Source organism: Patella vulgata, chromosome 2 (assembly GCF_932274485.2).
Source record: "Patella vulgata chromosome 2, xgPatVulg1.2, whole genome shotgun sequence".
NCBI classification, from domain to species: Eukaryota; Metazoa; Mollusca; class Gastropoda; family Patellidae; genus Patella; species Patella vulgata.
In genome coordinates, this window is record NC_065880.2 from 50,381,757 (window position 1) to 50,525,935 (window position 144,179).

Below are 144,179 nucleotides of genomic sequence, written 5' to 3' on the forward strand. Positions count from 1 at the left end.
CCTTCGCCCCTCCGTGTCTTCTGGTTAACTAAGTGGCCCTATGAGTTAACAGCGCCAAGGCAAGTAGACGTTTTTTGTAGAATCCAAACGATTACACACTTTTCCTTGCCAAGCCCCCAGTCTTTCACTTCTTACAAGAATGGGGGTCACGGTGGCTAACTGGGTAAGACGCTGGCTCCCTAGCCTGGAGGTCGGATGTTCGATCCCTGCATTGGCCGAGAAAGTTCATCCAGGTTTTCCGGCGTGGTTCCCCGCCTTGTCAGTGATGCAGGAAGGAGGGCCTAACAAAGACAGCTGTCTAATCGTTCAGATGGGACGAAAAACCGAAGTCCAGTGTACACATTGGCGTGCACGTAAAAGATCTGACAGTTGGAATTCGATATATTAAGAAGAGTAAGCCGTAGTGCCGCTGTCCGGGCAAAATTTCCCCTCATAGCACACTGCATGGCGTATGCCCTTCTTTATTAGCCCAATTCGGAGCGGGGGGTTGGATGGCTGAATGGTTAGCGTGCGCGCGCGGTATCATATAGTCTGTCATTGAGTCGACTGGCGTGGTAATTAAAAATGACTGATTCACTGTATTTTTTTTAAAAGAAAAATGCACAATGGATTAAGCAGGCGCAAACTACTGCGGGTCAATTTCGACTGTTCACCAAACATAAAATTGATTAGAAAAAAAAAATAATAAATGAACATAAATCACTTTATACCCATCTACATTACGTGTTTTTATAACCCATATTCGTCTATGTTAAGGTTTTACAGAGTAGAGCTATACACCCTTTAATATATTTTTCATTAGTAATAGATGTTTGGTTAGAATAATCGTTGGAGTCAGGCGTGCGCAAATTGTTCACTGATGAATAATTAAAAAAAAAAACATCGAGATTTTTTAAGTTCGGTTTGCCGTTCGATTCAGGGATGACAAAAGTTATATTCGGATGGGAAGACAAACACGAGTGTGCATACTGAAATGATTGTAACAGGAGCCTTTGACAGATGGAAGAAGAGTAAATGGAAGTGTCGTTGTCTGGACAAACATTCTCCTAAACTGTCACATGTAGCCAAGTATTTAAATATAACAACAGTCAGTCTCAAAATGACCCAGATAAGGAAAACCCCCAAACAAGTAAGAATAATACATGTTGTTCGGTATGAATGGGGCTTTCTGTCAGGTTTAGTGTGACAAGTAGCACATCAGGCAGTCCCTAGAACGTATTGTATATGCGATTTGCTTCGTTAAAGTACTCCGTTTGTCAGACAAAATGGCTATTTTTAATGCCCACATTCGTATTTGAAAAGGTTGAGCCAAATATTTAAATCGAAGTCAACAAGAGGCATCGATTCTATTGACGGCCGTTCAGTCTACAACTCTTCAAACGCAGTTTCCTTACTGACTAAAATTGGACAATAAGAATACAGAGTAGCATGTGTGTGGGTGCGGGTGTGTGTGTGTGTAACATAATTTTCAGGTTCATTGGTTTACAAACTATATAACACGTTTTCTGTGGTAAGTTCGAATATCATAACAAGCCTTCAATTTAATAAAACCCGGACAAATAATTTATTCACAATCTATTAAAATGAAATTATTTAAAATACGATACAAAATTATACAATAATATGACAATACATACTGTAAAACATGAAATTATTGCGCGCGTGATATTACTGACAATATTGCGAATGACCAATGAAATTGATGTTATTAATATAGACTTATTATGACTCGCATTTATTTCATGTCACATATTCACCCAGTATGGTCAATACGCAATAATTAATGGCGCAAAAATACCAGCATGTAATTGAGTGATGTAGATAACTATTATGTAACTGATTGATATAGATTACTATCATGTAATTGATTGATGTAGATTATCCATATTATCACAGTTAAGCTTTTATATTGTCAAAGGTACATATACATCATTACGTATTAATCTGTGCAGAACACATTCGATTTCTACCCATTAATTTAGATTTAACAACACCATTAACAGCCTTGTATGAAGAATTCAACCTGGAGGATTTGGTGGATGTAATGCTACTTATATCCTTTCTTGTTAACTTCTCTAACTGAAACAGATATTAACAGCCATATATGAATACAAAAGATATAATACGTCATATAGAATATTAGCCGATTAACAGTTAATGATCGCCAACCAAACGACGTTCAAATTGAATTTCTTCCCTCTTTATTTGCTAACACAGGAAGGAATACGTCCCTAGACATATACCAAACGGTGTCGAATGTTATATAAGCGTAGGTTTGACTATTAAATTACTAACTTTTAACTGTTACACACAATAACCTACTGTCCCTTGGGTATTTACTTTACTGTTACTTTACTGAAAAACTAGACTTCCACTAACATATCTACCGAGTGGTCACTTTGCTATACACTTGGCCCACAGTAATGATCTTCTCGGTTTACAAAAAAAAACCCAACAAAGTGTTATGTCCCTGTGTAGTAATATTCAGTGCCCTGCTAAAGACACCCACGTGTAAGTGAATAATTGAAATCAAATTGTATCTTAATGTTAGTCCCTATGACCTGTCGCGTGGACGTTACCCCCCCCCCCTTCTCTCTCTCTCTCTCTTAAATTTTAAGTTGCCTATAATATAATGCCAATACCATTCTCACTTCCACACTTTATGACACAGAGTGGAATGGTTTTCTTCTGTATAATATTCAGCATGCTGGATATCCTTCGTTCGATAAAATGTCACCAAGATTATTATCGTTGCAGTGTTTTATGGCACTGATGGCATGTTTAGTCGTAAATAAGACGATAATTTATCAGACGGATGAACTGCTCGTCAATTATTGTGTCAAAATTTTCTTCTTCCACTCTCAAAAGATCAATGCTTTACCGGGCTTGGTCTGAATTTTCAGGTGTAAAAATATTGCATATTTTCACAAACAATAGTTTCCATATTCTGGTGTGCTAAGCACCAAGTGCATATATAATCCCGGAGCTATTATACTAATAATACTTATTGAAGCATCTAGACAAAGAAAATTCGTTACGAGTATTTTCAACATAGGCGGTGCGTAAACATATTATAAAGGTGTTTTTGACAGTTATAATTTGAAGATATGACGATTATTAAATATATTTAGGTATCAGTTTTATACGTTGTAGCTATTTATTGATATGAATCTACGATTATAAAAATTGATATCATCTGCGTTTTATCTGCGACATCATTTCATTATGGAAGAGAACGTTAAAGGAGGCAAGTCTCTAACTCAATATCATCCACAGTCTTCGACATTGCAAAAGATGGGCTTCTGATATCCAATATTTAAGACGAAATTAAAATATTAAAATTGGCACACGAATCGCATGCCAGAATGCTTTCGGGCGCCATTTGTAATAAAGCGACTCGATGAACGAAGCTAAACATCGGAGAATACTACTGGCGTAGATGCCAAAGACTGCCATTCAATTTGGACCCTTCGCGTATTTCGCCGAACATAACTGATAGAAATTACAGTAAAGACAGAAACGTATTTGAATGTAAATCAGTTTATATACATTCATAATACATTATTATATCCGTTGCGACCCATTTGTGTCCATTTCTAGGTGCCAAAGAATAGCGAATTGGCGCCTTTATATAAAGTTATTTCACACTCTAGTTTTATGAAAATTCAAGTTTTATATCCAGCCATACTAAGCAAGTGGTCGCACATTAATCAATTATTTTATCCGCTAGTGTTTCTCTCTGTAAATGAAACAACAATATTTACCTCAATTTCTTGCATAGGATTTCTAGCTAAAGAATTCCTTCCTTTCAAACTGGCACAAGAATGTGATGTTTCACGTATAGTTGCTGGACGCCATACCACTGTAGTAAACTTTGATATAAGTTTTTGTTTAAATAGTTTAGTCGTTAAAGTATATAATAAAGGATTAAGGGCACTATTTACTGGTAATATAAATACTACTACCCAGGCATATAAATCTCCTGATATATTAACACCTGAAATTAAAAAAAAAATACAATGTATTATTTATTCAGTGTAAAAAGGTGAATGGTGAATAATGACAATTATATATGTATCCCATTATGTTTAAACGAGTAACACTCTAAATGGTAGACTTATACAGCTGTTTAAGCTGGATTTGTACCTATTTCGTTTTGAACATTATGTGTAAAAGTAACACTGTGTATTAGCCGGTTTTAGCGAGATTGAAAAAGCAAAAGTGTCCAGACAGCATACAGCAACCCCATATCAATCGGGTTAACATTGATAATTTGATTATAGTGTAGACGTCTAAGATTGGGCGCATTCGGCTATACGCCATTCTTTCGTTCAATAGCATTTTTCTTTCAACTTATAAAAATACCCCTTTCAACTTAAACATACATTATGCAAGAGGTAAATCTGCCTATTGCAGGTCTTTCTTTGGGCCTGGAATGTTATTTAAACTATTAATTACACATTTATTAACAAAACAAGACCATAATCATCTCTCGGTGACATCGGATACTCGCGATTTTAACTAGATTAGAACGGTTCGCCATTTAAAAATTTAATTAAAAAATGGGAAAGCGAGGCTAAGTCGCGAATATACGAGTGCGCTAGTTACCACTATGCACACATCTTGTCAAAACAATAAATAGTGATAATTTGGCTCAGAATGAAGTAATTTGGCTGAAATTTTCAATATTTTCTTTTTTAATCATTTATTTTTGAATTATTATAGCAAGAATTACCAACTTTTTATTAAACTCTTAACTGGTGTATCTTTAGGCATTGCTCTAATGCAGGCAGGATGAGTTGATTTTAAAGAACATTAATTAGTAGAAATATAAGAACTTTAAAGATTAAGAAACGGAAAGAACAAAATATTGCTTATCAAAATCGGAAGGATCTAAAATCGAATGTTTATTTGGAATACATCCGTAAACCTGTACTGTTATTTTTCTTTGTTTAATGCCAAGAAAACAGATTCAATGGAATTGTTGAAATCTGGACAACTGTACGAGTAATGGAACAACCATAATTGAAATAACTTCATACTGAAACCGAAAACACCATTTCTTATAGAAACTATGTTTTGTGTGGTATTCTTGATAACAAAGGTTAAGGCTCTTGTCGCCTAATTTAATTTTACACTAAGGCAACCATATGAGATGTTCGACTCGGTCGTTAAGAACCACAGGTTTGAATGTTTACTTACCTGAAAGAGCAACAACTTTGATGATAATAATGGGTATCCAGCATATAAAATCTGTTATAACTATAAATGAAAATCGTTTCACCAAACATCGTTCACGACTTTCTCTTGTAGTTCGTAATGGTATCTCTGTATGTTTTATAGACACAAACATAGCGAAGTAGGCATAGGAGATAAACACAAAAGACGCCAAGTTCATTCCAATAAATAAAAAGGAAGAATATTCCCAGCCATTTGTCCGCGGGTCATGTAAATGTAAAGGTATACACACACCGTTGTTTCGGTAAAAAGAGGTTCCAAAATATTTTAATCCCACCACTGGCATAATGGCGAACGATATACACATTAACCATATAAATCCCATCACACAGTAAGCCACTTTTAATCCTCGTTTCCTTAAAGATAAAGGATACATAATGCTTATATATCTGTCCAATGTTATCACTGTTAGAGTTAAAACAGACACCTCGCTGCTGACGGTACTCATGACTCCGGAGAGATCGCATTCCCAACTATTTCTCCAGTGCTCATCGTGAAACAGATAATCTCCTCGGTACATTTTGTCCTTGGATCCAATCATAAGCAAATATATTCCCATCAACATGTCAGCCAGGGAGAGGTTTTTGATAAAGAAGGAATGAATCTGGTTATCTTCCTTCAGTAAGAATCGCCCAAGTAACACGATGATATTGCCAGCACAAGCAAGAACAGCTACAATCCACACACTGACTCTCAGCACCAAATTCTCTAACAAGTTCTCCTGGCTAGATATTCCATCACCGCTAGGCTCACATTTAATTACGTTATGTACATAGGCACAGAAGTAAAATTTATCAAAATGACTGAAAAATAAAATGATATCTAAACTAAGTATGCCAAAGGCGTTTTAAAAATAACGTCAGAGATTGCTGGTGCATACTACATGTACTCTAACATTTGTTCATCTCATTTTTGAGTAAATGTATCTCCAAACATCCATCCAAAGGATGTCCTTATTCTTGTAGTAAAACAGACTAAATGGCATATTGTGGGTTTCCAAAATAAACAAGTTAAAATACTTACATATTCTGTAAACTATTCAAAGAAGAAAACGTTTTTGGTGATATCTTCACGAATGGATTTTGTTTTAAGTCTCTACAAATAGAAAAACAAGTATTAAATCTTAAAACATATTCCATATGTACTGAAATATGCGTAATATGGTCTGGGCCATTGGGGCGGTTACCCTGGACGCACAATTTCTGAGGAACGCAAACTACAAAACAGGAAAGTAATAATTAAATAAAGTAGTATTATATAAATAAAATCACAGCGTCCCACCCCTCACATGTGCTCTGGAGGTAAGAGGCACAATACTGGACTGCCATGGTAGTGCGAACGGTCCACGTGAGGGGGATGGGCACAATTCCTTGCTCAAGACCCTGGTAATCCAGGTTACGTCACTGAAAATGTAGTATTCAATCAATTATTTTATTATATTTCCACTTTTTGGGGATTACTTTCAACATCAATCTAATAATTTATTAAATCCAATTAATGTAATGTGACCTACTTTTTATGACCATCATGGTCTGATTGTAATGTTACCTACTTTTTATCACCACTTTGATCTAATTTTGACGCTACATTGCAAGCTACATCGCTATGTAACCTACACTGTTAGAAATTTTTGTAAAATAATTATCGGTATGTTCACCACAATGTAGTAGTTTTACCAAGTCTGGCGTATTTTAACGGAGTTTCGTGTATGTTTACAGAGTTTCGTGTCTTTTTTTACAATAGACGGTGAGGAAATCAAAGACACATTCAAAATCAGTAAAACTACATTCTTACATATGTAATATTTCCAAACTGAACTCAAAATAAACAAGCATGCATGTAATTTTACAGATCTTACGTTTATTCACATTATTTTGTAAATTTACTTTTAGGTTAGAAATATAAATAAAATTACAGCAGTTCTCACTATAATAGTTAAAAACTAGATAATGTAAAGGCAATATGCTCAAAATTTCTGTCAAATTGATCCACTCGGAACCGAGATATTAGAGACTGAATGTTAGGCCTAGCCTCGATCATCATTACTTATTAAGTCAGTACGATAAAAAAAAACAACATAGTCTTGATTATCTATTTTTGAATTTAATCATTAATGAGCGTTGAGCCCCAGATCGGACTCAAATCCAGTGAAAATCCAACACATAAGATGGCATCCATGAGTTGATTATGGTCTTTCATGTTAATAAATGTCTAATTCATAGTTTATAGAACATATTAGGCCTAAAGAAAGACCTGCAATAGGCAGATTTAGCTCTTGCATAATGTATGTTTAACTTATTGGTAGTTATCGTATTCGGTAAATTTATTGTCTCTTAGCAAGCAATTTTAGAGATTTTACGTTTACTCACATTATTTTGTAAACTTTCAGGTTAGAAATATAAGTAAATTTACAGCAATTAAATTTTTACCAAAAATGTTCGGAATGTTTACCAAAATGATGTATATTTACCAAGTTTCATTCTTTTTTACAATAAACTTTGATGAAACCAAAGGCACATTAAACCCTGGTAAAAATACATGCGTAATATTTCAATATTGAAATGAAAATAGCAAAGCCAGTAGGTAATTTTACAGATTTACGTTTATTCACATTATTTTGTAAATTTACTTATTGGTAAATTTACTGTCTCTTATGTAAATTTACTTTCTCTTATTTTATTTTAGTATTCCATAGCAACGAACCATTCCTAATAATTATTTTCTTATAGTATTCATTCTAATTTATTAACCATAATATGGACAATCACATTTTGTGAAATTTGGTATATTGCATGTTATATATATTTAATTTTCTTTATTTATACGATCTAAAACGTGTATTATTATTCATCGTACGTTGATCAGATTGTAAGTATGTTCATTAACGTATAAAAAAAAATGTTTTGACTTTCTTGTCATAGATTGTATTATCTCGTAACCGAGGTCAATTGAAGACAGTTAATTAAACCGATTGGCCAGTGTTAGCTTGACTGTCTCTAGAGCAGAGTTACAATGCCTGCAGTAGACAGTACCACAAGCTTACATCTAAAATCCTGGAACGGAAGTTAAAATCATTGTGGGTTTTTTTAACATTTGTCTGTAATTTTTCATTTACTGCTTTTAGGTAAATTTACATTGGGAAGTTTAAAAACAAACTTACTGTAACCGTTCATTTACTGTGTTGTGGTGAATTTACAGTCCAAAGTTAAAAAACATTTACTGTTTTAAGGTAAATTTACTCACAAAGTCAAATTACAGAAACTCTGTAATATTACAGCTGAATGTTTATTTACAGTAAATTTACTGGCAACTTTTGCTGCCAGTAATTTTCATGTAAATTTACCAGATTTTTTCTAACAGTGTACTTGTTTTTATCATCACTATGATCTAATGTTAACGCTACATTGGAATGTAACTAACTTTCTATCACCACTATGGTCTGATTTTGACCCTACATTGCAATGAAACTAACTTTCTGTCATCACAAAGTTCTGATTTTGACACTACATTGTAATCTAACTTTCTGTCACCACCATGTTCCGATTCCAATTCGTTATATCCCATAAACCACAATTTCCCCACAAGTCCCCGCAATACGCAGCACTGTATGCCAATACAGACAAATTAAATTGGTCAAACGCCCACATGTGAGATGTTTAAACCATAACAGATACTTATGGAAAAACAGTTACTGATTATTAGTAGCTGTTTTTCCGTAAATATCTGTTATGGTTTATTTATCTACCCAGTTACTAAATGCCACTGAAAGAATAAATTAAAGGAAACCTAATTCATATCTGGTTTTAATCACACCGATTCCGTTATTAACCCGATATCAAATTACCCATTGATAATGAGGCATTCATAATGCACACCTATATACTTACAATGACTTTATATTGTTAAGAGGTAGAAACGTAGATTGATCTATATTCCATATACTATTCTTAGTCAACACTCTAAAATATTTAATAAAATACATAATGCATTGGGTATATAGAAGGCCTAAAGAGAAATAGACACATTTAAGAACTTGTGTATTCTCAGTTCATGTGAGTAGGATGTCATACGTCATTTCATTTCGTTTATCACTTCATGTGACCCGGGTAAAATCATGTGATTCGGAAGGCGACTCTTCTCCTTGCCAGCACAAGCCTCTAATCGAAACCACAAAGACAACCCTCAGTGACAGACCATTATACCATCCAATGCGTGTATAAAAGATTAAAGAGTTGATTACGTCATGTCTGTCTGAAGAATTTGTTTTAACCATATTATATACATCATAAATCTCCTAAGGCACTTGATCAGAATCCGGAACACTATACGTCAATCAGGGCAATCATACCGGATAACGGAAATACATATCCGTGCAATATTTCTGGTTATTATGAATCCACTTGCCATGCTCATAAAATACCACATTAAATGATTTAACCAATCTGCTTTTGGTTAAAGATACATTATGGGGGATTAGATAAATAGCTGGCAGTTCTCACTATACTGGTTAAAAACTAGATAATGTAAAGGGAATCCACTCTGGGAATTTAGCGATTGAATTTTGGGCCTAGCCTCGATCATCATTACTAAACATAGCCTCGATTATCCACTTTTTGATTTAATCATGAATGAGCGTTGAGCAGCAGATCGGTTTATAATCCAGTAAATGTCGTAGGCTAGCGATGACACCGAGAGTTGATTATGGTCTGGATAAGTTAATGTCTAATTAACAATTTAGATAACATTTCAGGCCTAAAGAAAGAATTTTGTTTCTAGAACATTCGATATGTGCGATATTTATCAAACCACGTATATGTATATGTATTTAATATTAAAAGACTTACAGAGTTGTCAAATTATTCAAACCATCAAATATACCATCTGTAAGATACTGTAGCTTATTTTGAGACAAACTCCTACAAAAAAAGCCCCAAAAAACATCATTTCTTTCTGAGATAAGTTTAATATGATTCTAGACCAGTATTTTCAAATATGGAGTTTAATACAAGGGATTGCGTAAACTGGAATTTCGGAATATAGAAACGAAAAGCAAAACAAAACTGATAAAAAGATCATAATTGAAAAAATGACCACATATATGTGGCATACTTAATGCCAGAGTTTAGAAAGAATAATATGGTAACAGAGGAATAATTTGTTATTATTATCTAAATAATGATTCCCCCTTGACGATTAGATACGCCATTTTAAATGGACACAGATCACGAAACAAGAGCCAAAGCTATTTTTAGTCTTCCTCTCCCTTTTCCTTTTTCCCCCTTTTGCATGGCGATTTTTGTTGACTTTTTGGTGTAGAATTGAGGAAAAGGGTTTAAAAATACCTTTTCTGCCAGGTTTTGGTGAATATTAATAATTTTGATGCGGAAGGATACAAGAGTTGAGAGGTTGGTTACGTTGAAATGTAGGGCCTGAAATTGCATGTTTACTAATTGTCTCTACTTCCAGCTTGTGTATCTCAAGTTTTTCATGAAGAACCTCATACGTGCTTTTGGGCAAGTGGTTGCCACATGTTGCTCCATCTGTGGTAGAAAGCGTTCTACCCAACGAAAATTTGGGAAAAAGTTAGAGCCGGTCTAAGATACGAGAATTAACATTGGAGTCAATGGGGAAATCTTTAGTGATCTGTGTCCAAATGGAACGCGCGCTTTCAGTTTCAATATTGACGCACATTGTAATAATCGTGCTGAGAGTTAACACCCTTTCATTAATGTACTGTTCTGTCTCCCACCGAGAATGTCTAATATCTTTTAAAGATACCGTTCTTCGGAAATAAATAAATTGGACATAAAACGAATCGTCAAAAGAAATTAAAACTTTTCTGAAAGACATTCAATTATGTTCATGTGGAAATTAAAAGAAACCAAGCGTACATAATCGGTAGATTCGAAGTATTTGTATTATTGTTTTTGACTAGAGTTATTTTTGATAATATTGACTCATTTTTCACTAACCCATTTTATCGTTCTCTTCTTGAATTGAAATCAGAAAACAGACAGTGTTTCTTTAGCATGTTAATTCGATGCCAAGTCTAACAATATTAATAGATGTTTTACGTGTCAAGGTAAGTAGGTGGATGTTAAAAGTTAAAAGTGTAAAATTATACTTTATCTAAACAACATGGCGTGTTTATTTCATAAGATGGATGTGTTAATGCCTTAGAGCTGTAGGTATAGGAATGGTAGATAATACGAATTTGTAATTCTCTTCACTTAAATTATTCCGTTCTTTGGCAATTCCAAAAATATAAACAAGAACCCCCCCCCCCCAAAAAAAAACCCCAAACAAAAACCCATCATAAACAACCCTTCTAATTCTAGCGATCTTCATACATATCGCTTTTGACATTTCATGTAAAAAAAGTTCCATGAAAATAATTGACAATTCCAATGCCAGATTTTTTTCCCACTACATGTACTTAGAAACAAGATTATTTTGGCTTTAATTCGCTTTATGGCTCTCTTACAAGATCACTGAAGTCCGTGTAGTGCTTTTAAGATCATAAGAGGTCGCTTTTAATGAAACAAACTTAACCGAGAAGCGCACCCACGCATTTAAATTTTCTTTTAAATTATATGGTTTGAAGAATTTTTAAAAAGTTTTATAGATTACATAATATATTAATCATTGGGGATCATCAAACTCAAAGGCTTTTAAGCAATCGAGGGATATTTATGGTAAATCTGCACATATACATGCTAATGGCCAACAGCGCTTTAAATCTATAAATGATGTGAAAGGTATAGTATTTTGTAACCTGTTAAAACTATTACCTAGATTTCTAAATCTCAAAATAACACAAAATAAACTGTTTACTTACAGTGTTGCTAAATTGGTCAGATTTAAAAAAGAACCCGGCTCGATATAGTCTATATCATTTTCCTCTAAATATCTAAAAAAAAAAAACCCAATAAACCCAGGAAAAGTAGAGTAGATTGTATAACATTTATTATCACGAATTGTTATAAAGTTCTTTAATGGTGGAGACAGTGGACCATTAAGTAACATATTGATACAGTACTGTTCGAGGGCTTTAACCCGAGTGTTGTTTCAATATATTACGCAGTCCAGATTTAAAGTGGATTACAGGAGATCTTGTAGAATAGATGAGAAAACCCCTACATACCGATTCTCCTTTGGACGGGATTTTTGTCGGGGTGGAGTCCGCGGAGAGCCATCCGCTGTCAACATGGCTCATGTATTGAGTTTTGGGAGGAATTAAACCACATGCCAGCCCATTTTCAATTATTTGTATGTATACTTACAATTTACGTAGACTGGGCATACTGGAAAAGAAGTAATTTCTCACAGACACAATTCTATTTTTTGACAAATATCTGAAAACACAAATAATAGTATTCGTGATTATGCAATAATCCATGTGTACTTTAAAGCTTCTGTTCTAAATTGATATGCTGCCAAGATAGACCTAAATATAAAGCTTATGGCTATAAACAGTAAGGATAACAGGGGCATATCCAGGAATTTAGGTGCATACATGTATATAATTAGAATGGAGTGAGTTCAAAACGGCGACAGTGCTTCATACTTTTGTTTGTTCGACGTTGTTGATGTAGGAAAAAAAAAATTCTTTGGATACGTCCCTGGATAATCCAGACCTGTAGCTCTGTCAGCGACAGTCTTCATGCATTGCGTCATTAAATTAACGATTATAGGGAAGAGCTGTCTGTAAACCAAAATCGGACAGTTTTGTCATAATTGTCGTGACATAATATTATATCGTCATCTGTGCAGAGTTGGACTCACATAAACTTATTACCATATTTGCGAGTTTTATCAAACTACTATAGATACTGGAAGTTTTAGACCGGAATCTCATGGCGTTTGGGATAGTTGAACTAGGTGCCTGAATCTGAGATGAATAGATATGGTAGTCTGCATTACAAGATCATTAAATATGGGCTTGGCCCAACTTTCAATCGGCATGTTAGGTACCAGCTGAAAAACAAGCATCCCTCTCTCATCATGGTCTGATGTTTAATAAACAAAAAGTATGGAGTCTTGTGAGGTGAGAGGAATATTGCTTATAAAACTAAAAAAAATATTTTATTTCTAAACATCTAAACGAACTAACATCTATTACAATGGTTATATAGTATGGTATGTTGAAAGCAAGATCTCCTCAATGTGAAATACTGTTACTGAGGTACACTGACTGTTCTCTTTGGACATAAATGAAGCTATGATAACATACACTGTAAAACACAGATTCCAATAATTAAATGTTATCCACGCTCTATATCCACACGTAACGGGGGATTCCCGGCAGACGACTACTTTTATCCGTCTGAGTTGACCCCCTACCAACACCCACACTCATATCATATTGGTACCTAATTCAACTACCCATCGACTGTCGGTCTACCAATAGAATGGTGTTTTAGTCAGACTTGGCTCTGTAGTCTTATTACTCTAAATGATATAGACGGAAATGGATGGATTCGTAAAAGGACATTTTCTTTTAAAAATCTCGCCCGAGAGAAATATGGACTAGGCTCTAAAGTGATATTATCAGGGGGTGGGGTGGATGGCCGAATGGTTAGCACGTGCGCGTTGCATCATAAGGTCTGTCAATGAGTCAACTGGCGTGGTTTCGATTCCCCGGTTTTACGTGACAAGGAGTGGGGTCGCCTGTCCAACCTCGTGAGTTTTCCTCGGGTCCCCCGGTTTCCTCCCACTGCTAAAGATCCCTACAGGCAAGCGAGTTATTGAAATAAAATTTGGCAAACATTGTTAGTAAATAAATTGTGATTCTGTACAGAAAATTACTGCTGATTGTTATGTATTTACATGTGTGGGGTAGTGTAAAGATATGTATACCATGCAGTAAGTAAATGAGAAGTTTTGTTTACATTATAAAACTTGCACTTGGTTTCTGTTACCCAATTCAATCTATACACAAAGTAGAAAATTTAAGCACCCCTTGTATATTTTTCGATGGCAAGTTATGCGAACGTTGGCATTGAAACCCTGATAATGTAGCCACGGAAATGAATGTGATTTGCAAGAAGACCTCTATGTCAGTTAGAAAACATAAAAAGTTGATCGTGGTTGTTTCGCGATTTTTATCATGATTTTGATAAAAGCCCAGAGGCACTGATTTTGTACAAAAAAATTAGCCACAAACAGGGCCCTTATTCACGAAAACTTAAACTAAGTTACAACCGAAATTCTAAGAAATACTGCAACTTCATTGGTTATATGCAAATTGATTTTACGGGTCAGCCAATCGAATTGCAGTATTTCTTAAAATTTTGATTGTATCTTAGTTTAAGTTTTCGTGAATAAGGGCCCAGTGCGTCAGCGCACACTGACAATAAGCACACTGACAAAATTTGGATGATTGCACTATCAGCTCCCGAACGTTGCAATTCATGCATCCTAAATAACTGATACGTTTGAAACATGTACGTACAGCTCTCGTAGAGTTGGTGTCCATTTAAATACCCGGGGTTGGATTTCTGGAATATTGTTACCATCTAATGATCTGAAATATTAAATTGTAAAAAAAAATATTCAAATATCTTCAAAGTCATGTACTGATGATCTTAATCTGTTCTGATAGGCCTGCTCCTCAATTCGTAAACATGTATTTAATAGTTTTGTATTTTATTCCACGACTGAAGCTGAAGTGTTAATCGACCAATATAAGTAATAAAAACTAATTTAAAGGAAAAGATATCCCAATTACAGGCCTGGTTAATATTCATATACATGTAAATGAATTAATCTTGTTCGCCTGTAAACAGAGCCAATAATACTGGCGACCTAACTTGGAATTCGTTCAGGGACTAGTAGAAGAAATTATTCTATAAACACAGAAAGAAACCTGTAATTTAAGATTCTGGGATTTCGCTTTTTCTTTATGGATTCAAAAGGGTAAACGACCAATGGGGCGAAAAATGGAATCAGTTAAATACGGAATATGCTAATCAAATATAATTATATTTTCATGCCTTCGACCTTGGTTCAAGGAACAATGAACCAATCAACAACATTTTTTAACGATCAAATCCTCTTTTTGTGCGGGTTTCCGTTACACCATATTCATTATATTCTAAATTAAAACAACATGTTCAAACTTACAGGCTTTCTAGATGTTGTAAATGCATTAAATCTGTTTCTTTTAACGCGGATATCTTGTTATGATTGATTTTCCTGAAAGAAAGAAAGAAAGGAAGGGAATAAACTATTAATAACGGTTTAAAATCCTGCAATTTATACAGAACAGAAACCACAGTAAACCTTTTAATTAAATTCTATTCGGTCCCATCTTTACGAAAACCAAATTTACTTATCAATACTACTCCTAGAATGTGATACAGATTCTATCTCGACCAAATTATTACTAATTGATTAAACATTCTAAAAAAAGTTGTGTCCGTCCACAACTGATACGTCGTCCGCGCCGTAATGAAACGATTGACATAGTTTTACTTTTCTTTGAAATGGTAACAGTAAATTGATAAATATTGCTCATTCATAATTATACTGAAGTCCTTTTTTATAATTATATAAATTTATGACAGACTATACCCAAAAAGTTTAAGAAATCCTCTGTTATTCAAAAGACACAATAACCCAAGAAACATTTGCAATTACAGTATGCTACGTCCTGGCACTAATTTATTGATGGCAACAAGAGTATCACAAGTTTCTACCAAACGTTCAAGGGTATATACTATAGGTGTAGACTTGAATAACCAGACGCTAGAGGTTGCCATTCGATTGAGACTTCTGGCGTATTTCGCCGAAAATAAATGATTTGAAATTAGAGTAATAACGGAAATGATTGAATATAAACCAGTATATATATATTCATATTACATTATTATATGGGTTGCGACCTATTTGTGTCAATTTCTAGGTCCCAAATATTAGCGATTTAGCTCCTTTAATTAAGACCAGCTTATACTAAAGTCTGTAACAATATACTCTTCAAAAAAGTAGGGAATATTCAGATGCAAATACCTATGCCGGTTGTGATATGATAAATAGTCATGGACACTTGACGTCCTTTGAGAGTATGTTCACAGATGAAGAACTTATCGCCCCAAAAGAACCGCTGAGCTGCACAATGCACATGCGACACGAAATAGCGCCATACACGTGGGAGGGGTTCATTGTCAAATTTGACACTTCAAGGAAGGGTTGATGAAAACTGCCGCGTGCTGGTTTATCCTATCCATGTTTGCTTTCCTATCAATTTTTGCATAAGATTTACGGTTTAGCGCATGTTTGCTTCAATTTTACACAGCGAGCAGTAGCCAACATATGCTTAATGTGTCACAGTCTGTGATCACAGACTGTGGAACCGGTACCAACAAACACACAATGCTGGTGATAGACCTTGTTCAGGTCGTCCTAGAGCCACTACACAAGCCCAGGATCCATACATTCGTACACTGACCTGCGAAATCAAGGACAAACGGCCAGTCAGCTTTCTGTAAACTTGTTACACCCCAAACGATAAGAAATCGGCTACATGCAGCCCATTTGCATGCGCGACAACCGCGTGTTGTGCCTCCATTAACTTGCCAGCACATGGCAAACAGGCGTCAATGGTGTAGGCAGCGTAGACATTGGGCTAATCGTCGATGGGCGCGTATTATGTTCTCAGATGAGTCCAGATTTACTATGGATTTCACCGATTGGCGTGCTCGCGTTTAGAGGCATGTAAATGAGCGTCATGCTAACATTAACGTCCGACAGCATGACAGATTCGGGCTCGGGTCTGTTATTGTGTGGGGAAGAATCACCATGACTGGCAGAACGGGCTTGCATATTGTTCAAGGAAGGGTCACCGGTGTGTACTACCGTGACAACATCCTGGCACCGATAGTTCTGCCCTTTGCTCAACGTGCAGGTCGACGTTTCATCTTTCAAGATGATAATGCCCGTGCCCACCCCGTTCGTGTCGTGAATGACTACCTCCAGCGTCACCATATTGTCCATATGCCTTGGCTAGCCGGCCATGCGTCCTCACCTTTCTCCTATAGAGCATGTCTGGGACAACGTCAACCGACAACACTGCAAGAATTGGCTGTGGCACTGCAAGAGGAGTGGGTCAGATTGCCCCAAATCGTGATTGGACGCCTGATTAGGAGCATGCCACGACGAATTGCTGAATGCCTGAAGATTAGTGGAGCAATTACTCATTATTAAGACAAAAATCAAAAACGTCCATTTTCACTTTTGACAGTGTATCTCTTTGCGAGTGAAATGGGGCCGTCAAATAAGCCGCCCATATGAACTGTTTATGTTCATGTGTAGGCAATTGGTCTGTTATTAACATACACTGGTTACCTCTGACAATGGGACAAATGGTTGATCAGGGACAATAAGACGATAGTAGTCGAAAAGATGTGTCATCATTAATCAGACTTTAATCATACTAATTGCTATGTTTATTAATTTTTAAACTCTAACAGTTTAAGTTCCATTATATAAAACACTTCCAAATAATATCCCTTGTTTTTCTCTCTCTCTTCATAATGTCACTATATGTAAAAATAAACCCTATTTTGGGTGTCAACTAATCTAAAAATTGGGCGTTTTCAAACGCCTATTTGAGAACATCTGGGAGGTTTTCGGGTACTGAAAGCTATAAATGATCATAATATATTACACTCTCACACTATTCAAAGAATGGACATAATATGAGTTAAAGATACTTTCCCAGAAAAGTATTTATCGGGTGGTTCTTTCCAATAAAAGTATGTCAAATTTGGTATATATGGAAAGTATAGACACCCAATCTTACTATAAAATACTGGATTACCCGAAAAACGCAAATGGGGCAAGCACTGGGCAAAATTGTCAGGGTATCACTAACTGGCAACCCGACTGTTATCTGCCAGCTTAAGTGAGGGAGCGGTTGTTATTTCTTGATCAAATGGTTAGGCGGTTTTGGGAACATTGAGGGGTGTCAACGTACAAAAGACTCTGCAAATAAACGGCGGAAAAAGAAGTTGACAGAAATAATTAAGAATTTGGGTTTAACGTCCACTCGACACAAACCAAGCCATTTCGGGACTAACATATGGTTTAACTTTATTTCAATAATTCGCTTGCGCGTAGGGATCTTTTGCAGTGGGGGGAAACCGGAGGACCCGGAGAAAACCCAACTCCTAGTCATGTTTTGAGAGGGAATTGAGGCAATTTTTTGATAGACTGGTTACTTTGAATATGGTTTTAGTCCATATATATCATCAAACCACAAAGTTTTACGCGGGAATGTATCTTTAATTGGATTGATAACAATATTACTACTTTAAGCCTGTTATCTGCTTTAATTAACCGAGAAGGGTTCTATAAATGATCTTGGTTCAGGTCACTTCGACTTCGCGATGATTAGAAGATCAAAAAGAGAAAATATATCGAAAGATCTCAACAATAACCATGACCAAAATAAATGAATATTAACTATAAGAATTTAAAACCAATAAATCTTGATATTTGGGGTTTTATAAGTCAAAAACGTCTACAAATGAAACGCATTTAATCTATGGACTTTTGCGAGGATGTATTTCTAAAATTTTGTTACAGACATTACAGATTCATTATTTTAAACTGACGTAGAAGAAATATTTTGATGGTAACAAGACATGTATAGAATACAGATGCCATTTTATGATAAATCATGGTATTAATATACAATACATCGACTCGGATCATTCAACAAATTATAACCAAATATCTCTGAAATATCACGTTCTTAACGACCTTCGACCCCTATTTTACAGTTACAAATATCATTGCATGCTAAATATCTCATGATTGGCCATCGATCATTTCAAAAACCATCTATTTTACATTCGCCTTGGTCCAGGCCAATGACATAACTATACATATTCCCCGAAACCAGAACGATCAATACGAAATAGAATCAAACACAAAATGATCGAAAAACCCAGTTGTTTTATTTCAGTCGTTGATTACTTTCTGGAAATTTTATTCAAGTCTCTAAAGAGTTAATTGGAAATATTTTCACTAAATACTCTAATGTAACCGGGAAAGCCGTATAAATGGTTCAAACGAATAATACAAATCGTGATGAGAGAGAAAATTCACAATCTGTTTCCATAATTATTTTTACATTTTCTATTTTTCTTTTTCTATTTTTGTTTTACAAAATTACTCCACTTTTTCAGAAAGACTTTAGGCCTTTTAATGTTCCATATGGCTTGAAATCATTTCTTGAATTGGAAATTATGTACTGTTTTTTTTTTAGCTGTATTGCTTTTAAATAAATAACAAGCATAACAGAGGGCCTTTTTTAAGGTCGGACTGTTATCATAACTCTATAAGTATGCATCATATATTATTGAAATTCAACAGGAATATTCGTTTCGTCTGAACAATGCGTATGAATTTTAAGCAGACAGATGATACATTTTGTCGATAGAGCGGTAACGAGGCTTTATAGGCTTATTTGTTTCATTGTCCGAGCCCTTCCACCAAGTTCTTAATGTTCTTACTGCGTTCACTCCGCTCCCACACAGTTTGAGCCCGTTTGACAACATTTTCCAGAACGTAGTGAGAATTAGTTTGGTGTGACAGGAACTTTAAAGCATGCACATAACAAACAGATGATTACCTATGTCGTTCTACAATGTTTTCAGAAATCGTAGTAATTCAAGTGGCTTATTCCTTTCACTAATGTAAAGAGCATATATAAATGTTAGTTTGTAGAGTGTCCACAAGAAATAGTGGATGGCGAACCATAGGACGGGTAGAGGCGATTATAATATACGACCACATTTCAGTGTAGCTGAATGAAAACAACGTATACTTACAATTCCTTTATTCTGTTGTTTGGGGCAAAAACGTTTCCAGGAAAACTTTCAAGTTCACTACTTGTGAGATACCTGCAGGTGATGTAATAAAAAAGAGGATAAAACAGTCATTTTTATTAAAGATATATTATGTAGTTTTAGATAAAGGACTGTTCGTTCTTGCTAACATAGTTCAAAACCATCTCTTCACTCTTGGCACGATGCGATCTCCTTTATGTTAAAGGGGCATTATGTCGGATTTTGATAAAGAGCTGACTGTTTGTAGTTTTGACAAGATGTGTGCATTGATTGTTTATTATAGTAACCACGGCAGTGGTATATTCGAGACTTAGCCTCGCTTCTCCAGTTCCAAATCATTAAATGGCCGAACTGTTCTAATCTACTTCAAATCGGCGCCATCAGATGGCCCAGAGAGTTGATTATGGTATTGTCATGTTAATAAATGTCTATTTAATAACTTATATAACATTTAAGGCCCAAAGAAAAACCTACACTATGCAGGTTTAGCTCTTAACATAATGACACCCATAGCGATAGAAAAATACCTTTAAAAATCAATTATTGCACGCATTATCGTACCCCCTGACGGTAGCATACCTTCGAATGTCCAGTCCTTCAGATTACATTAATACGATTGATAATCGGAACAAATTATTAGTACGGTCAGTTGATTGCTTACGATGTAATAACTTTCTCGTCGTTAAATAGCCCAACGGTGCTAAAATGAAATTGGCTGATGAATTTTCAAGCCATGATGTCTGAGGTCGTGAACGTAGTTCAGGGTACGGCAATGACTAATCTTATTCCGAAGTTTCTGACTTCCTACATTATTTGGAAATTTAATTAATTATGTGAACTTTCGCTCAATGAATAAAATATGATGTTTCTGGAAAGACAGCTGTGTGAAAATTCGCACAGCTTCGAGTATGCCACTACCTGGTTTAGATAGCAGCTCAATGCAGTAAAAGATAGTATAATTTTTACACTTCATTTTATGGTACAGCTGTCTAGTCGTTCGGATGGGGCAAAAAACCGAGGCCACGTATATACATTGGTGTGCATGCTAAAGATCCCTTGGCATTTGGAATTCGATATAAGAGTAGGTCATAGTGCCGCTGTCTGGGACAAAATTCTCTCATAGCACCCTGTATGGCGTATGCCCGTCTTCATTCGCTCAATATAGGAGTAGAACAGTAGGACTAAAACCCTATTTCATTTCGCTTTATGGTGATGATATAATGAAGATTGCGGTTACCAATAAAATCAACTACTGGATTGTTAATTCTTCAAAGAATTGATTATATTGATTATTTTTGCAGATTTTGGGTTGCACCGTTCTTTGTTATTAAAGAATAACTTACACATTTCGTAATCGCCAGTTATGTTGAAACGTTCCCTTTTCAATATACTTTAATTTTGAATGCATGATTAACCTGCCAGAAAATAAAAAAGAGAAAACAAATTAAAGATATTATTTGCAGTTCTAATTTCTTTTATCTTTAATTTATAAAACCTGGTGGGAATTAAAGTGTTCTCTAATATCAAACTAATTGCTTACAGGATAACAATAATTGGTAGCGATATAACATTTAAATAATCTGGCTAATCGTCTTAAATACATTAGAATTTACCCAGTTAAGAATAAGACGCTAAGCGATAGAAGGGATTCTAAAATAAAGATAGTTGCCATGCAACGAAACATACACCACACAGATGTGTCGTACGAGACGTGAAGTAAGGTGATCAAAATTTTAGTTTCTTAAGAAACAACAGCAATAAGTTTATGAGTATTTCCGTACATATACCTATTGAATCTAACAAGACACTCAGGGGTGAAAACTTTAGCCTCTAGAGCGTCAACAAGAGTTTTCAATGTTGTCAAGTGCCATAACTCTGACAGCAATAAACAGAAATGGTGTATAAAAAAATTATAGACCTTCGAATGATAACATTCTTAATCATCCCCAATTTTTTGCCAAGCGGTCAAGGGAATATAACTCTGGAAGTAATTATTGGAAATATTTGAACACGGCAACTGTAAACAAGTTCAGTTCTCCACCCGTACTGGAATTGAAATCGCATGCTTAATAAATGTTAAGCATACCATTAATAATGTAGGATTATGCACAGTAAACAGCTTTCAGTGCAAGTGCGATTTTCTGGAATCAAGTGCCAATCAATATGTCTACACTAAATGGTTTACAAGTAGAATATCCTAATATTATCATCCGAGATGATTTATATTGTTATTTACAGAAATTGATTCAACTTACAACTCTCTCAGATTAGTTAGATTTTTAAAATCAGATTGAGTTACAGACTCCAGGCTATTGCCCGATAGATCTCTGAAAATAGAATAGAAGACATGAGATTGATTAAATATTTGTATAGTGAAGGCGATCTGTAGCATACATATTCATCAAGTGCAGATTGTGTGTTAAGATTAAAAGAACATCAATGTTGTTATTGTTTTCTCCTTAATAAATCATGCAATTTCTACTCTCAGGAATTCACATTAACAATCAAATGAACAGATTGAGTTATAGAGTTCCTGACTTGCATGACAACAGGTGTAATTTTAGATCATACAATATTGATCTTTTCTGTTTACATTTAATGCAAACTTAGTTTAATTAGTTTCCTTGTGTACAACCAAGCTTCACGCAATACCACTTTAATTAAACTAAGAAGACTTACAATACTGTTACTTGGTGTGGTATATCTGGTGGTACTTTAGTTAAACCAGCGTCATCACAGTACAACCTCGTCTCTAATCTACATTCACATTCAGCTGGTACTGATGGTAAAACTACAATATAACATATAGTATGCTTACACTTTCCATAACACTTGATATCACTTCTCGGTCATTTGAAAAGTTCAGAATGCTAGCATGTTTGTAGTATTTTATTCCATGGCCCTTGTTAGTTACAATAAGCAATGGGAATTAGAACACCGTTCCTATTCTTTTGGCAAGCTCACAATTTTTACGTTTGTTTGGTGGTTGGAAACAATATTGAAATGTCATGACTGGTATTGTATTGATGGCAAATTACAGTATAAATGAGATGTGAAATCTTAATAGAAAAATTAGGATAAAAATGATTTATTACCCTTAAAACCATTATAACCCCAGTTTGAGTTCGACCTATGCTACCATTTAGTTTAAATGGACCCTATAATATGAGCTAAGTTAAATTTGTAACATCCAAATCATGTTAAAATGTTAAGAATCGACTTTGTATTAATCGAAAACATGTTTTAAAATCCATGGGGACGAATATAATATAAACAAGCTAAATATAAACCCATGCGATTAAATCGACGCTTTTCAACTTTTATGACAAACGTTTACGCATTCCTGGCCTTGACCAACATTAGTACTAACTTTGTAATGGTGTGTCCGGAACATCAACATCATTTCGCAGTGTTCTTTGTGATAAATGTCATTTGTTTTGTGACATCGTGTTCTTCAATTTATATTCAGAGTAATCATCTATAGAGAAATTTTATTAAGGAATCGTCTTTTAATGTCTTAAAGAAAGATGTCGGTTGAGATTTGTCAGCATTATTCCAGACATCTAGACTAGTTTATTTCAAACGAAGATCTCAAGAGAAATTAGTATTTATAGTCTAGGAAGCATAGCGATATCATCGATGTCATTAGAATTGAGAAATATAACCTTGTCATTGTCTGTTTTTCAAGTCGAAGCTGTAATTTATTATGTGATATTATTAGTTTTGAATCTGAAGGGTTCCAATCTGTCAAAATGAATTGATAGTTCTTTGAGAATATTCTCACGGATTCCACCTTGACAAAATACAATGGATAGAAAACTTAATGATTTATCTGTCCAATTGTGTATCCTAGATATCAAATGTAGAAATATTGAAACTGAAGGTCTACTGGTTAAGTAAGTTGTAGGAAGATCGGACATGCATCTTTTCAAAAACATCTATTGACTTTGTTTCACTTAACACCCAAAACAATTACATTATATTAGAGAGGACTTCCTTTCTAAGTCTATGTAACTGTTGTCTAAATCAATTATCACCGATACCAAGGGTTATATTATGACAACATTATAATATACCTATTCGCCGAGACATGCTCTCTTTAATAAATCAACTTAATATTAGTAAAGCGCTACTTTAGATCAGATGTTATCGAAAACATATGGCAAATTACAGACCTAAACTTAACGCAGAGAGTCTTAAAATAATTGATTTCCTTCCAAGGTAGTCATTTAATAATGATATACGACGAACAAAGGTTTAGATGGAAAGTGCAGATTCTATCCACCTTTTCTGCAATCTTTTGTATAAATAATTATCCTTTAAAGAACACCATGCAGGCACCCTATACTCTGAGGTTTATTTTGGCAGACGCGTTGGTGTTAAGAAGGAAAAAAATGTTCCAAATTAAAGTGTCGAACATTCAACCCGTGTTTACGTGTTTCAAACGTGATGATGTAAGAAAGACTGCTCTTTATTAAGACTTTTTTAAAAAAAAATTAATTAATGTATTAGCTGATGGATGCACGAATTAAAGCAAATCATCTGATGTAAAGGGAATAACATTTCCTAAAATAGGTAACCTCTTTTATTTAGGGAAATTGTTCTTTCAAGTTATCGGGCAAACTCAATGCCGTTTAAAAATGTTCGTATAAAAACATTGAGCGGAATTTGGTTTGTTTACTGATTTCTTTTTTTTGGCTTCAATTCAAGGCCATAAAAATTGATTCTTGTGACCGAGGAAAACATTCTAAATGACACTTCCGTGCTGAGCCAAAATTCGTGTTTTCTTAATGCTTTCGTTTGGCTGAATGTTAGAAATGGAAACCCATAGACACAGTGGAAGCGAGCGATGATAAAAGTTGGACCATTAAACAATCACAAAATAATACTACTACTTTACTTTTCTGTCGGGTGGAACCACTTTGAATTCTAATTCATGTTAAAACCTTTTTTCTGTTGGCCATTGGAACCCTTTAATATCTTGATTAACTTTTAAGAAGATTACAATGAGTCATTACAAGAATATAAACCGGTTTCCGTGCGTAATTAGATTATCTAACTATATACTATCTTATACAAATGTCAGAATGTATAAACATGATTATGACATCATCCGTTTTAGCAGTTATCTTACCACATTCCTGGGATTCTGTCTCTCTATCGGCATCAGGTCTCTTCTGGATAACCTCATCCCAATATTTATCCTGACGAGGATCACCTACAAATAATACAGCGTAATATTTATATGGCGGTTCGAGTAATCTTTTAAATTATGTAAAGTTTGGGAACATTGTATGGTAGAACAAATCAGTAAAGGTTCACTTCTGGTCGTATGGCAGTGCAACCTATCTTTGTATAAAGAAGTTACGGTATTTTTAGAACATTGTCTTAAGAACATAGTCGGGGTTTATCACCCCCTAATACACCTAACAACCAACAACTGTCTGTGTCTATGACAGAATAACGTTGTCAATATTATTTTAATGTCCACTGTACAAACTGCACATGTCAGCAGTTCAAAATACGTATTTTAGTTTTACAATTTGCAATTTCCATTGCTCCACAATACCATTATCACAGTGTTAAAATACAGAATACACTTTCAATAATACAAATACAGTATAATACTTATTTTGCACATTACACTACTCCATTCTGCATTTTGCATTATTGACAAACGCATAATAGAGCTTTGCATATTAGAAGATGGGATCAACGACGAAGCTCATTTGCACACGGAAAAAGTCCGGACTAGGACGGAAATTAATAATTTTCGCGATTAATCTTGCATTGCAGGCTTTTATTAAGGCGATAAATCTCTCGAAATACACAAACTCGACCTAAAATATCCCATCAACAACCCTCTCCCGCACCGCTTTTAGAAGATCTTATATCTGAAGGTAAATAGGGTGGAACAGCCCCTGCGAATTTCGTGAAGAACTCTGACCCTTAAATTGATCACAGGGAATTGAGGACAGGCCGACCTTCATATAATATTAGAACTGGTCGTGTAGAATATTTTAATGATAAAGTAAAAACTTACACCAATTGCCTTCATCAGAGTGATCTAAACAATGTGGTATCTTATCACACATTAATGTTCTGTTGATACATCCACCCTGTTTACATGGAAAGGTTCCCTCAGGACAATATGGCGTTTTACTCACTTTATCATTCGTTGTCACACATACTGCTGAATTAAAGAAGCATAATGTCTATAGCATGCTTAAACTTCTACATAATAAATAACCGATGAATATCGTGTGTCTGAACAAAAACATCCTCAGCTACAAAAGAACAGCCAATTTTGGATGATGGTGTCCACTGCGTAAGATAGATAAAGTAAAGTTCGTTTCATTGTCCATTCAAGAGATTTAGAAATGTAAAAGACTTACATATAGATAAGAAAAAATTGCCTTACAACCAACGACACAATTAGATTCACATTCTCATCAAGAGCGAAACATATTTAACGAAAGCATGTGTGGCAGTTGAGCTAGTGGTATTGATGTTGGCCACTGCCATGAGATAGATTAACTGTATTAATTGTAAACTATTGAATAATGAGGACCATTTAAGTCCATCTATTCACATGTATATAGTTAATGATTGCTGTCAAGAGATATCTGCAATGCCAAGTTCCGTAGAACCATGTTTATCGTAATAAATATATACATCTAATAATTTAATCATATCATTAACCTGCAACTGAAATGAATTATCCAGAAAACCTAGAATAGGTCGCCGAGTTCAAAATACATGTAAGCTTTCTTTCATTTCGTTTTAATAAGTGTCGTTTTTATTTTGAATTGTATATCTGGGCACCATAATCTGTTCAATGCTAAGAGTCTCGAACGGTCTTATTGCGGCCAATGGCTAAGGTATCAAGGGTCGTGCTGACAGCAGTAGAGGCTTGTGAGTAGAATTGTGGTAAAACTCCATTCGGTGTTTGGCAGGAATAGTTTATTAACTGGTGTTTATGAACAAGGGAGTAAAATCAAATGCATTTACTGTGTACATATAGAACGACTGTTTGAACATTTACTTGCGATAATATACAAAGAGAGACAGGAGTGTAATTTGTAATTTTAGATGATTGAGATAATTGCAATTATCGTAGCAAGTATACTAATTATAAATAACCAACCATCAGGTATATTATTACTATGGCTCGTCAAATGAAATAATAGCGTATCAGAGTTGTTATAATTGACAACAGATACTCATCTAAAATCAAGAATTGTTCTATGAATTTATGTCATTTCTATAATAATCGGTTATGACATGTAGCCAAAGTGTTTAGATAAATTAGTACCATACTTCTGCGTTCTGTCAAAGAAATTATAAGTAACCATTCTGTACGCAATCTAAGTGTGTGGTTTTCTAATTATATAAATCACACTAATCGTCTACTGTTTTTTGGGTTAAAAGCTTCTAGATAATATCCAGATAATGTCTGAATAATGACCTCATGTAAACCTATTAATACTATTCACTCATCAGCCCCATCTTCAATATTTCGGCGGTGTTTTTTTTTCTCAAATAAATAATACATTTAAGGAGATTTGTTGAACTTGTATAGCGGCAAAATCCTACTTGTAAACATGACCTTTGATGCTTGTAAAAAAAAAAAAAAAAAAAAAAAAATGATTATAAACAGACAGTATACAATATAGAATTACACATAACAAATCACCTTACTTACAAACTATAATTAAAAATATCAAAATGCAAAGGTAATATCATTTAAATAAGAAATAGGACAAATTTAGAAAATAAAAATTAACACGAAGTCTTTTAATAACAATGGCGGTTCAAGATATTTTAAAAACACATTGTTACTTGAACTGGTCCGTGTTTTAAAGATGTCGAGCGAAGTATTGGTGCTGCCACCGAGAAGGCACATTGACCAAGAACCAAGATAGGGGCGAGGGTCATAATTCTAAAGTTCCATTTCAATTGTTTTTTCTTTCTTTATCTACAGATATCAAAGTAGCTTTAGTTAAAAACTCCAGTAAATCCCACACAGGTCCTAGCCTAATAGCGTGATCTATGTTTTGTATAAGGATTAAGTATTTCCTGTCAAACGAAACTTGATATTTATTTGAATGTATTTATAGAATATAGAAGTAATAACCGATTTAATAGACAGGCGATTGACAGCAACGGATTAAGTACAAAGTTCAGCATGAAACATTATTATTGATCTCTACGCTGTTTTCCACTTTTCTCGATGAATCTTTTATCCCCAGTATATCTTATACAAGTATTTAACTGTTTTGATGATTGTAACGTATCTAAATATGGATCTCTAATATTGATACATATTGTCAATGTTTTATTGTTGCCATTGTATTCCAGAGAATATAACAAACGGTTGGAATTCTCTAAAATACAATAAATATGAAATAACAAAATATCACATGCCTGTCTATTATCGTTGTTATGCTTTGTAATCCTTTCAAGACCTAACAAAGATAGTTTTTAATGCCCTAATAGTATGATCATCTTTATTATTATTATTGCAAGACTCGGGGAAATACAATGGATATACTTAGACACACAGACAAATAAATCAAAAGATGTCATTCATAAACTTAGTGATATAAAGTAGACATTATTCTTTAAAACAGTTTTTGGCGTAAATCTTCTCAAGTTTGCATTGATCGCAATACAGCCAAAAGAAACCTGTAGTTTCAATTTTAGCATGAACAGACAACACGTCACAACCCAGTAAGTGTCGGTTAAAATGAGTACCTGGTTTATCTGCGAACCTTATTATTTTAGCAACAAAGATCATGATATTTTCGGAACTAGAATAGTAGGCATACATTCAATATGATAAGTACTAACGCCGATCTAATATATCAGGAAAATTTGTAAACAGAAAAGAAATTCAACACCAAATCAAATCTTTATGGTAATAATAAGCAGGAAAAGCAAATAGATACGTAAATAATATGCTTTCACTCGAGTCCCGTGAAAAGGGAACAAAGTGCAACTTCCTGTTATAAGTATTGGTGGCTTGCATTAGTCCATTGATCTCACTTCCGACTAAGTAAAATAGTTGGTATTCATCAGTGTTTCCCTAGTATTTCTACTAAACCGCTATCCATTTAAAAATCTTCCAGTTTTACCATTTAAGTAGGTTTCGATAAAATTTTTCGGAAATAGACAGATCATTTCAAGGCTATCCGCATTAGCTGAGAAAGAGCGATTTAAAATCCCTTGATGACTTTATAAAGTGGTAATAAAAATACATAGGAGATATCATTGGAATCGGTTCGTAGTTCGTGCTTACCGCTAAGTCTAGTTAGGAACCAGACCCAAAAGAAGATCACCATCGTAAGTGGTTAATAAACGAATAGTTACTTCGGGGTGACGATGAGCGAGAAATCAGTTCTAGTATTGTAAACATAACATACACTTTTTTCTGGTTATTTAAAGATGTTTTTTAAGAGCCAATTATCACATAATATTGTCTCTACCATAAAGATATATTATTATATTCTTCTTCGAGTATAAATAAGGATACCAGATAGACCGGAAGTAACTTTCTATCGACTGTCAGCTTGATATTTAGATATAATGTAAGCTGCGCATTTTAAACTTAACCGTTGTTTCCATGAATAGATAAGATTGCTTTATTATTGTTCAATAACTTTTCCCCAAATAGCAATTTTGTAAAGACTGTTTGTACCGACCCAGAGCCACAATATAACAAGTACGTATAATGAAAGACACCATTTGAAACTGATGAGAGAAAATAAATATAGGAATGCTGTACGTATTGTTTAATACAATAACAACCATTACCTAATTTTAAAAAATTATTAACAGATTTTAGTCTTGGAACACCGTGCAGATTTTTTTTTTTAATTTAATATTGTCTTACTGTTTTCTTGTACGGTTTGTAGCACAGCTCGGACGTATTGTCTACTAATGCTGCTGTGTTCCTTGCAAAGTCAACTGGTTTCCGAAATGGAAATAACGTTCAAATACCCCCACGTGTCGTATCTTCAAATGAAATTTCGAAAGTCATTTTGATGTCTAAATTATTACTGTATGTCATCAAATATGTACTTCAAATGATCATGGAATATATCCTTTTCCTGTACCTGGCATAAATCTGATATAAAGCCCGGCGTTTAGGAACACAATAAGCGAAATTGTTATCTTCTTAATAGATTTGTGGTTAATAATCAATTCAAATAATATACGGCTTCTCAACCATCGCCGTATATGTTTATATGCACTTGGTGCAACCGCCAATGTTGTTCATTCGGAACTAAATTGTTAGAAAACTCTCTAAATAAGAAACTTCTGAATTTCCGAAAATACGACATCAAACGAACGTTTATTGATAGCAAACTTGCTGTAAAATTAGAAATGTCGATGGTACTAAAGCATGAAGACTTAGTAGGGTGTTCAGTCAAACATGATAGTAGGCCTACACCGTTTCGTGATCCGATACAGTGTACTGTAATGAGTATAGTGCTTAATGATGAAAGTGGGTGGTAGATTATCTTTAAATTCTTACAACTGAGCAGACCGATGTGACCATTTAAAGTTGTCTTAACTTATTACAGGTCATTATACTTCACTAGCGTGATGGTCACTTCTAGGTAATTTAGAGTCGGAAATGGACAGGGGAGTGAGTGGACTGACCAGATATAGATGTATCAATCAAGGCCAGAAATGTTGGCTAATTTGGTAACATTGTGAACAAATACGAATTTTTGTGTCGTTATAGCATTAAGATACCCGGAGAGAAATCAATATATTTCGTCTTGTAGGAGTATCAAATTATTCAAACTCATCAGAAAATGATGACGTGCGTGATAGAATCAGTGGGTTTATTTTATAGTCTGAATCTACAAGCTATTTGCCCCAAATTATTGAATATGGTGCTATTTTAGTCGTAAATATGATATAAAATTTGACATCATTTTGGAACAACTTAAGGATAGGGCCAGGACGTTGGACGACTCTTGACGATTAGGTGTAGATAAAACCAATTGGAACAAGGGTGATTCGAAAGATTTATGACAACCAATTTTTATTTAATCAAACTAGAATGTAATTACAACCTCTCTTAAATCTTTGATCAATTATTCATAGCTTTTCATATTAAGGATTCGCTTTCATTTCATGCCCAGTAAACTTTTCATCAAATTCAGTCGAGATAATGTCGACCTTCAAGCAAGGTCGTGTTAGGAATGTTTCAGGTATCCTAGTAAAGAAAATGGTTAATATAATTGATTTATAATTGCTTAATAATTGGTTAAAAATCTGTTTTTTTAAATATGTCGATTTCAGAGCAAAATGAGGTAAATGTGATTCAACCAAACACTTACATGAAAATATAACGGGGCACCAGAGACAACATAATGGTTAATGATATAAAATATATACATTCATTGGGTCATTATCTATAGGTTGCGGTCTTTCTGTCACTAACACTTGATGAAATAGTTTTGCCTAAAAACTGCGGTTTGCTTCTAAGATCAAATTAAACGCCTGATCGCCCAGATACCGCATTTATTTTGCTTACAAAGAAACCCATATTTCACATTAATGCAACTGCGCAATGTTTCATCCAATAAGCGGCCTTGTCATCAAGTCGATCATACGTGGTCTGAAAAATGCCCCCTTAGCCTTATATCATTTGATGTTTACATCTAACAAACCCAGCTCTATTTGATTCATATAAAGAGACGAAATGCTTTGATCTATTACTTTAATAAGCTGGATAAAGACGAGGTTCGATAATTGAATCATTTATTTATTAAAACCACCCAAGGTTTTAAAAGCAAGACAATATTTTAAATAATGCAGCACGCTATAATGACTAGACCTCTTTGATATCGGTCAAATGTAAAATTATTTTTATTATTATTAATAATTTTGTATATAGCGCCATTTTAAGTAAATCGAGCGCAAATGTTAAAAGTAGAAGTATAATAAATATTGACACTGAAAAGATTGTTCAATTAGAAAATGATAATTAATTATACGCTTTGTAAACAGTTGAGTTTTAAGACATTTTAAGATTTTAGTAGTTTTAAAGGAAATGTATAGTTGGGTGTCGTCAGTGATTAATAGTCTATGTATTTTGACAAAATCATCGAGAAGCGAAATGAAATGGGGTTTAACGTCCTAGTGTCCTGTTCCGACTGGGCTAATGAAGACGGGCATGCGTCATACGGGGTGCTATGAGGGATATTTTCCCCATACAGTGGCTCTACGGCCTACTCGTATATCGAATTGCAAATGTCAAGAGGTCTTTTACGTGTACGCGAAAGTGTACACGAGACCTCGGGTTTCCGTTCAATCCAAACGACACTACGTTGTCTCTTGCAAGAACCTCTGCAGTGCACCACTGGCAAGGGGAGCCACGCCGGAAAATCCCGATGAACTTTCTCGGCCAACACCGGGACCAAACACGCGTCTTCCAGGTCAGCGAATCAACGTCTTACTCCATGAGCCACCATGGCTCCGAATTTGGTATAACTTTTGGTATCAAGACTAAACAAAATTGGAGGCTAATGGGTGTGAACGCAGATAACACACTGTGAACAATCTTCAACATGTCCAACAGTGACAGAGCATTTCCAGATACCCCGATCTCCGACGAAGAAGAGTATCGTGTCCCACTACATCAAATACTGCAGATAAATCTAATAGTATGGGCAAAATATGGTGGTGGCTAATTGGTAACCGTCATCGCGACATTTTAACCCGACACCACGACAACCCGACATCACTACATTTTAACCGGACAATACGACATTTTCTCCCGACACCACATTAAAAATGTCGTAATGTCGCGTAAAAATGTCGTGATGTCGAGTTGTCTGGTTGTTGCGGTGTCACGACATTACAACATTTTAACCCGGCAATACGGCATTACGACACTTTTACACGACATGGCAAACATGCGTCAATGGTGTAGGCAGCGTAGAAATTGGGGTAATCGTCGAAAGGCGCGTGTAATGTTCTCAGATGAGTCCAGATTCACTCTGGATTTCACCGATAGGCGTTCTCGCGTTTGGGGGCGTGTAAATGAGCGTTATGCTAACGTTAACGTCAAACAGTATGACAGATTCGGGCGTGGGTCTGTTATGGTGTGGGGAGGAATCCCCATGACTGGCAGAACGGACTTGCACATTGTTAAGGAATGGTCACTGGTGTGTACTACCGTGACCACATCCTGGCATTGATAGTTCTGCCCTTTGCTCAACGTGCAGGTCGTTGTTTCGTCTTACAAGATGATAATGCCCGTGCCCACCACGCTCGTGTCGTGAATGGCTATCTCCAGTGTCACCATATTGTCCATATGCCTTGACCAGACATGAGTCCTGATCTTTCATCTACAGAGCATGTCTGGGACATGATCGTGAGACGTGTTCGTCGACGTCGACGTCAACGTCAACCGACAACACTGCAAGAATTGGCCGTGGCACTGCAAGAGGAGTGGGTTAGATTGCCCTAAATCGTGAAAGGGCAGTTGATTAGGAGCATGCCACAACGAACTGCTGAATGTCTGAGGATTGGTGGAGCAATTACTCATTATTAAGACAAGTGAAATAGGGCCGTCAGATAACCGTCCATATGAACTGTTTATGTTCATGTGTAGGTAATTGGCATGTTATTAACATACACTGATTACCTCAAATAAAAACAGCAATCCATTTCCGCAGTTTTATATTGTTTCTGAATATCCCCTATTTTTTTTAAGAGTATAATAACAAAAATATTGTCTTGAATGATAATATTAGTGTAAAATATGTATCAAATGTTGTAAAGTGTAAACTAAAAGAATTGGATAACAGTGAGTGAATATCAGAGGTTTTCAATGGCCGCAACAATGTTAACGGTAACAAGCTGCGAACATACAGGAAATTTAAACCATGATCATGCAACTGACCTAAACATACCCAGATATCAAAGGAGATTGATATGTCAGCTGAGAAGTGTTCTTTCCCAATCACAATAGAGACTGACCGATATACAAAGGCTATGCAAAATCTGTGATAGTAACCTGGTTGAAGATGAATTTCATTTTATAGCCCAATGCCCGTGTTACAATGACCTAAGATCAGAACTTTTATTAAAGTTACAAAATCAAGATTTCAATCTTTTAGTTATTAAAATTTAGTTTTCGATATTTTGGCATTTTTGCATTTTGGCACCTTGAACATACGATATCTGAGGGAGAATTTATCTGATCAGATATTGTAATATATCATTATAAATCCATGTTACCATTCCAGTGCCAAAATCGGTTGTTAAAACTATCCCGGCAATGATCAATAAAAATTGAAAGAAAAAGGTTAAATTGGTGCTCATGCGAATTGAAAAACCTCATTTTTATATAAAGGGTCCAAAAATCGCCTCAATCTTTGAAAAAAATTGAAAAATCGCTAAATTACATAAAATGTCTTTCTAATCTTCTTTTATAAAACTGCTCAATGAATGTTTCTGAAACTTTTGGAACACGAAGTTAAGTGCCACCGACACGTGTTAAAACTATCCTGACAATGGTCTGTAAACCGGAAGTAGTCGAAAAAAATATCCGATATTTTGTAAAAAAAAATAATGCAAAAACGCGATTTTTGCGAAAAACACGATTTCTCCGTCGGATATAATCAGATGCAAACGATCACAAAAAAATTTATTTTTGCATAGCCTTAGGCGATCCGATTAGAGAAACACGATAATTATTTACCTAACAAAGAACTCAACTTATATAAAAATTAGAAACCAGCGAGTTTGATTGAAGGTGAATTAGAAGCAATTAGCTCAAGTAAATAGGCTACTGGGCATTACACTTCTAACCCATTTAAATATTTATCTATCAGTATGTTGTGATTAAACAACTTACCAAAAGTACATAAACAACACTAAGGTAGGTTATACGACAAGGTTAAATCATTCTTATAATCAATTATGTTTCTTATTTTACATTAACTGTAACAGGAAAAAGTACTTATTGAGTTAAAAAAGATCTATATTATGTGTTTATTATTTAAAGCTCGATCCTGTCCCTGGCAATTGAAACAATATTTTTTAAAGTGGGAAATAAGTATATAGAGATATCTAACTGGACATTTTATTGCTCAATCAACGTGAAAGAAAGCATCGATCAGTTTATATTCAATTACTTTTAACATAATATTCATTTTATCGAAATTTTAAAGCAGGAATAACTGCCGTATATATTGAAATTTCTTTTATAGGGTATGTCCATAAACTGAATTGGTAATTGCAATCTGTTTCACAGAGAATTACAAAAGTCTTCTAATATCTCTGTAAAAGATGACTGCCTTCAACACGTGCCGTCACAGCAAGCGGCGCCAATCATTGGCTGAATGGCGCGTGCATTGTTTACATAAGACATTACTGCTTCGGGCAGAATGCTGTCTTTTAGTCTTTTTAATACCCATTTACACTAAATAGGAAGTAATTTTTACCTACAAATACGTCAAACGTCTTTATTTATTTTTCTAATACATCAAATAAATGTTTTAGAATTTAACTTGTCGGTGGAAAAAAGTTAATATTTGAGACTCATTAAGTCGCATTAATGTCATCCTTATCAGTGATTGTAGCAACCTAGCGAATATTCACTGCTGATCAGTGTATGGAAATTCATGTATAAAACTTTAACCTGATTAACTCACACCATGGTCAAATACAGCATTTCCGGGAAATGAACATACGTGTAATTCTGCAAAAGATCATTGTGCATTTCGATAGAGTTCCCCATTAGGACCAACAGAAAAATACTATCAAGTTTGAAAAGGAACTCCCTAAAACTATTTCATGTGGGGTGTTTACAAAACTTATTGACGGGCGCTCAAATAGTAACTTAATATGTAACTATTCTGAATGTCGGATAACACCAGATAACGTTTCGGTTTGGACTGTTCAAAACTTGAACATAACTTTAGTGGTGAGTGATATTGAACCCGATAAAATTGCTCTACAAGCTAAATTTGAAAATCATTCCGTTCTCTGAACAGATACATTCTGGATGGTGATCTGTAGTGATTCCTTATAACTACCTTAGTGTGGTTCCAATTTCTTTCAATTTATATGCATGCTATATAATAACACTACCTAAAGGGTTAAGAATGTTCTTAGGGGTATGTCACTCATCAATAACAATAAATTGTATAATTATAGTCGGGACATTGTCGTTCCATCAAAATATCAGTTTACACGTCACCGTTATTAGTGACAAATTGTTTATTGAAATGGATATTTTGGATAGCCTATCGATAAAACGATGACCGCTTCAACACACATGAACTTGTTTTGCAGGAATCTCAATTGGCCCTTAACGCAATGTTAGATATAAGTTTGATACTTCGCTGTCTGGTTTAGACGAATCTACTAGTAAAGTATATTACTAGACGCAGATAAATGATTATGTTTCTATCGTGATTTACATATCAACTAAACTCCCCGGAGTCCAATCTCCAGGTTTATTCAATGATGGCAGCATATCCTGACAAATCACCGTTATTATAACGTAACTTAATTGACTATTCATGTATACACTAATTGCTACTGTCACATAATATAATACATTAATACTACATAAAATGATTGTATTTATTTTCCAATAATATAATCTCCTCCAAGTATCTTAATATCCATATAGAAGTATCTGGTTATTAAGGATAACATAGATATAATATTAATAAAACCTTGAACACACCCTTCTCTCTAATCAACATGGATAATTTTAATTATGGTGGACAATATGAAAGCCCGCAAAGTTCTCCTGATACAGTCCCTCTATATAATTATTTAGGACCGACTAAATTCATAGCTAATCAGAAAAAGGTTAATCGAAATCAATGCATCCGATCGTATTTGTATTGTTCAGATGTCTCGCACTTCCCTTAAGGCCGTCCATCAAAATTGTTTTATACACAATATTTTGGTATATATAAATTTATAAAATGTTTCTGGGATGTTTTAACCAAATAATTATTACTAATACTTGAAGAAAGTCGCCTTCATCATTTCATTTGAACACCTTGCATTTTATTAGTATATGAGAGCGTTAAACCCCATTTCATTTTATTTGTTGGTATATATAAAATAACACACCTTTCACCCCACACTTCACTTCACTATAGTCCGGTGATAGGACAATAATATGACTCTCCATTCTCCTCAGTAAAGTGGGTCAAACGATCCGTAATTTAAATGTACAAAATAGATTATCATTTGGTTTTCAAGTAATTTTTATGCAGTGAATTTTCTGTCAAAAATGTAGACAAAAAAGGCATCGTCTATATTAATCAAACTTGGTAAAGATTGGATATTCATAACATGTTCCGAACCGAAATGTCTCAGACAAATTACATTCATTTGTCTAATTAACCCTCACCTGTCCAAATTACATTTATTTAACAGACCCAGTTAGCGCCAATTTTCGAGTAAACGGTCAACGACATCAATATGATCAATTTAGATGTAGAATATGATCGAAGTGGGTTAATAACATTTAAGTCAAATTTAGATGCTAAATTGTATTTATGGCTTTTCTTAATGATATTGCCGCCAGGTTAAGTTTATTTCCTCTACTGTCATTTGATTTGAAACTCATTCCAACTTATTCTATCTGTCCAGAGGGACATTATTTTGAGTTATAGTTGTCTATTGTTCCTGGGTCAGAACCCTGTCTTCTCCTTATCCAATTATCGAGTCCCGATAAAACTTGACATGTGCTTTAAAGGACTATAAGATAAAATGAATGATTCTTGTTCTTGGTTTATGCATTAAAAGGCTGTAAAATGAAATCCAGTTTTGTAACAACAAACAGATATACAGTATCTGTCAAGATGCCGTATGCGTCATATCATATACTTGGATATGGAACTATTATAACTGTTCACAAATAACTTGAACCCTTTCCGAAACTATAGAAATCCAGTTGTATAATGCTTAGGAGTTTAGTTCCTGTACATTTCCGTATTGAAAATTAATTAATGAAATTAACGCCTGTTGGTAAAGAAATCCCCAATCTTTACAAAGAAAGTGTGATCTAATAAAATCAGAAACCTTGTCTATAAAGTCTTTAATTTGATCTTACAAAATCAGACAGCCGATTTGCATTCATGTGATAAAATCTTTGTTTTGTGATGAAAGCGAAGCTTACGCCAATAAATATTGATTAAGTTGTCACAAATTACAGACATGGGTCTAGTTTCTACTTGCTTTGATTTATTGTATAAGATCGTTGATGACATTCTAGTCTTATAAAGGAACCGATCCCTTGTACTGTTTTCTGTTCTTTTTGTTTAATCAGTTTCTACAGACAGAAAAAGTCACCAAGAGTCAATTTTAATACATTCGTAACCTGTCCTATCGTTCATATTCGATCAGGGAGATTTCCTTTCATTAATGACATCCAACTTCCCAACAAACCAACTTTAATTACTTGTTATCATGTTGAGATCATGTTTTATACAATAATAGGGGCCAAACATGAAATATCTAATGAAAATTAGATTACAATTCGTTTCGTTTAGTTTTCTTAATTTTACACCAATTTAATAAAAACCTCGAAAATATAACGAAACGAAATTGAAAGGCTACAGTTTATTGGTAGCAGTTAGAACAAGGTTAACAAACATCTTTAGTAACATATTTTAAAACCAAAAACCGTTTCGGTTACCTCAAAACGAAACTCACATCACCTACACCAGATAACCTAAACTATAGTATAACATCCTAGATAGTGAACAAATCTGTTAAGAAAACGTCTAACTTGACGAACAGATGAATCTTTTATTACCCGCTGAAAACAAGTATTACTCCTAACAGTTGGCTAATTGCCTCAAAGGTGATGTCTTCTGATTAACCCTTCGTTCATTACTTCACCCATTCACATTTTTCATCAAAAGCAAAATATGCTCATGGCATTAACCTTAAAAACTATTACGTGAAAGCGTGCCAAGAAAACAGTCTTTGTAATCGTTTTAAATGATAAACATAACAAGTAAAAAAAACCTCACACACCTCTGAAATATATATCTTTTCGTGTGTAAATAAAGTGATTGACGAGAAGTGAAGATATATTTGTAGTTCTAATAATAAATGTAAAACAACAAAAATAAGTGTTACGGAATTGGATGTACGTTTATTGAGTGGCATTTGCTAATTTGAAGACGTAATAAATTCAAACAACAAACAAGACATAAATAATTGTGAAAATATTATTTCACATTTCAAGAGAACCGATACATCGTGCAATATTTACCCCCACCCGTGATAATATTCCATACACTCTTTCTGTTTTAGTTTATCCGTGATAATTAGATTTGTCAATCGTGTTTTTCACTCATATTCCTTCTCAAAGGATTTCATGAACACGTGTCTTTGCTCTAAAGTACAGATGCCAAGGAACAATATTACTCAGTGTTTCGGTTGACCTCGACAAATCTCTCTGTTTAAAACTGGACAAGACGAATTTGTGGCTAAATAAAGACTGAATCAGAAAGTGATCAGTAAAGATGTATCTAAATTTCAGCGGAAGGTAATATCCCCGAAGGCATTCAACTGAAAATGTACTATCACATTTTTTCGAGAAAGATTGAGTAGGATTAAAAATAAATTGGCATTTACGGATGGTGGCAATATGGAAGGAAACGTATAGAAATCACAGTATTATTAAAACTGTTTCATTATTTTTAATACAGCTGTTTTATTCGATGTCCTATGTTCAGGGGAAAGTAAATAAACATATTCTGATCCATGTTTTCTTTTGCCTTGAGTACATATTTGCTTAAAATTTAATTATATAAAATATTAAATTGGAATATTTTTAAAAATATGATTGGAACATATTTATATATTTGTGACTACATGGATATAAACAACACACAGGCCCACGCCCAGTTTTACTTATGCCTCTGATAAAATGGCGAGGTTGTTGATATTACCAAATTTAATATTGCATTATGGGTTTCTAAATATTATAATGGGAATCTCAACAAGATTTTATATGGAAAAGGTCTGAAAATATCTTTTGTATAATGAATCATTTTTATATTCCCGATAAGAAATAAGTCATTCAGGTACCCCACCCCTCACTCCTACATTCCAGAAATTTGTAATGCATGTTAGATATCCCTTAGTATTTGGAATTCGAAAAAGTCTACGCAGAATCATCACTGTTCTGGCAAAATTCTCCCAGTCGCCTTTGCACGCGTAGTTATTTGATCTAAGTAAACTAGCTGAGTATACAAAGGTTTCATCTATCTCTATACGGTAAAATGCAGGATTGTGTTCTATTGGTTGTGGAATAGATCTAACTATATACGAATAATCAAATTGTAATAAGAAACACGAAAAACACTTAAGGATTTAGTCCATTTCCTCCAGTTATTGATTCAACAATAAAACATTAAATATGTAACAAATTAATTAAACCGGATAGTGGGTATCTTATTTGAGTTTATTTTAATGTTACCGCCAATTTCAAAAACAATCTAATACAAATGACACAGGAAGTTAATGGTAAAATGTTACAGAGGCAACGCTTGCCAATTAATTCTGGCATCTCGTAATGAGACGTGTTTTATCATTTTGGCGCAGGTGATCGGCACGTATACCCTCTCTGATAAACACTTATATTTATCTAAAACCTTTTACTCTACTTATAATAAACTACAAGTTTTCTTATCAACAAGGATAAAAAGTGAATTAAATATGTTTCGTTCGTCTATACCCAGCGGACATGTCTCTGAAAGTTATTAAAGCCGCAATATTCCAGACTAAAAGACAAATATTGACTTTCAGTCTATAAACATTAAAAAGTCTCTTTACCAAAGAAGACACGGGTCCGACAAATATTACAACCCTTTAATTCCTAACGTAAGTTAGCATACCGCTACTTTCTATTGATTTCGTAACGTCGCCATTTTCTGTCTTTGGAGATTGCATTTTTCTTATCCATGTTCATGGAATATCATAGCGAAAACCGATATAAACTGGATTTTGTGAGATATTTTTCATTTGTTTAATGGTTTAATTCATACTCTCTCTAGAATGTATAATAACACTTCTAATTCATGCAGCCAACAAGTAGGCTACTTTCATAAAATATCAGCTATCCTTTTGCACTTATTGATAAAGGCCAGGTACTTCCAGCGTCCATAATAAAACCCCTTTTTACGATTTCATAAAAAAACCTTCAAATTTATAGGTAACAGAGGTGCATGCAGAGTTTCCAAAGGGTATTTTTTTTTATTTTGGCACAGGTGTAAAATAAACCATAACAGAATCGATAGGCAGATCATTCACCTTTAAATTGTTCTTGACATAAAAAATATAAACATTTATTACACGTCTGTCATTTTTAAACGTACAAGTAATTGTTTCTTGGTGAAGTACCACCTTTCCGTCTCTCGGTTTTAATGGCTCTTATATAATTGTAGTGAAGTAGTAGCCATCTGGTACGATCATGCGCTCCATTTGCGATAAATTGAAGACCACCTAACAGAATGCTTCAGGTTAAAATCTTAAGAGATTAACTAATCAGTAGCTTCCAGATTGATTCCCTTGATAAAAATACTGCGAACTATAAAACTTGCACTCTTCTTACGATATCTATAAACTACCCCACTCCTCCGTTAAATTTAATTACTCACCAGACATTAAATAAAGTAGTTTCATCCATAGTGTGGTTTTAGAGTATTGTTAATGTATGTAAGTGCTATAGGTTTTAATTAAAGGAGTGGAACTAGACATATCTCAATGAATAAAAGGGTTAGTTCTGGTACCAGGTTTTACTTCGAATGTGTATGGAACTCAAGTGACAAAATATCAGTAATGTATTTAATGGATTCCCTGATCTTATATGAAACCAATTTTATAAAATCGAGAAGTGATTTAACATGTTGCTAAACCTTTATGTTTATTATCTTTATGATATACTCCTGAAACTGTACATTTTTACTTTCACACGACTGGACATAGTATTTAGTTCTATGTACTAAATGAAGTAGTGAAATTGATTATTCAGTTAAGTAAATCATGAGATTATTTCCAAACAGTGCAATATCTTGAGCTAAAACGTTCAGACGAGTTAAATTGACCTATTTCTTCACATCATGGGCTTTATTTTAATCAAACCACCTGCACAAGGCATACCTTTCTGCAGTCTATATTAAAACGTTTTTACCCAAATATTGCCCAATTCCATCACCTTATTTCCGCACCTAGTCCTGTTTGATATTTTAAAATAATTATTAAGAAAATCAACGAAGATAATAAAAATAACGGGGGGATTGGGTAATATGAACTATCTCCCATGGTATTAAGACAGTTAAATGTCAAGCTATGCTGCACCATTACAACTGGAACTTAACATAGGTTTGTTATCTATTTTTTTTTTTTTTAGCTATTTTAATTTGAACAAAACTCACATTAGCGTTTCTTTCTAAGAAAAAAAAATACGCCGGGACATAACTGAATTGATGTGAAGAATATTTGGGGTGTGATATAAACTAACATTTAGTAAAATCATTGTTTAAATAAATTTTACATCGGTATAATGACAATCGTAAATTTCATATAATTTATTAAACTCTTTGTGACCCGATTAAAAAGTATTGCCCTTTTCAAAACCAGATACGGTTGTAGCTTTCCTTCTTGTCGTTCAGACCTTTAAACTACGCTTATTAAAACCGCCGGCGGTCGTTAAGTTTTGTTAACCTTGTTGCCTGTACGTAAAGTGTGATAAGTAAACCAGTTTGAAAAGCCTCCAGTTCGCTAGCTAATTGTTCGGGTACTGTGCTGTCTAGTCGTTTGGATATTACCAAGGTCAGCCCGTGTATAAGTTGGTGTGTACATAAAAAAAAACCATGGTAGTTAGAACACCCCCCCCCCCCCCCGTAAAATATTGTACACAATGACTCTAGTCTCAAAATAACCGAAGTATTGTATTAGAAGAGACGTTAAACTATTTCTATGCGTTAAACCCCAATCTGATTACGTTAAACCCCATTATATACCATTACATGCGTCCAGACCTTAAGCTGAAATGTTGTTGCTTTATCTTCCTATCATACTTTATGACGATAATCTATAAATGGTCACACATAACTTGTTAATCTAAGAATGATGATTTACGACAAGATATTGGGAACGATTAAAAGAAAGTATTTTCGATAACGGATGTTAATTATAGAGCCCATACATATCAATCGACTAATTCATGTAATATGTGCTTGAGAGAGGCTAACAGACGACTCCTGTCAACTACTTTGGGTCAGAAATGATATTATCGATTTCTATAGATATTATGTGGGATGACAATTTGTTATCGTTGACGATTCTATGTCCAAAAGACTAATGGTTAGGATATAACCTATTTTGTGTTCCAAAGTTGATTCAGAAAACCAAAATATAAAATAATCGTAGAGCTCCCTTTATCACTAATCGACATACCACATGATTTCATCCCAATTCATTTCAGTAGTTATTTATTGTGTAGCATCCAATACCGAAAGCAAAATGGCGATAAGATTCCGATTTGTGTTCTCAAAGAACAACGGTTTTATCTTTTTTCAATATGAGAAAACCTTTCTGAAAAAACATCTTTTTGGTTTCAATTGAAAGTAGAATAAATAACCCAAACACCTTATTATAACGCCGGGAAATAACTGAAATGATGTGAAGAATATTTGGGGTGTTATATAAACTAACATACCTATTTGATATAGCCCTGCATATATTTTCTCTATTAATAACCATAGACTGAAAACATTTGATTAATAAGATATTGAATTTTAAAACACAATTTTAAATCGAATTTGACCATTTTAAATTATTTTAAAGAGATAGAAACATTAAGTGTTTCCTTTTATTATTTTATAGATAACAAGACAGGGCAAAATCGACTGTATTAGATATTGTTAATGTTTAAAATAAAACATGAAAATCGTTAACAATTTACCATAAACATTCGAATTCAATTTCATCAATATCACTGACGTATTTTGAGAAATTATGTAATGTTATCTACATTTTTTAGTTTCCATACACGCTAAAGACATTAAGGTATGCGTTATTTATATAGAGACAAGGCTACACGAACACGACAAAATAAAATGATTGCTAAACCGGAACCCTCCGATTGTTGTATGACTTTAGTTATCAGAAATATCAGTTACATGTATCAAGAGTTTCGTGTTGTGTTATCTCTAAAAACCTTGTTTGATGTATATTTTTTAACATTAGAATATCGATAATCGACTCAGGTCAATCTCAAGTATAAAGCTTTTTTTATTCTAGTAGTGCGAATAATCGATCTATTGTAAAATATTGATAGGTATCGAGGCAGTAGAATGTCAACAAAAACGTAATTAAGGGTGACGTCAAATTTTAGTTATATGTATGGTTTATTCGTGTATCTTTTATAATAAGCTATTTCAACTAAATCACGAAAATCAAAATGAAAGATTTTTATTGACAATTTTCACCGCATTAAATAGCCGTTAAACTATATCTGCTTCGAGTAAAAATGAAAACATGTTAGTTCAAGCAAGGGATTTAGTTGACAGGGCGTATCAGAGAATGAAAGACGTGTTAGATACTGTTCATATATGACATTTTATTTCTCTGGCGCTTATTAAAACCGTTGGCGTTAAGGAAATGAAATGAAATGAAATGGGTTTTAATGTCCTACTGTTCTGCTAGCGAGCCAGCGTTCATACTGTTCATATATGACATTTTATTTCTCTGACGCTTATTAAGACTGTTGGCGTTAATGAAATGAAATGGGGTTTAACGTCCTACTGTTCTGCTAGCGAGCCAGCGTGTTACCCACTAAGCCATAGTGATACCCGTTCGCGTTAAGAATTAAGATTAAAAGGAAACTTATGATATGTGAACTTTAGATGAACTATAGTGCAAGGAGTGTTCTTTTCCTCTTAATCCGATTTGAGTCATTTGGTAAAGCCATAAGGAAAGGCATCTTTTCATTGGTTACAGGAGGTGTCAAGTCAGGTCAGTTAAACACGAATTTCTCGAATGATGTCGTAAGACCTTACTATACCCAAACGACTTAAAAAAGAGAAAGACGTCCGAGAAAAAATAATAGAAATGCTTAGAATGCAATCCTATCTAAATAACCCTCCAACATTCAAAATTAACAAATTGTTTAGCTATGTTCTATAATAATAGTGTCAAGAAAATAAAAATGTCAAAATTTCTGTTTTGAACATACATGGATCATTTAACTACAATTGGATAAGTGAATATAACCGTTAGCAGTGGATATTACTTGCTAACTAACGTAATGTACCAGAACTGTTGATGACCTATCCACAATGATCACCGAGCCTATAAATGTTAATACCAGCTAGAAATCTCCAGGTAGAAAATAAGCTTTTAGAAGATCGAAATCAATAACATGTATGGAATCACGATCTTATTTGAAAAATATATGTGAATGACTTTAACAATTTTCAGACAGTTAAGGTTTGGTGTGACAGGTTAAGATATTAAAAGCAAAGGTGATCAACCAAATTCAATACTTTATTTTGACCTAAATCGTATGGTATAGTTACTAACATTGCAGACATACTGCAGAGTTTAACATTTCTTTTAGAAGGTGGTTGATATTCCAAGATTTAATAATAACGTTCCTTGAAATGGGATTCTTTTAAAAGCGTGAATTACCTGGATCTAAAAATAAATTACAAATATTCCTTAGACCCCCTCCCCCCCACCCAAAATAAATCAAGTTTATCATTGAAGACCATCAAAGAGTGGATTAGTTATTGAGCCACCCTGCTGTTGAGTTAATTGAACAATATTGCACTATCTACTTCTATTTCCCCTAAAAGTATCATTAATAGACCATTTGACAGCATACAATCTGAAACATGTATTTCATTCATTACGTTTCCAACATCAAAACTACTTAAAGTGGCATTATCGGCGGTTGGTAAAACATAATTTTGGACTTGCATTGATTTAATCATACGAAACCTATGCTACGTTGTCTGTCTACAATTAGACAAGAAGCTAATTTGACAATAATTTTAGTTGAAAACACTAAGTCTGCTTATTTAGTCTGTGTGTGTATGAAAGACGCAAAACGTATAAGATCCGTATAACAAACCAGTATACTAATTTAGCATTCAGACCACACATCTATAGATATATTCTCAAAGAAAATTGTTTCATCGAGGCGTATTCAAAACCCGGAAGCATTAAGAATTTCCGGTAGATCTACTGATCTATCGCTGAGAAAAACAATTTTTGAAATACATTAAAGCCAATTGAGGTTTTTTTTTATTGCAAAGAGCTCTGCGTACCCTCTAGGTATGCCAGAGTATGGATACAAGATAATTATATGAATCTATAGTTGTTATGCATATAGCTTGACTATATGAAATCAAGAGTTTACTCTTATAAATATTAAAACTACTTCATAATAACCACTTTTCTATTAGATAAATGTAATGATGATATTTATATTGTAGTTAATGCAGTGTTAATGATTAGAATGATGATTATTGTATTATTATGGATGTTATAAAGCTAATATTTTATAAAATTAATTCGATGTATTTTCTTGTTGAACCTGATAATGTATCTTTAATGTCAGACATACACGATTATGTTCCAATATAGATTCGTCTCTACATAATTACCACTTAACGTTGTTTTATTGGCAGAGGTCAAAGCCGTGATGTACGGGTCAAATCAGCATAAAGTAGGAAATAAGTAGTTGAGCATAGTTCGGGAATTAGGACAAAGACCGCTTTGAGTATTCAATAAACGTTTTTCTGGCAGTAAACAGTCATTTATTTCATTTGATATAAATCTGTATTCGTGAGTAACTTATTTTTGCTTAGTAATAGCGAAACAATAGTAATAGCCTATTTTAGCGGTTTTCTGATGAAATGTATCGTCGAAAAATATCGATGGATTTGGTTGTTTTGGTTTTTTTTGCAATGGACATTTAAAATTGGTTAAAATAAACAATGTTTAGACCTTAAATTTGACTGTTTTGTTTTCTCGCTTTTATGAAAAATTCAAATCTGAGTCAAAACCAAATAAATATATTGCATGGTTCAGTCCCCAACATACTAATGGGGGTATTCGTTCAACCGTAGTTAAATGGGAGTCATTTCGGGACTAACATATAGTTCAATTTTATTTCAGTAAATCGATTGCTCGTAGGGGTCCATAGCAGTGGGAGGAAACCGGAGGACCCGGAGAAATTTCATGAGGATCGACAGGCTACACTACTCCTTGTCACGTACAACCGGGAAATCGAAACCACGCCAACTGACTCAATGACAGACCTTAAGATGCAACGCGCACGCGCTAACCATTCGCCCCCCTCCCCGCATGTTGTATAGCGGTAGCACACCGCATGGTGTATAACAGGTGTATTCCCACGAAGGCGCAGTTACAGAGCCTGACCAAAATTAATCCTTCCCACGAAGGCGCAGATATCGACTTGTCGGCTTTCGTTTGAAGAGAGGCGCGTTGCTATTAAGATCCAATTAACGGTGTTAAAGATTTTATGAATTTATGTTCACTCTGAAGCTAGTTGGAAAAGCCCATCCGAATGTTTTTGAAATGATAACATTTTTACAACAAGAACAAAATATTAACCACCAAGGAAGAGATATAAATATGCTCAAATCCAAAGCCAGCTCCAGGAATTAAAAGGAAGACACGAGGAAGAGGAATTGACTTTAGTCGAGTATTTAGACAGGAGGTCTTATTTGGCGAAATTAAATTAATTTTTGTTATAGTGTAGTTATGTTTTCATTTCTTATGCCAAAAATGATGCTAAAATGTTGGTTAATTAGTAACATTGGGGATTATTAAAGTGTAAATTCTTATAATAACAATCTATAACACCATTGTTATGATTTTAATCCATTTTAATCCCTAGGAGCTGGATTCCCACGAAGTCGTCGAAAACAACCGCGTTTAATCCGTTACGGTCAATAACTGCGCCTTCGTGGGATTAAACCGTATAACAATGGAAGACTGCATGGTGTATACCTTATTCGTCATTCCCTTTGGTGTAGAAAATAGATGGTTAAACCCCATATCATTTTATTTTCCTGTCTACAGTCAAACTATAGATTGACTTAAACAATCTGTTTAAACTTTTAATTGTAAATATATTAATATGATAATTACGATGTATTTCGTATAAAATACTTTATACTGATATATATTATATCCATTCCTTCTCTGAAAGAAATCCACAATGAAAGACTAACATTTATCTACCTCATCCATTTTACTCGTATCTGCAACAGAACTTGACAAATCGTGATTGTTCCAAGAACACAAAAATATATGGTAATTTGAGCAGCCGGAGTGGTTTTAGGCAAAATGTGATCAATTTTAAGTCGTTTTTGCAAATCACCGAATGGTAATTTTAAGCCAAAGGGGATTCAGATGTAGAAAAACACACCGAACTATTATCTTTTCCTATCTTATTATATTCTTCATATCCGTTTTCTATTAGGTAAACTTTTACCTTTCAATGCAGACATCTTGTCAAAAGTACAACCATTGATAACTACGCTCAAAATCAAGTAATTTGAATGAAATTTTCAATATATTCATTTTGAATTATCTATTTTAGACATATTATAAATCTTACATAATGCTATTTTAGACATATTATAAATCTTACATAATGGAGATCGCATCGTGGCTAGAGATGGTATTTGTTTAGATCTCACTAATGGAATCTGAAAGAATGTATGGCAATATTGAACGAATGGAATGAGTTTTAATGTCTCAAGGCGCATCTATGATGCGATGTAGGAGTATTTTACTCGGACAGTGGCGTTTCCACTTATTCTTCTTGGATTTCCATTTGCCCCATGGTTCTTTTACTTGCACGTTGGTGTGTACACGAATGAACCACGAAAAAGTCCCATACCAAGATTCCAACCCGTATCATTCTAGCGACAGACAGTGCCTTGACCACTCGACCATCACGGCCCAGATATTGAACAAACACTTCATTAGTATAATTTTTTTTCTAATTATTTTATACGTTAATTTTACATAAGATCATTTGAGTTTACATCATGAGAATTAATTGAAAACGAACCAAATGTTACATCATCAGTCCGCATTCTGTTTATTTTGACTCTACGTGTAAACTTTCACGATATATTATCACAACCCTATTCTTTTTGTTGAAATCAAGATGCTATTAATAGTTGTTTTATAATATATTTTGTAATGGAAAAGAAAGAAATTAAAAGTGAAATGCCAAATTGCCATTTTAAAAGTGTTTAGAAAAAGGGGGAAAACACAATAAAAAAACATAATCCAATATCCCCCCAATCGGCCACCGTTAAGGATTTTCTGATTGTTCAGTGTATTGTTATTATTATTACGGTTATAACTAGTGACTTTGGGGATATACGAGTTGATGATAAACTTGTATTTTAATGACATATTGATAACGTGTGAACAATAAGATGTATCTGATTTATATTTCCTACATAAATTGAAGATTGTTGTATTTTGATACTAAATATGAGCGTGTCTAAATAAATCCTTATTGAGAATTGATTTTTTTTTTCAATACCATTCTTTTTAAAAGTTTTCACGAGAATATTTACAAGAATCAGTCTTTTGATCTTCTTTTACGTGTTGGAGACCTTTGTGCTGGGACATGGCCCTTTCGTTTGGAAATAAACACATTCACTTGAAAACATAGATTGCCAGACAACGAAACATATACCACAAAAGCGTTATTGTCGAAGTCTTTTTGCCATGATATAGTTTACACAGTTTTACATGACGATAACCTGAAAGAGGAATAGCCCTGGAAGTCATTACCCAAATGAACTATACATCAAATATAAATTTCAAAATTTCAAAATTTCTTACCAAAAAGGCATAACTTTTCAGGACTAGCAATTCCCCCGCCCCCTCACTTTGAGATCAGGTAATAATTTACTAGTCTTGATCAGTCCAATGTATTTAAAGTAAATATGACAACGGAAAGATAACTCTTCGATACATGCGACCTAATGATTTTGAGTATCAATAGGGTTATTCCTATTAGCTGAACAATGAATGACCTGTGTGTACAAGAAATTGTGGACGGCGGTCACGATAATAGAAAATTATCTGTAGCCTCTGGTGTGTTAAAAAAGAAATAAGAAAAACGGGTATGGTCGACGTGGCTGTATATAAAGCTGATAATGTCTCTGAGAGGCGGCAGTGATTTATTAATAGAAAATTAATGTTGTTATTATGGTATGACTGAAGGTGAATATAAAAACAAATTACATCTAATTTTTTATTTATTAGAACACAATTAAAGTAGCCTGGGGGACAATAACTTGATGTCTCACGTATGCTATCGTTGATCGATCTAAATTCCAATTTACCGATTACTTCCACCCGAGGGCAATCTACTGGTAATTGTCTTAACATGTGTTTCACTTTTTATGTGACACGCTTGAGACGAAAATTTTTAAACTGAAAATGTGAAAATATAAATATGGAGTTGATCCTTGGTAATTGGGTAAACAATAAAACATATAGGAATGTGTATACATGGCGTCCACTACAGATATATCTGTTAATCAATATTTCACTGAATACTAACATAGATTTATATGTCACTAAATACGAACATTATGTACATGTCCCCAAATACTAACATAACTGTATGTTTCAATGAATAATACCGAATACCGAATACTAACATACTATATAACATAGCTATATATGCAACTGAAAATTTACATATCTGCATTGTCACTGAATACTTATATAACTGTATATTTCACTACTAACATATAAGTCGATGCCACTGAATATTAACATATAAGTTTATGTCACGGACTGAATACTAACATAAAAGTTTATGTCACTGAATACTAACATAAAAGTTTATGTCACTGAATACTAACATATAACTAACATATAAGTTTATGTCACTGATTACTGAAATATAAGTTTGTATCACCGAACACTAACATATATATTTAACATATAAGTCGATGTCACTGAATACTGACATAGATGTCTATGTCACTGAATACTAACATATACTCTTCAAAAAAAGTAGGGGATATTGAATTGCACATACCTATGCAGGTTGTGATATGATAAATAGTCATGGACACTTGACATGCTTTGAGGGTATGTTCACAATGAAGAACTTATCGCCCCAACAGAACCACTGACCTGCACATGCGACACGCAATAGCGCCATACACGTGAGAGGTGTTCATTGTCAAATTTGACACTTCAAGGAAGGGTTGATGAAAACTGTCGCGTGGTGGTTTATCCTATCCATGCTTGCTTTCCTATCGGTTCTTGCATAAGATTTACTGTTTCTCGCAATTTTGCTTTAGTGTGTTACGTTTAATTTGATCGGGAGACGTGTTTGTCGACGTCAACGTCAACCGACAACACTGCAAGAATTGGCCATGGCACTGCAAGAGAAGTGGATCAGATTGCCCCAAATTGTGATTGGACGGTTGATTAGGAGCATGCCAGGACGAATTGCTGAATGTCTGCGGATTGGTGGAGCAATTACTCATTATTAAGACAAAAATCAAAAACGTCCATTTTCACTTTTGACAGTGTATCTCTTTGCGAGTGAAATGGGGCCGTCAGATAAGCCGCCCATATGAACTGTTTGTGTTCATGTGTAGGCAATTGGTCTGTTATTAACATACACTGATTACCTCTAATAAAAACAGCAGTGCATTTCCGCAGTTTTGTATTGTTTCTGAATATCCCCTACTTGTTTTGAAGAGTATATATATTTATGTCACTGAATACTTACATATAAGATGATGTCACTGAATACTAACACATAGATGTCTATGAACGAATATATCACACCTATATTATATTGTATCTGTTAAAATAGCACTAGTTCGTTGATTTGTTTCAAAAACAGAGACTTCCACTTAAAACACATCAGATCAACCCCAAAAATGTAGCGATTCTTCAGACACCCAAAAAGTGACCAAATTGAATACCCACCTGCAAGGAATTACTAGCCAATAATTAAAACAAGTGTTTATGTTGAAACATACCACCAATCAGCACCTGCAAACTAACATGCCACAACACAAGAAGCAATGCAATCCAGAAGAACTTACACTTACACGCACGGGACGACAAAAAAATCGACATCAAACTTATTTTAAAGATGACACAAGAATGCACATTCATTCTTAGATAACATTTACACTTTCAACATATTTTTAAAGTCAACAATTAAATATTTTGACAACGACGATACAAAAGAAGTATGGTTAATCAAAAGAGAAATCTTGACATCATTATCCCAATGGACACAACATTTCTATAACGTAATTTACAATAAATATCAAACGTCAATTTAAGTCACAAGGGCCTTAATTTGCTTTAAATCATAATGTCAAAATATATGTAGTTTTATATTAGAAAATATATTTCAACAAAAAAAAAGATTAAAGATATATCCATTGAAATTTATTAACGCCATCTATTTCAGGTCAAATTTATTTTTAACCGAAATTAATTTGGAAGCTACAATGATAGATAGTATCATTCAGATAATAACAAATATGTTTTTGTGCTGGAGACAAGTGTTCAACATTTTCACATATAGTAATTAGCCTGTGCAAACACAGAGCATTGGTTGTAACTGGCACAGATTTAACTCTTGCACAATCAATCTTTAAATGACGAATTTGCCTTTTAGTAGAAGTGATGTCTGAATAAACTCTTAAAAAATACAGTTTTAACAAAATGCAAACGGCAAGCAGTTGATCTGTAAAGAACGAAGAACGTTACGCTATTAATCACGGAGAGATGTCCAAAGTATCTTCAAATATTTTTGTCAATAATTTACTCGAACTTAATTCTTTTATGTATCTAAATCACGAAACAACGTGATCTATGGATATATCTCACAATCTTGTGGGGCAGAATTGCAAAACCCAATTTAATAATATTACTGCTAATATCGCCATTTATTAACATTTACCAACCCTTGTTGACCGATCTCGTGTTGCTGAGAACACAGTTGCCAATACATCCTAAATCTGCGTGTTTACGATATAATGGAAACATCAGAAAAGCATCCCCAGATAGATACAGGAATAAACTAAATACCATCATAGCGACATTTGATGTCAACAGTGACATTTACCACAGTTTTACAGATTATACATTGGTATGGAAGGAATGTCACTAGAAATCACTTTTTCGCTTGGGTATTGAATAATTAAATTGAAACCCACGAAATCATTCTGAAGTTTGGGTCAAATGTCAAATGAACACTAATAAGAAGCTATGTGCTTGTTAAAAGGAAAGCCAAAGCAAAACAAAAGATAGGTTGCCAGACAACGATACATACGCCCACAGCAGCTAAGTCGTCCGGTCACTTTTTATGCTTGTGTTGGTAATGGGAGCATTCCTAATTTTGTTAGTGGTAGACATAAAATGAGTGAGGGTTAGGTGGAAAAAGGGAGTGAACTGAGTTTTGGGTTAGTGGATGTTGTTAACCGCTTTAAAATAATTTGATTATTGTCTTGAATATTCCGTTGAAACGAATTTATATTGCATGCGGGTGGGTGTGTGGTGGGCTGGGGGCGGGGCTGGGGGCGGGGGTGGGGTGGGTTGGGGGCGTAGCCATAAGCACAATGCACAATTTTCAAGTCAATCGCACAGTAACTTGAGGCTCTAGAGCATCAACAAGATTGATCAAATTGACTAAGGGCCATAACTCTTGACAGTAATTATTGGAAGTTGTTGAAAATTAATGGGCTTCGTCTCATTAACATAAACACTCTGTATAATGTTTAAGTCAATCTTATAACTTTAGCTTCTAGAACATCCACAAGATTTTTTTAAATCGATCATGTGTGATAACTCTAACAGTAATTAATAGGCTTCTTCGTCCCATTAACATAAACACTGTGCATAATTTTAAAGTCAATCTTATAACTTTGGCCTCTAGAGCATCCACAAGATTTTTGAGATCAATCAAGTGTGACAACTCTAACTGTAATAAATACGCTTCTTCGTCTAATGACCACAAACACTGTGTATCACATTAAAGTCAATCGGATGATAACTTTGTCTCTAGAGCGTCCACAAAAATTTTCAAATCAATCAAATGTGATAACTCTAGCAGTAATTAATGGGCTTCTTCGTCTCATCAACATAATATTAATGTCTTATAACTTTAGCCTCTAGAAAATCCACACGATTTATCAAATCGATCAAGTGTGATAACTCTAACAGTAATAAATAAGTGTCTTCGTCTCATGACCACAAACACTGTGTATCAAATTAAAGTCAATCGAATGATAACTTTGGTCTCTAAAGCGTCCACAAGAGGCATAAATCACTCAGCAATTATCGGAAATCGCTGAAAATCGATAAACTTCTTCGTTTCGTGACCTTAAACACAATGCATAAATCTAAAGTGACCTTAGCCTCCACAAGATTTTTCAAAGTGATCAAGGGCCATAAGGCAGTTAATATCGGAAATCACTGAAAATCAACAGGTTTCTTCATCTCATGACCATAAACACTATGTATATATTTAAAGTCAACCGAGTGATAACTTCTGCCTCTAGTGATCAAACACTATGTATAAATTCAAGTTAATTGGGTAATAAATGTGTGTGATTGTCTACGATATCACCTTAGGTGCAAGTGGACGTAAAACTCTAGAAACGAACGAACGAACGTAATAAATGTAGCTTTTAGAGTGCCCACAACCAATTGTGGACGCCGGACCGACGGATGAGAGTGACGACAATATATAAACACATTTCAATGTGGGCGCATAAAAATATACATCAATCAAAGCACTAGAATCAAAAATTTGTATATTTTTTCTTGAAAGTCCGGCCCAACCAACCTCGATTCGAACGTAGGTATAACAGCTATTCACTTAAGGTTTGTGTTTGTATTCAGAAAAAGGTTTTATATTACGAAACAATAGTATTCGACAGTTATTAATGTTGCTTAATGATTTTGTTCACTAATTTGCGTACAGGATTTGTCATTTTGCGAATTAAAAACATATATCTCTATCACACTTATAATAAACATTAAGACCCAGCTCACCTGGCGCAGCTTCTCATTAATATGAAAATTCGCATAATAGACTGAGTTCAATATTAATGGTATACTCGTATAAATGATCTTAAATAAGAATGTTAAAACCAAATAAAATACTACGACCCCAATGAACAATAAATTTTCCAAACACAACTATTAAATACTAGGCCACACAAGACAAAAACTGCCTTCCCACAATCATTATCTGGAATCTAGCTAATACATTACTGCTCATACATGTAGTCTATGATATTTTTTTTAGCATTAAGAGGAAAGTAAGATAACATAAAAACAATACCTAATTGTATAAAACAACATTTATGATACTCCTGAAAGGCTTTAAACAGATTATAAAAGCATAAATGTTGCCAGTCAACTACATATACGCCCACTAGAAGAACACGATTAGTCACAATTAGTTTATTTAAACCTCGCATTATAATTTTTAGTATAGTCAAGAAAGGTATATATATAAATGGTCATCCAACCAGGAATATCCCTGGAAATGATTAAGAACAAAGTCATTGATAGCCAAGCCATAATGATAACTATGTCGATATACATGTAGATATGTTTGATGTTAAAAATTTATGATGACAAATAACCCCTTGCAGATGTGAGCGTATGTAGCTTGGAGATAGGGGCGCCTTCTCAACCTCGACTTCCGGGTACTCCGGTTTCCTCCCACAGGAAAGACCCCTGCGCCTGCGCTAGGATAATAAAAATGAAAATAAGACAACTTGTCTGCGATATCAACCTCGGTGGAAGCAAACGTTAAACATTAAGAACAACACAAGCCAAGCCAATCTACCAACGCCCTTTCAAAGACCTAGACAATCCATACACGTTAGAAAAGATAGGATGATAACCTTAGCTTTCTAGATCCCTAAAGTCACTGTGAAATCTTCAGGATATTTACAACATTTGGTCAGATAGACAGATGCCTTGACAATATAGATTGTGGTCGTCTAAAAACAAAGTTCATTAATAACCCGACTTTAAGAAATAGAAAATATATGATAATTTTGCAAAGAATTATTTATGTTGTATCTTCAATATCAAAATCAATATGAAATTGATGTACACGGTGCACTATTTCTACAATTCTAATCAATCGTTATACCCACATAAATGATCAATACAAGAAATGTTTGAATTTTGTTCTTCTTGAGGTGAAAATATTCAATTAATTTTAAAGTGGGAATATTTAATAATAAATCTTGAAGTGAGAATATTCAATTAATCTTGAAGTGAGAATATTCAATAAATCTTGACGTGACCATTATTCAATTAATCTTGACGTGAGAATATTCAATTAATCTGAATATTCAATTAAAGCTTATTTATCAACAAATGAAGTATATTAATATTTTTGTGTTTTTTTTCTTGAACTGAGAAATAGCAAATATTCAGTTAAAATAAACTTAATTAATTTCTGCTTACCACAAACAATTACAACAAGTAGAGCTGATAGCAACATGGTTAAGAAGAACCCAAGATAGAACTTTCCTAGTCGCCAATAATCTTTACAATGATTGCTGGCATCCAGAGACCGCCTACCGTTGCTTAGGTCTGTATCAATTTCGTCAGCCATAACACTTTCTCTTTAAGTCATTAGCTACCAATTATACATTTCATACACATCTAATAAAACATAACACTTCAACATTTTGTTTAGAAAATTGTAGCTTTAACATATTGTAACAGTGTTATGTCATATCGCGATAGGCGTTACAGATGTAATGCTTTCATACACAGCTGTAATACTGTAATACACAACAGGTACACATACGTAACGCAAACGTAGTCAATCCACTCTCTGTTGCTGTAGTTTAAAATTAAGATGGTTTCTACAAAACTGGTTTACACTCAGTTTTAAAACGAGAAAAAAAAACAAGACGCGATCTCAATAAACTGATGAAAGCGATAAAAAAGAAAACATACTCCGATATTTATGGCACTTGCGTGGAACCGATTTACATACACGATCGCCGTTAGTTGGCGTCAAGCCAATGTCTTTTCCCTCAATCACGTGCCCTTGCAGACATTGTCAGGTGGTCATTCTTATTATATTCATGGTTTAATTGGCTAGAACTTTTGTTTCAATAAATTAAGCCACTTGAAGGATGATTAAATCTTTCTCTAATGTGAAGTTAAATTAAACATACGGTATTTCATTCAAGATTGCTTCTAGTTCCGACTATTATAAGGGATTAGTGTTAAAACTGGTCGCTCTTACATTCGTCGACGTTTTGAGACAGTGGCGGTTTTGATTTATATGGTTACTTGTGCAATGTAAGGTAGATGAATTTTGTTGAGAGTTCAATGCCTTGAAGACTCCTGCATAATACGCATCGCCACAAAGTCGAGAAAGAAATTACATAACAGAAGCATATATATGAATTTTTAACTAATGGTCAACCAGACGAATTCGTGTAAAGACAACATGTTCACTCGCAAAACGAGAAAAATCCTATTACGAAAGTGGTACAAAGTGTTCTTGAAACGGTAAACATACCCTGCCTTATGCGCAATACACACCAGAGGCTATAAACTAATTGTTTTGCCAGAGCTTGCAAGGTAAATCAACACACTACTCCTTTAGAAATTAAACGTCATTTTAATGAGTTTTTTTAAAAAAAAAGATATTCATCTGCATTGCCTACATAATATGATTATTATCTAAAATCAACTATAACAGTCTGAAGCCGTTTTGCTGAGGGGGGGGGGGGGCATTGAGTCAACTGGCGTGGTTTCGATTTCCCGGTTGTACGTGACAAGGTAGGGTCGTCGTCTGTCGTCCAACCTTGTGGGTTTTAGTCGAGTCCTCCGAAGAAGCAAAATAATGCGACATCACATTTTCTAATCAAATTGTTGACTTTAAGAAACGTACCCCACAGTATTTTCTATTTGGAATGATTTGTATTCTTTTTGGTAGACGAAATGAAAACAAAATATCCATGTTCGGGTACATATATTTTTTAACTAAAATTTTCAAGAAATTATAAAAAAACCAAAACATTTAAGTAATTATGACGCCAGTAAGATTTAATCATTTTTGATATAAGGCCGAACGTATGATATAAGTCTGCCGGGTATTGTCCCATTTGAGAAGTTGATCTACCAAAAGTGGCGTTTAGCGTTTTCGCTTTTTTTTACGATTTTACTTACACAGTTGATCATCCATAGGCGTTTTAGAATGTGTGGGGAGGTATTGGGTAGATTTCTACTGTATGTTTCTTGTACTAGCAACTCTATTTATACCAGGCCCCGAATTCACAAAACATTCTCAGACTTACGTTAAGAATTTACTCAAAATTATTCGCTTGTTTTAATGTATCAAATATATCAATAACAAACTTTGTGCAAAGTTTTGTGTTTCTAGATCAAAGATCGAACCCAGGAAAATCTGGTTTGTGAGTCAGCGCCTGGTGACCCCAGTCCATCTTGTGCAACCCGAAACTTCTTTTTAACTAATTTGGTATATATCTGAGGACATAAATAGTGATTAATAAGTTCACAATGAATTAAATAATAAAGATATTCTTTTGTGTGAACAACACATGCTTGGCATATCACAAAAAGGCGGCCGCACATTAGTGGTTAAACAGGCGACCCTATTCCTTGTCACGTACAAGCCTGGGGTTAAAACACACCACTAGACTAGATGAAAGACCTTAATTATCTAAAACTCACTCGGACACAAAACTTCCCATCTTTTTATTTTTATCATAAAGGTTGCTATTAAATATAATTCAATGTGCATTAAAAAGGAGATATGATGGAAACGTATTAATTTGTACTTTATCTATTTTTTGAAAAGCAATGGGCGGCTTAATTACCTGAGCACATATGTTCACTATACCTGTATTTTTTTCATTAGCTTAAATCTGACTGTAGTAATTACGAACATTGTCCATAATCCTCCTACACCATTGAATCCCATACAGATTAACTCATGCCAAGGGAAAAACATCGGTATTAATTTTGACAAACATCTATGAAAAGCTGACATATATGTATATATGAATAATACAGAATCAATCGCCAGTTTACACCTACGCAGATAAATATTTGATTTCTGTCTTGAGCTTTGAATAGATTGTATCCGATCCATTTTCTATAAAAAAAATGTTTTTATTCAGATGTGTATCTGAATAGGAATTGGGGAACAGGCATAATCTATAATATAGATTATATATTATATAACCCTCCCTCCCTGTCAGATATATCTTCATGTATTTAAATTTTATAAAGAAACACATAATGTACAAGTGAAAATATAATTACAATGAGTGTGTTATAGTTGTCCCTGGAACTTTCTGGTGATTTCGAAAAAAACGACTGGACAGGTTTAAAAATATAAAGTGAGCTTTCCGTGTCGTGAATTCCGTGCAGTAAAATAGTAGTGTTTCGATGGGTAGATGTTAGAATATTTATGGTGTTATTTCGGGCATCTGAATATAAGGGGCCATTCAATAGAAAGTGTTCAGTATCTTCAAATTGATGACCACATTTACAGGATGGATTGTCAGAAGTATGTCAAGTTATGTCCAAGAGAGACGCGGTTTATAATGGACGATTTGGTTTACGAGGAACCTACAAAAAAGTTTTAGGTGATGTTGGTGCCATATCTTTCGAATTCAAATTATTTAGAGATATTGATTTTTTGTGTCTGCGCTTAATTTGTTCCATTCTCTAATTGACGAAGGTATAAAAGAATTATAGAAAATATTTGTTTTACAATGATATTCAGGTAGGCTGGTTTTACGTAGATTATAATGTGCGCTTTTTGTCAAGATTAAATTATGGAGATAAGATGGAGAAGGGCCGTTTATAATTTAATAAATTAATTTGAGTTTGTGTCTTTCTTTTAGCGTAATAAAACCGGTTTCTTCATACAACAGTCTATGGCTGGTACTCTTTACACCACCACATATTTTAATGGAAATTGATAATAGAAAATGTACATTTTTAATTTTTATTAGATTTATCTGCTGCTTTCGACACGGTGGACCCTTCCATTCTTCTACGTAGACTTCAATTTAAATTCGGTATTTGTGGCTCTGCATTAAATCTTTTAGAGAGCTATCTTGTGGGTAGAAAACAGTGTATTTTAGTTAATTGCAAATCGTCGTCTGAATCTGTTTTGTCATCTGGGGTTCCCCAAGGTTCTGTTCTTGGTCCGATTTTATTTACCCTCTATACGTCACCATTAGGAGATATTGTCAGAAAATATGGTCTCAGCTTTCATTTGTATGCCGATGATACTCAATTATATATTTCATTTACACCTAATTGTCCATCTTCTTTCAATTTATCAAAATTGCAACTTGAGAACTGTATTAGTGAAATTAGAAAATGGATGTCAAAGAACTTTCTAAAATTGAATGATGATAAAACCGAATATTTGTTATTAGGCTCAAGGCATCAATTAAGTAAATCTGCACAAGATAACCCCCCTGTTGTAATTGGTAATTGTGATATATTTTCATCTTATTCTGCTCGTAATATTGGCGCTATGTTTGATAGTTTTATGCTTATGGGAGCTCAAGTAAATAATATTTGTAAATTGTGCTATTTTAATATTAGAAATATAGGTAAAATACGTAAATGTGTAACTGGAGAGACCACTAAGTCACTTGTTAATTCTCTGGTTACTTCTCGATTAGATAACTTTAATTCACTTTTAGTTGGTTTACCTTTAAAGCTTATAGATAAATTACAAAAAGTACAGAATACTGCGGCTAGACTTGTTACTTTAACTAAGAAATGTGACCACATAACTCCTGTTTTATATAATTTACACTGGTTACCTGTTAAATATCGAATTGATTTTAAGATTTTATTACTTACTTTTAAATGTTTAAATAATTTAGCTCCTGTTTACCTCTCAGATCTTTTAGAACTTTATACACCTGGTTGAACATTACGTACATCAGATAAACTACTTTTAAAGCCCAAAACTGTTCAACTAGTCTCTTATGGTCTGCGCTCTTTTAGTTATCAAGCACCTGTTTTATGGAATAATCTACCATTTAGTTTAAGATGTTGTACATCTCTATATTCTTTTAAAAAACAACTTAAAACACATTTATTTAATCAGGCTTTTAACTGACTCTGTATACAATCGTTAACATGCCCATAATCTTGTTGTTTATGTGTGATTTACATTGTCACTTTGTAAAGTGCCCCTGAACATGTTATATGAAAGGGTGCACTATAAATATGCTGTAATAATAATAATAATAATAATAATAGTATGGATCTAACTGCCTCTAGTTGTAGGTGCTCTCATTTGTAGCTAGTTGGTCCATTCAATTGTACAAGATGATGTCACAATAATCAAACTGAGGTAGAATGAAAGAGGTATAGATGGTTTAGTCTGTATTTAATGACAGATTTGCTGTTTTTTTATAATGTCGTTAATATGTTTATTCCATTAGCAATTTCCTTGAAAAGTTGAGCTGGACGTATATTGCCGTCGCCTGTCCATCCGTGTGTTTGTTCACATTTTGTTTCTGGACCCTCTACAGGTCACAATTTTTATCCGATTTTAACCAGACTTGAAATATATGTTCATAACCCAAAGATCTCGGTCACAATTTTTTATCCAATTTTGATGAAACTTAAAACGTATGTTTATCACCCAATGTCAGTTTCTATCGATATTGGCGTATATCGGACTGTAACTTTCTGGATTATGGCCCCTGATTGTACGGAAAATCGCGTTGTTAGCTTGTGGACCCTCTAGAGATCACGATGTTTATCCTATTTTATAAACCGTTCAAATATATCACCGTTACAACATAATGACGGTTAGGACCGAAACTGTCCGATAAAATGGTCACTCCCCGTACGTAATTAGTGTAAAAGTAGGTAATGGAAAGGCTGTGGATTATCTAGAGGTCACAGGTTTTTTTTCTGATTTTCATGAAACTTAATAGTAAGGGAGCTAGGTTTGAAAATCGCGTACAAAATTTCTACTATGCTAGTTGAGTGGACAGCGATGCCCGATAATCTGGACCTTGATTATGAAGTTGCGTGTCTCCTTCCCATGGGGGTGGGGGTAGGGGAACTTTTGCGTACGACAATCAACTTACGTGCATAAAGCGACCAACCCCAGATGTCATCAAAAACACTGATTAAGAAGACCCCCAACTATTTCTCATCCTCTTAGGAACTTTTGGTGCCAGTGCCAATTATTAGTTTCTATTAATTTGATATAATGGATATTTGCATTAGGCATTAAATGATGTAAATTTAATGAAAATGTAAATCTAAGGTACTCATTTACGTGAATATGACCTTAATAGTGACTTAAAAGCATGCTCAATTATTGGCTATTTCTCGGCAATAACAAAGAAAATCCTAAAAGAAAATTTGAACTCACTTCATATTCAATGTCATGGACAGAGCACTCTACAGAAAAATTAATATCTTCGTGTAAGCCTACAGTAGGTTTAAAATGGCCATTGTCTTAGTATTAGAACTAGTTAGAAGGCCTAAAGGCCTATAATACTAGACATGCCATAAGCATAGTATTTACTCATATGGTTTGGGGGTTATGTTGATTTGTAAACAGATAAATCAATAATCTCAAATGTGTTTACTGAAAAATGTTATAGGCCTATTTGAAATTAAATTTTAATATCATAAATTTATTATTATTTCTTAATGAAGGCTTACGTTAATAACAGGCTGTAAATTAGGGAAGTTTTTTTTAGCCAAAAGTATTTTATCTTGGGAAAAAGTCATTTTAATTTAGTAAGATAGATAGGCATTATCCAATAAGGAGTGTGGAACTTTGGCATTTTTGAAGCTGACATTTCAAATCTAGGCATCGGAACATTGGCTATTTGGTGATTAGTTTAAAAGTTGTTCGACAATAATTTACAGTTTAGATTAGTTGTTTGACTCGGAAATATCATATGTCTGTGACAATTCTCAATGGTTTCTATTACCACACAACTATGAAATTTAAGCGATTTAGTTTATTGATACGCATTATTTCCATTGAAGCCTGTGAGTAAATCAAATGCCAAGGTTACGAAAGCAACATGGAAGTTCAAGACCAACCCATCGATTCATTTCGAATCGATTAATACGCAGTAAACTCGTTTATTCCATTTCTCTACGACTGTCTGACCAGGTTCAAACATTGCTACAACGTATAAAACTCTCCCTGTTGATATTGTAGGCCTACGCGTTAGTTCAACCTGTCAACAGTTTTCAGTTCCGAAGCGCATTTGCTTTCGCCCTAAGTGATCGCACCGGAAATGTGCACTGCGCGGGCGCCAGTGGCGGCGCTAGCCGTCGGTGATTGGAGGGACAAAGCTGGGGCAAAGTCCAAGGTTAAGGGGGCAAAGGCACGAGCTTTAACTAGGGGTTGGGGGCCTCCCCCAGAAAATTTTGAAAAACAGGTTGCCGGAAATGCAGCCTGGCAGTATTTCAGGCACTGATCGATGAGGTCAAGTGTCAAACGAACGGACTTGCGAATCGCGACGAACCCCACTCACGAGCGTCAAAGGAGGGAGTCCTCCCCCAGAAAATTTTGAAAAATAGACTGCCCGAAATGCTGTCTTACAGTATTATGTCAGGCACCGATCGTCGAGATAAATAGATCTACCCAGATACCGTTCGTCGCCTGATCACTAGTTTATCCGACTAGAGAACAAAATGTCAAACGAACGGACTTGCGAACCTCAACGAATTCCCCTTGTGAGCGCCAAAGTAGCAAGCCCATTGGGTACCTCGCCAAGAAAATTTTGAAAAATAGACTGTCGGAAATGCTCTACAACATGCAAGTTTATGACTAAGTTGGGAAGTGGGATTTCTTCACCGTAGAAGGTATTGATTACCGAAACGTATCACAAATACTTTTTTTATTTTCTAAAATTATTGGGGGGGGGGGGGGCAAACAGAGGGTAGACCAGATTAATGGGGGGGGGGGGCGTTTGCCCCCCCCCCCTTGCCCTCCCCTTGCCCCCCCCCCCTGGCGCCGCCACTGGCGGCCGCAAGCAATTTTAACTCAAATCTATTAAAATTGCATAAGTTACAATCGATCTTCGTGATACGCATAAAATTCAAAATTTCATTTTGATTTTAGTTCAAATCTATTTTAGTGATTTAAGCTTAAGGTTATCTTCCGAAAGGATCACAGGTGACCAGAAACGTAGATTTTGTCAAAATGGCGTCATTTCCGATGTCAACAACAAACATTTTCGATGTTATAAAAAATGACAGATCACATGATGGATATTTCATTGAGGTCGAATAAAAAATGTTTAGGTCAAAGACCCCAAAACTGAATTATGCCATTGTTTTAAAATAACGATCATTTTGGTTATTGTGTATAGACTTACAAACAGTTCCAGAGATGTACACAAAGTAGGGGAAAATAATAATCGGAAAAACTAATGGTGAACACACTGACAACCTGAGAAACCTAATAGACTTTCTTCATCTTAGTAATATGACCTTTAGTGTCCACAGGAATTGATTTTATTTTGAATCTGAAACATTAAAAAACACAACACAATTTATATGGAAAACAATCAATGGTTTATACACATATAGCACGACGTTTCGACAAGTATTGTCTTATCGTTTTCAAGTACAAATCGCTAAATGCCACTCAGGAATTATAAATCTGAAACATGTAACACTGTAAACTGTGATGGTCTGAAATGACCCTGTTTGAGATGTTAGATGGTCAAGTGGTCTATGGTGTGTGCTTTAGGTCATAAGATATGTCATTGAGTTAAGTCGCGTGGATTCATTTCCATGCTTGTACGTGACAAGGAGTGGGTCCGCATGCCCGCAACCTCGCGGGTTTTCTTCGGGGACCCGGTTTCCCCCAAGGCTATATTTCCCCAATCCTTATGATAGAATTGTATCATAATTATGTTCATCCCGGAATGACCTAGTTTGTGTGGAGTAGCTGTTACCTCCCCCACCCCACCCCACCCCGGTTACAATCTACATATTTTAATCGGCCCATGTCGCTTTGCTTTTACAGGAAACTTCGCCCGTGTAGAAAGATGGGGCCAGACAGAAGCCTAAAAAATGATAATGACCTGTGTAAATAGCTAAAGTAATCAAATGTTGGAATTTACTGAAGCAGATACTCCTGACTAAAGAAATTAAATCTCTGAGTAATTGTCACCACAGAAATTGATTTAGATGTGAAATATCAGCCTAAATTAGGCCATGTATAGTTTCTTTACATATTTTGCCAATTACAGTGCATTTAGCAAACACAAATTAACAATTCAATTCAATATTTTCTATAAAAATGTCCACAGATTTTATAAAAGGAGATACGAAACTCTTGGCTGTTGATATGATCTATTTTTTTAAGTATTTTATTTATCTCAAGTTTGATCCAGAGTTCAAAATAAACCCCTCTTTGATGTGAAGGCTGTCTGTCAACTTTCATTTAACAGGCACCTGACGTGGATCATACATTTCACTCCTATATTTGTTTCATGTTTTTTTCACGGCTAATCTACATGATATACTTATCAGTTCCTCATTAGCCATAATACGAATTCTTAGATTACGGTTAAGTTACACTTAACTTGGTCAGTGACATTCATTTAAAGGTTAATTTATTAATTTAGACTGTAACCTCGTTGTATAGGGTTACAGTCTAACACTTGAGTCTTATCAACGTTATAATAAAGCGATATACCAACTGTAAATGAACTGAGAATTAAAGTCCTACCTGTTTCTCCAACCGGGCTAATGAAGAGGGGGCATGTATACACATGCAGTGTGCCATACGGATTCTTTTGCGTGCGAGCCAACGTTTACACGGGGCGTCAACTTTAAAATCGATCAAGTTTAACCTACGTTATAGCCATTTTAAGTTTACATTGATTTTTTTAAAACTTCACATCGCCATCTTTATATCCGTTGGACCACTGTTTCAACATCTTTTTTTTTAAATATCGATATCATTCCCATGTTCCCCAAGATGTCAAACAACCCCCCACCCCACCGCCTGATCTACCGTCCACCCTAAAAGTTAAAAACAATATCATTTTGAGACAAAAGTGGCCTTTCACTAGGCGTAACAAGCCAACAGTGAGCCTGATGTCCCCCACCGAAATCCCAAATTAAATAGATGACACATATTAATTAATCGCACATTTATTTTTTTTTCAAAAATATCAAGCAATCAAACTGATTATTAACTATACACTAAGTTTCATCACTCTCTATTAGATAGAATCAAAGTTATCTTGTTCCAAAGCATCGACCAATGAAATTGCTTACCTCTGTTTAGCTTTAGCTTGAAATGCTAATCATTGAACTCAGTCAAGACATTCACCTAATGACCATCTACACCAAGTTTGAACATTCTACCTCAATTAGAAGGAGAGTTATTGTGTTTCAAAGTCTCGACCAATCAAATTGCTTATCACTCTGCTTACCCGAAGTAGAAAATGCTTATTATGGAACTTAATCAAGGTATTGATGTGATAAAACTATACACCAAGTGTCATCACTCTCATTTAATTAGAACTAAAGTTATCGTGTCCCAAAGCATCAACCAATCAAATTGCTTATCTCTGCTTACCCTAAGCAGAAAATTCCCATCTTCTAACTCCCAACCCCAAGAAGGCATTCACCTAATAAACACCTACGCCAAGTGTGAACATTCTAGCTCAATTAGAATGAGAGTTATTGTGTTCCAAAGTCTCGACCAATCAAATTGCTTATCGCTCTTCTTACCCTGAGCAGAAAATGCTCATTATCGAACTTAGTCAAGGTATTGATGTACTAAAACTATACACAAATTTTTTTCACTCTCACTTAATTAAAACTAAAGTTATCGTGTCCCAAAGCATCAGCCCATCAAATTGCCTATCTCAGCTTACCCTAAGCAGAAAATACCCATCTTCGAACTCCATCAAGGCATTCACCTAATGAACACCTACACCAAGTTTGAACGTTCTGGCTTACTTAGAAGGAGAGTTATTGTGTTTCAAAATCTCGGCCAATCAAATTGCTTATCGCTCTGCTTACCCTGAGTAGAAAATGTTTATTATCGAACTTAGTCAAAGTAATGATGTAATGAAACTATACACCAAGTTTCATCACTCTCACTTAATTAGAACTAAAGTTATCGTGTCCCAAAGCAACAACCAACCAAATTGCTTATCTGTGCTTACCCTGAGCAGAAAATGTTCATCTTCGAACTCCATTAAGGCATTGACCTAATAAACACCTACACCAAGTTTGAACATTCTAGCTCAATTAGAAAGAGAGTTATTGTGTCCAAAAAATGTGACGGACGGACAGACAGATAGACGGACGAACCCATTTTAATAGTCCCCCGATTTCTTCGAAAGGCGGGGCACAATAAATGTGATTTCATTTTTATTATTAAAAAGCTCTAAATAAGAATAATCTTGAAATTATATTTCTTTGCCATCGGCCTCTTAGATTATCTCTTCTGAAAACAATCTGACAAGAACTGTGTATAGTATGTGGAGCTTTCACAAAAAAAGGAAAGTAAAGACAAAATATACATTGACAGAGAATACCTGTCCAAACATCCCCACGTATGTATTCATATTTTATTTTGAATGTGCTTAACATCCGTCATCATCCTCGGCTCAATTCTGACTTTCATCTTCTTCTAGTCGCGATGGATCATCTAAATTCGGCACTGGGTTGTGTTTGGTCCTTAATGTTTTTCGAAAAACAGTATTTACCAATTGTGTGAGAAAACAATAAATTTACATGTATTAAATCCGCGCCATTTCAACCTTGAAGGTGAAGGGAAACAACTCCTGCTTTCTTTCCCACCTTTTCATCCATGGATTATGATTTAGAAACAAAAAACTTACTGGTTTCTTCAACTGGTTATAACCAAACTCTTTCTTGCCCAACGCCGGGCCCTGATTAGCAAGCCAGTGTCTCTCAAAAAGTAAGATCTGCCCAAAAATGGTTAAATTCCGTTCAGTATTTACAAAGATATGAAGAATTGACAATGTTTCAACATTCGACATCTATAGGATATAGGCATTTTATCCACCGTCGATATTTTTATTTAGTTTTCTTAATTACATATTAAATAATAAATTTCATTGAGCGAGTACATTTTAGCGTGGATTACCTCGTGTACAAATTTTTTATATGAGTTTACAGGAGTGAAAAAGGCCACACGCTTCTTTGGGTCGTTTACACGTCATGTAAACACTGCAGAACATTGCTGCAGAATTTATTTAAAAATCTGATGCATTTAGTTTTTGTTATCTCATTTTCATTGTTTATCGTGTACTTGTTGAAGGACAAAGAAATGCTGGATTAGTCTGGCGCTGCAGTTTAATATAGGGTAGGGGTTTCTGAGAAGTTTCTATTTATTCCTTTTGTTGTGACGAATTTATTGCACTCCCAGTTGTTTTCCCATGTATCGGCTTGTTACTTGTTACTCTTTGTGGGTTATTTTGAGGTTAATATTTCACAGACGCCTCATCAATTTGTTATTATACGGTATTATATTAGCCGATTCAATGATAATCTTTTTTCCTTACACATTAATCCATACTTATTGTTATGCAAGCAAAACAATGACGTAAATAAGTGCTATTAAATACAATAAATAACGTCCAATACTAATTAATGGTGATAATTGGATGGAATAAATAGATTTATTTAATTAACTTCTTCTACAGTACTCCCGTGTTATCAACGTTCTGATAATTATATACAAATCAGCGTATATTAAGTACAGTTGTAGGCAACACAGCATTTTAAATGATAGTCACGCAAAGCGTCGACATGCGCCCAGACAGCTGCTGGTCTCGAAAATAAAATAGCCATAGACATCAGCTTATCTAAAACGAAAACTTGGATATCGACCAAATTTAATAAAAAAAAATATAATCCTATAATATTATAATATGCCTTCCAGAAATAGTATCTCTCTCTATCGTTTTCACATAAATATGACCCGTTATATGTCTCTGGAGAAGAAAATCCTAGAATGCTGAAAATGGCAAGGGTTCGATCCCAATGTTTCACACCAAATTTGAAAATCAATAGTGTTCATCAAAAAAAAAACCCCCAAAAAAACCATGAAAAATAAAAAAATCCAAAAAGAAAATGATTGGTAACCTCTATCACGTTCTAATTAGTTTTTTTTAAATATCCGTTAAAAATGTAACCTCTGTTGCCTTCACAAGTCCTGGGGAAAGGGGATAAGTGGGGGTGGAGGGGCGTAACGATAAAATCAGTGGGGTTGTCCTCTCGTGACCAACATGCTTCAGTCTGATTTGAAAACAAAAAACCTTTATTTAAAAATTGTAACCTGTGTCGCTTTCACAAGGTTTACGGAAAAAGGGCGTGGAGGTACCTCAGAGACGGAAGGTCGCGGAACATTGAAAGTCGCGCTCACAAGCCAGTTGTATGTAATAGTATTCAATATAAAATTCTAGCCTTTGGTATAAACTGGTATATATTGTAATTTAAAGCTCTCGTGCGTATCGTACCCGTGGTAGTCCGTTATAAATTAAATACATAAAATCGATCCAAAGTCGCTAAATACACAAAGACAGACCAATGTAACGTGACCGGTAGTCCAAACCTTCCTATCTCTAATACTTATTTTTATCTTAACGGAAAGGGGGCATTTGGCGCTGGGAACTCGAGACATGATTATTTTGACAACAAAAGTCACAAATTTGTCATGAAACTTCGTATAATGGTCAACATTGCCGAAAATTTAGTTTCCTGTCAAATTGTAAATGTTGCCGCAGCTTTTCCCCCCATTCTAATTGCGATTTTAAACTCGATGGTAAGTCGTTGAAAATGTGTAAAATTATGGTCAGACAATTATGAACTAGTTCCCAAGAGTTGTTAAAGATGTGTCGTAAATCACAAAATATTATATATTCATAATATTTATTGTCATAATGGATGATCATATACAGGGAAACTATTGGGCGAATATTTTGACACTTCCAATTTGCCAAATCCAAATTTCTAGGCCGAATACAAATGTATTTAAATATATCCCCTTGTCAGTGGTGCAGGACGGCGGGCTCGGCAAGAAAAGTGTCTAGTCGTTTGTGTGTGACGAAAAACCGAGGTCCAGTGTACACGTTGGTGTACACGTAAAAACTCCTTATTAGGTCGAATTCGAATCAGGACCGTAGTGCCGCTGCCCGATTGATGCATAGGAATAGTTTTGTAGGAATGGTTTTATAGGCCGACTGCCTATACAAATGTATTTATATATGGTTTAAACAATATTTTTATTCAAGTTCATAAAGAATATTTACAACACTTTTGTAATGGATTAGAAAACAAGCCGAAGCTTATATAAATTCCTCTCCATGTAAATTATACATATCAATAAAATTACTAAAATGTACATAATGTACAAGTATATATTACATATTTACATAAATAAATAAATAAATAAATTTATCACCATCGTCATTTATCATTAATCACCATCGCCTGCTAATTCTTATTTATTCAAAGCGTTTAGTTAGTTTAAAATACTTGTGAACTTGACTAAAAATGACTTGCCGGTATGAAAAGCATGACATTTAACAAGTGTCCACCAAGCCTCTACTCGTGTGGCTTCAAGATCCAAGACTTCTAGGCCTTTACGATGTTTAAGATAAATAGATTCTTTAACGTAAATAGCAACTCCACCGCCAACACCTATGCTACGATTGCATAAGACGGGTGGGCGGTAACCTTTTAGTTTTAACAAATCAATATCATATGAATTAGGAATCCAAATTTCTGAAAAAGTTAAAATATCTATTCCTGAAAATTCAGGCAGGATAAAATCTACTTTATTTGGGAGACTTCGAACATTAAGATGGATGATGTAGAATGGCGGGTCAGGATTGCTTTCGACATCACCACACCTTGGGATAAGTGAACGCAATTTTATTATCTTATAATGTAATGAAGTATAATAAAAAAGGGTTTTCAAACAGACAAAATTCGACCTTACGGTTTCAGAAGTAACTGAACAATAATAAGGTAGGAAGCAGTCGAAGACATAAGTAAATGTACATGACATATAACTAGTAATCAATAAAATATATAAGTTAATGGTAGTTACATAATAAATAAAAATAGTTGGGGCGACGGCGATGAATGACAATTCCATAATAATAATAATGACGATGAAGATAATAACAGCCCCTTGTCAGTGATATAGGATGGAGGGCCCGGTAAGGAAAGCGTCTAAGAGTTTGTATGGGACCAAAAACCAAGGTGTACACTCAAAAACTCATATATTGTTAGAAAATAATGTTTTGAATGAATGGATGTTCAACAGGCAGTATCGGATCAACTAATGTTTTATCTATCAGATAGGTGGACTTTGTAATCGGTTTTAAAATGTCCACCTTACCTTGACAGAGAACATAACAGCAGACAGAAAGATTAGGTGGGTTTCTCCTTTCTTCCTTCCAACCTGGAGGTTCCATTTTCGATACCGGCATTGATCGAGAAAGTTCATCGAGACTTTCAGCCGTGGTTCAACTTTGTCAGTGGTGTAAGATAGATGGACTGGCAAGGGACAACGCGTAGTGGTTCGGATGGGACGAAAAAACGAGGTCCCGTGTACACATTCGCATGCACGTAAAAGAACCCGTGACAGTTGGAATTCCAAATAAGAGTAAGCCGTATCGTCGCTGTCAGGGCATAATTTCTCTCATAGCACACTGCATAGCGTATGTCCATCTTCATTAGCCCTGTCGGGGCAGAACAGTAGGACGTTAAACCCCATTCATTTCATTTCTTCCTGTTTCGGCACAGAATTTGGGGTGCCTAACACCCGTCCAAAAACGTTTATAAACCATTAGGAAAACTAATGAACTTATATGGACATGAAGAAGAACTTGTCAGTGTTGTGTCGGTGGATCTGACAAGTGAACTATTGCCATAGTGATTCAAATGGGACGAGAAACCAAGGTATATCTGTGGAGATGTTGGCATGCACGTAATATAACCCCAGGGCGGGTGGAATTTAATAAAGAGTGGGTAGAATCCCTGCTGCTTGGGGACAATTCTTCATCCTAGCAATGCATACGGGCGTTTTAAATGTAAGTTCATAGTCGCAAAATATCTGAAATATTGTATTTATGAAACAAATCACAGAGAAAAAATCCAACATTTCCGATTACGAGTCACTCAAAAAATCGAAATTAAAATAAAAGTAACAAGTATTTTTGTTTCTTGTTCTTTTAGAATCTTAACAGAAAATCTTCATTTTGGTAAGGTAGCTGTATTTAATATTATCAATGCGTGTAAATGGCAGCTGTGAGACAATGCATATCCAAATTACGGGGCTATTAAGACACCGCTTTCTTTCAATGTCTTGGGGGTTTGGGTAGCCGAATGGTTCAAATCGTGCCCATTAGATCATAAGGTCTGTCATTGAGTCAAGAGGCGTGGTTTCGATTGTCCGCTTCTACGTGACAAGGAGTGGGGTCGCCTGCTCAATCTCATTGGTTTTCTCCGGGTCATCCCACTTCCTCCCACAGCTAAAGTATTGCAAACGAATTATTATGAAATGAAACTGAACCATGAGTTAATCAAGAAATGGCCTATAGTTTGTGTCTAGTGGACGTTGAATCCCATTTCTCCCTCTCTCGATTTCTATTTATTGACCTATACCAGCAATTAAAACTCTGCCGGAAATGTTACCTCGTTATAAATACCATAATAATGGTCTATTTTAAAAACAAAATTATCACGTTTAATAGATTAATTCTAAAACTAAAACTATTTTAGGGCGTTTGTGTATGACAGGATATTAACAGTGAGATGTATATTTTATCACATTTTGCTTTACAAACATCCATAAATAACCTATAATCGTCGACTTTTTATATTAAAAACAATACAGACACAGAGAAGTAGTTATATCACTGTATACCCAGCGTTGTGTTTTGTTGTGAATATTTAACCGTTCTAAAGGTCATTTAAAGAATTAATTTTTGATCTACGGAAAGTGTTTTTATGTAAAAGATGCATTATGTAAAAGCTAAATCTGCACATTGCATGTCTTTCTTTTGGCCTCATAATATTTTATATAATTTATTAATTAGACTGTTATTCACATGCCAAGCAGATAATCAACTCTCTAGACTATCGAGACTTTGATTATTATCGTAACAATGGTAGAAATGAAAATCGAGACTACGCTATTCTTATCAAAACATTCAACATTCATAACTTCATTCAGAAATAAGTAATTTTACTGAATTTTTCAATATCTATGTTTAAACTATTAAAACGAGAACTGCCAGCCCTATGTGTATAAGTAGACTTTGTACTATGTCCTTACTGTTTCTAATTACTTGGATAAACTCTACCAGCTGCAGGGTAATATATCTTGGTAGCATCTATCGATTGCCGTCACACTAATTAGATGCTTGGTATCCATATTTATATTATATCAAATTGATTGAGGGAATTATATTAAATGTGAGTTATTCGGTTGAAGGTTTGTGAATCAGCGTTTTCCGTCGCCTTTATATGTTCCGTTAGTATTTATTGGTTTTGAAAACTATCGCTTCCAGTGAAATTGTTCTTGTGCTTTTGTATATCTTATTTATGAATAAATTTTATGATCGTGCTTGGTCTCGGTCTTTTAAATTAAATTTGCCCCCACCCCTTCAGTTTCTCTTCAAGCAGGTGTAATTTTATTTTATTAAAATACAATTTATTGTCATAGCTTAATCATACCACATATAGTGAGGAGCCTATATCACCATGCTGCACAGTTTGTATTATCGTGAATAGTGGACGTGGACCACTGACTTTCTCCTTGTATGAGGTATTGCCAAATGATTCAAAATGTATTAACTATCAAAAAGCAGGGTGACTGGGTTTGTATTCTTCTGCTACAAAGTAAGTTTGTTAGATCAATTAGTAATGCGACGGCTCTGTCCTTTTTTTTCTAAAACCACGTCTGTCATTTTGGGGATATCGTGGAGCCCGCCATCATTTTTCTACCGGAAATTGTTACAAATTAAAAGTGTTCACCATAACCATAGCAGTACATATTTCAGTTTCTCAGTGGGGTTTATCAAGTTGAGGTTGTAATACTTGGGAATTAAATATTTTCATCAAACTTGTATTCAAAGGATAAAACACAGCAACGACGTGCCAAATTCCGTTTACGAAAATATAGCGTAAAGATGTCATTGTGCACCTACGTCTGTTGTAGATATATTTATCCATTCAGATAAAAGGTGACTGCTAGTCAAGCTGCTGGCCTCTAACTCCACAAGACAACTGGATGTTGGCATTTCTTTAAAACGTAAAGCGTAGCATTGAGCATCAGATAGTTGCTTGCGACTAGCACAAGGGTTAAACAGTCTCCCACGGGTAGTGTTATTTACTGAAATATGTCAAGGACTGTTCCTTCTACGTCTCATTAGTAACGGTCACATGTCAATCACCGAAACACAATAACGGTTGTAATACTTATCATTGATAGCGTTTTACTAAATCGAACGATGTGCAGGCATTTCAGTAGAAAGGAAGATTCCACACATTTATAGCTAAGCTGAACGATGAGCTCATTTTCAGATCCTTAACTCCTACGGAAATGTCAACAGAAATGTCTAATAAAAAATGCATTTCAATGGAACTAAACCACACGGTATTCCTCTATTCGACCAACATCGTTTTACTTTCAGATCTTCCATAACAATATAAGCCAAATTTCAAATTCTGCCTGTATGTGATAATAATCGCGGCAATCTAATGAAAGATATTTCTCGCCCTTTATATTTCTTCATAATATCGTTATACATTCACATCAAGCTAAAACCGATCAGCCGATTTCCATCTTCTTAGCAAATGGAAATGAAAAGCAAACTGTTTTACGTATGCAATGAAAGTGATTTGAAGTTAAAAGAACGATGTTTCGCCTTGTTCCTCTACATGCACAGTTCCTAGTCCAATATAAATATCATCCTTAGTTCTGTCTACCACGAAAATATCATTTACATGCGCTCGTCTCCTGTAAAGAACAAACAAAACCGTTATTAAAAACTTCAGCCTCAGTGATAATCTTGTTATTAATATTCAATGGATCGATACATTATTCTGGCTGGATTGCAAAATTGTTTGAAGCTACAAAATCCGTATTTAAATTAATACTTACGGTTCGACAGCCTCAGTGTTGCGAGCTTCCACCTTATTTTTACCAAACCTTAACATTTTTTGGAGAGTACCGCGGAATGATTGGTTTGTGGCAGCATATATAAAGGGGTTCAACATGCTCGATAATTTAGCAAACATCGTTGGCAGAGTAGTTATCCATATAGCTATATCCGGCTTGTACACTGACCATAAACACACAAATGTATAGGGTGACCAAACCAATATTAGAACAGTAACCATCACTATGCACATCTAAAAATGGTAAAACACAAAATTAGGTACACGGGTTTATCTCAAACTGTTTATTAAAGGAAGTGTTAATTGTCATTTTAAAGTTGATAGGTAAACACTTTATAATTGACTTTATAAAATAGATGTATGACCGTCTCTGTGGGTTATTGCGAAATGAACAAAACTTAAACAATATTGCTGATCTTTATTCGCGTCTATGTATGCGGCTGACCTTGCTGGGCTGATTCATGAAGATAAACCTTTGATTCAAATCAAAATAAGGGATTTAATTTGTTAATTCGTTTCATTTAAGAGAGCATAACATCCAACAAAACAATATACGAACTCCATTGGAATCGACATTTTTGACTCTGGCCCAAATGAAGAAGCAAAGTCATTATCCCTTGCCAAAAGAGATTAAGGAAAGTATATATACTGAATTGGGCTCTCGCCCTTCCATCCTAATTATGTTTCCAGATTATATAACCTCGAATCCATTCAATATATCTTATAACGGTGTATATATGTATTATAATATAATGCACAGCAAATGCTTATCTTTATTTAATATACCTATAATTTCTTCTTTGTTCGTACAGGATATTACACAGAAATTGAGTATTAATTACACTGCATTCTCAATATAATTAAGTCGATTATCTGATAATATTGCCTATAATTATTGTTTTGACTACGTGCCCTAAAGATATGCTGTAATATGTTCACCAAATCAAATAACATGTCAAATAAATAACTAAAGTAAATTTCACTTATACTTAAAATGAGCATTACTATAATATATTATATAATTAATAAGGAATCATTTTAAAAATTCTATATAGGCCTATATAAGCATACAAGGAAGTGTATATCGGCGAAATGTTCCGGAAAGACATTAACTTGCATACGAATATTGAATATCATCAATAACTACATATTGCATGTCTTATCCGCCGTTTTTGAACAAGAAACTGGCATCCAAGAGCTAATCATCTTGTTCTTGATATGCGGTCCTCGTTCTTCGAAAAAAGCCCAAGGCACCATTAATTCATGCATACTTGACGTTCAATTTGGCATGCATGCCCCGTTGTCGCCGTTGATAATTATGCATCGATTGACTGACTTGGGTCTTTGATATAAAATCACAATTCCAAGATCGCTGCAACAACGTCATACTCATACAGCAAGAATACTGAAGAACGAACGCACTGATTATTTTTTTTCTTTTATAGTATTATATGCCTCTTTATTAAACTACCACTGATAGAAGCTCAGATTAATATTTTCTATTTCTCCTTAAATCTATATTGTCATGCAATCATGGTCTTAATTAATTTGCTTAGCATTCATATCAAGAGGAAATTCATTCCCTATCCCTGCAGGGTATTAATTATCACAGGGAGGTAATATAGACCCAGTATGTTCCTCAGTCTTTTCTGAAAATAAAATTTTGTTTATAAAAAAAAAATAACCCAAAAACATCTTCTACCCCAAAGACGTCATAACAGTACACCAGATCTCAGTTTCTGCTGCTAGTCATTTACTTACTGGTTATCTAAATAAAACTACGCAATTCGCATGTTCAGACCAATGGAGTGATCTGTTTTAATCAACAGGAACGAAAATAGACTGATCTATCAATAACTATATTAAAATAAGAAAATTCTGATAAGAAATATTTTCCATTTGCTTGAAAATGCATTATGTAAGAGCTAAATCTTCTTATTTTACGTCTTTAATTTTGCTTCGAATGTTATATAAACTATTGTTTAGACATTTATTCACATACTTCCATGGCTATCGAATGGCCGAGATTTAAATGGATCGCCATTTAATAATTTAATTTAAAAATGGATAATTTAGGAGTTGTCTCAATTGTCAAGCACCATTGCTACGATAATAAACAATCTACGCTACATTTTCATACAATGATAACTTCGCTTACAATAAATTGCTCTTTATCTGATAATGCACCTTATGAATGGGTGCATGTTGGTGCTTGAAAACAACCTCCCCAAACCCCAAGAATTGGTTAGATACCAGAATCTGTCCATCACTTGATTCTGTCGACAACTCTAACAAAGGTTAGAGTTCAAGTTAGCTATGTTGTTAAAAGGAATCAGATTCTGAAATAGCTTCAACCCTTTTAAACTGTTATTGGGATGCCATAGCTAATATCCGAGGTTTTACTTTTTCATTCCAATTATTTTAAAACAAGAGCTCACATGGGTTTAATCGCCCATCAATATACATGTATTAATAATTCACCGTCTATGTGAAAATTCTATATTCGTCCGTTCTTAGTACAACGTAACTGTATTTCAGACACTAATAGCTAATATTGCAACAGAATGCTGTTGAAATGGTAATAAGAAAAAAACGCCACCCAAGCAGCACACATATCAAATTTGAAATCATTTTGTGTAATTAAGGAGTAGGGAATGCAAATTTAATAATAACGAGCGTTGGTTAAACTCCTTAAAAAACACCGAAATGTGTGTATGACTCATAAATAGATAGTTGAACGGTGTATGCATTTTTGTGTCACGGATCTCACATGAAACTGCTAAAGAAATATTGAATTTTCACATCTTACCGACGTAACCTTGGATTCTGCTTTGAATGTTTTAAACTTGACGGCTTCGTCTATGTTAACTGGGGCCTCTGGATGTAGTTTAAGTTGTGATGTTTTACGGTATACATGGTAATAACAGTATCCTAGTACGATGATATGAAGCAGATAACACGAAAATATAAGGACGTAAGTATAAGCAAGGTCCCATGCTTCTTGACTCCCCCAGTCTATACTACAAGAAGTACCGAACGGTTCAAAAGTATAAGAGTTCCATCCAAATAATGGGGGTGCTGTCCAAGCTATGGTATAAAGCCACACAGCCACCAGTACATAAATTGTGAACTTTCTAGTCAAACGATATACTGAAATAAAATAAATATACACGTTTAATAAGCAACAGCAAAAATTTACATATATGGTTACAGTGGCAGTCCAGGGGCCAATGTAGATATACCAATATGGCACCTGCAGTAAACGTAACGATTTATTCTCCCCACCGATACCCCTAGCCGCCACGATTATGGTAATCAGTAAAATCTTAGCTCGAATTATTCCAAATAGATTGGAAACTAGAATTATTATCTTATTGCTCATTGTCACAGCAGATAGCATGATTGTTTCCATTGGTCCGATTTGGGCAAATCACGTGTTACTCTATATCCTGACTCAAAGATCCATTTCTTGTAGTCTACTCTATTCTCTCTTGTGTTATCGGAAAACTGATTTTCTTTTTGTTCAGTATTTAGAATACTATTTAGAATGGTATTTACCATTCAGAAAATATTCCAGCATCAGGTGCTGCTGCTATATTTACATTTTTAAATCTCATATTCAACATAGATTATATTTTTACTTACATAAATGAGCTTTGCAAACAGCTATATAACGATATATACTAACAGGAATCAGGGTGTTCATGGAAGCTTGAGCAAAAGTAAAACACCAAAAGCCTTGAAGAACACAGATAGAATCCGGGAACAGATAACGACCCGCGTAACCAGATGCCGTCGTTAAAGGATATCCAAATAATGATATCCCCAAATCTGAAATAGCCATATTCAGCAGCAGAAGATTATGCGGTCTTTTTCGCAGTTTCTTGTTCTTTAAGATTAAGATGACTACCAGACCGTTACCTATAGTGGCTATTAAGCCTATAAATAAAAAAAAACTTTGTTAACATAAAACCTTTACATGAAGTACGTGAATAACTAAATGCTTCGGGGAGGGGGGTGTTGCAAATTCAAAATTTGGTTTTGTATAATTTCAGAGGAAATACAATATAATTTTGGTAATATTGTGCAAGAACATCCCAAACAGTCCAAAACCATATTTACAAACATAATAATATGATGAATATTGTACATTCGTAATATAAATGGAATAAGGTCAAATCGAGCTAGAGACACCTATAATCTTCGTTAAAATCCTTTGGTGGACCTCTTTTAATCCGTTAGAATTCCAAGCCGGGGGACTAATAACCATTGCATTATGTAAAAGCTAAATATGCCTCAAATATTATATAGATTATTAATTAGACATTTTTCACATGACAAGCTTATAATCAACTCTCTAGATCATGAAGACTTCGTTTATTATTAATGAAAATCAAGACTTCTTATGAAAACTTTCAACATTCTTAATTTCGCTCAAAATAAAGTTATAAGACTGACATTTTCAATATTTTTCCTTTTCATTATCTATTTTTTAGTACGGATTAAGCTGCATTGGATAATAGAGACTTTTGGCAAGCGGAATTTTCCCATCCTATCACGTATCCGTATCGTATGAAATGAAATGAAATGGGGTTTAACTCCCTACTGTTCTGCTCCGAACTGGGCTAATGAAGACGGGCATACGCCATACAGTGTGCTATGAGGGAAATTTTGCCCGGACAGCGGCACTACGGCATACTCATATATTGAATGCCAACTGTCAAAGGATCTTTTACGTGCACGCCAATACACGGGACCTCGGTTTTTCGCACCATCCGAACGACTAGACAGCTGTCCTTGTCAGGCCATCCGTCCTGCATCACTAACAAGGGGGAACCACGCCGGAAAATCTGGGTGAACTTCTCGGTCAATGCAGGGATCGAACACCCGACCTCCAGACTAGCGAGTCAGCGTCTTACCCACCGTGACCCCCCCTCGTGTCGTACGTAAGGGATACGGGATACGCTGCGTCAATGTAGTTTTAGAGTTTTGGCAGATTTTCACGTCGCTTACGTATGCATGGCTGAGCTGAGCTTAGTTCTATTACAGCATAACGGCAGATATCTACCAAGATCACTATCAGTATTAGTCAAGTGCCTAGCCTACAATTTCCCGAAGGTAGTAAAGTCGCCCGATGTCGCTGAGCTATTAAAAAAAATCAATGTCGAATCTTATTACACATCTTCGACATCAACTGACAGCAATTTTTGGTTGCACTAATAATGTATCATTTCAGAAAGTTTATACCCCTTTACCATAGAATAAAATCATCTACAGATTTGCAATGTCCCACCTATAAAATTTAGCACATAGATCAAACAGTATGCAGATAGACACACACACAGGAAAAATATGAAAATTCCGATAAAAAGCCATCAAAAATAATGATTAAATTCCAGTCTTTATCATGGTTAAAATCACAGCAAATATACACCTTCGTGTTCTATGATACACATCTATTGATAAAAACGCTATGATACAACATTTCGGGGTTTAAAAGTAGCAAAAAGGACGGTAAAAAGACGACAATGTTATACGGACCTTTGCCGTATGGAATCTGTTCGATACGTGCTGCCGTATCCGTGTGCCGTATCACGTATGAGAAATACACACACATTGATGACGTCACACACAAAATCCAAACGGATACACGATACGGACCAGGAATTTACGCTTGCCAAAAGTCTTTATATTGTCCGGAATATGCGAACGTTTCGCTGTTTTCAAAAACTAATTCTGCTATATACATGTAGCTGAAAAAAAAAATTAATGACTTTCATGTACATGTATATTGAATTAGGAAAGCACTGGACAAGAGTCAACATTATAGTACTAATGTTCTGATATACACTGGGCATGTCACTTATTACAGAAGTACAAATACAAAACAATCACCATTAGTATCTGAAATGGGATTGTTCTTCTAAAACTCATACCTTGGTGGTTTACATAACGAAATAAAATGAGGTTTGGCGTTCTACTGTCTGCACCAACTGGGCGAATAATGAAGGTGTTTAGATAACAATTGCGTGATAGTTTGTTAGTTTTAAACAAGGATAATGTATACACAGTCAAAATTCTTACAAACAAAATGGTATAAATTCAAATCTCACCTATAAACGTCAGATAAACACCAGTTCCAAAGTATCCCCATTTCCCTAAACTTCGTACTTTTCCAGTCCTAAGGAGTTCTTCCCAACGCGTAATGGTCGAATCATTCTCCATTGGAAAGTTTAGTTGAAATGTATATCAGAACAATATTGAACGCATTCAATTCTATTCTGACGTTGACTAGAGGCTCACTAATAATGAATCTATAAAAAGCAATAGAGCTATTAGCGGATCGCCGATAACGATTGGTGAGACAGCCTTTGTCGATGTTTGTCATGCGGTATCAATTTAGTATAATAATTGAAATATATGCCTGGTAGATAACTGTAATGCTCACGCCACGCGTATGTTTAAAATTAAACTAATCATAGTACTGTCAAAGGACATGTTAACAAGATTCCATTTCCCAAGATAAAAAAGAAAACTACTTGAAAGCGTATACCATCTTTAAAGAGGACCACTGTTATATTATCAAAAAACAACCAACACTGCATCTTATAAACATGTAAATGTAAATCTCTTTGATCTTCCCAGGTTTTTCTATGCCAGGAATAGCTTGTTATCTGAAAGCTAGGGACGACTTTAAATATATATGAAGTGAAATTTGGGTTTATTTATCTGGGGTTATTCTTTTCATTGGGGTGGGCTGTTCTATCCATAGACACAATTCTCATTCTCTTTGCATACCAAGCATTTTTCATTGGTGAATTAGTACCCGTTTGGTGAACCTACAATTTAATTATGAAAGAGAGAAATGGAGTTCAACGCCAACTCGACACAAACTAGGCCATTTCAGGACTGACGTAGTTCAACTCTTTAAATAATTCTTTTGCGCGCATGGGTTTTTGGCAGTGGTTGGAAACCGGAGGGCCCTCGGAAACCCACAAGTTTGGACAGGCGATCCTACTACTCCTTGTAACGCACAGACGGGAAATCGAAACCACGCCACTTGACTCAATTACATACCTTATAATAATAATAATCCTTGATATTTATAGCACATAAACACCTGGTTGTGCTATGAAATTACTATGAATAGGTTTCGTGAAAAAGTAGGGTTTTGATTTTTTTTTTAATGTTTCTGTTAACTCGATGGATAGCAGATCCTTACTAATTTTTAGTGTTTCGTTCCACAATGAAGGAGCAGAAAAAGAGAAGGCACGTCTTTCTGTTTCTAAATTAAACCTTGGAATACTAAGTTGACTCTTATCGGAGGATCTAAAGTAGTGGACACACTAGCCGAATCAATCGGCGTGGAAATTCGCCTAGTGTGTCCACTGTCATTCGGCCGAATGATTCGCCCGAATCAAACAGGTTTGATATATTGGGCCGAATATTTATTCGGCCGAATTATATTCGCCTGGTGTGTCCGCTTCGCCGAAGCATTCGGCCGAATGTAGAATTCATTAGCCAATCACCACTCATATAGAGAAGTCACGTGATAGTTTGAAGAAATAGACGCCGCCATGTTTAATCATGTGACGTGAAAGGTGATGCAATCGACTGGTGAATCGGGCGAAGCATTCGGCTAGTGTGTCCACCCATTCGGCCGAATAAAATTCGGCTAATGTGTCCACTGCTTGGTATCGATGAGACGTGTGTGGAGTAACTAAATCTATCATATAAGATGGAGCTGTATTTTTCAGTGCTTTGTATGTCATCAAGTATTTTTAAACTTGATGCTTGTTCAATGGGTAACCAGTGCAGAGATTTAAAGATACATTATGGGAAATTAGATAAAGAGCTGGCAATTCTCACTATAATAGTTAAAAACTAGATAATGTAAAAGGAATTTGCTGAAAATTTCAATCAAATTGATCCACTATGAACCGAGAATTTAGCGATTGTATTTTCGGCCTAACCTCGATCACCATTACTAAAATCGGTACGATAAAAAACATAAGTCTCGATTATCCATTTCATGATTAAATCCTGAATGAAAGTTGAGCAATTAATCGGATCCTAATCCAGTAAATATTGCAGGCTAGCGATGCCATCGAGAGTTGATTATGGCCTGGATAAGTTAATTAATGTCTAATTAATAATTTAGATAACATTCCAGCCCTAACGAAAGACATGAAATAGACAGATTTAACTCTTGCATAATGTATGTTTAAGTAATAAGGTTATATGGTCAAATTCACTGGTTGAAGTTAAAAGTCTTGCTGCCGAGTTCTGTACATGCATGTTGAGGTTGTTGGATGAGATAATTCGGGAGTTTGTATTAAAGTGCGTTGTGGTAATCTAGTCTATTAGTAACAAAGGAGTGGATAAGAAGTTCTTTAGATTCAGGAGAAAGACACTTTTGTATTGAAAGTAGGCTGAAGAACATATTGCTGTTATGTGAGATTTAAAACTTAGGCGGGAATCAACAGTAGCACCTATATTCTTTGCTTCTTCTGAAGGGTAGATGATCTGTTGTTGGAAGTTCAGCTTTGTCACAGAGAGTTTCTTACGAACCTGATCCTACCCCTTGTAAACAATATGTCAATCAAGTTATCTTTCTATAGCTATGTTGGTACGTTAAAATTGTGCGCGTTACGCTTTCTGTTCCTTCTCCCCATAAAAATCCAGGGTGTGAAACTGACAAGCTTGCAAAATCTAGCAATAGAAATGACTGATGTAACCACGTATGCATGGTCTAATGATTTTTTATATTTAGATTTTAAAGGTTTATCGTATTTTTTCAGGTTTTAGATACTGCAGTTTGGTGATGTTGAGAAACGCGTTAAAAAGCGCACCACCCAAGATGAGGATCCAGTATATTATGTCAGTATAGAAGTCACGTACGATGTGGTCAAGCGAGCTCACATACCCACAGGCCATGGTGAACGTAATCGAACGACCAAAGAGGTCAACAAAAGTATGCCAACATCACTTGAGAGGCTCTTGAAATTTTCAAGTCTTACTGCCAGCAATGCCAGAAAAACCACAAGCGCCTAAGGGAGTGGTGGTACGTCCCATTCTCTCAAAGGAATTCGCCTCGCGCGCACAAATTGATGTTATTGATATGCAGTCCATGGCTTAAAATTTGTTCAAGTCTATCACGGTCTATCAAGACCACTTGACCATGATTGTTATTCTACGAGCATGAACTTCAAAGCGTGTTGCTGAGGTCGCCTATCATCTACTGGATATTTTTCTTCTTGTTGGTGCTCCATCTATCCTCCAGAGTGACCATGGAAGTGAATTTACTGCCAAGGTTATCTCTGAACTGAAGCTGGTGTGGCCCCGACTTGACAAACCTCGACACACTCAAAGTCAAGGCTGAGGAAAGGGCAAATGGTGACATCAAGGCTATGCTTGTTGCTTGGATGGGAGATAATAATACAAATGATTGGCCTGTGGGCATAAAATTTTATTTGTACAATTCCAGAACCAGCGGCTGCCAGGCAGGATACGCCCACATTTTGCAGGAGATGGATAGAGAACAAGCTTAAAACAAACGTGATTTTTTGTACAATCAGGGGCAATAATCCAGAAAGCTATGGTTTGAAATGCGCAAACATTAAAAGGGACTGAGACCTTCATATTACATACTTTTACACAATTTGCGTACAAAGAGCGGCCATTTGTCGGGCAATTTCATTACGGTTTTCCCGAAATTCGAACTCAACCTTCATTATGGTGGAATGGTGATATATATATATATTTAAACGGTCTTTAAAATTGTTACCTCTAGAGAATCCGCATCCAGGAAGTTACGTTCGGATATGCGAGATTATCAAAATGAACCAAGATCTTAGTGTGTAAGGGTGATATATTCACACGTTTTTTTTTTTAAATCGGATAAAAATTGTGACCTCTACAGGGACCACAAGCTTAAAAACATGATTTTTTGTACCATAAAGGTCCATACTTCAGGAAGTTACCATCCGATATGCGCGAATATCGAAAGGAACCAAGATCGTTTGGTTATAAGCATATATTTCAAGTTTCATCCAAATCCAATCAAAATTGTAACATCTAGAGGGCCACAACTTTGATATACCAGATGTTTACACTGTTTGCGTAGGAGGGGCGACCATTTTGTCCAGCAGTTTTAGTCCGATTTTCACGAAATTCGAACTCAGTCTACATTATGGTATAACGGTGATATATTCAGACGGTTTTTAAAATCGGATAATAATTGTGGCCTCTACAGGGACCACAAGCTAAAAAGGCGATTTTTCGTACAAGGGGCCATAATTCAGGAAGTTACGATCCGATATCCGCGAATATCGAAAGGAACCAAGATCGTTGGGTTATAAACAGGTGGGCCTAAGCTCATTAAAAAAAGTGGGCTTAAGCCTATAAAGAAAAAAGAAAAAAAGTGAAGGAAAAAAGAAAGAAAGGAGAGGTGGGGGGGGGGGAGAAAGAAGGAAGAAGAGGACAGGTTACAGGACAGGAGAAAGAAAAGATAGGAAAAAAATGACTGACAAACAACACAAACAAAAAAAGTGTACTACAAGGAAAGAACTTTATGAGTTTGACCTCATTATACCGAGAACCATGTAATTCATCTTTTGTTTTTGACACGGAAGGGAATTCTTAAATTCATCTAATGAAAGTGCTCTTAGCTCATTATGTTATCTAATTGTATCAGGAATTCAAAAATTTGTCTTCTAGTTTGGTCTGAAATGCTTGGTCTGAATTCCTTGTTGCCAATGATGTATCAAGATAACTAGAATATCTGTATCATTAGCGACTACTTTCACTGACTGTCCATTTTTAGCTCTGGTAATGGCTTCATGTACGACAAGTGTGTCGGCATCGCTGTCACTACACTGAACGGAATGATTGCCGTTCTGTAGGTGGCTATTCAGACAGGTTATCAAGCTCGTTTGTATTTCGTAGAAACGCATCCTGATTCTGTACTTTATTATTCAAATCGATACTTATGAATATTAAAGTACAGAATCAGCTATGGCGTGATTTGCATTTTTCGGAAAATATCAAATCTCTCACGACTGAATCCACACTTCAGCTCGGCCCGTAGCTAGCCTAAAAGCGTTGGCGAGGTGGGGGGACTTGGGTGGCAAGGGCTTCTGGGGTCACCGATAGGGTGCCCTCCCCCTCCCCCCACCCCCCAGAAAATTTTGGAAAATAAGGTTATGCACCTGATAAGGGGAACTATGAAAATGACGAAAATTTCAATTTTGAGACTGAATTTGCAATATGATATTTTGATATTATAATATATGAGCCAAATGAAAAGTTTGGAATCGGGTTAGATCAGTATGTGCGACTTGTTTGAATTTTGAAGATTATCATGTCGTTTTGGGCGCCCAATTAATTCGTAGGCGCCTAACCATTCTTACTCAGCAATATGGGCGCCCCGCCAATTACATTATGGGAGCCCATGATCTGGTCGTGGACGGCCCACCCCTCTCGGCATTATGAGCGCCCCTCCGGGATGAGGCACCCTATTGATCAAGTCGTGGGCGCCCAACCAACCTCACTCGCCATTATGCATTATGTGCAGCCCGACAATCATTATATTGTCATTAGAAGTCCCCCGCCCCACACAGATCACACAGCTTTGGACGCCCCCTCAATCAAGTTGTTTTAATCATGTGATTCATTATGAGGGGGGCGCTTCATATATAACGACATGTTTTGCGAGGCGTTCATAAAACCAATCTCGTCGTGGGCGCGCAAACAGTGTCACTCGGATTTATGGGGCGCCGATTTTTTTCCACCGGGGGGGGGGGGGCGCTCACTCAACTCATCCGAGGCAGTCGATCGAGGGCCAGCTGATCTGATCTGTGCAACTGACCATCACAAGAGGAAACACTCATTAGGGGTCAGGAGGCATCGCTATACTTACACTTTTTCAGAGCACTATACCATTTTTTATTCAGAGCACGGTTTTCTTAATTTCCTCTTGAAGCAGGTTTGTGCTCCAAGGCACATTCTTTTAGACCCTGTACAGGGGTGAACGACCAGAACGACAAGGCACTATTCCATATTGATGAGGCAATTTATTCCTTGCAAATCATCACAACAGCTAGTGGTAGATCAGGCATATGGCACGTCTTCTCCCGAGTCATTAGTACAGCAAAACCTCGGCTATACATTCCCAAATTGGTAGTGGGCGGGGTAAGATATAGACGTGTAGGCCTAATGCCTTGAATGCACTGGACTCCAATGCTAAGCAAAAAGTATTATCTCGAATTAATATAAAGCCTCTTGCCTCGTTCTCATAATCGGCAATGACCTGTGGATGGATTTCAGAATCTCAATTAACGTAGCATCTAAATTTACGTCTAACGCCAGCTTGTTCACAGCAAAATTACAGATTCAGTAAAAACAATGATGTTGAAATATTTTATTTTTAAACGATTTATTTTATTTGTAAACGATTTTAACTACATCTATAAGTATAAAACTGATTTTAGAAACAAGATATAAGTTGGACCATATTAAATAATATCTTAAAATAAGTTGATATAGATAAAAAAAATATTAAATGTGGTTTCGGGCAAAAATCTTATTAACACAAGTAAATAATTGATTAAGAAATGATATAATTTATTCCGACTGATGACTTATCAGTTGGTCTACATTAAACAATATTCTAAAATATGTGGGTATAGATAAAAAAGATAAAATCTCGACCCCACTACCACCCCCATGTTTGTATGTCGAAAATTTCGAAATGATTTTGACCCCATTAAAATTACCATAAACAGGTACGTTCCAAGTTTAAGGAAAAGGGAAAATTTACAAATTTGGACTTGTAGCATGACGGACAAACAGGCATAATAGATCTACCACCACCCTGCCCCAATCACATGATGTTGGTATGTCGAAATTTTCGAAATAATTTTGACCCCATTCAAATACCCATAACGGTCATGTTCCAAGTTTAGGAAAATAGAAAATTTAGAATTTTGTTCTGTAGCATAAAATATGGGCATATACAAATATCTAATTATTGTTTAATATAGGCGTATAAGAAAAATAAATGATTTATAATAATTAGGGAAATATAAATCAAAATCTCTTATCTATAAGTAAATAATTGATTAAGAAATAATATAATCTATTCAACAGATGAATTATTTTAATTTTGACCTCATTCTACGTACTTATAAAGTATTAGGTTACCCTAACACTACTGACAATAATATAAACATGTGAATATTTATATCAATCTTTGTAGGTTTTTTTCTGACAATCTCTAGAGACTAGTATAATCATATTATACTATATACTTATTTGAAACAAAGATGTAGATATGAGTGGTCAGTATTGAGAGCCGGTTAGGAAGGGGGTGGGGGCAGAATTTTCCCCAAGTCCCCAGATCAACTGGAAGTGTTTACTCACTATTGACCTTACATTGTAAAATACATAATCATGTATATAATATAAATGAACAATTTTAACAGTCGACACCAGTCCTACAACTTCATTAAAAAAAATATATTATTCTGGCAGTAACAAGATTATAATTTGTCTAATTTAACATCAGATATTTTGATTACAATAACAAAGACTTTCAATGGGAAATATGTATATATATATATATCAAAACCTTATCTAAAAGTATATAATTGATTCAGAAATGATATAATTTATTCCGACTGATGACTTATCAGTTGGCCTACATTAAACAATATTCTAAAATATGTGGGGAAAGATAAAAAAGATAAATGTGGTTGCGCGTAAAAATCTCGACCCCACTACCACCCCCATATGTTTGTATGTCAAAAATTTCGAAATGATTTTGGCCCCATTAAAATTACCATAAACAGGTATGTTCCAAGTTTAAGGAAAGGGGAAAATTTACAAATTTGGACTTGTAGCATGACGGACCAACAGGCATAATAGATCTACTCCCCCCCCCACCCGATCAGAAGATGTATGTGTGTCGAAATTTTCGAAATAATTTTGACCCCATTCAAATTCCCATAACGGTCATGGTTCCAAGTTTAGGAAAATAGAAAATTTAGAATTTTGTTCTGTAGCATAAAAATATGGGCATATACAAATATCTAATTATTGTTTAATATAGGCGTATAAGAAAAACTAAATGATTTATAATAATTAGGGAAATATAAATCAAAATCTCTTATCTATAAGTAAATAATTGATTAAGAAATAATATAATCTATTCAACAGATGAATTATTTTAATTTTGACCTCATTCTACGTACTTATAAAGTATTAGGTTACCCTAATGCACTGACAATAATATAAACATGTAACTATTTATATCAATCTTTGTAGGCTTTTCTGACAATCTCTAGAGACTAGTATAATCATATTATACTATATACTTATTTGAAACAAAGATGTAGATATGAGTGGTCAGTATTGAGAGCCGGTGTGGAAGGGGGTGGAAGGGGGGGGGCGGCAGAATTTTCCCCAAGTCCCCAGATCAACTGGAAGTGTTTACTCACTATTGACCTTACATTGTAAAATACATAATCATGCATATAATATAAATGAACAATTATAACAGTAGACACCAGTCCTACAACTACATTGAAAAAAATATATTATTCTGGCAGTAACAAGATAATAATTTGTCTAATTTAACATCAGATATTTTGATTACAATAACAAAGACTTTCAATGGGAAATATGAATATATATATATATATATATATATATATATATATATATATATATATATCAAAACCTTATCTAAAAGTATATAATTGATTAAGAAATGATATAATTTATTTCGACTGATGACTTATCAGTTGGCCTACATTAATATTCTAAAATATGTGGGGAAAGATAAAAAAGATAAATGTGGTTGCGCGTAAAAATCTCGACCCCACTACCACCCCCATATGTTTTTATGTCAAAAATTTCGAAATGATTTTGGCCCCATTAAAATTACCATAAACAGGTATGTTCCAAGTTTAAGGAAAGGGGAAAATTTACAAATTTGGACTTGTAGCATGACGGACCAACAGGCATAATAGATCTACTCCCACCCCCACCCGATCAGAAGATGTTTGTGTGTCGAAATTTTCGAAATAATTTTGACCCCATTCAAATTCCCATAACGGTCATGGTTCCAAGTTTAGGAAAATAGAAAATTGAGAATTTTGTTCTATAACATGAAATATGGGCATATAAAAATATCTAATTATTGTTTAATATAGGCGTATAAGAAAAACTAAATGATTTATATACTATTCAAAAAAAGTAGGGGATATGTGATTTTTAAGTGTTATTCAAGTCACCTAATGAAACTGACGAAGAAACAAATGACAAAATGAAATGAAGTTCACATTCATCGATTTATTCCAAATGATCGTTAGACTAAGTAAGGCACAGACTGACCATTATAAGTGTAAAATGATACACGGGGTCAAACAGCAAAGTTACCACAGCATCACAACCAAGTCAGTAACGGGTAAATCCTCCTCTGTTTGCCAAACAAGCATTGATCCGACGTGGCATACTCCTAATGAGACGTCTAGGTCATTTTGGTCCAGATTGTCCCATTCCTGTTGCAACGCAGCAGCAAGTTCTTGGACATTGGCAGGACGTTGTTGACGTTGACGTAACCTCTGTCCAAGCATGTCCCAGACATGCTCGATGGGGGAGAGGTCGGGACTCAGTGCTGGCCAAGGTAATGTGGTGATGTTCTGTTGTTGGAGGTAACCTGTAACTATCCTCGCCCTGTGACATCTTGCGTTGTCATCCTGGAAGATGAAACGGCGGCCATGACGTCGTGCGAACGGCACAACATGGACTGCCAAGATGTTGTCCCGGTAGTACTGGCCTGTAACACGCCCTGCAACAACATGTAAAGCCGTTCTTCCAGCAACAGTGATGCCTCCCCACACCATAACAGAACCACCCCCAAATCGATCATGTCTGATGACGTTAACGTCTTGGAAGCGCTCGTTTCGACGACGCCACACCCTCCTACGTCTGTCCAAAAAATCAACAGTGAACCTTGACTCATCTGAAAACATCACATTGCTCCAGTGTTGACGATCCCTACACCAACGACGTCTTGCCTGAATGTGATGATCTCTCAAACAAGGGATCACGCGAGGACGTCGGGCGCGAAGGTGACCCCTATGCAGTCGATTCTGAATCGTCTGGCCACTCACTCTCACACCAGTGTCTGTTTGAAGACGAGCGCTGATCTGATTTGCTGTGATGACACGATTTCTCAAGGCCAAGGTACGGATAAATCGATCCTGGGCTTGAGTTGTCGCCCTTGGTCGACCTGAGCGTGGTCTGTCCTGTACAGATTGTGTATCACGGTATCTGGACCATAGCCTGCTTATGACAGACTGAGAAACATTCATCGTCCACGCCACAACCGCCTGTGTTGTGCCGATCTGTAGCATGCCAAGGGCACGTAACCTTTCATTTTGGGTAAGCCGACGCATATCAAAATTTGTTTTCTGGTCACTAAAACAATTAAACTGATGTTTCCACCCTGGAATTCAATGCCACAATGACTGTAACATTCAAAGTCAGAGTCGTGCAAATCTTGGGTTGGACCCCCATGATGATCCCAAGCATCACCTGCATTCCATGCGGTAGCTATTGGTGCGTTTGGGCGTCACATGTAACTGGAAATGTTTCTTCTGTTAGGTTCTATAGTGACTTTTTTCGTAGTCATTTGCATATTTTAGTATTATGCCCCCAAAATCAAATATCCCCTACTTTTTTTGAATAGTATATAATAATTAGGGAAATATAAATCAAAATCTCTTATCTATAAGTAAATAATTGATTAAGAAATAATATAATGTTTTCAACAGATGAATTATTTTAATTTTGACCTCATTCTACGTACTTATAAAGTATTAGGTTACCCTAACACAACTGACAATAATATAAACATGTGAATATTTATATCAATCTTTGTAGGTTTTTCTGACAATCTCTAGAGACTAGTATAATCATATTATACTATATACTTATTTGAAACAAAGATGTAGATATGAGTGGTCAGTATTGAGAGCTGGTTAGGAAGGGGGTGGGGGGCATAATTTTCACCAAGTCCCCAGATCAACTGGAAGTGTTTACTCACTATTGACCTTACATTGTAAAATACATAATCATGCATATAATATAAATGAACAATTTTAACAGTAGACACCAGTCCTACAACTTCATTAAAAAAATACTATTTTGGCATTAACAAGATTATAATTTTTCTAATTTAACATCAGATATTTTGATTGCAATAACAAAAACTTTCAATGGGAAATACGAATATATTAAAACCTGTTATCTATAAGTATATAATTGATTAAGAAATGATATAATCTATTTCGACTGATGACTTATCAGTTCGCCCACATTAAACAATATTTTAAAATATACTAAACAGCAAAACAAACGTCAGTACGATTTCAGAATCAGAGGCACTTTAATCAAATCATTCTAGAAAATGACTTACAAAATGGATCAAAGCATTTTTTTGTGGACAGTATGTTGACACATTAGTGATTAATTCATCACAATTCCAAGACAATACGAGAAGGTTTAGAGTCTGTACACTGTATATACATCAGTATCTGATGTGTTCACCGCGAGTGTCAATAACAGCAGCGCAGCGTCTGTACATGGAGTGGACCAGACGATTGATGAACGCCATTGGCACCTGGAACCACTCTCAGAAAAGCCTAGCTGTGTTTGGTCTCTGTACGACGTTATTAAGACTCCTCTGAATTTCATCCCAAAGATATTCAATCGTTTTTAAGTCCAGACTAAAGGCTGGCCAGTGCAAGATGTTGACACCATTCTGCTGTAGAAAGTCCCAAGTAACTCTGGCGGTTTGGGCACGGGTGTTGTCATGCTGGAAAACGTTGTTTCGATGAATTGCGAAATGTGGTATGACGTGGGGTCTGAGAACTTGATCGATGTAGCGCTCTGCTTTGATGCCGAATCCTCTCCCTGGGCCAAGATTTTGGAACATCACAGGACCCACTCTCTGGTTCAGGCCGATTACACCCCAAACAATTATGCTTGGACTTCCCCATGAGTCTCGTTCCATGACACATTGGTCAGAATAACGCTGGCCATGTCGACGCCATATTCTGGTCCTGCCATCTGCAGTGGATACGCAATACCGACTCATCTGTGAACAGAACAGTTCTCTGTTGCCTGTGTCGCCAGTTCTGGTGTTGTTGGGCAAACTGTAGACGGCCACGTCGATGACGAAGGGTGAGGATCAGTCCACAGTAAGGTCTACGGTAATGGATGTTCTCTCTGGTGAGACGTTGGTGCACTGCATCGGTACTGATGGGCCTTCAGTGTGTTCCCACTGTCTGACGTGCTGTCTCAGATGCCTGTGTGAAGGGATTCTGCACGTGCTGTCGCACAACATGGCGGTCTTATTGCCTTGTGGTAACCCTTGGTCTACCAGTTCGGGGTCGATCATCCATGGTGTTGGTAGTATATGTGGGTATAGATAAAACAAAAGAAAAGATAATGAATGTGGTTACGCGTAAAGATTTCCTCAGCCCCACTACCACCCTCATATGTTTGTATGTCGAAAATTACCATAAATTGGTGTTCCAAGTTTAAAGAAAAGGGAAAATTTAAAATTTGGACTTGTAGCATGACGGACCAACAGGCATAATAGATCTACCGCCCCCCGCCCAACGTTGGTATGTCGAAAATTTCGAAATAATTTTGCACCTTTAAATTCCCATAACGGTTATGTTCTGATTTTAGGAAAATAGAAAATTTAGAATTTTGTTCTGTAGCATAACAAGATGGGCATATAAAAATATCTAATTATTGTTTAATATAGGCGTATAAGAAAAACTAAATAATGTATAATAATTAGGGAAATATAAATCAAAATCTCTTATCTATAAGTAAATAATTGATTAAGAAATAATATAATGTATTCAACAGATAAATTATTTTAATTTTGACCTCATTCTACGTACTTATAAAGTATTAGCTTACCCTAACACTACTGACAATAATATAAACATGTGAATATTTATATCAATCTTTGTAGGATTTTTTCTGACAATCTCTAGAGACTAGTATAATCATATTATACTATATACTTATTTGAAACAAAGATGTAGATGAGTGGTCAGTATTGAGAGCCGGCTAGGGAGGGGGGGGGGCAGAATTTTCCCCAAGTCCCCAGATCACAGATCAAGTGGAAGTGTTTACTCACAATTGACCTTATATTGCAAAATACATAATCATGCATATAATATAAATGAACAATTATAACAGTAGACACCAGTCCTACAACTTTATTAAAACAAATACTATTTTGGCAGTGGGAAATACGAATATAAATCAAAAGCTCTTATCTATAAGTGGGTGTTGGATGGCCGAATGATTAGCGCATGCACACTGTATCATAAGGTCTGACATTGAGTCAACTGGCGTGGTTTCGATTCCCCGGTTGTACGTGACAAGGAGTAGGGTCGCCTGTCCCACCTCATGGGTTTTCTCCGGTTCCTCCCTACGTGCTAGTGAATTGAAATAACCATATGTTAGTCCCGAAATGACATAATTTGTGTCGAGTGGAAGTTATACCCCATTTCACTCTATAATGAAAAGGAAAATGGGTACCCCCTCCCCCCCCCCCAAAGTTGTATATCAAAGTGTCACTTTAAAACATGTTAAAAATCACACATAAGAGAGGACAATCACTTCTCCTTTTGTCATAATAAAAAAGATAGGTTGCCAGGCAACGAAACATACCCCCACAGCAGCTAAATCGTTCGGTAATGAAACATTTATAATGCATTAAAATCTGATTAAGAGTAACAACTCATTAAGTAATTATCAGAAAACCATTTGAATTTGTTTGGTTTTTATAAAGTTAAGCTCCATGCTAACGTTTAGTATACAAAACTTTTAACATCATGGATTTAGCTGCTCAAGTCATAAAAATTCATTAAAAATCAATACCTTAAACTCTGTTTATCAATCTGAAGTAAATCGGATGATAACTTTAGCCTCTAGAGCGTCACAAGATTTTTCAAAGTGATCAAGGGCCATAACTTTGGCAGTAATTATCGGAAATCGCTGAAACTCAATAGGCGTTCTTCGTCTCATGACCTTAAATTTAAAGTCAATCGGATATTAACTTTGACCTCTAGAGCGTCCACAAGATTTTTTGAAGTGATCAAGGGTCATAACTCTGGCAGTAATTATCGGAAATCGCTGAAAATCAATAGGATTCTTCGTCTCATGACCTTAAATTTAAAGTCAATCGGATATTAACTTTAGCCTCCAGAGCGTCCACAAGCAATTGTGGATGCCGGACCGACGGACGGACGGGGGCGACGACAATATACGACCACATTTCAATGTTGGCGTATAACAAGTTAAAACATGAGGTCTAGCTGATTGATATTTTGTGTGGGAAAAAGAATCTGCTTGCTTTCTGTCCATTAAAGTTTTCCTTGTTGAGGATGACTCTTCTCAGACAAAAGTTACCTGAAGAGGGAAAGAAGAGCCAGCAGCCACACAGAACAATTTAAGCATTTATAATAAATACATGACATTAAATTTCAAAACACAAATAATATAGATTTATCTGCACTGTCAATATTAATAGATGATTGGATTATGTTATCCAAAGACAACTGACAATATAAAACTGTAAATATTTATATCAATGTTTGTAGGCTTTTCTGACAATCTCTAATTTCTGGTATTCATATTGAGAGCCAGCTATACAACCTTAATTGGGGAGTTGGGTGGCCAAATGGTTAACGCACTGAGTCAAGCGGTGGGTTTTGATTCCCCGCTTGTATGTGACAAGGAGTAGGGTCACCTGTCTAACCTACGCACAAGCATAACTCCCATTTAGGAAGGGAAAGGTAGGATTTCCCCAAGTGCTCTATCAACTGGAAGTGTTTACTCACTATTGGCCTTATATTGTTTAAAAACATCGCTTTACAAAATCATACATATAATAAAATTTAACAGTAGACGTCTGTTCTATAAATTCATGAGAAAAATACCATTTTGGCAATAACAGTCGGGGGGGAATAATACATTAAGTTACGATCCGATATGTGACAACATCAAAATGAACAGAGGTCTTTGCGATATAAACATATTTTTTAGTGCCATCAAAATCGGATTAATATTTTGACTTTTAGAGGGTTCACAACCTTGGTAAAACATACTCAAACACCATTAGGGTGTAAGGGTGATATATTTGAACAAGTTTCATCATAGAACAAAATATTTTGACCTCTAGAGAGCCCACAAGCTAAAACAAATATTTTTCATACAATCAGGGGCCATGATCCATGTCAAAAGCGACAGGAATCGAGACCTTCGGAATATCAACCTATATGTGGGCGTATACAAATAAATTAATGACCATTGGCGATATACGAATATATAACAATAGTTAAATCCAAATTGCCCGAGAACTCCATCAATATTTGAATCAAAATATTACAGTAAAGAAATACCCGCTAACAGGTCTTGGACAAACATTTACTTAAAGTAATTGGATAGACTTTTAGTGAGGATATCGGTTTAAACTACAAGATGAAACAACGCCAAATGTTATAATTTAGAAAAACGAATAAGACTGCCTATATATCATCGCCTAATATGTGAGCTTTAATGGATCTTTTTTCTGTTCTGTATCATAATCCCATAGCCTAATATGGACTGCCAACTACCAGTCATCAGAGATAACTGGGTGGCCAACCACAAGTCATCAAAAATAACTGGCCTCGTCGAGGACCACTGAATGAGGTGTGCATACCAGAAAACCCAAGAGAAGCGAGATAGAAGTCTCTAGTATATCTCATAGATGTTAATCAGCCAAGATCCTGTTAGATTAACAATGTCATAAACCTTGAGTTCAGCTCTGTAATTGTTGATCACAGTTCCCAAAGAACAGAAGTTCAAAATATGTATGGATGTGTTTGTGTTCTTGTTCTAAGAAGTAATAGTTAAGTCTGCAGCCTACAACCATTACAACCAATATAAATTCCCAGATAATAAAAAAGAAACCGTCTGGTTAGAAGCCACCAGAATACAAGAAATTCAGATTGTTTATGTTGTGTATATGGATTAGAGAAGAAACTTTATGTATGAGGACTAGCGGTCTCAGCATTTCATCCATGTGAAACCTACAAGAATTCTGATCTCCAAACAATAACACAAAGAACCTGTCTCGACCTACAAGAATTCTAATCTCCAGAATATAACAGAACCCAGAACTGCTGAAATCTGTTCCACTAGTAGCCAGAAGAAAACAACGTTATAAATGTGGACTACGGAAATCGATGTTGGTGTTGTGTTTTCTCCTGATAGAGATAAACATCTATTTATATGGGTTTGTATTGAAGTTATGACATGTTAATCTATCTAGCCTAGACATAACAAGCAGACTCGTCCCTCAAGTAGCTATACACCAAATTCCCACTAAAACTAAAAGTCAATGTTTCCAAGGACTCCTATTTTAAAATGTGTTTTGAACTTGTCAGCAGAATGTCCTTTACTGTACTTATTTGACGGACCAAAAACATAGTTCATACATAAACCTGATATTGTTTGGCGACTAGAAATTTTTATCCGCTTGCTCAAGTATGATAAATTCAGCTTCTTATACATATTTCACATAGATTTAAGAAATAAATGTGGTATACGGTCCAAAAATTCTATTTGGAGACTAAAAAGATTAATTTTTTATTGTTTCGAGAATAACATATGGTACATGTTATTTGAAGCAAGGAAACGCTTTGTTATGTACAAACCCTGGGTTTAAATGAACAGGATGGGACAATTTGATTTGCTTTTCGAAATTTCAGAACTGGACTGCTCAGCTAGTTTTATCCCCAAGTATTGAGAGCAACTCGATCTGCAGCCTGCCACTACCCTCAAAAAATCAAACAAAAAAACTGTACTCTCCTTTTATTCCAGATCGTTCAAACAGATCACTACCATACTGCCTTGCCTGCATTCTCTTCCATCTGTGTCCACCATTCTGCTTTGGCTTGCCTGCATCCTCTTCCATTTGTGCCCACCATTCTGCTTTGCCTTGCCTGCATCCTCTTCCATCTGTGTCCACCATTCTGCATCCGCCAACCTGGTTCCTGAAAAACAAACTTAGGTGGCCGAAAGCAATTAGTACATGTGCAATGACGAACAAAAAAAGTCAAATTAACTTAATCCCTACTGAACTGGACTGTTCAGCTAGTCTTATTACCAAGTATTGAGAGCAACTCGGTCTGCACCATTTTGAATTGCCTGCATCCTGTTCCATCTGTGTCCACCATTCTGCCGTGCCTTGCCTGCATCTTCTTCCATCTGTGTCCACCATTCTGCATCCGCCAACCTGGTTCCTGAAAAACAAACTTAGGTGGTCGAAAGCAATTAGTACATGTGCATTGACAAACAAAAACAAGGCCAAATTAACTTAATCCCTACTGAACTAAATATAACTGAACTGGACTGTTCAGCAAGTCTTATCCCCAAGTATTGAGAGCAACTCGGTCTGCAGCCTGCCACTACCCTCAAAAAATCAATCAAAAAAACTGTACTCTCCTTTTATTCTAAATCGTACAAACATATCACCACCATACTGCCTTGTCTGCATCCTCTTCCATCTGTGTCCACCATTTTGAATTGCCTGCATCCTGTTCCATCTGTGTCCACCATTCTGCCGTTCCTTGCATGCATCCTCTTCCACCTGTATCCACCATTCTGCATTCGCCAACCTGGTTCCTGAAAAACAAACTTAGGTGGCCGAAAGCAATTAGTACATGTGCAATGACAAACAAAAAAAGAGGCCAAATTAACTTAATCCCTACTGAACTAAATATAACTGAACGAACTGGACTGTTCAGCAAGTCTTATCCCCAAGTATTGAGAGCAACTCGGTCTGCAGCCTGCCACTACCCTCAAAAAATCAATCAAAAAAACTGTACTCTCCTTTTATTCTAAATCGTACAAACATATCACCACAATACTGCCTTGTCTGCATCCTCTTCCATCTGTGTCCACCATTTTGAATTGCCTGCATCCTGTTCCATCTGTGTCCACCATTCTGCCGTGCCTTGCATGCATCCTCTTCCACCTGTATCCACCATTCTGCATTCGCCAACCTGGTTCCTGAAAAACAAACTTAGGTGGCCGAAAGCAATTAGTACATGTGCAATGACAAACAAAAAAAGAGGCCAAATTAACTTAATCCCTACTGAACTAAATATAACTGAACGAACTGGACTGTTCAGCAAGTCTTATCCCCAAGTATTGAGAGCAACTCGGTCTGCAGCCTGCAACTACTCTCAAAAATCAATCAAAAAAACTGTACTCTCCTTTTATTCCAAATCGTTCAAACAGATCACCACCATACTGCCTTGCCTGCATCCTCTTCCATCTGTGTCCAACATTCTGCATCCGCCAACCTGGTTCCTGAAAAACAAACTTAGGTGGCCAAAAGCAATTAGTACACGTGCAATGACGAACAAAAAAAGTCAAATTAACTTAATCCCTACTGAACTGGACTGTTCAGCTAGTCTTATTACCAAGTATTGAGAACAACTCGGTCTGCACCATTTTGAATTGCCTGCATCCTGTTCCATCTGTGTCCACCATCCTGCCGTGCCTTGCCTGCATCTTCTTCCATCTGTGTCCACCATTCTGCATCCGCCAACCTGGTTCCTGAAAAACAAACTTAGGTGGCCGAAAGCAATTAGTACATGTGCATTGACAAACAAAAACAAGGCCAAATTAACTTAATCCCTACTTAACTAAATATAACTGAACTGGACTGTTCAGCAAGTCTTATCCCCAAGTATTGAGAGCAACTGTCTGCAGCCTGCCACTACCCTCAAAAAAATCAATCAAAAAAACTGTACTCTCCTTTTATTCCAAATCGTTCAAACAGATCACCACCATACTGCCTTGCCCGCATCCTCTTCCATCTGTGTCCACCATTCTGCCTTTCCTTGCCTGCATCCTCTTCCATCTGTGTCCACCATTCTGCATCCGCCAACCTGGTTCCTGAAAAACAAACTTAGGTGGCCGAAAGCAATTAGTACATGTGCATTGACAAACAGAAAAAAGGCCAAATTAACTTAATCCCTACTGAAATAAATGGACCTGAACTGGACTGTTCAGCTAGTCTTATCCCCAAATATTGAGAGCAACTCGGTCTGCAGCCTGCCACTACCCCCAAAAAATCAATCAAAAAAATTGTACTCTCCTTTTATTCCAAATCGTTCAAACAGATCACTACTATACTGCCTTGCCTTGCGTTGCCTTATGCTCTTCCATCTGTGTCCACCATTCTGCCTTGCCTGCGTCCTCTTCCATCTGTGTCCACCATTCTGCCTTGCCTGAATCCTCTTCCATCCATGTCCACCATTCTGCCTTGCCTTCCCTGCATCCTCTTCCATCTGTGTCCATTATTCTGCATTCGCCAACCTGGTTCCTGAAAAACAAACTTAGGTGGCCGAAAGCAATTAGTACATGTGCAATGACAAACAAAAAAGAGCCAAATTAACTTAATCCCTAATGAACTAAATGGAACTGAACTGAACTGGACTGTTCAGCTAGTCTTATCCCAAAGTATTGAGAGCAACTCGGTCTGCAGCCTGCCACTACCCTCAAATAAAATCAAAAAAATTGTTCTCTCCTTATTCCAAATCGTTCAAACAGATCACCACTGTACTGCCTTGCATTGCCTGTATCCTCTTCCATCCGTGTCCACCATTCTGCCTTGCCTTGCCTGCATCCTCTTCCATCTGTCCACCATTCTGCCTTGCCTGCATCCTCTTCCATCTGTGTCCACCATTCTGCCTTGCATTGCCTGCATCCTCTTCCATCTGTGTCCATTATTCTGTATTCGCCAACCTGGTTCCTGAAAAACAAACTTAGGTGGCCGAAAGCAATTAGTACATGTGCAATGACAAACAAAAAAAGCCGAATTAACCTAATCCCTACTGAACTAAAGGGAACTGAACTGGACTGTCCAGCTAGTCTTATCCCCAAGTATTGAGAGCAACTCGGTCTGCAGCCTGCCACTACCCTCAAAAAAATCAATCAAAAAAACTGTACTCTCCTTTTATTCTAACTCGTTCAAACAGATCACCACCATACTGCCTTGCCCGCATCCTCTCCCATCTGTGTCCACCATTCTGCCTTTCCTTGCCTGCATCCTCTTCCATCTGTGTCCACCATTCTGCATCCGCCAACCTGGTTCCTGAAAAACAAACTTAGGTGGCCGAAAGCAATTAGTACATGTGCATTGACAAACACAAAAAAGCCAAATTAACTTAATCCCTACTGAACTAAATATAACTGAACTGGACTGTTTAACAAGTCTTATCCCCAAGTATTGAGAGCAACTCGGTCTGCAGCCTGCCACTACCCTCAAAAAATCAATCAAAAAAACTGTACTCTCCTTTTATTCCAAATCGTACAAACAGATCACCACCATACTGCCTTGTCTGCATCCTCTTCCATCTGTGTCCACCATTTTGCCTTGCCTGCATCCTCTTCCATCTGTGTCCACCATTCTGCCGTGCCTTGCATGCATCCTCTTCCACCTGTATCCACCATTCTGCATTCGCCAACCTGGTTCCTGAAAACCAAACTTAGGTCGCCGAAATCAATTAGTACATGTGCAATGACAAACAAAAAAAGGCCAAATTAACTTAATCCCTACTGAACTAAATGGAATTAAACTGGACTGTTCAGCTAGTCTTATTACCAAGTATTGAGAGCAACTCGGTCTGCAGCCTGCCACTACCCTCAAAAAAAGCAACAAAAAAATTGTACTCTCCTTTTATTCCAAATCGTTCAAACAGATCACCACCATAATGCCTTGCCCGCATCCTCTTCCATCTGTGCCAACCATTCTGCCTTGCCTGCATCCTTTTCGATCTGTGTCCACCATTCTGCATCCGCCAACCTGGTTCCTGAAAAAACAAACTTAGGTGGCCGAAAGCAATTAGTACATGTGCAATGACAAACGAACAAAAAAAGAACAAAATTAACTAAATCCCTACTGAACTAAATGGAACTGAACTGAACTGTTCAGCTTGTCTTATCCCCAAATATTGAGAGCAACTCGGTCTGCAGCCTGCCACTACCCTCAAATAAAATAAAAAAAATTGTTCTCTCCTTTTATTCCAAATCGTTCAAACAGATCACCACTGTACTGCCTTGCGTTGCCTGTATCCTCTTCCATCCGTGTCCACCATTCTGCCTTGCCTTGCCTGCATCCTCTTCCATCTGTGTCCACCTTTCTGCCTTGCCTTGCCTGCATCCTCTTCCATCTGTGTCCATTATTCTGCATTCGCCAACCTGGTTCCTGAAAAACAAACTTAGGTGGCCGAAAGCAATTAGTACATGTGCAATGACAAACAAAAAAAAGCCGAATTAACTTAATCCCTACTGAACTAAATGGAACTGAACTGGACTTTCCAGCTAGTCTTATCCCCAAGTATTGAGAGCAACTCGGTCTGCAGCCTGCCACTACTCTCAAAAAAAGCAACCAAAAAAACTGTACTCTCCTTTTATTCCAAATCGTTCAAACAGATCACCACCATAATGCCTCGCCCGCATCCTCTCCCATCTGTGTCCACCATTCTGCCTTTCCTTGCCTGCATCCTCTTCCATCTGTGTCCACCATTCTGCATCCGCAAACCTGGTTCCTGAAAAACAAACTTAGGTGGCCGAAAGCAATTAGTACATGTGCATTGACAAACACAAAAAAGGCCAAATTAACTTAATCCCTACTGAACTAAATATAACTGAACTGGACTGTTCAGCAAGTCTTATCCCCAAGTATTGAGAGCAACTCGGTCTGCAGCCTACCACTACCCTCAAAAAATCAATCAAAAAAACTGTACTCTCCTTTTATTCCAAATCGTACAAACAGATCACCACCATACTGCCTTGTCTGCATCCTCTTCCATCTGTGTCCACCATTTTGCCTTGCCTGCATCCTCTTCCATCTGTATCCACCATTCTGCCTTGCCTTGCCTGCATCCTCTTCCATCTGTGTCCATTATTCTGCATTCGCCAACCTGGTTCCTGAAAAACAAACTTAGGTGGCCGAAAGCAATCAGTACATATGCAATCACAAACAAAAAAAAGCCGAATTAACTTAATCCCTACTGAACTAAATGGAACTGAACTGGACTTTCCAGCTAGTCTTATCCCCAAGTATTGAGAGCAACTCGGTCTGCAGCCTGCCACTACTCTCAAAAAAAGCAACCAAAAAAATTGTACTCTCCTTTTATTCCAAATCGTTCAAACAGATCACCACCATAATGCCTCGCCCGCATCCTCTCCCATCTGTGTCCACCATTCTGCCTTTCCTTGCCTGCATCCTCTCCATCTGTGTCCACCATTCTGCATCCGCAAACCTGGTTCCTGAAAAATAAACTTAGGTGGCCGAAAGCAATTAGTACATGTGCATTGACAAACACAAAAAAGGCCAAATTAACTTAATCCCTACTGAACTAAATATAACTGAACTGGACTGTTCAGCAAGTCTTATCCCCAAGTATTGAGAGCAACTCGGTCTGCAGCCTGCCACTACCCTCAAAAAATCAATCAAAAAAACTGTACTCTCCTTTTATTCCAAAACGTACAAACAGATCACCACCATACTGCCTTGTCTGCATCCTCTTCCATCTGTGTCCACCATTTTGCCTTGCCTGCATCCTCTTACATCTGTGTCCACCATTCTGCCGTGCCTTGCATGCATCCTCTTCCACCTGTATCCACCATTCTGCATTCGCCAACCTGGTTCCTGAAAAACAAACTTAGGTGGCCGAAAGCAATTAGTACATGTGCAATGACAAAAAAATGGCCAAATTAACTTAATCCCTACTGAACTAAATGGAACTGAACTGGACTGTTCAGCTAGTCTTATTACCAAGTATTGAGAGCAACTCGGTCTGCAGCCTGCCACTACCCTCATAAAAGCAATCAAAAAATTGTACTCTCCTTTTATTCCAAATCGTTCAAACAGATCACCACCATAATGCCTTGCCCGCATCCTCTTCCATCTGTGTCCACCATTCTGCCTTGCCTGCATCCTTTTCGATCTGAGTCCACCATTCTGCATCCGCCAACCTGGTTCCTGAAAAAACAAACTTAGGTGGCCGAAAGCGATTAGTACATGTGCAATGACAAACAAAAAAACAAATTAACTTAATCCCTACTGAAATAAATGGAACTGAACTGGACTGTTCAGCTAGTCTTATCCCCAAGTATTGAGAGCAACTCGGTCTGCAGCCTGCCACTACCCTCAAAAAATTAATCAAAAAAACTGACTCTCCTTTTATTCCAAATCGTTCAAACAGATCACAACCATACTGCCTTGTCTGCATCCTCTTCCATCTGTGTCCACCATTTTGCCTTGCCTGCATTCTCTTCCATCTGTGTCCACCATTTTTCATCCGCCAACCTGGTTCCTGAAAAACAAAAAAAAAAGCCAAAATAACTTAATCCCTACTGAACTAAATGGAACTGGACTGTTCAGCCAGTCTTATCCCCAAGTATTGATTAATGTCCATTTACACAAACCAGGTCATTTCGGGACTAACACATGTTTCAATTTTATTTCAAATAAACTAAATGAACCTTAACTGGACTGTTCAGCTGGTCTTTTCACCAAAATTGAGAACCGTCCTGTCACCACCCTCAAGACAAAATCAAGCAGAAAAACTGTACTCTCCTTTTGTCCCAAATAGTCCGAACAGATCACCACCGTTCGCCTACATCCACCCATCTGTGTTCGCCATTCTGCATCCACCAATTCACGTGCTGAAAACAATTTTAATGGGAAGAGAGCAATTAGTACATGTGCTATGACAAAAACATCATACAAGAAAGCCAAATTTACTTAATCCTCACTGAACTCGAACTAAATGCAACTGAACTGGACTGATAATCGTCACTGGCCTGAAATGAAATGGGGTTTAACGTCCTGCTCCGAACTGGGATAATGAAGACGGGCATACTTTTTAACCCCATTCAAATTCCCATTATGGCTTATGGTTAAAAAATTTACAAGTTCGACCTGTAACATGACGATGGAACAACAGGCATGATTCATCATTCATCTAAGCCACCCACCATCCCATCATGCTGGTATGTCGAAAATTTCAAAATAATTTTGCCCCATTCAAATTCCCATAACCGTTTATTTTTCAAGTTTAGTAAAATAGAAAATTTTGGAGTTTGGTCTGTAGCATGACTGACCGACGGCATGAATCATCTAATCCATCATCATCACATCATGTTGGTTTGTCAACTTTCGAAATAATTTTGATTCTATTTCAATTTCCATAAAGGTCAATGTTCCAAGATTAGGAAATTGTCAAAAGTTTAGCCTGTAGCATGACAAATTGACATGAATCATATATCAGCGTATATAGTTAAACAACTAAATAATGTTTAATATGGGTGTGAGCAATTAGTTCATGTACAATAATAACATCTTCCAAGAAAGCCAAATTTACTTTATCCCCACTGAAATGAACTGGACTGTACAGCTGATAACCCCCTCAAGACAAAATCAAACAGAAAAACTGTACTCTAATGTGAAACGAAAAACAAAAAGAAAATAATCTTCAATAAATTTAAAGCCAAATTACCTTAATTCCCACTGAATTAAATGGAACTGAACTGCCTTGCCTGCATCCTCTTTCATCTGTGTCCACCATTCCCAAGTATTGAGAGCAACTCGGTCTGCAGCCTGTCACTACCCTAATAAAAATCAACCAAAAAACTGTACTCTCCTTTTATTCCAAATCGTTCGAACAGATCACCACCATACTGCCTTGTCCGCATCCTCTTCCATCTCTGTCCATCATTCTGCCTTGCCTTGCCTGCATCCTTTTCCATCTGTGTCCACCATTCTACATCCACCAACCTGAGTCCTGAAAAACAAACTTATGTGGCCGAAAGCAATTAGTACATATCTTCAATGAATTGAAAGCCAAATTAACTTCATCCCACTGAACGGAACTGGACTGTTCAGCTGGTTTAATTATCCCCCGAATTTAGAGTTGCCAGGCTGCAGACCGACACCATGCTCAAGAAATTGTAGGTGTATAAGTATATCGCTCTACAAAATCATGCATATAATATTGATAACCAATTAACAACACACATCTGTATACAACTTCATTAGAAAAATACTAGTTTGGCAATAACAAGATTATAAAAAATGAATTGATGACCGTTGGCGATATACAGAGATAATAGTTAAATCAAAATTGCAAAAGAACCCCATCAATATTTGAATCAAAATGTTACAGTAAAGAAATACCTGCTAACAGGTCTTGGACAAACATTTACATAAAGTAATTGGATAGACTTTTAGTGAGGATATCGGTTTAAACTACAAGATGAAACAACGCCAAATGTTATAATCTAGAGAAATGAATAAGACTGCCTATATATCATCGCCTAATATGTGAGCTTTAATGGATCTTTTTTCTGTTCTGTATCATAATCCCATAGCCTAATATGGACTGCCAACTACCAGTCATCAGAGATAACTGGGTGGCCAACCACAAGTCATCAAAGATAACTGGCCTCGTCGAGGACCACTGAATGAGGTGTGCACACCAGAAAACCCAATAGAAGCGAGATAGGAGTCTCTAGTATATCTCAGATGCAAATCAGTCACAATCCTGTTAGATTAACAATGTCATAAACCTTGAGTTCAGCTCTGTAATTGTTGATCACAGTTCCCAAAGAACAGAAGTTTCAAATATGTATGTGTTTGTGTTCTAAGAAGTAATAGTTAAGTCTGCAGCCTACAACCATTACAACCAATATTAATCTCCAGATAATAACATAGAAACTGTCTAGCTAGAAGCCACCAGAATACAAGAAATTCAGATTGTTTATGTTGTGTATGCGGACTAGAGAAGAAACATTATGTATGAGCACTAGCTGTCACAGCATTTCATCCATGTGAACCTACAAGAATTCTGATCTCCAAACAATAACACAAAGAACCTGTCTCGACCTACAAGAATTCTAATCTCCAGAATATAATAGAACCCAAAACTGCTGAAATCTGTTCCACTAGTAGCCAGAAGAAAACAATGTTATAAATGTGAACTACGGAAATTAATGTTGGTGTTGGTTTTCTCCTGATAGAGATAAACATCTGTTTATATGGGTTTATATTGAAATTATGACATGTTAATCTATCTAGCCTAAACATAACAAGTGGACTTGATTCCTCAAGTAGCTTTACACCAAATTCCCACTAAAGGTCAATGTTCCCAAGGACCCCTATTTTAAAATGTGTTTTTAACTTGTCAACAGATGTCCTTTACTGTACCTATTAGACGGACCAATGAAGAATTTAGAAAATATACATAGTTCATAGATTTAACCTGTTATTGCAAATCTAGAATTTCCAGGAAATTACGGTCCTATATGCGCAAAATCGGAGAAAAATTGTGACCTGTATAGTGTCCACATACAAAATGTGAACAGATACACGGATAGACATGGGCAACGACAATATATGTCCACATGAAAATGTGAGGCTAAAAATATTTTAAATCCAAATTAACTTAATCCCCACTGGATTAAATGGAACTGAACTGGACTGTACAGCTAGTCTTTTCCACAAAATAGAGGGCCGCCCAGTCTGTAGCCTGCCACCACCCTCAAGAAATACATTTAGAAAAACAGTACTCTCCTTTTAAGCCAAACAGATCACCATACTGCCTTGCCTGCATCCTCTTCCATTTGTGTCCACCATGCTGCATCGCCCAACCTGGGTCCTGAAAAACAAACTTAGGTGGCCGATGGCAATTAGTACATGTGCAATGACAAAAAAAGCCCAATTAACTTAATTCCTACTGAACTAAATGGAACTGAACTGGACTGTTCAGCTAGTGTTATCCCCAAATATTGAGAGCAACTCGGTCTGCAGACTGCTATACTACCCTAAAAAAATCAATCAAAAAAACTGTACTCTCCTTTTATTCCAAATCGTTCAAACAGATACGCCCACATTTGGCAAAAGATGGACATAAAACGGGCTCAAACAAGCCAACAGTGAGGCTGATGTCCCCCGCCGAAATCCCAGAAAAAATAGATGACACATGTTGATTAATTGCACATTTAACTTTTTCAAAAGTTTTGAGCAATCAAACTCACTATCAACTATTAACCAAGTTTCATCACTCTCTATATATATAATCAGATAGAATCAAAGTCAAAGAAATTTCTTAGCTCTGCTTAGCTTTAGCTCGAAATGTTAATCATTGAACTCAGTCAAGACATTCACCTAATGAACATCTACATCAAGTTTAAACATTCTACATCAATACAAACAGTTATGTTATAAATTCCTGACCAATCAAATTGCTTATCGCTCCTTAGCCTAGGCAGAAAATTCTAATCATCGAACTTAGTCAGGGTAATGATATAATGAATCTATATTAAGAATTTCATCGCTCTCTCTCAATTATACTCGTAAGCAGACAGGGCATTCACCCAATGAATGCCTATATCAAGTTTAAACATTCTACCTCAATTAGAAGGAGAATTATTGTATTCCGAAGTCTCAACCAATATAAGTGTTTATCACTCTGCTTACCCTCAACAGAAAATGCTCACCATCGAACTTAGTCAAGGTATTGATGTAATGAAACTATACACCAAGTGTCATCACTGTCACCTAATTAGAACTAAAGTTATCGTGTCCCAAAGCATCAATCAATCATATTTCTTATCTCTGCTTACCCTAAAAAGAAAATGCTCATCTTCGAACTCCATTAAAGCATTGACCTAATCAACACCTAGACCAAGTTTGAACATTCAAGATCAATTCAGTGTGACAGACGGACGGACGGACCCACCCATTTTAATAGTCCACTGCTTTCTTCGAAAAAAGGAAGTTACGGTCAGATATGCTCAAGTAACGAAAGAGACCGGGACATAAACACATATTTTAAGTTTGATCAAAATCTGATAAAAATTGTGATTTTTAGAGGGTCCACAAACTTAGAATACCATATTTTTACACTATTTTGTCCAGCGCTGGAATCAAATACCACTTTTTGGACCAGATTTCGATTTCAGACTGAATTTTTTTTTAGTGAAAATTGAATATTAAAAAAAGTATAAGTCCGATTCTTAAAAATTTAAACTGTTTTGGAATTCTAATAGTCGAATGAAGTACCTCCTTTACAACCAGGATCATCAGAGAATGTTGATATTCTTGGCAACTGCGGTATAAATTTATCTGTTGCTTGAGTCGGTTGCTCTTGTTCAACCTTAGGCTGAGGTTCTGTTCTATCATCTTGCTGTGCTGAGTGATCTGCTATCCCAAAACTTTCATCCATCGGTGGAATTCTACCCTGAGATTTCAAATAATCAAACGTCAATTCTATAAAATCCTCAGATGACTTGAGCTTCGGTTTTACATCTAAAGTAGAGAACATGTCAAACAAATGTTTCTCCTCATCTGAGTAAAACTCTGATCTGCTACCACCCGTTGCCATTATAGCACAAAAGACAACCAAAACAATGAATAAATGAATTAATGCTAACAAGCGTATATGTATCATTCAAATATTCCTGTAAAAAAATGTAGATCTGGCACAAATTAACGAAATGAATGATTGACCAACGGGCGGATTAGATAACCCAACATATAATAAAGTTTGTATCATACAAGCATAAACATATATATGTAACTGTAAAAAAGAAATTGTAGATCTGGCACATATCAACAAAATGAATGATTGACGAACGGTCGGATTAGATAACCCAACATAATAAAGTTTGTATCAAATAAGATGTACCTATTCCAGATGCAAAATGGTTGAAGAAGTGATTCAACCAGATGCAAAATGGTTGAAGAAGTGATTCAACCAGATGCAAAATTGAAGAAGTGATGGATTAGATAACGCAACATGTAATAAAGTTTGTATCATATAAGCATAAACATATATATGTAACTATTCTAGATGTAAATGCTGAAAAAGAATAATATTTTGGTACTGTAACATTTACATTATAAATATACAAATGCTGAAATAGAATAAATAATATTTCGGTACTGTATCAATTAGATTATAAATACAAATGCTGAAATAGAACATATATTCACCCATACACTGTATTATGTCACAACATTAAATCGTGAAATGTGAGTGCACTGATAAATCATAAAAACAGATATGTTGACCTAATCTCAGAATAAAACTAAACCTGAAAATGAAAAATGAACTTTCATAAAAGAAAATGAATTCTATTTATAGTAATGAACAAAGTCAAAACCCAAATACCCAACGAACAAATTCAAAGTCGACAAACTACTAAACATACCAATCAAAGTATCCAAAATACCTGAACCATCAAATTTCAAAATCCAACAAAAAACTTTCAAAGTCCAGTCTAACCTATAAACAAACACCAAAATATACCAACTTCCAAACCTATCAACCTGGGTCAATATGTGTAAGTGTATATGATCAATGTAAATACCAGCTGTAAAATGTATATTGTTATGTAAGGTTTTACTGAAAACCACCTCAATATCTCTGCTATAAATAGGCTAATTAGTCCTATAAAATAGTAAAACAATAATACAAAGATTTTTTTTTATAAATCTATTATCTAAAATCTCAACTTAAGCTATGACAGTAAAAACAAGACAATCTCATAATATATTTTAAAAAAATATAAATAGTCTGAATTGCTGATTGTATTAAATGAATAAATAAATAAATGAATAACTAGCAGCTGCCAGGCAGGATACGCCCACATTTTGCAAGAGATGGATAGAGAGCAAGCTAAAAGCAAACGCGATTTAAAAATATGTTTTAAGTTTCATCAAAATCAGATAAAAATTGTGACCTCTAGAGGGTTCACAAGCTTCGTATTACACACGTCTACACAATTTGAGTACAAAGAGCGGCCATTTTGTCAGGCAGTTTCATTTAAATTTTCCCGAAGTACGAATTCAACCTTCATTATGGTGGAATGGTGATAATAATATATTTAAACGGTTTTTAAAATCTGAACTCAATCAAAATTACGGTGTAACGGTGATATATTCGAACGTTTTTTTAAATCAGATAATAATTGTGACCCCTCGAGGGATCACAAGCAAAAAATTAGTAAAAACGCGATTTTTCGTACAATCAGGGGCCATAATTCAGGAAGTTACGATTCCATATGTACGGAAATAGAAAGGAACCAAGATATTTGGGTTATAAACATGCATTTCAAGTTTCATCAAAATCAGATGAAAATTGTGACCTACAGAGTGTCCACAACCCTGATATGATACACAATATTTTGACACTATTTGTGAACGAGGGGCGACTATTTTGTCCGTCAGTTAGGATGTAACGGTGATATATTGAAACGGTTTTGTAAATCGAATAAGAATTGTGACCTCTACAGTGTTCACAAGCTAAAAACGTGATTTTTCGTACAATCAGGGGCCATAATCCACGAAGTTACAGTCCGATACATGCCAAAATCAAAGGGACATACGTCTGCATGAAAATGTGGGTGTGTAAAAATAGGGTAGGGTAGGGTAGGGTATTTGAAGACTAAAGGGAGATAACCAACCTTAAAAAATTAAAATAACTTAATTACAAAATATCTCAAAACTTAATTACAAAATATCTCTAAACTTAATTAATATCTCTAAACTTAATTACAAAATATCTCTAAACTTAATTACAAAATATCTCTAAACTTAATTAAAATATACGTAGGCCTACCCCAAACATCTTCACAGATAGCTACCTTTGTAGATTAAAAAGTTCGCACACGCACACACAATTCACTTTTTAAGTTGATTGATCCTCTTGCTGAAGACGAATTTCCACCAATAATTGTCCACCATAAGCTGGTTGACTCCGACGGATGTTCTCTTCAGCAAACTTAATCAGGCTCCAACTGTGGTAGAGGGGTTGTTATAAGAAACAATCCAGAACGGGTTCATTACTTGATCATATAAACCAGGCAAGCAATAAAAACCCTGCAAATACACAATTCAATATAATAAAAGTTTTACAAAACAAAAGGCAAGATCAAAATACAAACACCTTAACTAACACCATTACTATAATAGCATAGAAATAAATCTCAGCTACAAAGTGAATAACTGTTTCAAACAAATAGTAAACATGGTACCGGTACTTTAATAAACATACATTATGCCACACTGATCAGAAGTGAATATTCGCTAGGCCGCTACAATCACTGATAAGGATGACATTGATGCGACATAATGAGCCACAAATATTAACTTTTTTCCTCAATCATTAAAATATATAAAAGACATCATTCTGCCCAACCGATTAAGGTCTTATGTAAACAATGCACGCGCCAATGAGCCGATGATTGACGCCGCGGGATAAGACGTCACGTGTTGAGGGTAATCATCTTTAGACTGGATAACTTGCTCTATACGTCAGACTCGCTCCTACGTCACTCCTTTTCTGGCTTGCTACCTGTCTCTATATTGAAGTCAGAACAGCGCAGTGACATAGGAACCAGTCTGACGTCATTTAGAGCAGGTTATCCAGTCTAAGTCATCTTTTACAGAGATATTAGAATACTTTCGTAATCCTCTGTGAAACAGATTGACATAATGCAAGAGCTAAATCTGCCTATTGCAGGTCTTTCTTTAGGCCTGAAATGTTTTATAAACTATAAAATATACATTATGTAAGATTTAGATAAAGAGATAGCCATTCTTGCGAAAATAGATTAGAACGGTGCAGTTATATTTTAATTTAATTTTAAAATGGAGGAGCGAAACTTAGCTCCGAACAACCAGTACTATGGTTGCAATTATTGCACACGTCTTGTCAAACCTTCAAAGGCTAATATCTTCGTTCGCAATAGAGTAATTGGAATGAATTTTTCAAATTATTCATTTTACATTATCTATTTTCGAACTATTATAGCAAGAATGGCTAGCTCTTTATCAAAATCATACATAATGTATCTTTCTACACTCTAAACTAACTTACCTGAAGTGGAGTTTTAAATACATGTACTCAATTAGTTTGTTTATCTGTACAACATAACATACTGAAATAGGATGGGATATATATGTATAATGTGTGAATGTATCGTATGTATGCAAATAAACTTTATTAACTTTACCCATAAGAGAGAGAGAAATGTCTTTTAACGTCCACTCGACACAAACTAGGTCATTTCGGGAGTAACATATGGTTCAATTTTATTTCAATAATTCGCTTGTGCATAGGGGTCTTTAGCAGTGGGAGGAAACCGGAGGACCTGAAGAAAACCCACGAGGTTGGACAGGCGACCCTACTCCTTGTCACGTACACCACGACAGTCGACTCAATGACAGACTTTATGATACAGCGCGCGCACGCTAACCATTCAGTATAAAAATATAAAGCTAGAGAGTTAAAGATACAGCTTTTATAATCAAGAAAAACATAATGCAACAACATACCTGATAAATGACCGCAATTCTTCACCAAAACTCCAACAACATACCTAATAAATGACTACAACTCTTCACCAAAACTCCAAGAAAATCAATCCTCAAAAATAAATCTACAAATGACTTTGCCAAACTTCCTCTTTGAAAGAAAGATGCTTAACAACTGAATGTATCTACCAACAAATACATCACATGACCAAGAAACAATGAAACTGAGTTAAAAGTACTCACTGTGGTTAAAGCAACAACAGCTTAAAGAAATTCACTGATGAAGTTTAGAAGGTTAAAGTGGGGGTTTAGGTGCTGACCAACATGTGCAATACTAAAAACATTAAAAATTAATATACACAAAATTGTAAAATACTTTCTATTTTACCACCTGTAAAACAAACATATATATACCACAAAAATAATAAATCAATCCACATAACCAAAATGTCAGTGATGCAGGACGGAGTGCCGGACAAGGACGGAAAACCGAGGTACTGTGTACACATTGGCATGCACCTAAAAGATCCCTTGACAGTTGGAATTTGATATAAAATTTCCCTCATAGCATACTGTATTGGCCAAACGGGAAGGGGTGGGGGTGGATGGCCGAATGGTTAGCAAGTGTGCGCTGTATCATAATGTCTGTCATTGAGTCAACTGGTGAGGTTTCGATTCCCCGGTTGTACGTGACAAGGAGTAGCGCTGCTTGTCCAACCTCGTGGGTTTTCTTCAGGTTCTATAGTTTCCTCCCACTGCTAAAGATCCCTACGCGCAAGCAAATCATAAAATAAAATTGAACCATATGTTAGTCCCAAAATGACCTAGTTTGAGTTGAGTGGACTTAAACCCCATCTCTCCCTCCCCTCTCTCTCTCTCTCTCTCTCTCTCATTAGCCCAGTTCGGAGCAGAACAGTTGGAGGTCAAACCCCATTTCATTTCATTTCATTTACATTACCTAAATCATGATCCATAAATAAAGGCAAGTCGTCATCGAGTAAAAACTGTAAGTAACTCCCAAAAGCCAAGGCTACCTGTAGTGAAAGCGGTTTTACATTTATCCTCTTCTGCCATTTCAAATTGCCAATATCCACTTTTTAAATCTAACTATGAAAAATATTTTGATCCATTTAAAGAATCCAAAATTTCGTCTATACGAGGAAGAGCATAAGAATCACGAACAGTTTTCGAATTAAGTTTTCTATAATCTACGCAGAATCGCAGAGAAGCATCTTTCTTGCGTACAATTAACAGGAGAAGCAAATGGGCTATTAGGTGGAAGAATAACATTGGTTTTTATCATGTCTTGGATTGGCTACAATTAAATGTATCGTGTGGCTGGAGTAAGGCGGAACCATTTCTAGTCTTGGATATGTTCCATTATCTCTTGGAAGATTGATGGCGGAATCCTACGGTGTCATTGTTTGAAAGGTGTTTCATCTGCTAGCTTAATTTCACCCGATCTGCCTATTATTAACCTAAAAGTATCAGCAAGTTGTTATGGTCATTTTAACATGCTATAGTAGCAGCGTCAAGGGCTGCCTCGCGCCTCTCGGCAAGGCTTTAGTTTTTATTTTCTCAATAAATAAAAAGGGACTTGGAAAATTAATTTTATTCCCATTTTCTGGGAACGTGAGTTCTTGTGAGTGTAATGAGACCTACGTTCAGAGCTGAACTACTATAGCCTAAAGCTGACTGGAACCCGATCATTAAAAACGAAACTGAAAGCGAAACTTTTACCTTCGTGTTCATTTGTTGTAGGCGCTACCATAGAGGTGTATATGGATACAGATCACCAAATATTCCTACGACGAAACAAGGGCCAAAGCTATTTTTAGTCTTCATCTCCCTTTTCCTTTTTCCCCCTTTTGCATGGCGATTTTTGTTGACTTTTTGGTGTAGAATCGAAGAAAAGGGTTTGAAAATACATTTTCTGCCAGGTTTTGGTGAATATTCATAATTTTGATGCGGAAGGATACAAGAGTTGAGAGGTTGGTTAGGTTGAAATGTAGGGCCTGAAATTGTATGTTTACTTGTCTCTGCTTCCAGCTTGTGTATCTCAAGTTTTTCACGAAGAACCTCATACGTGCTTTTGGGCAAGTGGTTGCCACATGTTGCTCCATCTGTGGTAGAAAGCGTTCTACCCAACGAAAATTTGGGAAAAAGTTAGAGCCGGTCTAAGATACGAGAATTAACATTGCAGTCAATGGGGAAATCTTTAGTGATCTGTGGCCATATATACACCCCTATGGGCGCTACAAATCTTGCACACTGATCAGCAGTGAATATTCGCTAGGCCGCGACAATCACTTATAAGGATGACATAGATGCGACTAATGAGCCACAAATATTAACTTTTTTAGTCCGACAAATTAAATTCTAAAACATTTTTTTTATGTATTAGAAAAATAAATAAAGACGTTTGAAGTATTTTTAGGTAAAAATTATTTCCTATTTAGTGTAAATGGGTATTAAAATGAGTTAGGCTCCATTCCGCCCGAACCAGTAAGGTCTTATGTAAACAATGCACGCGCCATTGAGCCAATGATTGACGTCGCGTGATGAAAAGTCACGTGTTGAAGGTAGTCATCTTTTACAGAGATATTAGAAGACTTTCGTAATCCTCTGTGAAACAGATTGCAAATCTTGATGTTAATGATTCGTCATTAATATATCCGGGAAAAGTATGACCAATGTCGAACGGTGTTAGAAGATTGTTATCTGTTCGGTGGCACGAAAACTCCGTTTGAATTCCAGTTTAACATGATTTGGGGTATTCTGGCGTCTGATGGTCACGTTTTTTGTCTGTCAAAATCGTGTACACCTGATTATTATAACTAGCGTCTGATGGTCACGTTTTTTGTTTAAAATTTACTGTCAAAATCGTGTACATCTGATTATTATTACATCAGTAAAAACTAAACCGCGAGTACGTGTAATTGGTAGGTGTATGTCATGTTCTTGTGTTAAATCTCAGTGCCTGTATTTTAGCAAATTACCCCATGCAGATATATGCTAAAATAACGCTAGAAACCATAGATAGATTTTATTACATAAAACGCCCCTTTCGGGTAGCTGCAATTTTTAGCCGAGATAATTCTTATCTACGGCTGCAATTGATACACTATTCGACTCTTTACGCAAGTAAAATTAGGTTCAGTTGCAAAATTTTCAACACATATCATCATAGTTTGCATGGAAATAAGTGATTATGTTACAAATAGTGAAGAGTGGAACACAGAAATCTTAATTTCATCATACCGAATAGTTTTTCTGTATTTTCGAGTGATATAATATCACGTGATTTTGGTACGACGGCCATTTTAACTGGAAAAAATTTTGCATAGCAGTTGGGTTAAATGAAATCATATATATATGCGGTAAGGTTTCATCTTTATTTCAATGAGAATTGGTTTATTACATGTTAAGCTATGTACAGTACAGTTTGGGGTCAGTGTAATTGGATATTAAGGGAGTTATAGGCAAGTAACTTTTTTGTAGTCAAATGACTACAAAACTTGCGCAAAGGAAGGCCTTAGGACGGTCCACTACCGTGACTGGAGTAAGACGTAAGACACCAGTAGTGGAACCATTTCTACCTTTTCGGGCAGCATGTAAATTATACATTACAGTCAGCATGCTAAATACATTTATATACACTCGACGTTTGGTGACTGACTCGAATTATCTGCCTGTTTTTTTTTTGACTGGATTATTTGACTGGTTTGTTTTTTTTGACTGAGATATTTCACTGATTTTATTGACTGATTTATTCGACTGAGCTACAAGAATGGCTGCGCATTCACGTTCAGTGCAAATGACCTCATTGGACCTTTGACCCCGAATATCTCGAAAACACCCCAATGGCGGACTGATTACCACACGGCATCCCCCTCCGCACTGAGCCTCCGGTCTAATGCTCTTCTTCGATTTTCAGCTGTAAAGGGTTCTTTTACGTGCACTTTTTTTGTCTCGATCCGATCAACTAGGAGGATTTTCCTTGTCAGACCCACACACGCGTACCCTGATAAGCGAAGGACGTGCCAAGAGACCAGCGCGTGAATAAACGCCCTCATAGTTATAATTTCACCCTGTAGTAAGTTGTGTTATTTTGTTAACGGCCGTGATAGTTTTCAGTTGACTCTAATTTATGCTGGCGGTTAAACCGCATGAACAAAAACCACCAAACTTGTGTGTTTAATTTGCTTTTGTAGATGCTCTGGTTGTCTAGTGAATGTGCTTGTGTGTTTTCTACCAAAGATAATAACGCCACTGGGCAGTACATCCAGTTTGATTTCAGACACTGCTTAATTGCATCGTTACATTATATTATTATATTACAGACATAATACATTGATCATAATGGGAGTGACTATTACAAGACCACGGTTGGTTGTATAATATGTTCCGCTACATCAAAATGGTGATGTCATTAAAAAATGCATAACAATTCGCAAAATTCCGTTGTCTTTCTAACCATTTTACCTTCAGTCGTAATTAATTTAAAACTTTAGTTGAGCACGTGGTTGCTAATCCCTGTTTTCAGGGTTAAAGTCATTCAACAGCTCTCAAGAGTGGTTATTTTGGGTCGTTTCGCTTTACTATAATTTGTCCCTTTACACAACTATGCGGATATAGCCGATAACACAATACATATACAACTCAACTCGAGAAACATATCTGGAAATGTTGTCGAGCGATGATAAAAGGGAGTTGTTTCCCCTACAGCAACGACATAGCTACATCACAGATTAACACAGAAATTACCCTTCAATGGGAGAGGGGTTTTAACGTCCACTCTACACGACCAAGTCTTTTCAGAACTAACAAATTGTACAATTTAATTTAAATAATTTCCTTGCGTGTAGGGGAGTGGGGGGAAACTGAGGGACTCGGAGAAACTCACGCGTTTGGGTAAGCGACCCACAGAAAAGGTCATAAACGAGTTAGAAATTCCGACAACAAAAAACAATTTTGTGAAACAATAAACTTATAAAGAAGATTTTCGTTTATTGCAAATAATATACACTACTATTAAATTAGATACGTCAAAAAAAAAAACATTGTTAATTCTCGTTTCTAACTTCTGATCTGTGCACTCTCAACAACAGATGGATCAACGCGTGGCAATGTCTTGGACTAAAGCTTGATGGTTACACTTTGAAAATCTTGAAATAAACAAACAGGAGATACATATCGCCATAACAAATTTAGTGAGTTTTTGGTGGTCTGCATCCACATGAAGCTAACCGTGACGTTTTACTTTTATATGCTGTTTTCGACCCTCGCGAATAGAAATATTATCTGTCAATAAGAAATTTATATAATATATTATAGACCTAGGGTAACTTTAGTTACACAACAAAATGGAATGATGTTTAATGGAATAACATTTTCGAGACAAACTATATGAAATACAAAAAAATACATTTAGCCTACATACACAATAAAAAAAAACACCGTCTGGAATAATTATGTTACAATTTGCTCTAGGTTATATATTATTTTTGCCGTAAATTGGATTTAAGATAAAAAAATTCTTAATTTTTAATAAAAAAGTCCGAAGCCATTTATCGATCAAGAGCTTAATTAATATTTTTACATTATCTGTCTTATGTCCAGGTCGTTCTTATAAAATGCTCTAAATTCAACCGTTTACGAGATATTGGCGTTTTAAGAATTCCATGCCGACCATATTGGATTTATGCTAATTACTCCAAAACTTATATTTTATTTTGGGCGATTTTCGTTTGGGAGACCCTCATGAACCCATCTACGAGATTCCGTCTAGAATAATTATGTTGCAATTTGTTCTACGTTATATATTATCTTTACCGGACAATATCTACAATTGGGATTTAAGATAAAAAAAAAATCTTTTAAATTTGTTTCAGTAAATATATAGAATCCTTTTAAATTTGTTTCAGTAAATATAGTCCCATACCCTTAATTGAACAAGAACCCAAATGAGCTTAATCGATATTTTAATATTTTCTATCTTATGTTTAAATCGTTCAATTAGAAGGGAATTTCCACGTTTGCCATTTTTTTGCCCATATATCACCAAGCACACAATTGCATTGGTTCTATAGTATAAGGCCAAACTTTCCCTCACAATACAAGAAAATATCTAAATTTGAATAAAAGATTGTAATCTAATCAGTAAATTTGATATCGAAATTATCACTAAGTCTTGGCGACACCCCTCTTGAAACCGAAAGTGGTGTGTGTTGGAGAAAGTGAGCATATTCCGTCTCATGTATTTCACTAGCCCAATGGCACGTTGATTTGGACGTGAAATTTTAGAAATCGAAGTTAATAGGTAGAAATCTGCCAGCGTTGTCGCAGTACAACAAGCATTTGTTACCTCTACGAATTCTTGAGAAATAAACCTGTCAACATATTACAAGGGTATTTTGCTCAGCCGCATACTACACTGTATCATTTACCATTAATGAATCATTATTATGCTTACGTTCATAAATCAGGGAAAGGCAGGCCAGTTAGACTAGTCATTCAGACATCATCTATCAGTTAATAACTCGTGTGTTGTATAATAACCAACCACCAAAAATACATAAATTGAATCTATTTTCTCATTGAAATAACATATTGATTAAGGTTATATATAATTCTACGTCCAAATAGCTGACAGCCATAGTTGATTTATGATACTTTAGCACACAATAATGAATAAACATCGTCTTAAGAACGGAAATTGGAACTTGCCCACTTGTATAGGTAAAAAATATGTAAATATTAGACGAAAAATGCGTGAGTGTGTGTCCATCAAAAGAAAGATACAGTAATGATGAATTCGGATTAATTTCAGAAAAATCTAGACCTTTCGGCTCAAGCGCAACCCTTAGTTAAAGATGCATTATGCAAGCTTTAGATAAAGGACTTGTCGTTCCTGCTGTAATAGTTTTAAAATAGATAATCAAAAATGACTATATTGAAAATATCCGTCACATAAGGTTATTCTGAGCGAATTTATATAAGAATGTTTGAAGTTTTGACAGGAATAGGTAGTCACGATTGGCCTTGCTGCGATGATAAACGAAGTCTAGATTTTCCATTGTTTCCTTAACCAATTAAATGGCGCGGATTTTCTAATCCAATTAATACCTAAGCCATCCAATGGTATCAGAGGTGATTATGGCCTTACAATATTAATAACTGTATAAATAATAATTTAAATAACATTTGAAATCAGAAAAAATACCTGCAATAAGGGGATTTACCTCTTACATTACACACCTTTAAAAATGTGGGACCAAGATTAAAAATGGTGATTTAGAGTTACTTTCATACAGAGGCGTCTAGAAAGTTTTTAAAAGTTAATTTTAGTAGCAGTCCTCGTTATATCTATCTATCTATACTAATATTTGTGACTGTCGTTTGTCTGTTTGTCTGTCTGTTCGGGGTTGGCGGCTACACTAGGTCTGCCCCGAGTCTGAAATTTGGGGTATAGGGGTAGCTCGGACCGGGGAGTAACATAGGCCAGGTGGCGTTAGTCTACCACTTCCGGTTTCGGGGTTATGACCCCGAGCGAAGCCAGGCATTCTTCTAGTATTTATTAAATCATAGAAATAGGCCTAGTGGTCTAGAGTGTCACGCTTCGACCTCTAGTTGGCCGGTCACCTCTGGCTTGCGGCTGTGGTTTCGATCCCAGGTGTGAGCGTATGTGGCTTGGAGATAGGGGCGCCTTCTCAACCTCGTGGGTTTACTCCGGGTACTCCGGTTTCCTCCCACAGCAAAGACCCCTGCGCGTGCGCTAAGATCATTAAAATGAACTTGTCTGCGATATCACCTTCGGTGGAAGCGGACGTTAAACGCTAAGAACAACAACAACAACAAGGCGGACCGCCTCCTATAAAGGAAGGAAATTTGAATGATTTAGATGTTTCTGGTGTTTCATTACCAGCTCTTTTAGATATTAGTAATGAATGATATTAGTAGCCAGACTCAGACGGGTATCCGTCATACAGTGTACTATGAGGGACATTTTTTCCAGACAGTAAATGAGATCAGACTGTCGCGGTTGTTTTATCTGCACGCCAATGTGTACATGGGACCTCGGATTTTCGTACCACCCAACCTACCAGACACGGTTCCTTGCCAGGCCCTCTGTCCTGCACCACTGACAAGGTGAACCCACGTTGAAAAATCTCACGAACTTTGCCGGTCAACACCAGGATCTCTGAGCCCTCATGGGTACACTAGTATTAACAAGAAGTGGTTAGAAAATATGATCCACCCAAACCAACCAGGGTATATATCAACAACTCACACTCATTAGCAATTAATTCTCTAATATCTGGTAAGTTTCATGTCTGTACCATACAGGCCAGACGACATATTTAATTTAATTAGACAGGCAACATTATACTGATTGAACCAGGTACTTTATACTGGGTGTGGAAAATAATGGCGTAACCACATCAAACATGTTTAATAGCATGTTCCCACAAAACATCTACATTCACAGATATATAAAAGTGGTAACCCAGAGGGGAGGCTGGGGATGTAATGCCTGTATTTCTTCTTTAAAGATACCCCATCGAAATACGATAGTTTGGTTTGGAAATAGGACCCATCATAAAAAGACAAGTGTCTTGACGCTGCATTACGAATAACTCCAATAGCTAACTACTTTAGTGAATGACTATAATATGTGAATAAATCGTATCAGTTCAAGTCTTTACGTGCATTCAATTAAAGGTTTTGTGAGATTATTTTAAAAGGTTTTTTGCACACATTTTCAACAGCAACTGAAAGTCGTAATGGATAAAGATTTATTTGCAGCTTATATAGGTTGGTATAACAACTATAAAATTGACTCAAGTTTGAAAATACCTGGTTATATAATTATTAAACCCCACAATGGGACATCCCAACCTGAAAAGTAAAGACTCTATGTTACCTTACTTTAAAATAAATTATGAAATCGTGATGTCTTCATATATCTTAAAATCGGGTATTTTTTTTTATAACGGATGATTAATGTTAATTGTTAATAATAAGTATTTTAGTATTTTGTACTAAGATTACTTATACTATAAGTAATGAACACATGTGGTGTTATTGGTTTCTGAGATACAACTCATAGTTCCTTGTGTCAATGACCTCACACAAGGTTTGCCATGGGATATCGTTAATGGCTATTTTTGACTTTGTTAAAATTTATAGAAGGGATTTTGGCATACGTGTGGTCTTATTATTAAAGATATTACTGTCATTTCCACTCGCTGAATTTAAACAGCCTCTGCAATATTATTAGTCTATCTGATGAGTTATTCCCCTTTGTTTACAACCTGAGAGACGCCTATATACTCAATGTATCTACGGATGGATACCAAGTCTGTCAAAACCAGCCTGGCAATAATCCCATAAAATAAGTCGAACCAAAAATCGAAAATTGTAAATTTGTTCGATAGATTATCAACATCCTTAAGGCCAGACAAAATAGTCCCACTGTTCAAAATATTATTATTATTATAAAACCCCCTCTTTCCTCCAGTAAAAATGATTTTTTTTTTATGCTCTCTGTATTTCGAAATTGATCACTAAAGTTGCTTAATAGCATCGATATCGAGATATTCCTATGTTTTTCATTGTGTGGCTTCCAGGTACTTTTTATAAAGAGGCAACAATATGTCACTTACATAGTGTTTCTCGTATCTTTAACTTCACCTTATAGTTAAAATTAATGCTATCTAGAAAACGATTGTGCATTCGAGAGAACAGGACCCAAGTCACACTGGAAAACTGACCATTTATATTTCTGGGGGGGTTGGATGGCTGAATGGTTAGCGTGCGCGCGCTGTATCATAAAGTCTGTCATTGAGTCGACTGGCGTGGTTTCGAATCCCCGGTTGTACGTGGGAAGGAGTAGGGTCGCCTGTCCAACCTCGTGGGTTTTCTCCGGGTCCTCCGGTTTCCTCCCACTGCTAAAGACCCCTACGCGCAAGCGAATTATGTAAATAAAATTAAACCATATGTTAGTCCCGAAATGACCTAGTTTGTGTCGAGTGGACATTAAACCCATTTCTCTCTCTCTCTTTTATATTTCTGAAGAAACAAAAACGTGTGACCGGGCTTTAGATAGCTTTAGGTTATTAATGCACGATGATTTTTTATTATTATTATTCACTTTAGTATCTGGATCTCAACACTTCCAATTTCTAATGGGGATCATGTGGCTAAGTGAGTAAGACGCTGGCTCGCTAGCCTGGAGGTCGGGTGTTCGATCCCTGCATTGGCCGAGAAAGTTCATCCAAATTTTCCGGCGTGGTTTCCCCTTGTCAGTGATGCAGGACGGAGGGTTTGACAAGGACAGCTGTCTAGTCGTTCGGATGTGCACGTAAAAGATCCCTTGGCAGTTGGAATTCGATATAAAAGTAGGCCGTAGCGCCTCTGCCCTGGCAAAATTACCCTCATAGCACACTGTATGGCGTATCCCCGTCTTCATTAGCCCATTTTAGGAGCAGAACAGTAGGACGTAAAACCCCATTTCATTTCCAATTTCTAATAAATGCTGTAAATTGTCGATCGTTTTGAAACGCAAACTACCGATCTCTGAAGGCAAATAATGGATGTCATTGGTTGCTTTGCTATTCCCTTTTCCGATATATACGCCGCATTGATGTCCACGTAATTACAGTAAAATCGTGTACGCCGCCTACAACCAGAACTTTATTGCTTGAAATATGAATGTATATGAATCATAAATATTGGGTATGATTACTGCTGGCTATTTCAGTGACATCAATCTATTTACTGTAACAATCACGGAGAATAAATATAGAATGTTATCTTCCCGTAACCACTCAAAATAGATTATTTAGACATTTATTACAGATCTTTTCGTAATCAGTCCTCACATTATGTTAATTCTGTGCTTGAAAAGTAAAGCCTTTCAACAGAACACATGTATCACCTATTTATTGTTAACTCTATTATTGTTCGGGAGACATATTAAACGCCTATTATCGAAGACCTCTGAGCCAATTGTCGGAACTGATTTATTCTTCGATGCGTTCTCGGGGTCATACGGTACATAACTATGTCGTAGTGTCAAACAGATTATATAAAAAAATTTCAAACTTGTTGGGATTGCGCAGCTAGTCCTATATAGGAACCATATCGAAACTCAGTGTCACTGCGCCTGTCGGAATTTACAAAAAAAAAATTGTTTTTAAACTTACTGATAGTGCTCAACTAGTCCTTGGGAGTATCTCGAACCAGAGCGAGTTACAGTTCGTTTTATCGAAACCTTGTAAAACCTCTTATGGTCACAGTGAGGGGATTTATTTTTTCAAACTTGCTAGGATTTTTTAGCGAGTCCCAAGGGGGGGGGGGGTATATAAATTCAGATGGTATTGTTTGGTTAATCAGAGAGAGAGAGAGAGATGGGGTTTAACGTCCACTCGACACAAACTAGGTCATTTCGGGACTAACATATGGTTTTAATTTAATTCAATAATTCGCTTGTGCGTGGGGGTCTTTAGCAGTGGGAGGAAACCGAATAACCCGGAGAAAACCCACGAGGCTGGACAATTACAAAATTACAATTTTTTGTCAACAATTTTCACAAGCTTGTAATAATCGGAATGTAAAAGGGCAGGTAACTCCATATGTTGGGGTGAAGAGTTTTGAATTTCGATTTTTTTTATCGTTATGAACCATTGGCGCGTTCAGCCATTCAATGGTAATTGTGGATGACTGATGGACGCAGGTAACAACAATAAACGCCTAGTTTAAATGTGGGCGTGTAAGATATCGATTTAGGTAAAGTAGTAAAATAAGTTGTGAAATATAGCAGCATCAAAAATGCATAAAACGTTTAATTGTCTTGTGGTATTAAATTTCCACTTCAGTCTAATTTCACAACAGAAATCAGACGAATCCTATATAACCTCAACCGATGGTATATTTCATAATGTTGGTTAAAGTCCTCTGACCATTCCTGTCCGTTCCTTTTGACAAGAAATATGAAATTAATGAAAATAATGTTCTACCCCACCTCTGTTCTACGGATATTTTGGAGTTCTTACCTTCTATTTTTCATCTTAATGTTTCGTTGTTAACCAAAAGGAATAATTTCTTGTCCCATTTGACATAAATTAAAAATAATCGAACACAATTTTGAAGTAGAAATTTGCGATTCCAAATGGCGCTGTTTTTAAATCGCAAAATTCTACTTGAAAATGGTGTTGGATTATTATAAATGTGTGCTACATGAGGCAAGAAATGATTCCTTTTGGCAAACAAAGACGAATTACGGTCTAACAACGGTAATAGCCATGGGATAGAGATAGAGCGTCAAGATATTGAAGGAGCTAAAATCTGTATTCAAAGAAGAAGTGTTTAATTTGGGGTTCATCTGGTGTGTCATTTCAATCAATAACCAGATGATCTCTCTCCAATCAAATGTATGTTTAAGCGGAAGTCGGATTGTTTACCAATTTTAGTTTCATTTCTGTGTCTGTGTCGACACAATTCAGTATGCTGTGCCTGCGAACGTTCAACTTTGAGCAAAGATATACAGCCTCCACCCCCTCCAATCAAATCGATACTTTTATTTTTTTGGAAATCGACGAAAAGTTGAAATAAAAGAATGGTTTAGTGGAAAATTATTTTATCAATGAATTAATTCCATCTTATAGCAGTTTCAAATTTAGGTAAAAATAATCTGACATTTTATTTAAATTATTAATGGGGGAAAGCGTTATGCGATTACAATTTTGTTTTGATAATTAAAATAAAACGTATTTCGGCTCGTTTACTAATTTTTATTTCATTTTGAACTTATTATATCGGCCCTTGGCTTTATATATAGGCGTAATATTATCAACGAAGACAGGTTGTCGTCACACACAAAAGTATAAAATCAAATGAAATTGGTGATTTAATTTTTAGCCCAAATTTTTTTTTTTTTAAACCATATTTTTATTCAGGTTGATTGAATGGGATTGGGGAACAGGCTTAGCCTATGTAAAAGGCCCGTCCATTTTAACCAAAATATAATAATTATCTGTTATTCATTTGATTCTACTTACGGCATTTGAAATCGATAAGCATAACGGTTAGTAAATATAATAATAGCCTTATAGTATGTATTTATATTTACTAGTTTGACTGTCTTGGCTTTCAGCATTTAAATAGATGAATTAACAGTCAATAAACAATCGATTGAAATATTCGAACAATCTGAAATTGTATCGAGTTTATTTTTTGTTATCTTTGATTTAATTATTCTGACAAAAATCAGTATAAGCTTCATCATATTTTCTTTCAAATGTTTATTAGGCCATAAAGATACCATTAGCAAAACAAAAACTTCGCGAACAGCAACATTTATTGTGATTATCAGCAAAACTTTTTAACGAACTAATGCTCCATAAATATCAGTGTGACCGAACTAATAAATGTCAATAACAGTAGAGATGATATCCATAGTACAGCACAAGAGTCTTTGATTTTCTTTGATTAATATACAGGTATTAAACAAAAATAGATTAGTCTCCACCGCAGAGTTTTAGTGCTACAAGTCATATCCTTTCCCACCTCATGTAACATTCAAATATCTAATCGCATCGATTCTTAGTTAATAGCTTTGCATTTGGCATTGTCTTTGCGACATGGTGGAAGTTTTTAGTGATTTGGAAGCAGATGTAAAAATAATCAAGCTGTTAAGTTCTTATGATTTTATCAATGACACTACAAGTACAAGCTAGGGTTCTGTATCTTCAATAATCAATTTCAGCCATCGGTTGCTATTTATCGAAATTATTCATGTATGCATCCCGAAGGGACGAGAGATCGAAAGATGACTAAATAGGGAGATTTTACTGTATACATTAGATATGATACTATACATGTATATCTTTGAAGGTAAATGGTTCCAGTGATGTCTGTGACCTGTACAAATTACCACAACAGCTTTAACCATACCACAGAAACACAATATTGACAGTATTGTCGAATTTTCTAATTATATGTCCCATGCGACCATACGCTGATAAAATTATTTATTACTGAAACAAAATTGAATTAAGGAGTTACCTATTTCTACGCACTTATATTCTCTGTAATGTGTAAAGAAAGGGGATTCTTGGAGACCCTAAATGAAATGCAATAATGTTGGAAAATACCAACAGACAATAAAATTCAATCTTTAAAGAATTAGACTGCAGATTAAATACTGTATTGATTCTATTGAGCTATGTTTATAGGATGTAAAGGAAAGATTTTTTTGGTTTGTTCGTCGGTGATTTCCCCAATTCATTTATATTATAACGATCAATGCATTATAATAAGCATCATTTCGCTTAAGTAACCCACTCCTCTGGTTTCCTCCCACTGTTAAAGACCCCTACGCGCATGCCAAGTATTGAAATAAATTGAACCATGTGTTAGTCCCCAAATGACCTAGTTTGTGCCGGGTAGACGGTAACCTCTCTCTCTCTCTCTCTCTCTCTCTCTTTTGGGACATACCAGTTTGCTCTTTCTCGAACACTTGATACCACTTCGGTATTACACTATTTGATTTATATATTTATTTATGTATCTTAAATTGTGTTTGGCTGACCTTTGACAAATAACTGGCGTTCGACTCATGAAGGATCACAGACCAAATGTCCTAAAGTACAGAACAATATAATGAAAAAGTTTTTAAACGCAAAATATTACTGGAAAAATACTAAGTTTTATTTTATTTATTTTTCAATTTATATGACCGAAAACTTATTAGCAACATATCACGATTGTGTCAACGTAATAGAGTTTTAAGAATCTAAGTCTCTTGAAGGCGCGGGCTAGATAATTTCCGTCTTTATTTGATCAGGAGAAGCTGATGAGAGGACGATAGAGGTGTCATACTGACGATATGTTCACTTTCACGTATCAACAGTACAAAAACTCATTATGAAACGACACAACTGGGAATCGCTATCACCTGTTCTAATACGTTTGAACCAACAGAGGCCACCAATCATTCTTATCGCTCTCCATTCTAAATATAGGTCAGGTTAATCGATAGACTTGGACTAATTGGTCTTTTCTGATTTCTTTAATCCATGATAAAGACATTTTGTAGGTGGAGTGTATCTTGTTTTTGTTTTTTTCTAATAAAGCGTTTTTGGGGTTTTTTAAAAAAAAAAAAAAAATATGCAAGTCAGTGATTCAGTAGAACCTTGAACATTTATTACACGGATAGGGTGACCCGTAGAGTGAAAATTTTCTCTACAGAAAGTTGAACTCGACACGGTGAATGTGCTCGCTACAGTGGCTTGTTTCGAAGTGATTTCTGTTTAACCACGCAGTATGTGAGACTATAAATAGCCATCGCACATGCAATTCTCTACACATCTTATGAACTATTACAGCCGTTAAAAATCTATTGTTGACGATTCTGAATAGCAGTAAAATTTAGCTTTTTGGTTATATTGCATTATCATTAACTGTACCGTTAGGAGCGGCATCTTTTGGTTTAGTACAAATAATATCTCTAAAACACTTTCGTTAGGCAAGAACTTGATACTAGCAGTAGTTTCATTTTACTTTTACAAGGTTCTTAAAAGAATTGTTGAGTTGCCTAACGTACGTGTTTCTGAATTCAATTTCTTGTTGCAGCTTTCTGTTATGTTACGTAAAAAAAGTAGTCTTGATTATCCCGGCATGCCAAAGGGACGTAGAATGGTCGGTAAACTGGTTAAGCGAGACTAATTTCACGTAACCTATTTTTTACTCACAAGTGCCCGGATGTTATGGCCGACACTCGTAACCAGCTTTCAGTGTATTATAGATGGTTAAATGGTCATAGCTTATTAGTATAACATGACCGTTTATTTAGTGAATATAAATGTGCAAAACTGATTTAAGACTTGGTATATATATATATAAATATTGTGGTGTAATTGTCGAGATATTTGGAGATATTTATTTATGGTGGGTCACCCTAACACGGATGGCAGAATTGTTGTCCACATAAGAGAATGCCATACGCAAATTTTTCCTCATACCATATTGTATGGCGCTTGCCCGTTTCATTAACCCGATTAATGCAGAAAGGTAAGTCTCAAAACCTAATTTCATTTCATTGCAATAGTAATTCGGTCACTCACTCAAGTTAACTCTTACTCGTGTTTTAATACGTTAACATCTCAAAACGAAATGAATTAACTGAAATCGGGTTTAACGCCCTACTTACATCCGAAAACAAAACACAACAAATTCATAGAATTTATGTCCCCCGTTTCTTAGTGAAATATATAGTTAACGATAATTAGCACAGTTATTGGGCGGAAACTATCAACAAATTAAGTTTCAGCATGAATCCTGGTCAACCTCATCATGACTCTTCCAACCAATGCATGTTCATATAAAATCCTTGGTTGCAAACTATGATAGTTACCGAAGTTATTGGACGGAAACTATTATCCATTCAGAATTCATTAAATATGCATAAATCATATTGACCGTCCACTCAACCAGAGCAGTCGTACGGTGTTATATCCGTGTACAATATTTTGTCGAAAACGTATGCCCATCAACCAGTCACATTCAGTAACCTCATTAAATATCTGTTAATATGCATAAATGGTGCTTTCTGTCGAACTTATCTAAATGAACTCACAATGCATGGTTTCAATTTGGATTGAATCCCATGATAGTTGAGGAATTTATAATTGGATTATGGAATCCGGAAAATTATATTAGAAGGTAATCTCGACACTGGTCTAATTGTTTAAAAGCAAAAATACAGCAAGCTATCAAGAAATAGATTTTATTCCACCGTTTATAAGTATTCAATTTTAATGATGTTGAAATCCGATCATCAAGTAGTTGATAAAACGAATTCTTTTAAAAGAAAAACATTTTATAGGAACTACATAAACCTATATTATTTGGAACCTCTATGGACGAAAATGGCTCGAAAATGGGACCTATTAGAGCATAGGCCCTATGGCACACCACACCAGGTTCCCTCCACAACAAATGTCAGTCTAGATGGAGCGGAATGTGCCCGACTATCGGTGTCGGGAGGGTTTCTCCCGGTCAGGCTAAATCACAGCACGCAACCTGTTAAAATGTAAGTCCTTAAAAACAAAGAGGAGGGGTGGCCTTGACCAGTATCAACGAGCACTGTACCACTGTACCACCCCTGAGGAAATGGTTCGTCTATGGGATATCTTTCTTTCTTTTTGATGTACAAGCTCACAGTGTAGTGGTAGGTACATTTGTGACGGCTATTGTTCTTCAGTGTAAACTTCAGCTACTGATCCCTAGTGTTTCATTCGCCGATTGTTTTAACAGTGACTGGAAGTTTTAATGTGAAATATGATCGTCTCGATTTTCGTGTTCTCGTGGAAGAAATTTTTGATTTCTGTCAAGCAAAGTTCAAATGATCGATGGAGTTCATAATGCTTTTAACAAGGTGTCAGTTGTTCAATGTAAATTGTTAGTGTTTTTCAATACAGTTGTTATGATTATGACATGGGGCAATAACCTTTAACGGATGGTTAAACTAAGATCTAAAAGATAATAGAAACGGGATAAGATGTAAACGATTATTATACACCCACATGTTTACCAATTTATCGATTAATATTGTCAGTACAACATGAATTAAAAATCGTAATTTTGTTCGCGCTGTATTCCCGTTTTCTTTCCGTAAACTTTCCTCAAATACACCACCAATAGTAAAATGTAATCCGTTAAAAAGGAGTACAACAAGCGCAAATCCATTTCATATACTTACCATTTGTAAGTAACACCAATTCTTTTTATTATGATAGTTTTGGAGAGAGACAGGGAGAAAGAATGGGTCATTTCGGAACTTACATCATTCAGTTTTATGTCAATAATTCTCTAGTATGTAGGGGTTCTTTCCTAGCATTGGAAATTCGGATGAGCAGAAGAAGCCCCACGAAGTAGGACAGACGACCTTATTCGAAAATATTGCGAGCAGTCTGTAATGAGAATTCCAATTTAGTGCATAAAACTTTCTTAATTTTATGTGAATCGGTGTTGGCGTGGTAAGTGAGCGGCCATTGCGCTGGAAAGTCCTGGGTTCGAATCCCGTCTTGGGCTTAGAAGAACCTTCGGGGCCGACAAGGAATGTGTAACTTGTCGTTAGAATAGTACCAAAACCGTACACTTAAAATCGAAGATGAGCAGGCGGAAATTTCTCATCCTGACAATATTCTCCCCCTCCTTGCATTGCACACCATACAAACAAAGATAGCTAAATACGCCCAGGAATGCCTTCAATAAATCTGATACCTGTAGTGTTTACAAGCTTGAAAAAATCTGTTAAAAAACTGTTGCCTCTATCATGTTTGGCAAATGGGGGATACCTCTGATACAAGATAGTTTGCACCTTCAATGAATATGATCTCTGTTGTGTTTACAAGCTGTTGTCTCTATCCTGTTTACAAAGGGGTGGGGGGATACCTCTGGAACTCAAAGTCACAGAACGCTGAATAGCGATCTAGTTCAAGGATTGATTGTATTCTTGGGGCGTCAATCTGAAACGCTGACTATCGATAGGGTTTGCCTCTCATGATGACAATACTTCACACAAAATTTGGAAAGAATCCATTAACAACTATTGCGTTCACAAGGTTTTCGACAAAGGGGGTTAACTCTGAAACGGAACGTCGCAGAAAGCAGAATACCGATAGAGTTCATCCTTTCGTGACACCAATAGACTGGTAGAAGAACTTCGGATTTAGGTGAGTTGGGGAAAAAATCCGAAGCAAATGAATCTTGCTCTTTATGAAAGGTCTATATAAGTACAACTTTAGGAAAGAAATCCACCAAAATCGGCCTAGGGCAAAAAAAGTTACAGGCGTTCTGGTTTTCGTACCTATTCGACATATACAATCGACAATTTTGTAACTTTTCGTCACTTTTTTTGGCATGCTGAGAATATTTGTGTACATCACAAATGCTTTTCCGCTATTAGACCATCGACAAAATCAGTAAATTCCTATGTTGGGAAATTCTAATCGTAAAGAGGTCCATAACTGCCCCTGCCCCATCCCAAAAGCTAAGCTAGATCAGCGCATTTACCAACTGCATGAAATTTGTTCCATAATGTTCAGCATCGTCGCGTGCATCAAAAGTGCCACTGTCAGATATTGTTAGCGTTGGGGTAAACTCGTCAGGTGTCCCTAATCGCCACACCCCAGCCCACTAGCTCATTTGCTAACCACACGAAACATGTTGAAAAATGTTCAGCAAATTCACATGCATTAAAAATGACCACCTCTAGACATTTACAGTGGTGGAGTATCCACGCCGGGCTGGGCGATTTACCCACTACTATCCAATACTAACTAAATACTACCTCGCTATTGTGGGAAACCAACATAATACTTCAATTATGTTGGGTAGTATTGGGCAAACTTCCTGCCGTCCCATTCAGACGTTCCTATTTCCCCACACCAAAGGCTAAACCAGATGAGCACATTTACTTATCGCACGAAACTTGTTGCAAAATACTCAGCATATAAATGGCAATGGCCATATATTTTTCAATAGTGGGGTATCCCAGCCAGAAGTCTAATTGCTCCACCCCAAAAGCTAATCTACATTACCACATGACTAACGTATAAAATGTATCTGAAAACCATCAACAAATTCCAATGAATCATAATGGCCATCCTCAGGCATTTTCAGTGATGAAGTATCCCCGCCTGCACGTGGAACGTACAAACTGTAAATCGGACCGTTCCCAACAATAACTGACTCACCGCGCTCACTGTAACTCTTGATGACCTTAATGATTCTGATCATGAACCCTTGACACACGAATCCAGACTAGGATGTATACTGGTCTTTTTAGCTGCTCACTGACTATTGAATTACCTTATACGGAACATTTCAGACATGTCACATGACACAATTGTAAAAATCTCAGGTTTCTAAGATGTTTATTTCTGACCAAGTGTCGACGCAGATTCTTTCGCCGCTATTCAAATTATCTGAAGTTCGGAGTCAACAGCTCGCCTCCACATAACTCCTGATACATATAACATTCTTAGAAACAGGTTGAAGCCAATGCCAAACTATACATCCTTGTGAAATGCAGCCTTACCAATAATATCAACCAACTAAAGCTCAACCCAAGCACCTCCTAAAACATCTCAGACAGAATATATTACCCACCTAAAGCCCTCAAAGAACTTCAGAAAGACCGAGTAATCGCCATAGTACCTGCGGACAAAGAGACGGTAGCTGTAATAATGGATACACCTTACTGCGTCAGCATTGTCAACACTCTTTAAGAACAATCATACTACACACGGGTAACGAAAGACCCCATTTCTGCTCATCAAACACGCCTGCCACCATCAAAATCCACCCAAAGCCAGGTTACATGTGTGCTCCCGATACTATGTCTTCTATAAAACAGCCCAAAACCTTTCGCAAATTTTATTCTCACTTGACTTTTGTAATAACCAGCCTACAATGCATTCCACCTGACGGGGTGACGACTATATACGCCAGAAATACCTGTTGGTGTTTTTAAATGTCGTATGAATTTTTCAGAATGCATGTTAGATGCGTCTATTCTATTTCCAGGCCCCTGTCAGTGGTGCAGGACAGAGGGCAAGGCAATATTTTGAGTTGAATCTCTCAAATACGTTAAATTGTTTTTTGCTCCCCATTGTGACGTTTGATTTGCATACTTTCACAAGTTGTTGGGAACTCATCGAAGAATTTTCCTTTAAGGGGGCGGGGGCTGGGGTGACAAGGATATGGGTAGAAGTTATTCTAATGTCCTGGAGTTGGGTTTTCATTGAAACAGGTATGCGGATAAATCTGCGTTAATACTGCGTACACCGCTTAGATTCTAGTATTTTAATCTCTGTGGAGTTGCAATGTTCCTACACATTCTGGGGCTGAAGTGGTTAGTGGTTTACTATATGTATTTATCTATTTTATTTTTACTTTGGACTTTAATGGCATTCAAAAAACATTGTCTGCTTTCATAATTATGTTAATCCACTCCCCGTGTTGATGGCAGAAACTGGTGTGGAAACTCAGGAGTAATTTGCTGCCAGTGTCATTAAACGCCCATAATTTCAAACATAGTTTGAGCCAATGAAATAATGTCCAATTATCATTAACAAAGGCGAAACGATAAGTCACCTGGGGATATGTGTGAGTTGCGATGATTTCTAAACAGCGTGTATGGCGAAGGATGGGCTACCCCGCATTTAGTCTGACTTTGAACGTTACAACAAATGATTTTCAAGCACACGGCCTTCGGCTACCTCAGATCCTATAAAACCGTTTGTCAGTAATTTGATCATCATAATAAAACATTGCAACTTAGTTCGGCGCACAAGTTTTTATTTTAATTTTACTGCGAAAAAAATAGCCCAAGATGATTTTTATAAAGTTGTGTCATGTTGAATATACTATGATAAGTAAATATAGCCGATTATAAAAGTTTGTTGGAAACTACATCCGTTGTATGGAACTACGGAAACTTTTGGAACTAGTTTTAAGTGCTGATTTATAGACGAGATAGTATTGTTAAGTATTTAGCAGAAAATAATGGATATCTGTGGTAGGTTAATTTTGGTTTTAATTAACAATATCCCTAACTTATTTATTTAAAATTTAATATAATTACTTACCAATATTTTAATTAAGTTTTTTTTAGTACTCGTATTTACCAATAATTTTATTTAGGTTTTCTTCAAGATTGATTTTATCTTCTATTTAAGTTATTTTGTTCGCTTTGAATAATAATTAATAATGTATTTTTTACTTTTATTTTATTAATGTTCTCCTGCTGTTTAAATATATATTTTTATGCGCTTTCATAATGAAATATTACAAAAACTTGGCCATTTTATTATTCAGACTTAATTGTACAACCACCTGGGTTCCTCTAGCATAATCTGAATACAATGAACACAATCTTGTGTCAAATTTGCTCGTTCCTGCCTAAAGTTTGATCTTAGTCCATGAATATTTTATTAACAAACAACAGAAAATAACGTTTGATTATCAATCGATAAGTTGTCGTCTTCTTAAACACCAATTGGACAATATCTACAAAACGAATCGACGGACTAACTAACGTATTCATTTATTAAATGGCAATGCTTATTTTTCTTTTTAACGAAATGTTTTAAAAGTATATACTGGTGTTCTATATGAACACGTAGGTACCGTGTTGTCATGGCAGTGTATTCAGACAGTTTATTACGCGAAATACTGCAATGATCAGAAAATTAAACTATGATCAGTCACTTTATCGGAAAACCAATTATTGTTGGTCGACTGAATACAATTTTAATTGATATAGAAGCTAGATTGCCAGGATAGCTTGGGATGTCTGCGACTTCACTGTATTAAGGAATGGGACGTTAAAGATTGTTAATATTGTTTGAGATGTTTTGTATTTTTAAACATGCATTATGCAAGAACAAAATCTGCCTATTGCAGGTCTTTCTTTGGGCCTTAAATGTTATATTAACTGTTAGTTACACATTTATTAACACGACAAGACCATAATCAGCTGTCGATGCCATAGGATGCCCGATTTTAAATAGATTTGAATCCGATCTGTTGTTCAACAGCCGAAACGATTAACCGTAGAAAAGGATAATCGAGACTTTGTTTATTATCAATGACAATCAAGGCTACTGTGAAATTGAAGTGAGAATTTCTCGGCTCAGAATGAAGTAATTTGACTGAGATTCTCAGCAAATTCCATTTACATTACCTATTTTTTAACTATTATAGCGAGAACTGTCAGCTCTTTATCCAATCTTCCATAATGCCTCTTTAATTAAGCTTGAAAAATTTAATTGGGATATGTGCGCTATTTCAAGCCAAGGAAAAGTAGATATAATTTCAATCTAATTGCTTCTATGTATTATTGTTAATGAATCAAAAAGGAACTGCTTTGTAAAGATTTATAATGAACAATCGAATAGAATCTGATTTTTTTCCTGATAAATCTACCTACCCACATGAATTTATTTATTCAGGCATTATTATTAATGGAAGTTTTCAAATCTGGTACTCGCCCTCAAATCTAGATAGGGCTTACAATGATTTATTTTAAGATTATCCTCTGGGTCGAAAGGAGGGCCTTTGTCTTGATCCCAGCCCCCATCATATTTTTACTTTAAGTGGGACGTTAAACCCCATTTCATTTCATATCTATTTAATGGGTTGCTATGCTATAAATGATATACAATTTGTACCAGTAGAGTTCCTTTGATATGAATAAATCAAACAGTACAATATCAAAATATCATTGAATTATTAGGCGGCTGAACGATATTTCACTGTCATCCGTGAACATCGAGGTAAAGATTATATCTAACTAACCTTTTCAGCCCTGTTAAAATTTTTATAAGGAAATTACTTATTGGCTTTCCGTCGTACTACGTCTTTAATGTTTACATTAGTGCGATTCCATATCAATTAAAAGCTGAATATTTTATTACGCTTAGGAACAATAAATTATGATAGAAGTATAAGGCATCGTTAATTCCAGTCACGCTGTTCATAGTTTATGCAAGGGTATCAGGTTCAAAATGAGATCTAGAGTAGAAAGTACAAAATCAACAGTAAAAGAGAAAATTAGTATCTACATTTGATATGTTCACGGAGGAAACATAATAACATTATGCGTATCATCTAAAGAAACATCAAGCTTCAAATTGTTAGAATTCTACTTTCATGGACCGAATTTTTACTTCTTACTATCAACTTTTCGGCTTCGATTTTCTACTTCAAGGTTATCTACCGCAGATTTTCCAGTAGAATTTCGGTAGCATAACACGGAAATAAATTAGCTTGTGTCATCAGCTTCTGAATACCATAAAAATAAATAGAAATGAAATGAACTGGGGTGTAACGTCCTGCTTTTCTGCTCCAACCGGGCAAATTTAATTCCCTAATATGCCGGTCGTTACATCTGCGGTAGAAAATCAAGAGGAGGAAGTCTAAAGCAGAAAGTCGAAATCTTAAAGTTGACAGTAAAAAGTAGAAATCTTGTCATTTAAAGTAGAATTCTGACGGTTTGAAGTTGAAAATCTTGATGTTTCTACAGATTAAATGCATAAAATTATAGATTTCCTCCAAAAAATGTGATTTTGTCCATGAAAGTAGAATTCTGGCGATTTAAAGTTTAAAAATTGAAAGTTTATCAGATTGTGGTAATTGAATCAACGCATAGGTCCAATGGTGGGTGTTACCTAATAGGTAGTAGTTGGTGTCGTGCACGAAGCACCCGTTACAAGTGTTTCAGGAACACTTGGCACCACTTCTCATTTGAGGACTGTACATAGCAAACAACATTTTCTGTATTCAATACACTCACTTCATTGGCTGCTTTATTATTTACTTAGTGTGTTCTTAAAGGTGCATTATGTTAGATTTAGATAACGAGTTGGGAGTTCTAGCTATAATAGTTAAAAATAGATAATGAAAAGGGAATATATTGAAAGTTTCAGTCAAATTATTCCGTTCTGAGCGGAGTTATTGCAGTTTGAAAAACTGTGTAGTGTCGATTGTCATTGCTACTGCTGTTACGATAATAAACAAAGTCTCGATTATCCATTTTTAATTAAATTATTAACTGGCAATCGTGTTTAAATCTGTTGAAAATCAGAGTCATCCGATAGTCTAGAGAGTTGATTATGGGCTTGGCATGTGAATAAATGTCTAATTAATTATTTATATACCATTTGAGGCCAAAAGAAAGATCTGCATTACATCATTTATTAACGTGGTATCATTTGACTATCTTTCTCAAAATCTTGGGGATATTCTTAATTCCGTGATCACATGCTAAGAGATACAGGATATGTTTGCCCAGACAGTAAAATGTTCTCTTTTACTCCCTTAAGGTTATTACCAATATCTTTATATTTCCTCTGAAGTTGTTGATGCATATTGAACTGGTCCCGGGCTGTCAGGGTCAATTAAGAACTACAGTGTTAGAATAACAGTTTATATAATCCTTTAATGGTATTTAGCGATTGGAAACATAACATATGTCTGGTAGTACGGATACGACCCATGGCGATCATCTACTAGAGGATCTAGTTCAACGTAGCAGTTAAAACATGAATACCGATAGATGTAAACTGTACCAAGGAAAGCTTCCAAGCCTCTAACAGATTGCCGACCAAGTCAATAGATTTGGTGATCTGGAGTGCTTTCTTCACCAATGTATACATAAACCGGCGAAAAGTTTGGTCATTCTGTAGTCCCATACATACCATATAATGACCCGACTGATTTTCACAAACTTGGTACAAGTCTACAGATCAGTTCTTCTTAAATTGTGAATGTTTTTCAAAATTAAATTAGTTTGGAGCCTGGGTCAAAAATTAAGTGGTCGCTGTCTTTAGATTTTGCATTCAAAATAGTATAATAAAGCCAATTTTTGAGACGGATTGTGTCGAGATAGAAGGCCAAAATGCAACTAAGATTATTACACAAAGAAACATTTTATCACATAGAGCTTGTGACAACCGTAACCAAAATAAATCATCAAATTTTATACTTTATTTTAACCTAAATCAATGTTTTGGAATTCGAAGAAGGTGAAAACTCCGTTGTTCAGACAAAACTCTCCTATCACGCATTCCACACAATAACCTAGAAATTAATATTACCATATGTTTGTCTCAAAATGACCAAAGTATTTAGTTGACGAGATATTAAACCTCTTTCTAATCATTTCTATTACATGTCATCTACAATCCTGTATTACAGCTACACCTATAGGCCCTGGAAGCAATTTTAAAATGGGATTTATGCCACGTCGGGATCGCAACATAGCGAATTATTAGTAAACAAACAAAACCCAACTTGCGCTAAAATCTTTAATATTGGATGCCGACGCAAATAGATGTATTGAAAATGTATTTATAAGAATCCAAATTGTCTTTATATTAACACTTAATTGTCTATCTATAAATGGTTTAGAAGATAATTAATTTCCATATAAAGAACCGTCAGTCGTTTTTAATATAGATTCAGATAGTTATGTAGGACTTGGATAAAGATTTGCCAGAGTACAAATATGTTATATTTATAATTGGAAAATGGACATTACTGATTGAAGACACTTCTTCTTGTGAAGCTTAAAATCCGCTTCGACCCAAGGTTTTAAAGACATTAAGTGTATAGGTATTTATTTCCACCTTTGATAACACTGGTTATCCTTGGTTCTATGGGTTCATAACTATTTATCGCAAAAGATCCGGAAAGTAGAAAATGTTAAAAACTGAAGATCGATTACAAGATTTCGATCGATCTGTGAAATTCAATTAGGTTTTGCTTCACGCAAAATCAAATTTAGTTTGAAAACTAAAACTCCAAAACAACCGTATGTTATACCACATTAACCTCCACTCTCCCTTGTCTGTTCCGTGTTACTCCGTGTCACTCCAACCAGGTATTACGTGTAGGATAAAGCACGAGACTGAGGTTATGCTGGGGAAAGAAAGACTGAAGAAAATAACCAGAGAAAAAGAAAAACCGATGCCGGGGTTTTTCTGTCGATGTTTTTTTTCTGAAGTCTTTCTTCCCCAGTATAACCGAAGTCGAGGACTTTATCTTGCTTATAAACCGTCTATGTTTACATGTACCCCAGTATTCCCGTAAGAAAAAACCTTATATCATGTTTTCTTATGGAAAAAAACCTACCCTGGAAGAATAACCCGGTACAGGTTTAAAGAAAAACTTTCAGAAGAATAACCCCTAATCTGCCTGTATATATATACAAAGCCGTCCCGACTTTCAGACGGCAAGTTATTCCGGGCATAGAATATACCCCAAAGATCAAAGAGATTTACTGTTACAGGTTTATAATACAGGATAACAGACGTGTTTCCTTATCTAATTCATACCGTTTGTATTGAAATTAAAGTATTCGTATAGGAAGGAAAGCAACTGAATGTTTTCACATGACCGACGGCCTCTACAAATCATGAACGACTTGTCAAAGTGGGTAGAAATTTAATAGATCTACCCATTCTAACGTTTTTAAAAAAATCTTACACTCAAACTTAAATTGTTTCAGTAAATGCACAGATGTTGTGTAACCCTGGAAACAATGGTCTGAAAGCGAAAATCGTGTGTATGTGTGTGTGTGTGTGTGTGGGGGGGGGCGGGGGGGTCACAAGCAACACTCATGAAAAATGAGGCTACTCCGGGATTTGAACCAAGGACATTCTAAAATTAGACATCAAATTAAATTCGGCAGATTTTGGAAAGGTCAACGTTTGTTTAAACACCAAGGCGCCCTCCTATCCAGATACTCTTCCTATTCCCAGCCCTGAAACTTTATTAGTCAGCGACCTTGGATTCCGAGCATCAAGTGGGGGGGGGGGGCTAGTGGGCAGAAGCCTTTTGCCACCAACGCAGGTTATTGCTTTTGGTACCGGTCCTTGAGATAAATACAAACCAATCACAATAATATATTTTTATTGTGTATTTTCAGATGTATTAAGCTGGAAGGGACAACAGATTAGCCTTTGTGTATCAACATTAATAGTGATATTATTGTCTTTAACCAAACTTGTTCACACTTCAGGCAACGATGTATTGGTGCAAGCTTTTGCCGATAGGTAAGAACGATTTTTGCCCCGTCTTTATCGGCCCATTAATTATTTTTAATGAATGAGGCTACAGACATTAATAAATACCGTAATATTCTTCCGTTCGATATCCATCTTGATTATTTAAGGATCAATTATACTGATACGTTCAATCATTTAAAGCTGTACAGATAAGCATCAATGACAATGACATCCCAATAAGCAATGTCGTAATTTGAATGTCTATCGATTTTTGAACAATCTCAAACGGGTGTCATGTGAGTATTATGTTTTCAACATGATTTAGTCATATAATAGTGGCTATTTGCGTAAATTTTCGGTGTAAATTGTCAAATTTAAGCGATAGGTTGAGGAAAAGCCATTCATTAAAATTTCATTCACATTTCATTACTACTACTATCTCCGTTAATACAACCCATAACAATAGTTGAACTATTTTAAGAATGAATGGACAAAATGTATACTATCTATAAAATGACACTGAAAATAATTGCCTATTTTTCACAAAATGTGACCAATTTAAAAAGGGAAAGGTTGCCATAAAATCGGTTAACAATCAAACTATCACGTTGAAATATAAAAACGTGTGACTATCTGACTACGGGAGTTGTTGCGATACAATTTTGTCCAAGATGGTGGAGGCAAACTGTTATTGGTCTCAATTAAGACACGTATAAACTAAGATGAGAGTTGCATTTATTTGTACAATATATCTATATATTATCCCAACCATAGTGCAGAATGTTGCGTCTACAATATGTTGCTTCCAACAATATGCATACACGTAGAAGGACAATCATTGAATGACCTTACAGCCACCCCCTGATACGCCCACCAGCTCTAAAATCATTGTGAACAAAAAAATAATTATGAACATACTGGATTTCGATAGGTTTTTCTATGATCCCCAAAAGAACCATTCTACTTAGTTTTGCAAAATTTCTTTGAACGTATTTTGTGTGTTGTGTTCACTAGCTTTGAAAATCAAAATGTGAAAGAAAGATAATTTTCCAAATGCGCTCGATAGTGTTCTTCTTTATGCCAATCTTGGCAGGTTTTACAAAATTCTGCCCTGTATTGACCAACTAAATGAACAATGCATGCGTATTTCAGAATGGACTCCTACCAAAAAGGTGAAGATAATAACGGTAACGAAAATAATAATATACTCTAAAAGCGCGCGTATAATATTTTTGTTTCTGCTTTTGTTAATCTTAACTACATGAATATTTCAGGTTTAGTCAATCATCAACAGAAGAAGCTCTAGAAATCTGGCATACAGACTGTCATAGACGTTGCCGTGTACAACTTATTGAACATGTAAACGTGGCCTGTACGTTTGATCCGTACAAAATATTCATTACCAAAAGATCTGTAAATAGTTCCATGGTTCCAATAATACCAGGTAATTTTCTGTTTCCAAATAGATATCTCTCTCTCCCCGCCCTGTTGGTAACCTTCTGAAATCCCAGCAAAAATTATCGCTACATTTAGTTTGGGTTTTACGCTTACGCTAGTCTTCTAGAAGGGGCATGCATGGCATAGTGTCTTGCCTAATTTGGTTACCGTATGTTTCAATATTTGCACCAGTGCATGGCATGTAAATAGTTTTAAGATAGAACTGCATACATAATTCAATGGTTACTAAGGCCTACATGTATTTGCCGACGACTTTCCATCACCGACAAACACATGTAATTATAATGACTAAGATCAGTTTTGTGTGAATGGTAAAATAAAATCGACGACAAATAATCGTTTTTGCTCTCAGACCATAAGTTCTTGCGTGGTAACACATTTTGGGAGTACCACCATATACTCGGAAGTAATCTTAGCAAATCAACAACCATCGCCTCATCCCACCCCCACTCCCTATCAAATTACACCTAACTGTGACAAATACTTATAAATGTGATTAAATAATTTAGTCAGTAACACCCAGGAGATTTCTCTTATCAATTTTAAAATTATTTCAGCTTCTGAAAAATCTTCCGGATCACCGCCATTTTTATCGAAGCATACAGCATCTTCCTTTCTAGCCACAAGAGGGAAAGGAACAAAGGTTAAAAGTCACTCAAGACAGAAAAGGGGTGTGATGGAAGAATGCTGTTATTTCAAATCCTGCTCGTGGGAAGAATATGCTGAGTTTTGTCACACCTATAACAGACGACCGACCGCGCGCACCTCCAACTGTTATCGATGACCCCTTGGGGTCAACTGTTTTGTTAAGTCTGTATTATTAAGAACTTGAAAATCGGATGTTTCCTGTTTCGGACAATAATTCATCACTGTTCAATTAGATTTCCATAATTAACAATAACGACTACATAGACATAAAGTTGACAGTCTTAATTATTAAAATAATGAAATAAAGACAAGGGAGTGCTCATTCTTCTACGCCCTTGGCATTGCTATTTATGTAAGTGTTTAATATCTGGGTTTGTTCTAAAATAGTGCCATCGTTTTCATGGCGATGGAAATTTTCAATGCAGGATAAACCCAATTCGTTGTTCCGTATATTGCAAAAATTGTACATTTATGTTAACTGTAGTTTAAATAAAATGAAAGTATCTGTGTCTCCTTCAAGTCGTGTATGACAATCCCACTAAAGCATTTTTAACTTGGATCGTGGTGATAAGTAGTTGTTTCGTGAGTTCAGTAGGT

General features: G+C 35.7%; 2 protein-coding genes across 3 annotated transcripts; one reads left to right on the forward strand and one right to left on the reverse strand.

Moving 5' to 3' along the window:
• Positions 1 to 1,562: 1,562 nt before the first annotated feature.
• Positions 1,563 to 57,051, reverse strand: LOC126811970 (relaxin receptor 2). Of its 2 annotated transcripts, none has more exons than XM_050538064.2 (17): positions 56,667 to 57,051; positions 26,137 to 26,283; positions 25,228 to 25,311; positions 22,773 to 22,884; positions 22,349 to 22,420; positions 21,437 to 21,508; positions 20,076 to 20,147; positions 15,364 to 15,435; positions 14,693 to 14,764; positions 12,522 to 12,593; positions 12,077 to 12,148; positions 10,083 to 10,154; positions 9,126 to 9,197; positions 6,262 to 6,333; positions 5,203 to 6,041; positions 3,765 to 3,997; positions 1,563 to 2,079 (listed from the first exon to the last, which is right to left on the reverse strand). In XM_050538064.2, the coding sequence occupies exons 1-17, from the start codon at positions 56,815 to 56,817 to the stop codon at positions 1,933 to 1,935; spliced, it is 2,433 nt and encodes an 810-aa protein (XP_050394021.2). In that variant the 5' UTR covers positions 56,818 to 57,051; the 3' UTR covers positions 1,563 to 1,932. The 2 variants fall into 2 exon arrangements, with proteins under 2 accessions (XP_050394021.2, XP_050394020.2); XM_050538063.2 differs by having other exon boundaries at positions 26,137 to 26,286.
• Positions 57,052 to 139,010: 81,959 nt separating this feature from the next.
• On the forward strand, positions 139,011 to 143,830 carry LOC126809490 (probable insulin-like peptide 7). The gene is made up of 4 exons (XM_056099151.1): positions 139,011 to 139,026; positions 141,398 to 141,524; positions 142,751 to 142,920; positions 143,492 to 143,830. The coding sequence occupies exons 1-4, from the start codon at positions 139,011 to 139,013 to the stop codon at positions 143,716 to 143,718; spliced, it is 540 nt and encodes a 179-aa protein (XP_055955126.1). The 3' UTR covers positions 143,719 to 143,830.
• Positions 143,831 to 144,179: the final 349 nt, after the last annotated feature.

Excerpts from the sequence above, each read along its gene's own strand:
- LOC126811970 (XM_050538063.2), bottom strand. The coding sequence starts at position 56,817 with ATGGCTGACGAAATTGATACAGACCTAAGCAACGGTAGGCGGTCTCTG. Across the intron at positions 12,594-14,692 it reads ACACCAACTCTACGAGAGCT|ATATTTGTCAAAAAATAGAA; the intron begins GTACGTACATGT and ends TTGTGTTTTCAG. Across the intron at positions 6,042-6,261 it reads TTGAATAGTTTACAGAATAT|TCATTTTGATAAATTTTACT; the intron begins GTAAGTATTTTA and ends TTTATTTTTCAG.
- LOC126809490 (XM_056099151.1), top strand. Across the intron at positions 141,525-142,750 it reads GTGCAAGCTTTTGCCGATAG|GTTTAGTCAATCATCAACAG; the intron begins GTAAGAACGATT and ends TGAATATTTCAG. Across the intron at positions 142,921-143,491 it reads CATGGTTCCAATAATACCAG|CTTCTGAAAAATCTTCCGGA; the intron begins GTAATTTTCTGT and ends AAATTATTTCAG.